This window comes from Mustela putorius, unplaced genomic scaffold, assembly GCF_011764305.1.
Source record: "Mustela putorius furo isolate JIRA1106 unplaced genomic scaffold, ASM1176430v1.1 tig00000551_pilon_pilon_pilon, whole genome shotgun sequence".
Classification (NCBI taxonomy): domain Eukaryota; kingdom Metazoa; phylum Chordata; class Mammalia; order Carnivora; family Mustelidae; genus Mustela; species Mustela putorius.
In genome coordinates this window covers 426,404-561,934 of record NW_025421412.1, presented here as the reverse complement: position 1 = coordinate 561,934, position 135,531 = coordinate 426,404, and the positions used below count along the sequence as shown (strand labels likewise).

General features: G+C 61.5%; 6 protein-coding genes across 15 annotated transcripts in view; 4 read left to right on the top strand and 2 right to left on the bottom strand.

Moving 5' to 3' along the window:
• TFDP1 (transcription factor Dp-1) overlaps window positions 1-15,390 on the top strand; it is a 43,879-nt gene extending 28,489 nt beyond the window's left edge. Inside the window, exons 4-12 of one of the 2 annotated variants that reach the window (XM_045081246.1) lie at window positions 2,574-2,680; window positions 5,508-5,629; window positions 6,650-6,815; window positions 7,078-7,221; window positions 7,672-7,740; window positions 9,364-9,515; window positions 9,994-10,160; window positions 10,860-10,938; window positions 14,111-15,390. In XM_045081246.1, the coding sequence (XP_044937181.1) occupies window positions 2,574-2,680; window positions 5,508-5,629; window positions 6,650-6,815; window positions 7,078-7,221; window positions 7,672-7,740; window positions 9,364-9,515; window positions 9,994-10,160; window positions 10,860-10,938; window positions 14,111-14,258 (1,154 nt within the window). In that variant the 3' untranslated portion in view covers window positions 14,259-15,390. Of the gene's footprint in view, window positions 1-2,573; window positions 2,681-5,507; window positions 5,630-6,649; window positions 6,816-7,074; window positions 7,222-7,671; window positions 7,741-9,363; window positions 9,516-9,993; window positions 10,161-10,859; window positions 10,939-14,110 lie in introns of both variants that reach the window. The other variant, XM_045081245.1, reaches the window with a different exon arrangement.
• A 932-nt stretch (window positions 15,391-16,322) lies between these two features.
• On the bottom strand, window positions 16,323-22,339 carry ATP4B (ATPase H+/K+ transporting subunit beta). The gene is made up of 7 exons (XM_004745984.3): window positions 22,145-22,339; window positions 21,437-21,565; window positions 19,344-19,457; window positions 18,996-19,195; window positions 18,104-18,160; window positions 17,370-17,468; window positions 16,323-16,887 (listed from the first exon to the last, which is right to left on the bottom strand). The coding sequence occupies exons 1-7, from the start codon at window positions 22,254-22,256 to the stop codon at window positions 16,726-16,728; spliced, it is 873 nt and encodes a 290-aa protein (XP_004746041.1). The 5' UTR covers window positions 22,257-22,339; the 3' UTR covers window positions 16,323-16,725.
• Window positions 22,340-27,047: 4,708 nt separating this feature from the next.
• Window positions 27,048-39,009, top strand: GRK1 (G protein-coupled receptor kinase 1). Its single transcript, XM_004745983.3, has 7 exons — window positions 27,048-29,171; window positions 30,680-30,807; window positions 33,075-33,232; window positions 33,665-33,748; window positions 36,010-36,134; window positions 37,551-37,752; window positions 38,707-39,009. The coding sequence occupies exons 1-7, from the start codon at window positions 28,473-28,475 to the stop codon at window positions 39,003-39,005; spliced, it is 1,695 nt and encodes a 564-aa protein (XP_004746040.1). The 5' UTR covers window positions 27,048-28,472; the 3' UTR covers window positions 39,006-39,009.
• A 10,208-nt stretch (window positions 39,010-49,217) lies between these two features.
• Window positions 49,218-91,046, top strand: TMEM255B (transmembrane protein 255B). 6 transcript variants are annotated; one of them, XM_045081251.1, is made up of 8 exons: window positions 49,225-49,606; window positions 57,489-57,631; window positions 58,838-58,900; window positions 75,436-75,516; window positions 76,019-76,104; window positions 77,161-77,315; window positions 79,612-79,755; window positions 83,605-91,046. In XM_045081251.1, the coding sequence occupies exons 1-8, from the start codon at window positions 49,561-49,563 to the stop codon at window positions 83,736-83,738; spliced, it is 852 nt and encodes a 283-aa protein (XP_044937186.1). In that variant the 5' UTR covers window positions 49,225-49,560; the 3' UTR covers window positions 83,739-91,046. The 6 variants fall into 6 exon arrangements, with proteins under 6 accessions (XP_044937183.1, XP_044937182.1, XP_012908470.1 ...); XM_045081250.1 differs by having other exon boundaries at window positions 49,227-49,606; window positions 77,156-77,315; XM_045081247.1 differs by lacking the exon at window positions 83,605-91,046 and having other exon boundaries at window positions 49,220-49,606; window positions 57,492-57,631; window positions 79,612-82,766.
• On the bottom strand, window positions 90,685-121,939 carry GAS6 (growth arrest specific 6). 4 transcript variants are annotated; one of them, XM_045081241.1, is made up of 15 exons: window positions 121,704-121,939; window positions 121,134-121,300; window positions 111,216-111,240; window positions 109,850-109,912; window positions 104,656-104,778; window positions 103,906-104,028; window positions 101,014-101,136; window positions 100,109-100,230; window positions 99,591-99,709; window positions 99,104-99,293; window positions 97,478-97,642; window positions 96,358-96,526; window positions 93,418-93,590; window positions 92,008-92,236; window positions 90,685-91,128 (listed from the first exon to the last, which is right to left on the bottom strand). In XM_045081241.1, exons 1-15 carry the CDS (start codon window positions 121,780-121,782, stop codon window positions 90,974-90,976), a joined length of 2,025 nt encoding a protein of 674 aa, XP_044937176.1. In that variant the 5' UTR covers window positions 121,783-121,939; the 3' UTR covers window positions 90,685-90,973. The 4 variants fall into 4 exon arrangements, with proteins under 4 accessions (XP_044937176.1, XP_044937179.1, XP_044937178.1 ...); XM_045081243.1 differs by lacking the exons at window positions 90,685-91,128; window positions 92,008-92,236 and adding an exon at window positions 92,243-93,170; XM_045081242.1 differs by lacking the exons at window positions 90,685-91,128; window positions 92,008-92,236; window positions 93,418-93,590 and adding an exon at window positions 93,597-94,832.
• A 6,344-nt stretch (window positions 121,940-128,283) lies between these two features.
• LOC101687006 lies at window positions 128,284-134,533 on the top strand. The gene is made up of 5 exons (XM_013052992.2): window positions 128,284-128,368; window positions 131,596-131,691; window positions 131,775-131,858; window positions 132,423-133,257; window positions 133,629-134,533. The coding sequence occupies exons 1-4, from the start codon at window positions 128,284-128,286 to the stop codon at window positions 133,253-133,255; spliced, it is 1,098 nt and encodes a 365-aa protein (XP_012908446.1). The 3' UTR covers window positions 133,256-133,257; window positions 133,629-134,533.
• Window positions 134,534-135,531: the final 998 nt, after the last annotated feature.

Here is a 135,531-nt window from a genome sequence, read left to right as displayed (position 1 = left end):
AGCGTCTGAGCAGGGGCCTCTGTGTTCGCTCAGCAGCCGGCTGTCGGGGGGAGCGGCTCGGCGGTAGAGGGGCCGTCAGGCCTTCCTGTGCTTGGGTCCCAGCATGGCGCGAGCACAGCTGCGGGCTGTCACGGTCTAGACTGCAAAGCCCGCGCAAGCGGTGCTTGTCCCTCTCCGGTTCAGGGGTGTGTGTGGAGAGGTACGCAACCGGTCGGAGCGCCGCCTGCAAGCCCTGGTGGTGGCCGCGGGCGGGAGGGCGTGGGTCTAGGGACGGCCAGTGAGCTCCGCTCCTCAAGGCGAGAACGGTGGTAGTCATCTGAGGTCGTCCCGGAGCAGGACGGTCTGCCCGCGGATCCCTGGACTGAAGAGTTTCTCTCGCAGTGAGCAAGGAAGAGCCCCTGCTGGCAGCGGCGTCCAGGAAAGGGGCCCCACCTCAGGCTGCCTCTGCCTCCCAGCCCTGCCGCTGCCCAAACTGCCCTCCTGCTCGTGCCCCCAGCTGGGGGCTGTAAGCACGTGTCTTACGGAGGGACGTTGCTGGGCTTCCCGGGGGTGTGTGGGGGGCGGCCTTGTGGGGGGCCTGCAGGCTGCCCCGTCCTGTCAGCCCCTGTGCTCTGGCGCCATTTACTTGATGTGCAAAATGAGCTTTGGGGCGCCGGGGTGGCTCCGTGGGTTAAGCCTCTGCCTTCGGCTCAGGTCATGATCTCAGGGTCCTGGGATCGAGTCCCGCATCGGGCTCTCTGCTCAGCAGGGGAGCCTGCTTCCTTCCCTTCCCCTCTCTCTGCCTGCCTCTCTACCTACTGTGATCTCTCTGTCAAATAAATAAATAAAATCTTTAAAAACATGAGCTTTAAGGCACGGTGTCATAAGAACCGCCTGTTGCTGGTGTTGACAGGGCGTCGGTTGCAAATTTAAAGAAATAACAATGTTTTTCGTGAATCGGTTCAGTGTTCCCAGAAACCTGATTACTAACCTGTCAGTGAATCTGAGAAGTGGTATCTTTTAAGTCTCTGTGCAAAATAGAGTAACTTTATTTTTTGTCCTCTGAAACCTCTTTTACATATCTAAAGCAGTTGTGAAAAATTTGCTTTTGCTCCAGGTATAGATCTCTGTGTGTAGAGGAAACTAAAAACCCTCAAAGCAAATATTTGCAGAAAATAAATATCTTTTGGTGTCGTTGGTAAAAATGCTAATGCTTGGTGGCCAGCCGGCTCGGTGGACTCGTGCTGTGGAGAAGTCCTGCCGCGTGTCTGTGCAGCGGTGAGACTCGGTGTGGCCTGAAGCCTGCAGCGTGTTCTTTGGAACGTGTGGACGGCAGAGGGCTCAGAAATGAACCTCTAGGCCGGGCGGACGAGGGCGGTGTTTGCGCATTTGGAGGCCATCACGAGGCAGAGCCTGTGAAGCGGAGGAAATGCCACTGGTGTCTGTGGAGCTCCACACCCCCTCCCCACCCGCGCCCCTGCAGGGTCCCGTGTGCGGTCACGGGCAGCCGGCCCGCTCCAGGAGCCGGGAGTGCGAGGCGTGGTGACTTGGGCAGGCTTTCTCCACACCGGCAGTGCGGCGGTGACCGCGAGCCTGGGAGTGGGTCAGCTTCTCCCCGGGGCGCTCAGGCCCTTCTTGGGAGGGCACCGCGGGGCGCACGCTGCTTGCCTTCCCCAGGCTCCGGCACCACGGCCCACCCACACTCCCTTTTTTCTCTCTGCCTTTTGAGGCCATCAAGGCAAGGCCTTTGTTTCTTTATTTTGAATTTTTATCATTCCTACTTCCTTTGATTTTATTATGTAAAATCAACTGTTTTACCATTTTTGTTCAGTTGTATGCTCAGCACCAGGGACAGGGCCAGCACGTAGCCCTCTTAGCTGACACCGGGAGGAATGAGTATTTCTGTTCCCCGGGTGTCCTTCCTCTTTGCTTTGTGATAAGGTCACCTGTGAGTTCAGAGAGGGGGCAGTGTCCTCCCCAGGCATTTCTCTTCCTGGAAACGGAGATGAGAAGACTGTTAGATTGCTTTAGATCTCTTTATTCTGGAGAGAGCGTGGGCGTGCACAGGGGTGGGTTTGGGGAGGGGCAGGGGGGAGAGAGAATCTCAAGGCAGACTCTGCACTGGGGCTCAGTCCCACGACGCAGAGGCCTGAGCCGAAACCAGGAGTCACATGCTCAGCAGACTGAGCCCTGGGGAGTGTTGGATTTCTGAACTCGTTTCGCAATACAGAAATGCTGGAGCATTTAGGAGACTCTAATTGCCATAGTACTGCTGCTCTCCCCAGACTCTGCGGTCCCGCCAGAACATTCTGTAGGCAGGCAGGCAGCCCCCAGGGGCTCGGGGCAGGTTCGTGAGACGCCTGGGCCCGTGCACGCCTGCCCCCTGGACATGGAAGCAGCCGGAGGGGCTGGTGGGTGGATGAGCCGGTGATTGTGGCCACGCGGACAGCTTTAGGCTTAGACGTGTTTGCAGCTGACCCACAGCCCTAAGGTGGGTGAACGACGAATGTCCAGCGAGAGGCGTCGCTGTCCTACAACTGCCCATTCAGCCTTACTGCAGAAGGGAACTAACCTGTTGCCTCCTTGCGTTGCAGGCGTGGTGTCCTTGGTAGCCGTTCATCCCTCCACAGTGAGCGCGCTGGGGAAGCAGCTGTTGCCAAAAACATTCGGACAGTCCAATGTCAACATTGCACAGCAAGTGGTAAGGGGCCCGGGCAGGCGGGCTCGCCGGTTCTGGACGGTGGCCCATAGCTCTGGTGCGGAGGTTGGGGTGCGCGGTCTGCCTTCCGCAGTGCCCTCTTGATGTTTGCACGGCTGGGAAGCGTGTGCACTCCCCTGGCTCAGGCCTGCTGCAGACACAGGCCAGGCACCGTCCCCTCCTGGTACGTGTGTCCCGCTGACCCCAAGTCTGCCCCAGAGCGTAGAGTGGTGTGGGGGTGGCAGCACCTGGCCTTGACCCTCAGCGTGGGCGTTACTGCCCGGGAAACAAGGGTGGTGGGTGTCCTTGCAGGGCGCATGGTGGGCGTAGGGCTCCGTAGGCCGTCAGTCCGCTGGGCTCCGGTCCGCTGGGACTGGAATGCCTCTGCTGTGGCCCACCCTCTAGGAGGGGGCCGAGGTGGGTCTGTGCTCCTGGACCGTGCTAGGTGCCCCACTGCCTGATCATCCATGGGGCTCGTTGGCTCTTCCTGGTGGAGCTCTGGTCAGATTGAAGCTGCCCCTCCTGCTGGGCCTCGAGCGGCGCTGTGAGGAGGATGCTGGCTGCCCAGCTGTGCGTGTCCAGACCTGAGCTCCCACTTCTGGGGGACCCCCGGGGCAGCTGTGCTTGTGCCTGCCACTTCGCCCCGGCGTGGGTGTGACTGCTTTCCCAGCAGAGCTGCCGTGAAGTTTTTCAGAGCAGAGCTGTCGGTTGCACCGTATCTGGCTCATCACGGTTTTTTAGTAAACATCTTTTTGATAAAGTTAAATATTTCGTTCTATGTTTTATTCTGCAACTCGGGTTACTTTTAGCTGCTGCGTGACATCGCAGCTCTAGCTCGGGTGCACCTCCTCAGTCGTAGGAGTCGGATGGTTGTAAGTGTAGGGCGGAGAGTCGACACGCAGGTTTGTCTTTTGGCGCCTTAAACTCTGTCAGCCTGAAAATCACGTCCCTGGGCTGAGTCCGCCTGTTTCGGGGCAGCTGGTGTTGGCAGCGCCTCCCGCGCAGGCCCCAGCGCTGTGAGCTGCGGCTCACGTGTCGCCGTGTCTCTCGACCTTGCCCACCACAGGGTTGAGGCTGGAAGGACTGGTGCGTCTTGACCTTGAGGGGCGTGTGAGCTCAGCACGCGCTCGCGAGGGGCTTCCGCCCCGGTGCGGGGAGTCGGTGCCCATGAGCACGGTGCCCAGGAGCGCAGTTAGGACGGGGGAGGAGCGGAGAGAAAATAGCTCCCTGTCACCCAGGGAGCCGTTCCGGAGCGCCTGCGGCGTGCCTGGCCCCCTGACCCTGTCTGGGCCAGTTGTGCAGACAGGTCCAGCTTAGGGAGAGGACGAGAGCGCCGCTGCTGGCTGAGGGGGCCCAGGCCGCACGTCAGGCAGCCCTCTGGTGACTCTCCTGCCTGTCTGCGTGGGTGCTGGTGTCCTAAATCCACTCTCCCGGGAACGTCACCAACCCAGTCCCTGTGAAACGTGTTCAGTAAGTGCCAGACTGACCGGTTTCCACATGTCCCGAACCCTCGGCCCTGAGCCTTGGCTAACGCACCTTTTCCACGGTGAGCCCAGGCCCCGGAATGCACGTGTCCGTTGAGCAGAAACGGAGGGTTCGGGCAGTGCGTCTCCTCCCCGGGGATCTGTTTGCTTTTCGGTCCTCTCTTTCCGGAAAGCTACTGTCTGACTTCATGGCCTTTGAGTGAAGCGGCTGACACACAGCTTGGACAACACTGTGATGAAACTTTGATCGTTGGGAATGTGAATTGAAAGAATAAAATTGAGAGTTTTCTTTCTGTGGTTGGTGGTCATTGGCCCTGACCTGTGGCCTGACCTAGGACCGAGTGCCTGGTCAGCTGTCCCCTGGCCACAGGAGGCAGCACACTCATTCTGCTGAGGAGGGGCCCTGGGCATGGCCAGTCCCTGAAGCTGTGTCCTGTCCCTGTGAAGGGCTGTTCCAGCACCCGGTGTCCGATGTGGCTCGCTGGGGCACTTGGCTGTGCAGAACCTGGGAAGTCATGTTTCTGAACCGATTCCTGGATCAGCTCTTTGGTGGGGTGGAGTCACGTACGAGACCTGAGGACGCTGAGTGTCACTTGACGGTACACCGCAGCGTCTGTGTGTCCCTCGTGGGAATATTTGCATATTAGTGGCACCAAATTCTGAGTCCTTGTTGAAAACAAACGAGGCTCCTTTCCTTGGGTGAAGAGATGATGCGGGTGCTCAGACTCGGTCCCCTGCGGTGCGGGTCATGCTGCCGTCCCCAGAGCTGCCTCGCCCTGGCGTGTGGGTCTGTGGCTCGTTGCCCCTGCGCCCCCGCGCTGCCCCGTTCGAGGTGCTGGGTCCCCGCGAAGCCTCCACTGGGACGCGTTCCCCACGTGCAGGTGGGCCGATGGGCACCACAAGTGTGGGGACTTTTTCCTGTTTGTGTTTTGGTGTTTAGCACCCCCTGGGAGAGAGGATTTCATCCTCGTCCGCATCACTGAGCAGAAGGGAAAGTAAACTTGGGCCCGGGGAACAGTGGGGACGTGCCTGGTTTTGCGGACCCTCGAACCACAGCCTCCCCGGGGGTCGCCGTCCGGCGGGCTCGCCGCGATGGGACGGTTCCCGGTGCTTTTGTTGGACCGGGAAGACCCCGGGAGTCGGTGAGGGAAACGGCTCGTGCCGCGCAGAAGTGCCGCTCGCCGGCGTCTGGCTCGCAGTGTGGGCCGTGGTGCTCGCGCGACCGTGTTCTCGCGGTCCCGCGGCTGGCGGAGCTCGGCGGTGCCCGTGGCGGATGGGAAGCGGTGAAGCGGCAGGTGCGCGCGGGGATGTCTCATTGTGTTCTGAATTGTCTCTTTTGACTGTAGGTAATTGGTACGCCTCAGAGACCTGCAGCGCCCAACACTCTGGTGGTAGGAAGCCCACACACCCCTAACACTCACTTTGTCTCACAGAACCAGCCTTCAGACCCCTCACCTTGGTCTGCCGGGTGAGCACATCGCCTAGAATCGTAACCCCGGCTCTCCGCGCCACGCGGGCCGGCCGTCGCGCCCGCGGTAGACGGCATCAGGGCACACTTCTCCTCGCGGGGGAGAAGTCTGGCTGCAGGGGAGCCGCTCCCTGTGGTCCGGGGGTGGCGGCATTGTGAGGGGGGCAGCTTGCGGTGGAGGAAGAGGAGGAAGCTGGCTTCTCAGCACTGCGGTGACGGGCGCTTTTTCCGTTGTCTGCACTGGAAAGTAGCGTCTAGGGGACAGCGTGCACGTGTGACGACCCTCGCGGCAGCTCTGGCTGCCGTTCCTTGGGCGACACCACGGGAGGGTCCCACCACACGGTCACCTGGACCCTTCTTCCCTGTAAAGCAACCTCGTGAGAAAACGATTTTACTCGGAGGTCAGCTCTGTGACTTTCCTTAAAAACAAAAACAAAGCTTTTTGGATTTACGTATGTATTGGTTCTAAAGCAAAAATCGTGATTTCCTGAGTCATCGTGAGAAACTCAGAGCCACCTTTTCCTTGACGTGGTGCTTTAAACAGTTGAGCCGTTGGGTTTCCTGTGCTCTGAGGCTCACTGTGGTCTTCAGGGTCGGGTGCCCGCTGCCACGTGGCCGTCATGGTCTCCATATAGCCTTGGCTCGCAGCCTGCTCAAATTTTCTTTAAGAAGTTCTTAAATGTGCGGTAAAATCTCCACAGTTCCTATGTCCGTGGCCATCTTTTTAAGAAGTAGCGTTGGTGTATCAGGACGCAGTAGATACGCACTGGCGGCTCCTGCCCTTCCGGGCGAGGCCCCGTGTTTTCTGGGAGCGGATGCAGATAGGAAGCCTGGCCACTTAACCGTTGGTGTCTCGGCCCCATGGCTGTGCCCAGTGCGCTCTACAGACGAGCTGGGTCCCCGGGGCTGCGCGTGGGGCCTCGGCCCGTGCCCAGCTTGCTAGCCTTGTGGGTGAACGTGTGTCCCCGGCGGCCGGTGCGGGGGTGCTGAGGGCACTGCTGTTCCTTTGTGTTTTCTAAGGAAGCGACACAGGAAAGGGGAGAAGAACGGGAAGGGCCTGCGGCACTTCTCCATGAAGGTGTGCGAGAAGGTGCAGAGGAAGGGGACCACGTCCTACAACGAGGTGGCCGACGAGCTGGTCGCAGAGTTCAGTGCCGCCGACAACCACATCCTACCAAACGAGTCCGTGAGTATGTGCCGCGCGGTGGGCACACACCCCGGTGTCGCACGGCCCGCCCTGGGTTTCTCTGAAACAACGGGAGACCCACAGTTCAGAGAACAATCTGAGAGAATTCTCCGGACCTGTCTGCGGCCCGACATCCTCCCCTCCCAGATGTGGTCATGCGCGGGGCCCTTCTCCTGGCGCAGCTCCCTGTTCCTCGGGCTCAGTGGGGATGTGCTGGGAGTGTCCCGGATGGTGTGGAAAGCTCATGCTCCGTGCCCAGCAGGCTTACGACCAGAAGAACATACGGCGGCGCGTCTACGATGCCCTGAACGTGCTGATGGCCATGAACATCATCTCGAAGGAGAAGAAAGAGATCAAGTGGATCGGCCTGCCCACCAACTCGGCTCAGGAGTGCCGGAACCTAGAGGTGGCGCGGCCCAGCTCGTTTCCCCTCGCGCCCCTGTACGCTTGCCCCACAGCTGCTGTGTGTCCCGAGGGTGCCTGCTCAGGGTCTGGTGCGTGTGTGCCTGGCCCGGACCAGGGCTCCGCCGCTTGCCCACCGTCCGTCCAGCTTGCCTGCGCTCTGCGGGCACCGATGAGGAGGCGTCTGGCCCACAGTGGGCAGCGCACCCCAGCATAGGAAGTTCTGAATCCTGGCTGGTGGGGTTCGAGTTTTAGAGCGTCACGTCCAGAAGACGAGAGAAGGTGGAGAGAGGGTGCAGCGGGAGGCGGAGGAAACCCCTGTGGGTCCCGTCCCCACACCTGGTTGTCTCTAGGTCACCTGCATCCCCTCGTTAGACTGGGGCGAAGGGTTCCGCGAGCTCGTCCCTAGGGGGTGCTGGTGGCTGTGTCATGACGCCTCCGTCTTGTTCTGAAGGTGGAGCGGCAGAGGCGGCTTGAAAGGATCAAGCAGAAGCAGTCTCAGCTCCAGGAGCTCATCCTGCAGGTACGGGCGCTGCTCCCCGCCGGTCTGGCCTCATCCTGCCGCCACGGTGTCCCCTGTGCCCCTGGATCTGCTGCCCGGACGCGTCAGAAGGTTCCGAGCAGCGTGCTGGCACACGTTCCGTGCTGCCTCGTGTGGGGACGGAGGGCGGGTTGTCCTAGCTGTTGGGTGTTACCGTCGTCCACCTCCTACGGGCCCTCGCGACGAGCAGTCCTAGAGCCCAGGTGTGGGGCTCAGCACTGTCTGCGGCGTGGGCGCGTGTCCACCGCGGACGGCCTCTGCACTGAGAGCTCGAATGCAATTTCACACGCGCCCGCTGAGCTTCTGTGCGGGTGCTGTAGACACTTACAGAGAGCGTGCGTGTGCAGTAAGCCCACGGCCCGTGTGTGCTGCTTGTCAAAGTCTAAACGGTGGGAGGGATGCCGCTTGGAAGGCCCAGAGCTTCCCTGGGGCAGGAATGCGTTCTGAGGACCGGAGCCCAGACCAGGGTGTGAGGTGGCAGCTGTGGGGCAGAGGTCAGCGTGCGTGCCCGCACCTGCAGAGGACGCCCCAAGGGTGGGCGTCTTCTCCGCGGGGATCTGGAGATGCCCATTCAGGGCTGGAAGCAAAACACAGATTGCACCAGGAGCTTGCTGCAGGGTGTGGCCAGTCCCTGGCCTGAGGCTGTGCAGTGCTGGGGCCGTCTGGCCGGGGCCTGGGGTTGGGTTCAGCTGCTGTGGAAGTGGCCGGCCAAGGAAGGGAGCACGGCTTGGCAGCGGTTTGTTGCCTGTGGCGGGGGCATGGGGGAGCCCTGGGACCCTGGGGGGACGTGTCGCAGGGTCTGAGGACAGGCCTAGTGGCCGCTGTCAGATGATAAAGGTGGGGGGGTGCTGTCATCGAGGGACTTGGGACATGTGCTGGCTCAGTACCCCCAGGCCATGGTGAAGGGTGTGTGTCTTGCCTCGCTGGGTGTGCTCAGCCACAGGGCCCCGCAGCCAGCCCCTGTGCCCTAGGGAGGCTTCCGGACTGGGAGCGCTCCAGGGGGTGGAAGCGGCCTCGGGGTTGAGGGACGCAGGAGAGGTACGGGCACACGTCGCGGGGCAGCGGTCCCTCTTCTGCTCGGTTCTCTGCGGCATCTGCAGCACACGGAGCTACTTGAAACCAAGCCTCATGGTCCCCCTCGGGGCACGGTGCCGGGGGGCCAGCTGCGGTGGGAGGGGCGCTTTCTGGCTTTACCGCAGGGGAGTTCGCATGCAGGTGCGAAGTGTGAAGGCTTTCCCCAGGGAGAGCGCCGTGCCGGCGGGCCTGCTGCTGGCAGTTACTCCGGGAGGCACCGGGTGCTCCGCCAAATGTCCGCCTTCTTGGATGAGGAAGGAGCAGGAGGACGTAGCCTCCAGCACGGATGCTCTTCTCGAGACCCTCCTGCGAGGGGTTTCTGTCCATCAGCGTGAGCACCTGCCTCCCGCCTCCATTCCCCCTAGGGTGTTTGATGTTCGGGTGCGCTCTCTCTCTCCCCCGGCGGATCGCTCTGAGCTCTCGGGGGGCCTGACCCCTGCTGCTGCCCTGTGGGCTTGGGCACGGTTGTCAGGGACGCCCGTGGATAAGGCAGCTGGTGTGAGTAGCATGCTGGTGGCTCATCTTTTTTAGCAAATTGCCTTCAAGAATCTGGTGCAGAGGAACCGGCAGGCGGAGCAGCAGGCCAGCCGGCCGCCCCCACCCAACTCCGTCATCCACCTGCCCTTCATCATCGTCAACACCAGCAAGAAGACCGTGATCGACTGTAGCATTTCCAATGACAAGTAGGTCCCGTGACAGGTGCCCACCCCCCCACTCAGGGTCCTAGCTGAGCCTCAGGTCGGTGGACAGTGTCGCTGTCACGGTCAGCGGTGCGTCCGCTCGTTTCGTCAGAGACGTATCTGACTTGTCGTTACTTGTCATTCGGCGCAACAGAGTTACAGACTTCTTTCTCACATCCCTGGTTTCGCGTTTGTCTTGTGAAAGGAAGCCCTGGGACCCGTCAGGGTTGTCACTGGCACAGCCGTCGAACCCTGTGCGGAGAGTGGTCGGCGTTCCGCGCCGGCGCGGGGGGAGGCAGGCCGTCCCTTCGAATGGTGCCTTCTCTGTGACGCTCTGGCGCTTCTGAGTGGATGGGTTTTGGAGGATGTGGGTAAAGAGGGTGTCTGAGGGAGGTTGGCTGAGGGGGGTGGCTCTGCTTGGGGCCTGTGCCGCGATGAACACGGCCAGTGATGCCTTTTCTGACGGTGACTTTGCCCCCAGGTTCGAGTACCTATTCAACTTTGACAACACATTTGAGATCCATGACGACATAGAGGTCCTGAAGCGGATGGGGATGGCCTGCGGGCTGGAGTCCGGGAGCTGCTCCGCCGAGGACCTGAAGATGGCGAGAAGTTTGGTGCCGAAAGCACTGGAACCTTACGTGACAGGTCTGTCACCTCCGGTTCTCTTGGTGGCCGTGGGGCTGGACCTCAGGTCTGGATGTGCGGCTAGCCTTTGCTGAGGCTGAATTCGCACTCGGCACCAGAAGTGGGGACAGGTAGATTCGGGGGTGGGACCCCCGTGGGGACCGTGCTGTTTTGGGGGTGGTTGGCCTTCGCAGCCGGGGAACCCAGATAAGACTCCGAGGAGTGAGGCGCACTGCCTCCTCCTGACGCGGGGGGAGGAGGAGTTTGCTCGGGAGCCGTGTGGGGGACTCCTGTGCTGAGCGGCGGGGTCGGGGCCACAGAGGGCAGGCGCTTTGTGGTGAGGAAGCTGCTGGCGCTGCCCCACTTTGTGGTGTGGGTCCCCCCACCCCCAGAGCCGCTGGGCTGGATCGGACCGCACCAGCTCCCAGCTGGCACTCCACAGAGGTCGCGGACACTGGCCGTGTTCCTGGTGCGCGCCGTCTCCAGGGCGTCAGGGGTCCTCCTGCCCTTGGCCCCACTTTCCACTTTCTGACAGTGTCTGTTCCGCGGCACAGCTGCGTGGTCATTGGCGATCATGTCCATGAAGGTCTGGGTGCCTTCTTGGGAGGACGGCCTGCGTCCCTGCAGAGAAACCACCAGCAGGTCAGCTGTCTGGCCTGGACCCGTCTTGCGGCAGCGCGAGCCTCGCTTGTGACCTTCACTTTGTTTTCTTCCCTTCAGAGATGGCTCAGGGACCCCTTGGAGGGGTGTTCGTCACGTCGTCGGTGTCGACCTCGAATGGCACGCGGCTTTCTGCCAGGTGACCGCGGCTCTGGGCCGAGCGGGTGGGCAGAGCCCCTGCTCTCCTGCAGACAGTCCGTCCTCCTCCACGGCTCCTGCCAGCTCCGGCGCGAGGGTGGGACTTCCCCACTGGCCGTGCTGTCGGTGTCGGCCGCTCCCGGCAGGGCTTCTCTCGGGCTGTGTGCCCCAGGGTCTACCGTAGCCTGTACCGTGGGTGACCAGTAGCCTCTTTCTCATGGTTTCTTCCCCCTGAAACTTCAAGTGACACGTGATTGACTTTTTAAAAAGTAGCGTGCAGTGACGCGGCCCAAACTGCCCGAGCCGCCTGTAGGCAGCCCGAGGGCCGGGGGTTTCTTTTTTTTTTTTTTTTTTTTTATTTTATTTATTTTTTTTTTAAAGGTTTTATTTATTTGACAGAGAGAGAGAGAGTGATCACAAGTAGGCAGAGAGGCAGGCAGAGAGAGGGGGGGAAGCAGGCTCCTTGCTTAGCTGAGATCCTGATGTAGGGCTCGATCCCAGGACCCTGAGATCATGACCTGAGCTGAAGGCAGAGGCCTACCCACTGAGCCACCCAGGTGCCCGATGGGCCGGGGGTTTCTTATCTGTGTTTTCTGTTCCTGCCTAACGTACTTGAGGTCACGCTATGCATAAAGCTGTGTTCTCTGCTTTTTTTTTTTTTGGTTTTGTTTTGGTTTTTTTAAAAGATTTGATTTATTTGAACGAGAGAGAGAGAGAGAGAGAGAGAGAGCATGAGCTGGGGAGGGAGCAGCAGACTCCCCGCTGAGCAGGGGCTTGACGGGACTCCACCCTGGGACGGTGACCTGAGCTGAAGGCAGATGCCTCACCGACGGGGCCACCAGGAGCTGCTTTTTCTCCTCTTTACTGTTTATTGGATGTATGTTTTCTGTGTTACTGAAGGAGTTGTTCTACTTAAATCAGTGTGTGCGAGCCTTCAATCTGGCTGTCCCACAAAGCAGAATTGTATCGTTTCTGGGTATTTATCTTAGGTTTTTTAAAGATGATAAGATAATTTCTGTATTAAGTATTAACCGAACAGTGGTTTTAATTAGCTTTCCTGTCATGTCAAGTTATATGTGTTATCTTATATCAACTCTAGATGTTAATAGATGTTTAATTTCTTAAAATACGGGATGGATGAGCAGTTGTAGGTTCAACAAAATGGATGGATATGCTAGCGGGTGGCACAGCGTGCCGTGGCCGGCTCGCGCTCCAGGGTTCTGGGATGTGGGCGAGGCTCCCGGCCTGTGCTGCCAGATGGTCTGGTCGTGGGGTCATCCCTGAAGTCCTTTGGGGGGTGTCTGGCCCGAGATCAGCTCCGTTTTTCCCGGTAGCCCTCCAGCTGTGCGTGCAGTGTCAGTCGGCCGTGCTGCGCGCTGGGTGTTCTCAGAGTCGCGATTCAGGTATTGGCTCAAGTTTTCGAGGCTCACTCTAGGTTTGTAACAAGGCGAGTAAATTCACCACCATTTCAGAAGAAAAATTAGTGCAGAGACTGGCATTCTTTTGTGAAGACGGTAATTTCTTGGGCAGTTTGGATGCAGTTTGAAGCGGTTTTATGGCTGAATTATTTGCCTTTTCCGACTTTCTTGCTAGGCTGGATTTCACAGATGCGTAGTTCCGTTGTCAACGAGTGGAACGTTGAACAGTGTTTATTGTATGATGTTCCTAAATGCTAAAGGGCATTAAGATATATACATTTGGTTGCATGTTAAAGAAAAGTGTTTCTTGGTGCCCGAGCTCTGGCCTGTGGCAGGTGTGGGTGCTGTCCACCTGGGGCTCCCCTCTGTGTTGCCCGGTGAGAGCCGTGCCCGGTAGCCCACGCCCCAGACTCCCTCTCTCGTGTAGAGGAGCTGTGTCTCCCAGGCGGTTCTGCCCTTCTGGGTCTGCCCTGTTGAGGCAGCGGCTGGGCCCTTACAGTGGAGTAGCAGAGCCTGAGGCTTCTGGGCGACCCGAGACCCTGTGTGCTTGTGAGAGGTGCCTGCCTGGAGTCTCTGTTGAACTTGAAGTTCTCGACTTGCATCCCTTTAACATCTGACGTTTCTTAGAATATGTTTTTTTGCTGCTCAAATACCGAGAAATCCCCATGACTTTTGAGGACGACTCTGTGAGCAGGTTACACACGGGGGACACGTGCACTTTGTGGGTGACGGCTGTCAGCACAGGGGCCCCAGGATGCTGTCTGATGGTCAGTGTCTGGGCCACTGTGCCAGGTGCTGGGAGGTACCTGAGCCCAGAGGTCTTTGCTCAGGATCCCAGCCGAGAATCTCTCTGCTGTAGGCCAGGACCTTGCCTGAGGTGCTGTTGACACAGGGGCCAGCTGGCTGTCACACGTACCCTGGGGCTCAGATGCCAGTGGCCCCCCAGTCGTGATAGCAGAGAGGTTAGATGTCCCCTGTTGAGACTCCCATGGGCACAGCGGCAACATTGACAGGTTCCAGACGCCCATCCGAGGACCAGGGTGTAGGGCTGAGCAGCCCTGCTTCCCAGAGGCACCGGCCCTACAGCCCTGCCCCCCAGACCCCTGGGCTCTGCCCTGCCAACCTTGCTGCCTTTCAGCGAGAGCCGTTTCCTGGGCTGGTGGACCGCTGTGGCTTCTCGCAGAGTGTCTGGATGAGACTCACCTGTCACAGCTCAGCTTCCTGGGCTCGGCGCTGGCTCCAGGGGAGCGGAGGGTGTCATTGGCATGTGTGTGCAAACCGCACCACGTGGCCACACGCACAGACCCCACACCTGCACACGTATGCGCACACAGCACGTGCATAGTCACGCACACGGCACACTTTAACAACATGCGCACACACGCACACAGGCATACGCCGTACACAGACCACACGTGCACACACACGCCTACACACCTTGCTGGGTGCTTCCCACACGCTCCTGGCTGGGAGCCTGGCTTTGGAGGATTCCTTGTCCTTTCCTGGGGCCCCTTTTTCCTAAGCTGCGCCCCCTCTGAAGATCCGGGGTGTCACAAGTACACAGCCTGGAAGAAGGAGCTGTGGTCTCCAGCTTTGGCGTGTGGGGTTTTGTGTGTGACGGAATCACCGATCCCGCGGCAGCCGGTGTTGCTTCGGTTCGGGGCCTCGGAGGCCGGGCGCGGGGGTGCCGGGTGCGCTGGTGCGGACGTGGGGCTCTCTGCTCTGCCTGACCGCCTTGTCTCGCCTCGTCCTCAGTGACCTGACCAATGGTGCGGACGGCATGCTGGCCACGAGCTCCAGCGGGTCCCAGTACAGCGGCTCCCGGGTGGAGACCCCCGTGTCCTGCGTCGGGGAGGACGAGGAGGAGGACGACGACTTCAATGAGAACGAGGAGGAGGACTGACGCCCGCCCGCGGCCCACCCTCGCGGTCTGCGTCGGGAGCGCTGGCGTCGGGAGCGGCTGCTTCTGCTGCGGCTGCTTCTGCTGCGGCTGCTTCTGCTGCGGCGTGTGTTTCTTTCTGGCCTCCCCCCCGGGACCCGGCGGCGAGCTGCTGACCGGCCACGCGGCTCCAGCGAGCAGGCGAGGGCCGTGTCCCGCGGGGTCTCGGGGGGAGCGGTGGGGTGTCTCCACGCCAGCGGCCGCTCGGGCCCCTTCCCCGCTGTCTAGGGTTGTGTCTCCGTTGTCTGTCCTCACCCAGCCTTCCCTTTGCTCCCTGTCCTTGCCGAGCGCGCCGGGGCACTGGCGTGCCGGTCGGGTCGCCGGGGTGGGCCGCGCCGGTGCGCCGTGGGGCTGCCGCGTGTCTGCTGGGGGGTGCGGCCCCTGCCGGTGCCCGCCCATCCCAGGGCATCGGGGGGGCCGGCGCACGGCGGCTCTGCTTTTCCTGGTTGGCGCCATCAGCTGTATCGTGACTATTTTCCCTTAAATTATATTGACTGTGATTCCGTCCAGTTTATACTTTTCTCTACGTTGCAGCAAATCGCGAAGTTCTGTTTCTGTTTTTGTTCGTTCGGTCAGAGTCTCCTGCCGTTGCTGGTGCGGCGGCGACCGCGGCGGGAGGCTTGGGCACGCGTGCCGCTGGGGAGGCCGCCTGATTTCTCCCAGGCAGGCGTGACTCTGGGGTCGTTGTTCACAGGCCAGCACGTCTGTCATCTGAGGACACGAACTGAAACAAACGTCGTCTTTGTTTCGTGGCACCTCCTGTAATCTGTGATGAAGTCGACATTAAATAGAGAGAATGTTCTAACAGTTTTTTAACTCAGAATTTGTCAATCATTTTTAATAGTTCTTTTTTTATAAGAAGAAAAAGGAATTTCAGGACAGGCAGTAAGTAGTCCCTTTTAAAATTTATTCACAAAAACCCATTAACCGCACAGTTGCCGTCAGCTGCCTGTTCTAAACAGTAGTCTTTTTATTGAAACACAAATAAACTTTTCTGTAATATTTTATGGAATATAAAGAGACTTTAATTGTTTGACTTGTTTAACTTGGCACTGTTAGTTTTTATTAATAAAACGCGCATGGGCATTTTAAACAAGTTCTCTGCTCCTCTGATTCCAGATTCTTGTCCACAAGTCACTCCGTCTCCCGTGTCGGTCTCGCTTCTCTCCGGGCGAGGGCAGGCGACCAGGCCGGACGGGGGGCCCGGGGCACACACCGAAGCCGCCCTCCACCGTGCACTCCGCGGGCACGACCCTGTGTCCCTCTCGGGCCCTCGCAGTTGAGACAGGGTCGGGGGTTTGGCTTTCAGGTGCGAGGTCGTACGGTGAATAAGGGCCGCAAAGGGGTGTGGACGGTGGAGGACTGTCGCCTGCCCTGGGGCATCCGCGGTGCCACGGAGCGAGGGGCGGCCGCTGCGGTCTTGCCGGTCGTGACCTCCGTCTGCTGTTGAGGGCAGCAGGCGCTGGAGGGTGGTGGCCCGGTGGCTCCGTGCTCACTGGGTGCCGTGGGCCCGCGAGCCCAAGGTGGCCTCCCCGTGGGACCCGCGGAGCTGGCCTGGGTGGGGCCGCTCGCAGAGGGAGCCTGTCCTTGGGGTCCGACAGGCTCTCACCCTCAGCTGTGAGGGACTGTGTTGCTCTGGGAGGTGACATGGCACCTGGTGCTTGCGTGGGTCAGGACACCAGGTCGTGCGGTGGCTGGGGGCAGGGGCTCTCCGGGAGAGTGTGTTGGTTTGATCAGACGCTCTCGTCCCGGGCTTTGGTGCAGGACCTGGAGTGAGCCGCCCGCGCGTCCCTGGGTGTTGGAGGGCGGGCCTGTGTCCGTGGCTTCCCGTGGGGCGCAGCCCATGTGACGCCCTCTTGCCCCCTGCTCACCTCCTGCGGGTGGGCGGGCTCCCGGGGACAGCCCCGCTGCGGCCTCGTCCGAATTTCCCGGACGGGGGTGGGGGGGTGAAACTTGAAAAGATTTCCAAAGAGAAAGGGATTTTGTTGTTACGTGTTCCCCTTATCAGAAAAGACATGATTGCTTTAGCCCGAGTAAGAGTGACTTTAATGTTTGATTTTTACAGTTTAGGAATTCCGTTCTGTAGGAGCAAACTTCAGGATGCCCATTTTTGTCGTACGTCCTGTTCTCTGGGGGCGCGAGCCGTGTCCGTGCGACACGGTGCCGGCACTGCGGTGAGGAACATTCCGTCCGTCTGAGCCGTCCTCGGGGCCCGGTGGTCGGGCAGCTGCTGCCTCGCAGTTACCACGCTGGCCCGGGTTGTTGCCGCAGCTCCGGACTCGGGGTCGACGGGAAAGGAGGGAGCGAGGCCGCGGACTCTGCCCGAGGTGCTTGGGGCACAGGGGCCTGCCGGCCGTTCCCTGGGCAGGCTGCGGAGCGCTGGAGGCCTGGTGGGGGGCAGCAGGGGCCCGCGGGGCAGGCCGGCCTCCCCCTACTGCAGAATGTTGAGCTTGAACTCCACTTTCCCTTCATAGGGGTCGTGGGGGTTGTCGAAGGTCACATGGTCGGCCAGGATCTTGCACACGACGAGGACCTCCGTGTTTCTGGGGACATTGAGCAGCTTGGCGGCGACCAGAGGGTTGCTGTAGTGGGGCTGGAGCCCGTGCGGGAAGATGGAGGAGGACCTCATGAGGAGCGGCTTGACGGGAGCCAGTCGGGGGGCAGAGACGGGGCGCCTGCCTGCTCGGCCCGCGCAGGGCCCGTGTGGAGACGCGCGGTCCCCCCTGAGGGACGAGGATCCCCATCTGGGCTCGGGGGATAACACCAGGGATGCGTCAAGTGCAAATTATATTGGATGAAAATTACCATAAAAATAAGAAAAATGGGGAGATTTGAAGGCTGTGCTTTAACGTGGACGTATGGTTGTCTGAAAGGATTCGGGAAACTCTGGGAACCTGGAACCGTTAGGTCCGGTACTGGTGTTCGCACGGGAGCTGTGTTTTCAGGTAGGGAGACGCCCAGAGGGCTGCACGGTCCCCCTGGTCCCCGGTGTAACGGGAGTGTCGCGGGCCTTCCTCGGCCCTTCAGTCTGCGACACGTGTGCGGCGGTTGTCGGAGAACCGAGACGCGGCCTACCTGCGCCTTCCTGCCGTAGTAGGGGAAGTAGTGGAGGCTGAAGGTGCCGTTGGGCGGGTAGTACTCCACCTGGAGGGGCCGGGCGTCCTCGTGCGGGTCCTGGGGGCGGAGAGGCCGGTGCCTCAGTGAAGCAGGCTCCGGGCGTCTGCGTGCGCATGCGTGTGTGTCTGCGTGTGTCTGCCTGTGTGTGCGCGTGTGTCTGCGTGTGTGCGTCTGCCTGTGTGTGTGCGTCTGCGTGTGTGAGCTGCCCGGCAGGTGGCCGGAGCTCGGCAGAACATGGACAGAGGACACCTTGTGTCTGTTCAAAGCTCAGGTCAGCACTCGTGGGCGGTCCCAGGAGACACAGCCTCACCCCACAGCGAGGCAGGCGCGGGGGGTTGGGCGCTGCGGAGCCCCCGGGGGGGAAGACCAGCCTCGGAAGAGACTCAGTGGAGACATGCTTGTTTTGGGGGGCTCGTGCTTTAAAACCGGTTTTGAGAAAAACTGGAGGGAATTACTGCTGAGTCTTAGTGGGTTTTTCCAAACTGGCACCACACACTCCGAACGATGTGAGTGTGGGCGCTGTCCCCGATGCGTCCTGGGCCGGACGGTGACGGAGATCGCTTTCCTCATGGGTGTTAGTCCCTGCGGTGCTGCTCGGGGCGGGGGCGGGGCGCGCGACTTTGGGCGGCCGCCGGGAGCCGGGGCCCGCGGGGATCCGGGGGCGACTGGCTCTGGCGAGACCACACACTCACCAGGAGGGCGCAGTCCGCCCTGGGCGCTGTGCCGTTGCTGGGCAGGAAGTTCACGATCTGGAAGGAAAAGGCGTCCGTGTGGCTCCTGCCAGCTGCGTGCACGAGCGGCCTGTCCGAATGGCCAGAAACTGCCCCACGCGGTGGTCTCGGCTGCCGGCACACGGCAGCGCTGGACGGGGGGTCCGAGCCGTGGCTGGCGCACTCTGCCGCTCCACGGTGCCTGTGACGGGTCCCCTGGGTGCCTGCCTGTGCTGCCCCGCGCAGGCTCTCGGCCTCCCGCGTCCCGGCCGTGCGTGCGCCTGCGCCCTCCCCACAGTTCTGCCCTGGTGCGCATGGCTCCCTCTGCAGCAGCATCGCGACCGGGCGGGGACCCTGGAGGGTGTCTTCCAGATGCTTCCCCAGGTGTCTCAGGAAGGAAGTTTAATTGTGCCGCATGCCTGCTGGCCGACGGGGAGCAGAGACCCCCGGCCCTCTTGCCCTGTTGGCTTCCAGTGGCCTCCATGGCTGGAGGGACCATGCCGCCCTGTGGTTCGCTGGCACCGCCGTGCAGCCTCCCTCGTGCCCAGTAGAGGGTCCCTGGCCCAGATGGGGAGCTGGTGCTCAACTTGGCTCCCAGCCATTCTCGTGGCACCGGACGTGGCCCGGCTGCTGGCGAGCTGTGTGTGCACGCGGCCGCCCTCAGCAGCCCCGACCGGCTTGGTCAGATCCCAAGCCAGCACGATGGGCCTAGCATGCCTAGCGGAGGAACAGGGTAGGAGGGGCTGCGGCGCGTGTCCCAGCCCTACCAGCCTGGTCCCTATGCTGGGGTGCATGGGGTCACACGAGGGCCGGGCACCCAGGCCCCTCCAGGCCACGGCTGGGTCTGGGGTCTGTAGCCCCGCCGTGTGCTCACCCTGTTCATCTTAATGATGAAGCACGGCTTTCCTTCCGCGAAGCCGAAGTTGGGGTCCGTCAGACCTGAGCAGTTTTGCAGCATGTCTGCTGTGAACTTGCAGGAGAACTTGGTGTGGTTTGGGGCCTGGAAGCTTTCCTGGAAGAAGTACTTCTCGGAGGTGCAGTTGATGCTGTCCTCCTGGGAAGCTGGCGAGTAGCCTGCCAGGACAGATGAGCCTGTGGGCGCCGACCTCCAGCCACAGCCACCTGGTGTGGTGCCGCTGGCGGGAGGGTGGGGAAGCCCGTACCCTCCCTGAGATGGTCTTAGAAGAGGGAGGAGCAGAGGTGGGAGCGTTTTAAACGTCACCTGCCAGGAAGTCGTGGAGCGTGTGCACGAGGTGCACCCAGGTCCTGTTGTCAGAGACGTTGTAGGAAATGTCCAGGCCTTTCTCCCCGTAGACATCTGGCCTCAAGGTCACCCCTGGAGGGAGAACACCACACATCCTACTCCGTTCCCCCCAAAGGGCTGGTCACATCCCAGCCCCGGAAATGCTGCGGAAATGTCCCGGCCCGGTGGCCAAGCGTGGGCTGCCGTGGTCCTGGCCAGTCCTGGGTCCTCAAGGGCCCCTGGTCAAGGAGGCTGCGGCCAAGTGTCCCGCAGCAGGAGCTCAGCAGGGGCCTGCCCTCCCGGGAACCGAACCGCGTCGCCAGAATTAACATTGGACACTTCACTGGTTTCGGGCATGTCTGAGAGCACTCAGACGCCGTGTTAACCCTACGAGAAAAGGAGCGCACGTGTGGCGTCGGGACCGTTGCTCGGCTGCTGGGTAGCCTCGCTTGTGTTCACATGAAGACGCGCAAACCGGAGTCACAAATTTGGTAGACGGGGTCCTCGCGCTCGGTCCTACTTGACTTCCATTTCCCAGCGCCCTCGTCAGGCTCAGCTCCTCCCGTCCACGGGGACCATCGTGTTTGGCCGTGTGCACGTTCCACAGCTCAGGAAGCCAGTCCCGTTGATGGGACTTTCTAAACAGTCAGCCAGCGCTCTCTTGTTCCGCGGATGCTGTGGGAGTAGCAGCTGCGCGTGGCTGGAAGGGATCTGACCCAGGAGAGAGCGGCCGCCGCTCACAAGCGCCTGCCCCACGCGTGCACCGCCGCGGCCCCTCCCTGTGGGCTCGCGGCTTGCTCACCGCGTCAGGGGCAGCTGTCGCCCTCTCTCTGCCTCCCAGGGCCCTCCCACCCACTGGGCTTTGGACAGGTCACGTTACAGTGTATCTGGAGGTTTGTAACGTGGTGTGTTCTGCTCTTAAACCAGGTGAAACCCTCAAGGCTATCCGTTGGTTGTCCCTAGAAATGACCTCCAACAAGGCACTGGGGTGTGTGATCACTGATCAAGGGGTTCACAGGAGAGCCCAGCAGAAGAGCTGGACTGGCCGAGGGAGACACGTCTACCCGGGCTCCGGGGCCCGCGCCTACTACCTCCGAGAGACGCGCATTCTGGCCTCTCCTGGGGAAGTGCGGGGCCGCGGCGGCGCTCCCTCAGGACGCGTCCAGGACGCGCAGGGGCGAGCGCCCGGGTAACTGCGCTGCAGAGCGTGTTTCTTCCTGGGTTCCGCGGCCTGTCCCCCACCGCAGCTCGCGCCTGCCCATTCTCGTTCGGTTTGTGCAGACAGCTGGGCTAAGCCGCCTTCTCCAGGACCTGGAGTGCCGCCTCTCTGCCCCAGGCCTTGGAGTCCTGTTGTCACCAGTGACCTCTCCTCTCGGGCCCGACTCGGGGGAGCGCCTGCTCGGCCTTCGTGCCGGGCCTCTGCCCTCGGACGGGCTGCTCTTCGAGAAATGCGTGTTCTGAAGAGCCTGTGGTCCTGGAAGTGGTCCTCCCGGAGGGGAAGCGTCCGTGTTGAGGCGTGTCCTTTCCTCCCCACAGACTCTCCGTCCCCTCCCTGCTGTCTCGTCCGCCTCCCCAGACGTGTCCTGTGTGTCATCCGCATAGCAGGTGAGTGAGGTAAAGACCGTCTCCGCACCAAATCTGTTCTAATAATTAAGACTAAACCAAGTCAGGGGCACCTGGGTGGCTCAGTGGGTTAAGCCTCCGCCTTCGGCTCGGGTCATGATCTCAGGGTCCTGGGATCGAGCCCCGCATCGGGCTCTCTGCTCAGCGGGGAGCCTGCTTCCTCCTCTCTCTCTGCCTGCCTCTCTGCCTACTGGTGCTCTCTGTCAAATAAACAAATAAATCTTAAAAAAAAAAAAAAAAACTAAACCAAGTCAGACTATAGTATGGGGTCACCATCTTCAAAAGAAGCTGAGGGGCTGTCTGTACCCGGGTGTGCCCCTCCAGAACCTTGGGGCCACCAGCAGGAGAGGCCCCTCCAGGCTGCCCCCCGGCGTTCATTCTGGAGGGACCCAGCATTGCCCTGACGCGTGGGGTCCTGGTGCCCCGGCGCCAGCCACAGGCCCTGTTACCTGGTGACTTTAGCTGGTCTTGGTAGTCGGGTGTGTATGGGTCGAGTGTGCACATCAGCGTGTAAATGCACAGGGCGAAGATTCCGGTCATCACCACGTAGAAACCCACGTAATAGAGGCTGATCCACACTGTGGGGAGAGGGAGGAGGCCTGTGACCCAGGGTGACACTGCTTCTCCATCAGAATGAAGAATCAGTGGTGTTTGTAGCGCCTTCACACACAGTGCTGTCCGCCATCACTTTCGTCAAGTTCCAGAACGTTCTCACCCAGGAGATGCTCTGTACCCCTTAACTTAAAGGTCCTTTAAAATCATAAGCTTTAGGAACATAGCTTTAAAATTGCTTTTTTCAAATCTAAGGCTGAACCTTTGGGGCTGTCCCTCAGATGTTCCCACTTTGTAGATGTCTGCTGTCCGTGGGAATTAGAGATGAAATGGCCTTTTGGGGTCATCTGGTGAGGGAGGGGCGGCCTGGCCAGAAGCCCTGGCAGGGCTTGGGTCCTGGGCGCCTGGACTGCTGGTGGGTGGTCCTGTGCATGTCCTCAGAGCACCGCCCCACCGTCCCCCGCTCTGTCTGCCGTCCCCGCTGTCACCAGCCGCACCCCCCACCCCCGCTCATCCCCACCGCCCCCGCCGTCCCCCACCGTCTCTGCTGTCCCCACTGTCCTGCGGTGTCCCCCGCCATCCCACACCCCTTGGCCGGCACGTACCCCACCGGGACAGTGTCCGGCCCAGCATCTGCCCCGTGTCTGGGTTCCAGCAGTAGCGCTGGAACTCCTCCATCCGCTGGCTGCATGACTTTTTCTCCTGCAGTGCTGCCATCCTGTAGAACCGGGGTGCTGCCCTCACCCAGCCCGGGAGGAGAGGGGCCGCCTCTGGGTTTTATAGTCTCCTCCCCCAGAGGTCAAGGTGCTGTGGAGACAGGCTCCAGGGAACGCAGCAGGCGTTGCTGGTCACACCCTGCTGTCCAAACACAGCGGCTATCAGACGTCTCGCTGCCCCTCCTCTCGGATGCCCTTGGCCATGTCCTTGTCCGTCCTGATACCGACCAAGGTCAAGGGCTTCCCTGCAGGAGAAGCAGTTCTCTGTTCCTTTCACTTCCTTCAGGGGCAGAGATGTGAGGCGTGCAGGGCAGGTCTGACCCCGGCTCTGTGCCCGAGATGGTCCTGGTCTGAGCTGATGGGGGCGGCGGCCGGGGGCTCCCACCGCCATCGCTCCTGCGGGTCGTCACTTGCTGGGGAGCACGTCTGACACGGAAGATGCCCCGTGCCAAAGGGGCCAGGAGCTCTGTTCTAGACGTGAGGGTTCCCAGGGTCCTCGTCTTTACCTGCCGTCACTCCTGATGTTTTGTGGAGGTGAGGAGGCTACTGTCCTCCGAGATCTGTTGTTGGGGTCAGGCTGGGGCCCTTCAGGACTACCTTGTGTCTTTGAGGAACTGACAGGCATACAGTCTAGAGGTACTTTCTGGAAGGGAAAGCATGCCAGCCCCTGCTCACCTGGTGAAGACCCGCTGGGCCCAGGGGCTTCTGACCAACTGTGCTGCTGGCGTGAGGACCGCGGCAGTGTCCGGGTGGGGGACACTTGGCCCGTCTTGGTCTGGCAGCACACCCACGCCTGCTGGGTCGCCTGTCCCACCGCCAGGCTTCTGAGGGCTGACTCGCCGGGGGGCCTGAGTACCCAGGCAGCGGCAAGCCCTCCAGACCAGCCTGACGCATGGCCAGAACCAGGAGGCCTCGGCAGTCTGTGCAGCGGGTCCGTGACACCTGCTCCCCTGGGCCCCCTCTCTGCGGTTAGGTGACGGTGACATGCCACAGAAGTCTTTTCCCAAACAGCGAAGTCACAGCCTGATGAAAATAGTGGGTTTTGTACACAGAGACCTAGAATCTCACGGGTTGCTTCATCTGGGTTTTCCCTCTGAAGGAGGGAAAGTGTAGCCAAATTTGAGGTTTCTTTGGGAAGAAGAAGAAGAAAATGCTCCTGCAGTTGTTCCGCCTTATTTTCTTTAGGATGATTCAGAGTTTTTTAACAAAACAAGTAACCGAAGATGCAGAGGGAATAGAGCCATTTTAGCTCAGACTCATGACTTTTTAATGAACCAATTCTGTGTATTTTCCGGGACACTGTTCTCATTCACAACTTTGGCATTTTAGGGCAGTGAGACTCAGGGGTGTTAGGCTACAGTCTGGGCCTTGGACCCCGATTGCCAGGGCCCGAAGGCACCGTGCCGTCCGTGCTGTCCCCAGAATAAACGCTGCTTTGAAGTGAGGCAAGAATTCTTTCTAGAAGTCACTGAGTATAACCTTCCACATCCGTGGAATGCTCAGCTGCACACAGGTCAGCACGACGACCTCAGGGTGCATGCCGGCGGGGAGGAGAGGGCGAGGACAGCCGTCTGCACTGCGCGCGCCGAGAGCGTGGCCTGGATAGGCCGTGGGGTGAGAGCGGGCTGCAGGCAGTGTGGGGTGCCCAGACCTCCCCCACGTGGCAGTAACAAGGGGGCCCCCCTTCTGCTGCCGGATAGGGTCCTTGAAGGCCCGCTAAAATGAAGGATTATGGAGTAGCAGAGTGTCCAGGGTCTCGCTGGTGGTCATGCAGCAGACCAAGGTCCAGCAAGGTTGCAGCGTGAGCTACGGCGGTCAGCAGGTGCCGCTACCACGGGGCCGGGGTGTTGGGATTGGAGATTTTTTTTTTTTGAAAGATTTATTTATTTGACAGAGAGAAATCACAAGTAGACAGAGAGGCAGGCAGAGAGAGAGAGAGGAGGAAGCAGGCTCCCTGCTGAGCAGAGAGCCCGATGCGGGACTCGATCCCAGGACCCTGGGATCATGACCTGAGCCGAAGGCAGCGGCTTAATCCACTGAGCCACCCAGGCGCCCCGGGATCGGAGATTTTAAGGCAGTTGTGATAAAAGTGCTAGAGTGAGCAATGATAAATAAACATGCTTGAAAAAAACTGTAAACATGCTTGAAAAAAAGTTTAAGGAAAGATAGAAGATACAGAGAAGAACCGATGGAAACTGTAGATTTAAAAAAAGAGTGAAAGCAAGAAATCAGCAAATGGATTTAGCTGTGTAAGGCAGGGGACAGAGAAAAGAACCTGTGACCTGGAATGACATAATAGACATGATCTGAACAGTTGGAAGTAGATTCAGAAAAAAATGTGCAGTGGCTCGGGGCCCTGGAGGCCTGCGGTGACAGCACGACGTCCCCGCTGTCAGAGTTCTGCGAGGAGAGGAGAGAGGCTGCAGGGCTGGCAACCCCCGAAGTTGGCAAAAGACATGTCTGCAAGTTGAAGAAACTGATTAAAACCCAAACGGGGTGAATCTCCCACAGCCCAAGACGTAGCATCGTTGAACTGAAAATTGAAAACACACACCTGAGATCCAGAAAACAGTCGGAGAAAAGCCGTTTGAGTTACAGGTGGTTCCTAAAGGACAGAAGGGAGCTGCTGTGTTTAAATGTCGAGTCCTGAATCCAGCACGAATACTCTTTAGGAATGAAGGGGTCCCAGCGGTCCCAAACGGAGGAGAAGGGAAGGACGCTGATGTGTCACCAGCAGACTTACCCTAAAAGGCGGCTAAAGGAAGTGCGCAAAACAGAATGACAGTGTTGAAAGGGGGAGTGTTGGAGGGTCAGGAAGGGAGGAATAATGCGGTACGCAGAATATGGATAAATACTGTAAGCTTCCTTTTCTTTTTGAATTTCTAGATTACGTCTCGCGGTGGAAGTAAAAACTGTAACATTGCCTGATATTCTGAATGTGTAAAGAGGAAACAATGTAATCACAAACAGGGAAGATAAAAGGTGATATTTCCTTCACTTGAATGGATAGAATGGTAGTAGGGAGCTTCTGGGGGCTCAGTCGGCGGAGGGTCTCCTCCTGCTTTCAGCTCAGGTCGTGATCTCATGGGTCATCAGTTCGAGCCCTCCGGGGGCTCCATGCTCTGTGAGGCGTCTGTCTGATGATTCTCTGCCTCTGTCCCCTGCCCCCACCTGCGTGCACGCACTCTCAAATAAATAGATCTTTAAAAAAGTGGTAACAATGGAATGTGATTGGTCATGTGTATATGATACCAACAGCAGCCAATAAAAGTCTGTGTAGAGAGATACACTCTAAAATATCATAGATGAATCAAAATTGGATTCTAAGAAATGTTCAAGTAACCCAAAGGAAAGAGGGAAAGAGAAAACAAGTGAAAAACAAAAGTGGCAGACCTGAGCAACAGTAACATTAAATATAAATGCTCTAAGTACACCAAAACCTGACAGGAGATTTGAAAACAGGAGCTCACTGGACACCACAAGAGACTCCGATGGAGAGAGAGAGTCTGAGCAGGGAAGAATGGCGAAGACGTGTCACGCCGGCAGTCATCAGAGGAGGCCTGTGTGGTTATGGTAACGTGGAGACTTCTCAGCAGAGAAAATCACGGGAGACGAACATCGTGTAATGATGAAGGGTCAGTATGCCAAGAAGACACGGCAGCCCTAAATGCATGTCCAGCGAAAGACAGGACGGCAAGACGGGGCGGCAGATGGACAGATCTGTGCGTAGAAGTGGGTCCGCGACTTTCGTCACGGGGTTCAGCGTCTCTCCCAGCAGCTGCGGAGCAGCTCCACCGAGGGCCAGCGTGGCCAGAGAAGAACTCAACAGTATTGTCAACCAACAGGACGCCGTTGACGTTTCTCGAACACTTGCCCCGTAGCAGAATCCAGTTTCTTTGTAAGTGACCTTGGACCATACACCAGGGTAGACTGTGTCCTGGGCTGGAGAATAAAGCCCAACAAATCTGAGCGTTGAGATTAAGCCATGTGTTCTCCAACCACCATAGAGTCAAACTCGAAATCAATAACAAAAACAAAAGGAAGATCTCCAAACGTGTGAGAAATGAACACTACCCTCAAAATAATTCGTGATTCAAAAGGAAGTCTTGAGGGAAATTAAAAAGAAATGCGTAGGACTGGTGACAAACGGGTGACGTCAGAATTCATGGGCTGTGGCCACAGCACAGCAACAGGACAGTGTCTGCTCTGAGTGCTCTAAGACAGTCTCGAGTTCGTGATCTAAGTTCCCACTTGGAAAACTTAGGAAAAGAGTGGGGTAGCAAGTAGAAGGAAGAAACAAGAAATTACAACAGAAATCAATGAAATAAGAACAAAAGAGAAGGGAAAGTCTGTGAATGAGCTGGTTCTTCGAAGAGTCCATAAAACTGACGAATCTATGGCGAGAGGTGATCCCATCAGAAGCGAAGCATCACTACAGACCCCCACAAGGAAGTGCCACACACGGTTCTATATACATAAGCTCAACAACTTCCATGAACTCGGCCTCCTCGAAAAACATACCTTGTCCAATTTGAAATACATACTCTGACCAGCCCTATAACTGCAGGAAATTGAATTTGTAATTTAAAATCTTCCACCGGGGGTGCCTGAGTGGCTCAGTGGGTTAAGCCTCTGCCTTTGGCTCAGGTCATGATCTCAGGATCCTGGGATCGAGCCCCGCGTGGGGCTTTCTGCTCAGCGGGGAGCCTGCTCCCCCCCTTCTCTCTGCCTGCCTCTCTGCCTGCTTGTGATCTCTCTGTCAAATAAATAAGTAAAATCTTTAAAAAAAAAATTAAATCTTCCAACAAAAACCCTCCAGGCTCTGATGGTTTCACTGGAGCATTGACTGCAGCTAACCCCAACCACTACCCCGTGAACCCTGACGGGAGGGCCGGAAGGGCTCAAGGATGGGACTGGGGCTGCTCAGCAAGGTCTCCCTTGGCCTCCCCTGCCTCTGCCCACACCCACTTGCAGAACCTCCCTGCCTCCCAGACACCCTCTTCTGCCAGGAGGAACATGGGGTGGGCTGGCCTTCCCCACCTCTGCTGCCTCCCGCATTCCTGATTCTGTAAGCTCTCCTCCGCTCCTGGAACCATAACCACCTCCGTCCCTTCCTTTTCTTGCCCGCACAGTTACTGAGCAGCTGCTGTGTACTAGACAAGACCATGTCCGTGTGAAGGTGATGTTTCTGTTGGTCCTGGCATGCCCAGATATCCCCCAGGTGTGTCCCCCCATGTGTGTGGCCCAGGAGTGTCCCCCCAGGTGTGTCCCCCAGGGAAGACCCCTAGATTTGTCCCACCAAATGTGTCCCCCCCCAGATGTGTCCCCCCAGGCCTGTTCCCACAGATATTCCCCAGGTGTGTCCCCCAGGGGCCCTGTCGCATATATGTGTCTCCCATGTGTGTGCCCCAGGTGTGTCCCCCCAGCTGTGTCCCCCCAGCTGTGTCCCAGGCCTCTTCACTCTGTTCTCCCTCCTGTTCCTCTCAGTTCAAGGCCTCAGCCCTGCATGTAGCTGAGGGTCTCCTGCTTCAGCCCTAACTTCACCGGAAGCTTCTCCAGGCGTCTCTGCTTTGCGAGCTCAGCCCGGGGGGTGGAGGTGGGGGGGGTGCGGGGCTGATCCCTCAGCAGGTGCCAGGTTACCTTAGGTTCCCGGTGCAGACAGGTGACCTGGAGCAGGCCACCGTCAGTGTCAGTCTGGGTCTCCACGTACGAATCAGTGCCCTGGCCATGGTTTCACCCTTGGACACCCCGGGAAGCTATTCCCTGCAAATTGTTTCTCTGACTTCCTGTTCCCAGCTCTTTTCCCTCCCACTTGCTATTTTTTAAGACAAAAATGAAACAGTGGGAAAGCCCCAGCCATCTGGGGTTTCTCAGGACCCCTTTGCCTTCTGTCTGACCTCCCGCTCCTGGGCTGGGGGCCACGGGGCAGCTTCAGCAGATGCTTCGGGGTCTGCCCTTTGTCCTTCCTGGCCGGGTGGGGGCGGGGAGGGGCCGCCTAATCCTCCTGGAAGCAGCTTAGGGGATTGTCTTTTTCTGGCACCTGCTCTGTGACCCTGGGCCAGGATTTGGCTAGAGCTGTGTCAGCTGGGTTCCCGGGCTCCCTGCACGGCCGCTAGTCACCCTTGCACCTGCTGGGGCGCCTGCTGTCTAGGGAGGGCAGAGGGCACGGGCCTGGGGTGGGGGGTCCGGCCCCTCGCAGCAGGCGGCCAGCACCGGGATGGATTTCGGTTCCCTGGAGACGGTGGTGGCCAACTCGGCCTTCATCGCCGCCCGCGGCAGCTTCGACGGGACCGGCGGCCCGTCCTCTCGGGACAGGAAGTACCTGGCCAAGCTCAAGCTGCCCCCACTGTCCAAGTGCGAGGGCCTCCGGGAGAGCCTGGACCTGGCTTTCCCGAGCTTGTGCTCAGAGCAGCCCGTCGGCAAGCGGCTCTTCCAGCAGTTCCTGGGGGCCGACGAGAGGCACGTTCCGGCTCTGGAGCTCTGGAAGGACATCGAGGACTACGACACGGCCGACGACGACCTCCGGCCTCAGAAGGCCCGGGCCATCCTGGCCGAGTACCTGGACCCCCAGGCCAAGCTCTTCTGCAGCTTCCTGGACGAGGGCGTGGTGGCGAAGGCCCGGGAGGGGCCCGTGGCGGGCGGGGACGCGCCCTTCCAGACGCTGCTGCGGGCCACCCTGGCGTACCTGAGCCAGACGCCCTTCCAGGAGTACCTGGACAGCCTCCACTTCCAGAGGTTCCTGCAGTGGAAGTGGCTAGAGGCCCAGCCCGTGGGCGAGGACTGGTTCCTGGACTTCAGGGTCCTGGGGAAAGGGGGCTTCGGGGAGGTGTCCGCCTGCCAGATGAAGGCCACGGGCAAGCTGTACGCCTGTAAGAAGCTCAACAAGAAGAGACTCAAGAAAAGGAAGGGCTACCAGGTAGGCCGCTGGCCGCTCACAGGGGTGGGAGGGCCCTCAGGGGCCGCGTCCCGCCCTGCACGGCACCCTTCGTGGACTGCCTCCTCTGCCCTGGGGACGCCGGGTCCCTCCTGCTGGGCAGCCTCCGCGTCCTGAGCCGATGATCTGGCCCATGGGGCACAGAGGGGCCCGTCCGCAGCTCTGCTGCCCCGGCCCGGCTCTGCCCCCACGCGGGGTTTGCCGTGACCCCTCTTGGAGGCAGCCTCTGCGTTCGATGGGGTGTGCGGGTCTGCCCGTCCTGTGAGCTGTCTCCTTTGTTTTGAGCTTAATTTTATTTACTTATTTATTTTGAAAGACTTTATTCATTTGAGAGACGGACAGAGGGAGAGCGCATGAGTCGGGGCGCGGGGCAGAGGGAGAAGCAGGCTCCTCGCCTGAGCGCCTGAGCACCTGGAATCATGCCCTGAGCCAAAACCAAGCCTCGGACGCTCAGCCGGCGGAGCCCTCAAGCCTCTCCCACCAGCCTGCCCGTGTCTCCGCCACTACCATGACATAGGGGAGCGGGTGTTGGGGGAGCTGCTGGTTCTCCACCCCAGCTTTCGGGGCTCTCGGTGCTGGCTTGTGCTTGGTGGGGGCTCCCTGGGAGTCTAGCCAGCCTGACAGCCTCCGCACGTCTTCTCCGGGCCGGGGTGACCCAAGGCACGACAGGCGGCTGCGTGGGGTCTGCTCTCCCCGAGAAGGGCGAGACACCCTTTAGGGAGGGTGGCGAAGCCGCGATGTCACAGGAGCGCCTCTCCCGTCCTGTGTGGTTCCTGTCCTTTCCCTCCACAAGCACACATGCAGCTTTTGGGGTAAACAGCAGCCACCCAGGGTACCCACCCCAGGGTTTCTCAATAGTGCTGTTCCTTGGGGCTGCGGGGGCAAGCAGGCAGGGTGACGTGTCATCCTAACCCACTGTCCACGGTGTCCTCTGTCCTGAGGCCAGTGTCCTCACTGAACTTAGTACTCAGGCAGTGTGGATGTGGGGGCCTTCCGGAACAAAAGAGTTTCTCCTTCACAAAGGAGCTCTACCTTCCTTACCCAAACACAACTTTAAAAATGTGATAGATGGATGGAAAATGAACAGATGCCGGTGGGTCCCGGCTGTCCGCTGTCCAGGGCCCGGGAGAGGAGAACGGGTCTGGGGTTGCCATGCGTGAGTCGGTCCGGGGTAAGGAAGGACCACAGGGAGGGCCGCTCAGAACAGGGGCGCTGGCTCCTCTCCCGGTGCTGTTAGGGCTGCTGCTCTGCCTCCTGTCTCCTTGCCGGGGGCTCCGGGGAGCCCGGAGTCCTCAGCACGCACAGACATTTGCACGACTGATTTGGTCTCTGGGGAGGGCACGTCTGTACGTTGTTTGCGGCTGCGTTATGCGAGCTGCTTCGAACATATTCGTGACCCTGTTTCTGCTTCCTGGGACGTGGGACTTACTCTTCAGTGGCAGCACTTCCCCACTTAAACCTGGGCACTGATTTGACGTCTTGCTTTTCAGGGTGCTATGGTCGAGAAGACGATTCTAGCAAAGGTTCACAGCAGGTTTATAGTCTCTCTGGCCTATGCGTTTGAAACCAAAACTGACCTCTGTCTGGTGATGACGCTCATGAACGGAGGTGACATAAGGTAAACCGGGCACCCGGGGCTGGGGCTCAAGCAGCCGAGCACGAAGAGGGGTCTGGGGCCCCCATGCTCGCGGAGCACGGTGAGGAGAAGCCCTGGGCCCCCACCAACCCGCTCCTCTGTCCCTGGGCTGGTGACACTCGAGGAGGTGTGTCCTTAGTCTTACAGGAAATGTGAGCCAGTGGGGAGGTGGTGAGTGGCTCTCCAGCCGCCGGGGGACCTCGGGTTCCTGGGGCCGGGGTTGTGTGAGTGCGCAGGGGTGGAGGTAGCAGGAGCGTGAGGGGCCCGGGCGTGTGCTCGTGGGGTGGACAGTGGAGGAAGTGTGTGTGGGGACAGGCTGGAGGCATCACGCTACGATTGCTCTTGGGGGCAATGGTTGAGCTGGAAACACGACGTGGCCGGCTTCGGGAACATGGCTTGCTGTCGGTGGATCCGGTGCCTGGGTCGGCCGGAGGTCTGAGGGCCCGGCCTGGGGCTCCTGGGGGAAGTCAGACCACTGGTTCTCGGTGGGGAACCCTGGGCAGTCGGAGCGCTCTTGCCTCCGTGTGCTGGTGTGAGACGGGGGTAATGAGTGATGTGGTGCTCTCGGGGCACCGGGCCTTAACCCATGCACGACCCCCGAAAGAGCCTCCCAGCCACACGGATGGGGCCACTGCTGTCGGTTCGCCACCACTTCTCTGGTTCCGCTCTGCACCCGGACTCCGCGCCTCCGCAGGGCCCGTGGTGTTTGCGGGACCCTCGTGAGGCCCTGAGGAAGAGGAGAGAGACTAGTAAATGTACACAACATGACATACGGAACACGTGATCGTGACCCTGTGCTGGACAGCGTGCTAGTACACGGCCTTACACTGTAGCGCACTGCCACACACGACGCTGCCCTGTGCTGCACGGTGCTAACCACGCACTGCTCCGCTACGCTCTGCTACACTGTACGGGACCACACTACACCACACTACGCTGTACTCCACTACGCTCCACACCTTACACCGTGCTACGCTCTGCTGCTCCGTGCTACCTATACTACACCATCCTATGCTGTACAGACCATACCACACCATACCACACCATACCACACCATACCACACCGAGCTACACTATACTGCCCCATACTACCCTATTCTACACTATACGAGGCCATACCACATACACCACACTCCACTACTCCGTTACTTACGCCGTGCTACAGCCTGCTACACCGTGCTACCTATGCTAGCCCATCCTACACTATGCTACACGCTACCACACTGTACTATGCCACAGCACATCACGCCCCACTGCACTACACCACGCCGCCCCGTGCTGTCCACGCGCGTTCCGCCGTCTCACACCGTCCTACAGCTGCCACCATGTTCTGCGCTGCACCGTCCGGTGCGTCCCCTGCTGCCCCGCACAATACCACGCGACGCAGCACACTGTGTAACACCACACTGTCCCCCACTGTCCCGTGTGACGCTCTCCACCGTCTCCCCTCCCGCCCGCTGTGTCACACGGTGTTGTGCTGTGCCAGAGCAGAGCTCCCTGTGTCCCCCGTGCTCCCTCCTGCTCCCGCACACCAGGCTAGGCCAGCACACGGCACGGCACGCACCGCAGCGTCGCCCTGTCGCGGCACCGTCGGCCTTGTCGACTGACTCGAGGCCTTTTGTCTTGCTCCTTGGCCTGCCTCTTGCCGGCCGCTCTCCGCTGCTAACACTTTGCTCCCTTATTCGTTAGGTCTGCTTTTCTGTGGAATGTGAGAGTGGAGAAGCGGCACGCAGTCTGGGGCGGAGCGACGCTGGCGGGAAAACCCCAGCAGGCCCACCCCGGAGCCCTGCCCAGAGCCGCCCCAGACGCGTGTGCTCGGGCCCGGGGAGCTGGCCGGCATGCTTCCACGGACACTGCAATGACTGCTAATGGTTGCGGTGACTCGGGGCACTTGCCTGGGCCGGCTCCACCACGCTCCCCGTCCTCGGGCCGGCGGTGGCGAAACGGCTTCAGGGTCCACTTGCCAGCTGGTGCGGGCGAGTGTGGGGGCGGTGGGGAGACTGGTGCGCTCTTGCCTCGGCTCCTGTCCTGCTGGTTGTGGTGGGGGACCTGTGAGGGCACGACAGGCCACCAGGGCCTCTCAGACTGCCACGGGTCCTTTAGGCTGGTGCTGAGACCCCACAACGACCAGACACCCAGCAGGGGCTCTGAGGCTCTCACTGTTCCCTGAGATTTTTTTCCCCGTGGCCACTGTGGATGCCCCGTCCACTGTGCGAGGGAAGCATGGGCCCTGTGTGGTCTGACCCCAGGTACCACATCTACAACGTGAACGAGGAGAACCCTGGCTTCCAGGAGCCACGCGCGGTCTTCTACACGGCCCAGATCATCAGCGGCCTGGAGCATCTACACCAGAGAGGCATCGTGTACCGAGACCTCAAGCCGGAGAACGTGCTTCTGGACGATGACGGTGAGGGGCCCCTGGGTTCCCTCCCCCGCCTCCCCCGTCCCCTCTCCCTCCTCCCTGCCCAGGCCTGCCCGTGCCAGGGTCTCCTGCTTCGGTGCGAGGACACACCGGCTACGCTCTGCCCTCGAAGGCTTCTTGTCGGCAGGAAACGCGCAGATCTGGGTCCCTTTACGTCCCTTACGCCCCCTGCTTTGTGTCACAAGTCGTGCAGACGTGGGGTGTTCTGGAGGTGGTTTCGGGCGCTACTGGGGCCCCTCCGTCCCTCTGCAGTCTGCTGGGGCAGCAGAGGCCTCGGGCCCTGGGGAGGGCGTGTGCTGCGCGTGGGCGCTCACGGGCGTGTGTGTGTGTGCGGCGGCTGCCCTTGGCTGGTGCAGGGACACCAGGTGCCTTTGTTCCGTGGGCCCGCGGGCGACCTTGGCCTGTGTTTGCTTTCAGGCAATATCCGCATTTCTGACCTTGGGCTGGCTGTGCAGCTGAAGGACGGGCAGACCAAGACCAAGGGCTACGCAGGCACCCCAGGTGAGCCCCTGAGAGGGTGGGGGGGCAGCCTCTTCTGCGGGGGGCAGGGAGCGAGGCCGTGCACCCTCACAGCAGACCGTGGAATCACTGGGTGGGGCCGGTGGGTGTGCCCGGACCCCGCTGCAGGGGTCCCCCACCTGTTGGTTCCGGAGGGCCACGCGCTCCGTGAGGGGGCTTCTGCCTCCAGTGGCCTCCTGGACATCGGCAGAGTGGATGTGTCCAACCTGCCCGGCCCCCTGGGTTGGAGCCCGGGGCATCTGCCGCGGATCACCCGCCGTGCCCCGGACATCGGCAGAGTGCATATGTCCAACCTGCTTGGTCCCATGGGTTGGATCACCCGCTGTGCCCCCCAATGCGCGCAGACCGGGAGAGCCCTGATGGGTGGCCAGCACCCACTGCCGTGTGGCCGGGGTTGGCTCTGCAGGGGAGGGGGCTGCCCACGTCCAGGATGTGTGCGTGTGTGTGTGCACAGGTGTGTCTGTCTGTGTGTGTACTGTGTGCTCCTACACAACACATTCTGCCCTGGGGGGAGGGAAGCAGGGCCCGCAGACAACAGAGGGGCCCCCCAGTGTTGGGGCGGGCGGAGCGGGCAGCCCAGACTGCTGGGGAGCTGGGCGCCGCCTCCCGCCGGCGGGCACCTGGGGGTCTGTCCCCTGTGCCACCGTGTTCCGGGAGGCGGGGCTCCCAGCCAGCCCGTCCCTGGGTTGACCTGGCTTTGAGGAGGGACTGTTGGCACTAGGATTTGGGGCTACTTGGACCTTGTTTTGTGTCCCCAGATTCTCCTGTCCTGGGCTCTGAGCCCTTATGGTTTGTCCCTGCTGCCGGGGCAGCTCTGTCCCCCCCCGTGGCCTCAGTTAGGGAGGGCCCCTCCGAAGTCGACTTTTCCAGAATCTGTAGCGCTTCAGCGCTGAGTGGACCATGGCAGTGGGCTCCTGCCGTGTTTTAGGGGATTCAGATCACGAGAAAGCGTAGAGGGCGCGGCTCCACAGGCCGGACTCTGGCTGTCCACGGCGGGTGTGAGGGCCCTGCTGGCCGCCAGAGGGCGTCCCAGGCTTCGCTGCTGCCCGGCCTTCCTCTGAGCAGGGGACGCAGGGGACGCAGGGGACCGGCTCACACATGCTCCGTCACTCCCCTGCCCGTTCGGCGACTGGCATTTCCTGGTGCTCACTTTGTCCCAGGTGCCATGTGTCACTTTGCTGGGGTTGGGGGCAGAGCAGGGACCCCCCCCGGATGTTTGCTGCAGAAACTGACCCCCTCGCTGAGGCCTGCTGGGCTGTCACCCAGACCCCGTTTCTGTCTCAAAGTGGCGGCCTGTTAGACGCGTCCTCCCCACATCTGAGCAACAGTGCAGTTCCCGGAAAGTGGGACCTATGAAGGGTGAAGCTTGCCGGGGCCAGGCGGGTCTGTGGAATTGTGCGCCGGCAGCCTCTGCGGGCAGGAGCGAGTCTGTGTCCCCATGGGCCTGGCTGCTGCACTGAGCACATCCGCTCTTGGAGCCTGGCTCTGAGACCATCCGCTGAGGGCCGGGAGGCCCCAGAAATCAACAGGCTTGTTAGCTTTGCTTCCCTGGGAACATCTGAAGCCAGCAGGCCCAGGAGCTGCCTGTGCCCTGCCCACAGCACCTGCCAGCTCTGGTCCCAGGGGAGTGGACCGTGGGCCCCAGAGACCGGCCTGTGCGCCCTTGCCCCGTGCTGGCTGGCTCCCCGACATGAGGGTTCGAGAAAGCCCAGGACGTGCTTTGGGGATGTGGGCTCCTCGCGTGGCCCCAGCTCCCTCGTGTGGTGCCGGCCAGCAACGGTGCGTGTCCGGTTGCTCTCTGGGTTGTGTTGGCTTAAATCGGCCCTTCTGTGCCCTTTCGGGAAGGAGCTGGTAGCGCCTGACCACGACGCCACGGGTCACAGTTGCGCCTACATGGCCAGCTAGGGCCACGGCTCCGGCTGCAGGACGTGCCACGGGGAGGCAGGGCTTCAAGCTCACGAGAAGCAGCGGCTGGACGGGGGGGCAGTGTTGTCCGGAGGCAACACTCCGCAGCGTCTGTAGGCATTTCCGGCTGCCACGACTGGGGGCGTTCCAAGTATCGCTGTGGGCAGGGAAGGGCTCCCCAGTGTGCAGCGCCCAGGGCAGCCCCGCTGCAGAGGGGTCGGGGCGAGGACCCCACCCGCGGGCGCGCAGGGAGCCCTGTCTGGGACGTGCCTGCCCGGGCCGAGTGCGTGCTCCGTGCTGGGGCCCGTGCCGGAGTCTGCGCCCGCTTCTGCCCGCAGGGTTCATGGCCCCTGAGCTCTTGCGGGGCGAGGAGTACGACTTCTCCGTGGACTACTTCGCCCTGGGCGTCACGCTGTATGAGATGATCGCAGCCAGAGGGCCCTTCCGCGCCCGTGGAGAGAAGGTAGGAGGTCACGCGACAGGTCCCGCAGCCGCCCTGTGACCCCCTCCTTGGGGGAGCCGCTGTTCAGACCAAGAACACAAGGGGCCTCTCATGGTACATCCTTCCCGGGCAGGAGAGGGGACGTGGTGACCTCATCTTGTGGAGCCCCACGCTGACAAGCGTTTTAGGACCCGCCGGGCCCGGACTTCCCCACCCCCCAACCCCATAAGCAGCCCTCAGCTCCCCCAGCCCAAGCCAGTCCCGGGGCGGGGAGACAGGGCCACAGGTGCCCCACTCGTGCTTCCACGGCGGACCAGCGAGCTCTCCGTCTGGCCCGGCAGCCTTTCTGAAGAGCGGCCCCACCTCACTGTGCCCGACCCAGGGCCCCCACGCCCTCCCCCTGCCCCGTCTGCCCTGGAGTCCGGGGGTGCTCCAGCTGTGGCCCCAGAACCACAGGTGCCGGCTCACCTCAGACCTCTCGGGGCCAGCTCAGGGCCCGTAACAGAGCCGAGGCTGCGGTAAAGCGAGTCAGGTGAGCCTCCTGGTTCCTGGCGCGGACCTCGGTCAGGTCACCGCAGGCCGGAGTTCTGAGCGAGCCGCGGCGCTCGGTCCCAGGAGCCATCCGCGGGCCTCTGGGGCCGGCGCTCACAGCTGACCGCCCTACGGGCTTCACGACTCGTGAGCGCTTCTCCCAGCTCACCAGGACAAGTAGAACAACAATGACAGTGACATAGTCTGAGAATCACCAGAATGTGACCGAGAGACATGAGCTGAGCCCAGGCTGTCGGACCGATGGCCCACGGACTCACTCGAGGCAGGGTGGCCGCCGCCTTCCGCAGGGAGAAGCGCAGAGTGGGGTGCCTGGGCCCCGACCGGAAGCCCGGTCTCCTGTGTGTGGTGAGCGCGATGGGCTCGGGTGAACGGGGCTCGGGGCCGCCGTGGCCCCTGGTCTCCGGCCCAGCCTGCGGGGGTGTGTGTCCCACCTGAGAGGCACTCGCGAGAGCCCGCAGCTTTGCGATCTTAGGAAAGGCGAATCTGTGTGTGGTGAAAACCCATGGCCGGGGTCTGCCCGAGCGGGGGTGGACCCGGGGTTCAGAGGGCACAGGGCACCTGGGGGCTCCTTGTGGGGCTCCCTGCTGACTGTGCAGACCCGACACTGGCAACGGGGTTCTCCGGAAAAGCGCTCAGAATCAGACACCAGGTGGAGGTGTCGGTGTCGGTGTCGGTGTCGGTGGGGATGATGGTGGAGGTGACGGCGGAGGTGACTGGTTACCTCTGCCGTCACCTCCACCGTCACCTCTACCGTCACCTCCGCCGTCACCTCCTCAGTCACCTCCGCCCAGCGTCTTCCCGGGAGGTGCACTGGCTGAGCTGGACGCATCCCCCCGTGGGCTCTGTGGGCTCCTGTGATGTGGCGTGTCGTGTCCTACCGTGCAGGTGGAGAACAAGGAGCTCAAGCAGAGGATCCTGTCTGAGGCCGTCAAGTACCCGGACACGTTCAGCCAGGTCAGCAAGGACTTCTGTGAGGCACTGCTGGAGAAGGACCCCGAGAAGCGCCTGGGTTTCAGAGACGGGACGTGTGACGGGCTCCGCACCAGGCCCCTCTTCAAGGACATTAATTGGAGACAGCTCGAGGCTGGTGTGTCTGTGCGCCTTTGGACCCGGGGGGCCGTGTGGGGCGGGTCCGCCATCAGGTTCTTGCTGGCCGGGCCCCACCAAGGGGCCTTGCTTGGCGCCTCCTGGGCTCCCCCCAGCCACCCTCCTGCCCCTGAGTAACCCCCGTCTCCATGTCCTGTCACCTGTCACCAAGCTGGGTGGTAGCACACAGGTTTTTGGGCTGGGGGAGGCTGGTTGGTGTGCGTGCGGAACATGCTGCTGACCTTTGAACTGAGGGCCCAAACCTGCGGCAGTGGCTTTCTATGCCCCGTACTTTTAAGGAGCCCCTGACCCAAGGCAGTGCAGGAGTCTTCCAGCTGCGTGTCCGGAAGACACTTGCCCATTCGGCCCGTGTGGTGTTGGCCATGGCAGGTGCGTGTGCGGGCAAGGCCCCGCCCCAAAGCCCACAGAGGCCACGTGAACACGGGCCTCCCCACCACGGCCTGAGGAGAGAAGTTCCTTCTTCTGGGGTTGGGGGAGCTGGGAGCCAGGAGAGGCGGAGGGTCCCCAGGGCCACTGCATGGGTCTGGCAGAGTACTTCGCCCGGGGGCCACACGGAAAGGAAGGGCAGGAGGGCCACCAGGGTCACGTGGCTGATGTTCTGCGTCTGGTGACTAGGGCACCGCGGCGCCTGTGCGGGTTGGGGGAGAAGCCAGCTTTGGAAAGGAGACGGGAGCGCAGTCCTGGGTTGCCGGCTGCGGGGCGTCCCGCCTGCACATGGCACCGGCCCTGGGGAGGCTGGCGTGGGGCACGGGCCAGAGCCCTCCGTCCCCTGCCTGGACGCGAAGTTCCTTGCGTCTTGCTCAGTGGGCTGCGAGGCTCCCGACAGCTTTCCTGAGCCCCTGGGGCACCTGGGGCAGGGTGACCCTGCTCACTGAGCACACGGCTGCTCCCTCCCACTTACGTGTCCTACGTCGTGTGCTTTTTCTCCTCACAGGGATGCTGACACCCCCCTTTGTCCCGGACTCCAGGACAGTCTATGCCAAGAACATCCAGGACGTGGGCGCCTTCTCCACGGTCAAGGGTGTGGCCTTCGACAAAGCCGATGCTGAGTTCTTCCAGGAATTTGCGACTGGCAGCTGTCCCGTCCCTTGGCAGGAGGAGATGATCGAAACGGGCGTGTTTGCGGAGCTGAACGTGTGGCGCTCGGACGGGCAGATGCCTGACGATATGAAGGGGGTGACTGCGGAGGGGGCGGCCTCGGCGTCCAAGTCAGGGATGTGTCTGGTCTCCTAAACGCGCAGGGAGAGGGAGCTCTGTAGCCCGCAGGGGCGGGAACGGCCGCGTGAGCCGCCCGGCACCCGCGGCACCGTCGGGAGAGAGGCTCGGTTTGGACACACGTCCGGCCTGTAAAGAGTCCGCTCCCTGCCCATGTCACTCAGTAAGACTCCGCGGTGGTCCCCAGACGGACTAGACCACGAGGCCTGTCCCAAGGACTCCCATGGACACGCCAGCCGCCGCGGGCCCACCGCTGGGCAGAGAGCAGCTGGTGCGGAGGACGCGCGGCCCCTGTTTCCTGACGCCTCACCGGCATCTTCCCAGAGCCCAGTCCTCAGTGGGAGGCCTTCTCCGGCTTCGCTCAGGGGCTGGCAAACTGTGCCCATGGGCTCCCGAGTGCCTGCGAGAGGCCCGGGTGGGGGCCTGCTCCTGTCCCCCAGAGCCGGTTACCCTCTGCGTGACGATGACGCTGGCTTCAGCCAGGTGCTGGACGGTACAGGCTCCGAGGGGTGGCCTTGCCCAGGCTGGGGCCCCCGTGTCCCAGAGGAGAGGAGGGGCTGGGGCTGGGGGACTGAGAGCGACCGCGGCAGCTGCCTCCGGTTCTTTTCGCCCTGAGAACACCTCCAGCTGATGGCACCCGGGCCCAAAGCCACCCACCCCGGGCAGACAGGTGTGCGGGCATCTTCTCTCCTCCCCGCGCACCTGCTTGCCACCCGGCTCTGCCTCCCAGCGGAGTCGGGGCAGACTGGCGGCTGGCCGGGGACCGGCTGTCTCCATCCTCACGCCTGCAGCTGGGCCCCAACGCTCCGAAGCACAGACGTGCCCTCCCTTTGTCTGTGGCCCCGGGCACTGTTCCTGTCGGCTCCCATGTCTCCTGCTTCACCTCCACCTCAGCGTCCCTGGAGCCTTTATGCATCTGAACGGGAAGCACGTGGTTTTGGTGGCAGCGGCCTCCGAGAGACCACGTTTGCTCCTGGTCAGGCTTTGCTGGCATCGGGCTGGGACTCCCTCGGTGGGGCCCACCCCTGGGGAGGAGCTGTGGTTTGGGGCACTGGGGCACCTTCCAGAAGGGTCTCTTCCTCTCCTAGGGAAGAATATCAGAGTCCCTGCACCACACCGGCCGTGTCACGTGCTAGTCCAGGCAGATGCCCCCCATGGGCGTCAGAAGATACCCTGGCGTTTAGCTTTCGGGGGGCTGGTGTGAGGACCCGTGAGGGAGCCCAAAAGACAGCGTCTTTCCTCGTGTTAGCACCAGTGCTGGGCCGACTGCCTCCTCCCAGCAGCTGTCCCCCCGAGTGCTGGCTGTCCCCGTCCTCACGCTGTCAACCCCGAGGGCTGGGCCGTCTGTTGCCCGCAGATGTTGACATGTGGTCACTCACCCCACCCTCAGGGAACAGGGGTTCTGCAGCCCACAACTCTGCTGGGTCTGGTGCAGGGCTCCTGTCTGGTGCAGGACTCTGCAGGTGCCGTGTCCCCTGCACTCACACAGTAGTCCGGGGTGCAGAGGCCCGTAGGTGGTGGAGAAAATCACGTGAGTTCTTGAGAAGACGTTATGCACACAGAGCCTCTGAGCATGCCCTTGGACCAGAGCCTTGTCCCCTGGCTGTGCGCGTGGCCCACCAGAGGCAAAGAATGCTCCGGGTGGGCCTGGAGGGGCATCCAGGGCTTTCTAGCAGGTGAGTAGAAGTGCCCGGCATGTCCCTGCAGGCAGCTCAGCCCCAGGACACACTACTGTGCCCTCCCCAAAGCGGGACAGAGCACACTGGGCGATGACCGACGGGTCACTTCTCTGCATTTGTGGGAGGAGGCCTGGAGCCAGGCCCCCTGTAGCACCGGCGGCCGGTGGGGCCCCCTCTGCCTGGGCTGAATTTCAGGGGAACAACAAGTACTGTCCTCGGTGTGTCCTGGGTGCCGCGGGGGCTGTCCTGACACTCCAGTCACCCGGTGTGGTTTGCCGGGCCACCCGCACGGGTCAGTCAGCGGCTAGGCCCTGCACTGGACTGGCGGGTCTGGTGGGCTAGTCAGTGCACTGAGCTAGCGGGTCTGGTGAGCGTGGCCATGACTTCAGCTGTCTCTCCATCTGCCGGGAATGGGGCTTTGCTGCAGCACCCCGACCCCTGGCTCCCCCATCTGGAGGCGACTGTGTGCACACTCTAATGGCAGGCTCCAGGCACTGCTGTGCGACGTCCAGGGCATGTGGACACGGCCGCTCCTGTGGGACGCCCCTCCTCTGAGCGCTCCTGGCAGTCCCGTGGGGGTGCTGGTGCTCGGGACTTCCGTCACTGGCTCAGGAGGTCCCTGCTGTGGGTGTCTTTCAGTCCCAGGGCTCTGGCTGGCCCACACGTATGAGGGTCCTTTCCTCAGCTGTGGGCTGGGTCTAGGGGACACACTGCCTGCCTGGACGCTCAGCCTTGGTGGCTGTCAGGGCCTTTGGGCACCTGCGGGCTTGTCTCTGGCTCGGGGGCTGCCCACACCAGGCCTAAGGGGGGGATCCCCTGACCATCACTGCCCCTACGGTCCTGCATACCACAGCCTCCGACGATCTTCCAAACCGGCCTCCATTCCCCCTCGGGGGGCCTCGGCCTCTCGCACAGCTACGGCACGGGCCACAGCCCGGCAACAATCACCCCCACGTGTCTGGGGTTCCCCGACATGCACCACGGTGGGGAAAGCACCCATGGGATTTCTCCCTGGGGGGAGCAGGCAGCAGATGGACCCTGGAAACACTGGGATCACAAAAAATTCCGTGAAATTTTGTGAAATTTTTGTGAAAAACAAACTGCAGTTTCTGTTCAAGCAGAAAAAGGCAAAAATAAAACAGATTCTGGATGATGAATGGTGCTTGTGTTCTTTCCTTCAAAGTCACACACACACACCTGTGCACACACATGCACGTACATGTGCACAGGCAGACATGCTTCTATGCTGGCCACACCCGCAGACACGTGCAGACACGTGCACACACTCACGTGTCCACACCTGCAGACACGCACACACATGTGGACACACACGCAGGCACACACACACGCAGATGCACGCGCACAACCGCTTTCGTCTCTCGCGATTGTCGGACGTAAGCAAAGTGCTTGCGGGGCCGCTCCTCCCCGGACTTCGAATCCCAAGGCACCTGGATCTGCACACCTCCACCTGGCTCCCTCCACTGTGCCTCGAGGGGGTTTATTCTGCTCCTCGTGGAGGTTAGAGGTGTTTGCAGGTGTGGTTCCCTTCCTTTCCACACAGCTGGTGGAGACACTGCTTAATGGAGTGGCCCTGTGGCCGCCATGGACAGAGGTGGACCAGAGGGCACGTGGGCCGGTGCTGACGGACCCGCTGGCTGACGGGCAGGATGAGCCGCTGCATGGCCGGGAAGGGCAGGTGTGAGCGTCGTAGCAGACGCTGCGGCGAAGCACGGGGGCCACGCTGTCTTCTCTCCGTGCTCTGCTGTCACCTGGTGCACGCCCCTCCCATGCCCCACCACGCCCATGTGTAAGGCAGGTGCTGAGGCGCCCGTCCACGTGGGTGCGCAGAGGCTTCCTCCAGGGCCGTGGGTGGCCCAGCCCCTGTTGTAAGCTCAGTTCGACCCTTCCTCTGCTTGACCCCAGGCAGGACCCTGGGAGCCCGGGATGAACAGGGAATCAGTCAGTGCAGAGGACAGGGGTTGCTGGGGTTTCACGGGGGCTCACAGCAGCAGGTCCGGCTGTCCTGACTCCTGTGGGTCCCACAGGCAACGGCTTTCTTGACAGTCACTCTGCCCAAGCCCTTGCAGGGCAGCTCGGAGTGGGACTGCTGTCACCCAGAGGGCTGGGAGCACAAGCCACTTCCCCCGTAGCTCCCCAGAGCTAAGTGTGACGTCAGCTCTGGTTCTGGGCATGATGGGCTCTTGTCTTCCGCCCAGCCCGGGAGGGCAGCTGGGGCTGCACCAGCGCAGGACACCCCTAGGAAGGCCGAGTGTGGGGAGAAGGAAGCGGCTGGCCGGGCCTGACTGAGGAGGACACTCGTGCCTCCCGGGACCTACGCCAGGCACAGGCGAGGCCGCCATAGGCACAAAGGAAAGCAGCCCCGGGGGGAGCGGCTCCCCAGCCAGAGGGCCCTGAGGGAGCCTGCCCAGTGAGGCCGGGCCCACAAGGGACATGCACGGCCCTGTCCCCGCGCACCAGCACGGCTGAGTGGACCCTGGACCTCCACCCTCCCTTGTCCGTGACAAGGCTCTGAGTCCCGCACCCCGCGGAAATGAGACCCTCCCCACCCCTCCTCCCTGTGTCCCCCTGGTGTGGACAGTGAGAGGAGCAGAGAGCCGGTGGCCGCCCCCGTGGGCACTGTGTTGGAGCACAGCAGCACAGATACCTTCCTGCAGGGAGACCCAGTGTTCCTAACATGGCACCGGAGGCCCAGAGTGCAGCGGACAGTCCCTTGCACACCATGACGCGGACGGACGTCTGGAACGGCCATCGCGTGGCATGGATGCCAGGACCACCCAGCACGGCCGAGAGTGTCTGCGGGCAGCTGGTGGCCCCGCATGTCCGGCCAACACCCGTGCCGGGCTTCCCAGGCCCCCCTCACGGCCAGCGGGCGGCCGCTTGTTTGCGGTCTCCCTAGATTAGCTCCCTCGATCCCGGGCGCCCCACTGACGCCCCAGCCTCCAGGGCTCCCTCCTCGCCGCCAGGGAGCTCGCTCGGGCCGCCTGGCCCGGGAGAGCGGGGCCGCGCCCAGGCCAGGCCAGCGGACAGCAGGCGGCTCATAAGGCAGACCTCAACCTGAAAGTGCGGAATTAAACGCAAGCCTGAGGTGGGCTCAGGCGCTCCCCAGACCCCGTAAGACGCAGACAAGGGGCTTGCTTTGGGTTTGTGAAAACCGAACCTCACCCCCAGTTACATGGAGAAAAGGTGTTTCTACGGTCAGGGTTCTTCCTCCAGGGTCAGCGGGGACCTCGGAGGCCGTCGGGGGCCAGGCTGTGACCCCGGTGTGATGAGAGGAGCCGCGTGGAGTGCTGCTGTCCGCCTTCCAACGCCCAGGCCAGGTCCCTGCTCGCCGTGCGGTTCCCTGGGTGCGGCCTCCAGGTTGGGGAAGCCGGGGGTGCGCTGTCCTTCCCCCGAGCGCCACAGCTGTGCCGGGAGACTGCCGCGGGCACGTGCACTTTGCAGGTCGTCTCCCCGAAACAGGGGACACTGGGCGAGCCTGTGTTTGCCGAATCTGCGGCGGGAAGGCCGTTCCTGCCCCCCGGACTCGTGGGTGGGCCTCAGGCTTCTGGGGTGGGCGGCGTGTGAGCGCAGGGACCATGAGACGGGAGCTCCTGGGGACGCAGGGAGCCTTCCTGCCCAGGCTCGTTAGAGAGATCGCGCTCACAGGTCCTCCTGGCAAAGCCCGGAGAGTGTTTTTAATTTAAAAAATTCATGTCTCTGAGAAGGTCTCCTGTCCTGTCCCACCTCCCCCGTGAGGACAGACAGGGACTGACACCCGCGCTCGGCTTGCCGGTCTACATTATTCATTCCCCGAGCTTCGTTTCAGGGTCATTCGGTTACAGGAGGAGTCGGGTTTTGCTGTGTGCACTCCACTCCCGGGAGATGAGAGCCAGGCTGTGTCCACACGCGGGCCCCCTGCCCAGGCCCGTGGTTCTAGAGCCAACGGGAGGAAACAGACCGTCTGGATGAGAAAGGCGGCTCCGGGCTAATTTCTGTCTCTTCTCTGTTTAAGCCGGGGATGCCCCACCCCGTCCTCAGGTCCTCCCTGCCCGCCGGCCTGTCTGCTCCTGCCAATCAGACTCATGCGAGGTCTCCAGCGAGTCCTACTGCAGAAGACGGCCTGGCGGGGGGCCCAGCGAGGGGGGGATTATGTGACCAGCACGCACCCCGACCCGGCAGGAAGCAGCGCTAACTGCTGTGTGGAAGCCACGTTTCTGCTGGCTTCCCTCCGCAGGTGCCCTCGGAGTGCCTGCCTCGAGATGGATGCTGCTCTGAGCACACGGCTGTCCCGTGTGAACGGATTTCCCAGGAAAGCCACCATGTGCTGCGGTCACCCGGCGCCCCAGGGCTGCCCACCCTGCTTTTGTCCAAAAGAGGCAAAGCTTTTGGTTCTTGGTGCCTTTGGAAGGCTGGTTGCCTGGGTTCTGTGCCCCGGCCGCCCAGCTGGGCTCCACTGCCATGCGGGGCCCCCAGGCTTCTCCTCCTCGGGTGGCCTGCTCATGTATTTTTAACTCACTGAGACTGTAATTCAAGATACGAAATTCGGTTTTCTTCTTCTACTTCCTTCTTTGGTCAGGATCAGCGGCCTCAGGGAGGGGCCTGTGGCAGGAGAGACGGGCGGAGACCCCCAGGCCTTTTCCATCTTTGCTCCGGCAGGGGCTCCCGCAGGAAACGGACAGGCAGTAAGAGAGGCGTGGGGGGGGTCAGCCGGCCCCAGCAGGACCCACACAGCCCACCAGTGCCCTCCCCCCACCCGGCAGGGAGGAGGTGGGTCTTGGGGACAGTCACGAGGGGGGTGACCAGATGCCCCCCTGCCACACGCTGTCCCCCATCCGTACGCGTCGGTGTGTACACACGTGTGCCCATGTGTGCGAGTGTATGTACGTGTGCGTGTGTCCATGCGCGTGTGTGCACGCGGGGCCCCGAGGACGAGGCCCCTGCTGGGAAGTCAGGGGATGGAGGGGAGGTGTCCTGTGGTCCGGAATCGTGGCGGCAACGGCCTCCTGCCCTCCAGCACGGCCTCACCCCTGAGCCTCTGGAGCTCTCCCCTTCCTGGCTGGGTCCTCAGGCCTGACACAGCCGACCTCCTCCTGGCACCACGTGGACCCCTGGAACCACCAGCCTCCTCTCTGTCCGGGATGCAGGCCTGCCCGGGAAGCTCGGTGTCCCGGGTCTGGGTTCCCGCGGGGGCCGGGGTAGGTCTGCCGCTGGGGCGCCGGGGTGTCCCTCGCTGGACCCGTCCACGGACCCCTGTTAGCATGGCGACCTGGCCAGCGCTCGGACCATCGAGCGTACGGCCTGCTCTAGTCCTGCTTTCTCCGCGAGGCCACCGTGCTCGGAACGTGCCGGTCTGCACGGCCCTTCTGTGCGGCTCTCCTCCTGTCTTGTGCACGGATGGACCCCAAGAGACCTTTGCTGGTCGTGGGAATGAAAGATTAAATTAAATGTCTGTAGTCAGGTCAATACGCCCTTTCCCTCGTGGAGGCTGAGATCCGGCTGACCTGGCTCAGATCTGGTTTCTGCCATTGAACAGATTCTTGACTTTGGAAAAATTATTTAAGTTCTCGGGGCCTGTTTCTTCATTTGTGAAATGATATTATGGAGATTAATTGGGGAGAAGCTGTGGCCACGGGGGCGGGGGGCGTGGCAGGGGTGCGCGTGGCCCGGGCTCAGCCAGGGAGAGCTGCCGCCCAGCATGCTCGCGGTCGGAAGGGACACGGGCTCAGAGGGCCGCGGTGGCTCCGGGAGAGCCGCTCGGGTGGGGGGACTCGGGTGTTTCCGGGGGTGCACTGGGACACGTGCTCGCGCAGGGGGAGGTCGCGGCGGGCGCGCCGAGGGTGCGTCAGCTGCAGCCGCTGTCACAGGCACCTTCGCACGCCGTGTGTTTTCCCTCACGACAGGGACTGATGAAATCAGAGGCTCAGAAAGCCTCGCCGGTGCCATCGTCACTAACGGAACACGGGGGCTCGTTCGCCAGCGAAGGGAGATACCTAACCTTCCAGAGCGCCAAGGGGACCCTTCCTCGGGGCCGGGACACCCCCACGGCGCTTCCCTGACCGCGGACAGGTCCATCAGACGCCCCCAAACCCGAGCCCACGCTGGGGCTGCCGCCAGCAGGGCACCTCTCCCCGGCCCCCGCGTCTGAGGGGCTCATCTTTCACGATCGAACCCCAGGCTCGTCCCTCCTGCTGCCGGACCTTCTGCACGGGGTCCTCCTCGCCGAGGGTCGAACGTCCTCACGTGACCGAGGGATGACACGGTCCCCCCGGGGTGTGCACCCTGGCCCTTGACGAGGGAGCGCGGCGGGGCACGACCGTCTGCGCCACGTCGACCTCGCTCCCACCCAGTGCCAGCAGCCATGTGAGTGGCTTCAAGCGTCGAAACTCTCACTGGGGGCATGGAGGTTCCCCATCTTTTCTGTTTTTGTTTTTAAATATTTCATTTACTTATTTGACAGAGACAGAGAGAGAGACTGAGCGCAAGCAGGGGAGAGGCAGAGGGAGAAGAGGCTCCCTGCCCAGCAGGGAGCCTGACGTGGGGCTCGATCCCAGGACCCCGAGATCACAACCCGAGTGAAGGCAGACGCTCAACGACCGAGCTGCCGGCGCCCTGAGCGGTGCCACTCTTAACGTTACTCACACGCCAGCTCCGTGTCCGCTTCGGTCCTACACGAAGACACAGAAGTGGCAGGCAAGGAAGCTGTGACACCGGTCCCGGGGCGTGGGCAGCAGAGAAGACAGCGGGAGATGCGACGTCCTGCATGGCCTTCGGCGTCCCCACATGCCCTGCACGACCACCCCCGGGACCCTGTGTGTCTCCCATGACCAACCCCCAGATCCAGTGCCCCCCTGCACCCACTCCCTGGGACCCCAACACTGCCATGAGCCCCCCACAGCGACCCCAACTCCCTTCTTTCGTGCTTTGCTCCGCTGTGGCGCGCCCGTCAGCGAAGGTGATCTGTCTTCCACTTGCAGTGAAATCCGCACATCTGGGACCGCGGAGGCCAACCCTGGGCACCTTCCCTGTTGTGTGGTTTGTCCTCCAGTGACTTTCCAGACCGTGCATCTGTCTCCAGGACCCGTTCCCCGCAAGTCTCCCAGAAGCCGCATTGCTGGCGGCAAATACGTCTTTGCTGATGCAGGGCCCGGCCCCTCATGCCTGTCGCCTTCCTGTCCTTGTGGTCGTCACCCAGCTGCCCTGGACGTCCCAGCAGGTCTGCCGTGGAGGGTGCGCCTGTGTGGCAGGACTCAGAGCCCCGCTGGCTGAGTCTGTGTCTACGTGATCTTCTTAACGTCAATATGGATTTGTCCAGTCCTCTGATTATCTTCAGACTGGAAGAGGGCTGATTTCCTCTTAATTGTCTTAGCAAGAGCTAAATTAAATGACATTTAAAAAAACCCTGATCCCAGGCCATTGCTATCTGCTGAGGTCAGCTTGCTGCGGGCCGCAGTGTCCCCTCGAGGTGGGCCAACCCGTGGTCAGTGGGCACCATGGCACAGGAGCTAAGTCACACCGGGCGGGGAGGAGGTCCAAGGAGTGGCTTGTAGGGTCCCTCCCCACAGTGACAGGTGAAGGGTTTGGAAGAATTCTAGATCTGCCCTTGGTCATGCACTTAGCCTCCTGGGGCCTCGGTTTCCCCATCTGTGCAAGGGATCAGCGTTGGGATTGCCTGAGGCCACCACAGTGTGGATGGGATGGGCTGTGTGGGCTACTGCTCCCCGCCAGGCGCCCGGGGGGCCCTCTGACCCCCTCGCTGGCTCCCCGGGCTGGGTCTGCCTCCCTGGCACAGCGTCCGAATGGTGGCCTGCTCGCAGGCGTCACCTTCACAGGGAGACCCATGTGGTGACCCCTCCTGCCGCCACTATGTCCCTATTTTGTCGGAGCCCCCGTACCGATGGGAGCGCCCGGCTGTGCCTGTTGTGCTGTGGCCGCAGGTGGGGCCGAGCTGTGTGTCCGTGTTCGCGGCAGGCACAGCGTTGGCCCCCGGAGAGTGGTGGCCTTCGTCACAAATGCTGCATCCACAGAGTTGGGGTTGGGGGTCAAGGTCAAGCTCAGGGTCCCAGTTCTGTAAGACACAGGTTTTCGACGACAGCAGTGGGTAGCCTGGGCTCGTGGGCGCGTCCTTGGGAAGGAAGGGCCGGGACCTAGTCCAAGTCCAAGTCCCTGCCTCGCCACTGACCGGCCACCCCATGGGGGCACAGTGCTGCTTCCCACGACACTCCCCTGATTCCCAGGGAGGCCAGGAGCTCTGCCTCAGGGGCCGGCTCTGACACCAACGGTCATGGCACCTATGGTCTTTGCAAGACCCTCTCCTTGCCGCCAAGCGAGGCAATGGGTCCTGGGACCCCGTTCTCTGGCCCCTCCCATCCTGACCGGGGGTTTTACTCAGTGCCAGCCTGACGGGGGTGAAGGCGAGTGGGTGGGGGGTGTGGCGGGGTGGTGAAGGCGAGCAGGGGAGGGGTGTGACGGGGTGAAGGCGAGCAGGGGAGGGGTGTGACAGGGCCTGCATTCCTTTGTCCAAGGGGAGTGGCCCTAACCCTAACCCCTCTGGACAGGGGCAGGGCAGCTGCGGCCGCCCGTGAGGGCAGGTGGGCCGGCCCCGCCGCGTCCATCCCTAACAAGGCACACCCCGCAGCCCCGCAGCCCCGCAGCCCCGGCCAGAGACCCCGCAGGAGTCCCCAGCTGGTCTCCCTCTAGGCCTTCCACTTCCTGCCCCTCCCCCAGTATCCGGACCTGCGGCGGCAGGGGGAGGGAGGGAGTGCAGGTGGGAAGGAGGCGGTCCGTACAGAGAAGGGGCGGGGCTCAGGGCCTCAGATCCTCCGATCCTGGGGGACCCCTGCCAGCCCAGACAGCCTCCGTGCCCTGGGCACCCGGCCGGCAGGCCCTCCCCCGGGATGCAGCCGCTGGCGCCTGGGCCCCTGGCCCTGCTGGACACGACAGGTGAGAGAGCCGCTGGCATCCTGGCTGTGCTGGGACAGGCCGCGGGCTGCAGTCCTGGGCGGGGGTCGAGGGCAGGGTCGAGGGACCTCCCTGTCACCCAGTCTGTTACCAGGGATCCTGCCCTCCGCCTCCCCTGCCCTAGCCCGGGCGTTGCTAGACCTTGGTTCAAGGGATGGTGGCGGCTGCCCTAGTTTGGCCGCAGCTCTGTTCCGACCCCCCACAGCCTTCTGCCCCACAAGTTCCTGGAACCCTGTTCTTTGGCCAGACCTGCCGCAGCCTGGAGGAGGCTCAGGGGCCAGGAGAGAGGGTGTGTTTTCCTCAGGGGGGTCCGGGCAGACTCTGAAAGGGGCAGCGAGACTTGCTTCCCAGTGGAGACCTGCAGGACAGGCCCTGTGCGCCTCCTAGGCTCCCTGCGGGGGGTGGGGGGGTGTCCCACTGGACGGGCCCGGCTGCCTGTGGCACCTTTGGGGCGTCTCTTATTAAAAGCCAGAGGGGTCGATGTTGTTTGATTGTTAAATAATGAATGACAAAAGAATCTGGCTTCTTGGTTGAAAGAAACAGACGCACCCCACCCTCCACGCTCGGTGCTCCGTGAGCCTGTTTTCTCCTCCAGACCCCGCTTACTCCCTGGGCGCTTCCTTACCAGCGTTGGTGACAATGAGGGCTGTCACTGCTTGTTACTATGTCATCACCCTGCAGTGACGGCTGGTTCGAAGAGCACTTCGTTTTCCCTCTGATGAGGAGTTCTACGAGGATTGGGCTCTTACCTAAAGCACAGACACTGGGGCAGCTGGCTGGCCTTCTGAGTCCTGTCCCTCGATGTTTCTGCGGTCAGCACGCTGCCCCTGTCCCCCATATCAGGAAACAGGAAGCAGGTGGCTGAGTCGCAGGGTTCTGCACGGGTCTCTTTCCCCAGGGGACATCACTTTGCCTCTGGGACCAGGTGTCCCCACGTGGCTTCTCTCCGGGAGGCCGAGGCCCTGTTTCAGGAAGACTGTGACCCGGGACGCTTCCCAGCTGCAGCCCCCGGTCTCCGGGACAGGATCTGCTCCGCCTGGATGCGGCCAGGCTTCCCCAGGAGCCGTGGCAGGGAGAGGGCTCGGGCAGGGGTAACGGGGAGATGCCGCTGGTGGCCTTCAGCGTCACCCCTCAAACGCCTCTCCCAGAGGGAGGAAAGCCGGCTAACAGCACCCGCTACCTGTCGCAATGTGCTCTCCACCCGCGATGAGCCTTTCCCGACCTCCCTGTGCCCCCAGCTCTCCCGTGCTCTCTCTGCCACTTGCAGCATTGAGGGCCGGGTAAAGCTGCTGGCTGTCACTGCCTCTCCTGTCCAGGGCAGGAAACTGAGGTCAGGGCCTCCAGGCCACACTCAGAAAGCTGCCTGTCGGTCTGAGCCGGGTGTGGGCTCCAGCAGCAAACAGGGCAGACAGATCCTGCTTCACGGGCCTCCCCTCTGGGCGGCTGGAGGCCACCCGGCCGGTCTGGGCAGCTGTCCGTGGGGTAGAAAGCAGACAGGAGGGATCTTGGTTGAGGTGGGATCCATCGCTCGTAGCAGCGCACATGCTGACAGTCTGGAGACGGGCAGGAGGACTCAGGGGCCGGACTGGGGGCTCTGCGGTCTTCCTCCAGTGCAGGACCATTTTGTCTCCAAAACCAGATCGTTTTTGCATGTCTTAGGGTAATTATAAAGATGTCCTACCTTCCTTCCTTGAGTTTCTTTCTCGTTCCCTTATTTTTATGTCATGTCCTGTGTTGAGAAACAGTGTGTACGGGCAGGAGTCTTCTTGCTACCTGTGTTGTGCGTGGGGTCAGGACACCGCCGCTGGCCGGCGCCGAGCTTCCCGCGCCCCGCGTGGGCCCCGCCGCTGTCCTTCCGGCCCCCGGCTCACCTGGGGACTGTCTGGGAGTGATGCCGGAGCGGCACCTCCTGGAGCCGCAGCCTCGGAGGGAAGGTCAGACCCGGGACAAAGCGGAGGACGTGGGAAGGCCCGGGGAGCCGTGCTTGGCTTCTGGCTCCGTGAGCGGCCACGGGAGCGTCCCTGCGGGCTCGGACCGGGACGTGCTGCCGGGCGGGTGTGCGAGGCGCTGCGAGGCCGCGGCAGGTGCGCCGCAGGGAGCGGACGCCGGACCGTCTGACGCCTTGGGCCTAACGTGTGCGATACACAAACTGAGGAAAAAGCACCCGGAAGTGTTTGAGGAGTAGGACGTGCGTGTGAGCTCACGGGCGACTCGCTTCTGCGCGTGTAAGGGTCCCCGTCGTGGGGGCCGCACCTGGGCTTGCCATTGAGCTTCGCGGAGCCACCAGAGGTGTACACAGTCACACCCAAAGCGTCGGGGGCGTCACGTGAGTGTGTGCAGCGGCCGGCCCGGAGTTGGGCTCAGATCCGCGGCCGCTCCCCCCCAAACACACACGATGTTGACGGAAGAACTGGGAATGAAACACCCGATTTTGTCTTTTCCTTTTTTATTAACATACAATGTAGCATTAGCCCCAGGGGCTCAGGTCTGTGAATCTCCAGGTTAACACACTTCACAGCACTCAGCATAGCACATGCCCTCCCCGATGTCCATAACCCCCCCCTCCCCGCCCCCCTCCTCCCTGCAACCCTCTGTTTGTTCTGTGAGATGCAGAGTCTCTTACAGTTTGTCTCCCTCCCGATCCCGTCTTGTTTCATTTTTCCCTCCCTTCCCCCCAACCCCCCACCTGCCTCTCCACTTCCTCATATCAGGGAGATCATATGATCATTGTCTTTCTCTGATAGACTCATTTCGCTAAGCATGATACCCTCTAGTTCCATCCACGTCATCGCAAACGGCGAGATTTCATTTCTTTTGATGGCTGCATAGTATTCCATTGTGTATATGAACCACGTCTTCTTGATCCATTCATCTGTGGATGGACATCTAGGTTCTCTCCATAGTTTGGCTATTGTGGACATTGCTGCTGTGAACATTCAGGTGCATGTGCCCCGTCGGATCACTGCGTTTGTTATCTTTAGGGTAAATACCCAGTAGTGCGATTGCTGGGTCATAGGGTAGCTCTATTATCAACTTTTTGAGGAACCTCCAGAGTGGCTGCACCAGCTTGCATTCCCACCAACAGTGCAGGAGGTTCCCCTTTCTCCGCATCCTCGCCAGCATCTGTCATTTCCTGACTGGTTAATTTTAGCCATTCTGACTGGTGTGAGGTGGCATCTCATTGTGGTTTGGATTTGTATTTCCCTGATGCCGAGTGATGTGGAGCACTTTTTCATGGGTTTGCTGGCCATCTGGATGTCTTCTATGCAGAAATGTCTGTTCATGTCCTCTGCCCATTTCTTGATTGGATTATTTGTTCTTTGGGTGTTGAGTTTGATAAGTTCTTTGTAGATTTTGGATACTAGCCCTTTATCCGATATGTCGTTTACAAATATCTTAGTTGTCTTTTGGTTTTATTGACTCTTTCTTTTGCTTGGATGATCTGTCCATTTCAGTGAGGGAGGTGTTAAAGTCCCCTACTATTACTGTATTATTGTCAATATGTTTCTTTGATTTTGTTATTAATTGGTTTATATAATTGGCTGCTCCCACGTTAGAGGCACAGATATTTGAAATTGTTAAATCTTCTTGTTGGACAGACCCTTTATGTATGATATAGTGTCCTTTATCATCTCTTTTTATAGCCTTTGGCTTAAAATCTAAATTATCTGAAATAAGGATTGCCACCCCAGCTTTCTTTTAATGTCCATTAGCCTGGCAAATTGTTTCCTACCCCCTCACTTTAAATCTGGAGGTGTCTTTGGGTTTAAAGTGAGTTTCTTGCAGTTGGCATATTGATTTTTTTTTTAATCCATTCTGACACCTTGTGTCCTTTGATTGGGGCATTTAGCCCATTCAAATTCAGGGTAACTATTGAGAGATGAATTTAGTGCCATTGTATTGCCTGTCAGGCGACTGTTACTGCATATTCTCTGTTCCTTTCTGGTCTACTAATTTTAGGCTCTCTCTTTGTTTAGAGGAGCCCTTTCAATATTTCCTATAGAGCTGGCTTGGTGTTTGCAAGTTCTCTCAATTTTTGTTTGTCCTAGAAGGTTTTTATCTCTCCTTCTCTATTTGGTGACAGTCCAGCTGGATATAGTATTCTTGGCTGCATGTTTTTCTCATTTAGTGCTCTGAGTACATCATGCCAGCTCTTTCTGGCCTGCCAGCTCCCTGTGGATAGGTATGCTGACAATCTAATATTCTTACCATTGTATGTTACAGACTCTTGTCCCGAGCTGCTTTCAGGATTTTTTCTTTGTCACTGAGACTTGTAAGTTTTACTATTAGATGATGGAGTGTGGACCTATTTTTATTGAGTTGAGCGGGATTCTCTGTGCATCCTAGATTTTGGTGCTTGTTCCCGTCACCAAATTAGGGAAATCCTCTGCTATAATTTGCTCCAATATACCTTCTGCCCCCCACCTCTTTCTTCTTCTTCTGGAATCCCAATTATTCTAATATTGTTTTGTCTTATGGTATCACTTATCTCTTGAATTCTCCCCTTGTGGTCTAATAGTTGTTTGTCTGTCTTTTGCTCAGCTTCTTAATTTTCTGTCATTTGGTCTTCTGTATCACCAATTCTCTCTTCTGCCTCATTCATCCTAGCAGTGAGAGCCTCCATTTTTATTGCATCTCATTAATAGCTTTTTAAATTACAACTTGGTTAGATTTTAGTTCTTTTATTTCTCCAGAAAGGGCTTCTCTAGTATCTTCTAAGCTTTTCTCGAGCCCAGCAAGCTCATTGAGAACCGTCATTCTGAACTCTGGTTCTGACATATTACTCATGTCCGTATTGATTAGGTCCCTAGACTTCGGTACTGCTACTTGTTCTTTTATTTATTATTTTTTGTGTGGTTTTTCTGCCTTATCATTTTATCCACATAAGAATAGATGGATGAGAGAACAAAATACTAAAAGCGAAGCAATGACCCCAGAAAAATATACACTAACCAGATCAGAAGAGACCAAAAACTGGGGGGTGAAAAAAACTGGGAAAAAAGAAAAATATATACATATATTAGACTGGTGAGTAGAACATAGCCAAACACTTGGTTTTGGGTATTTTGGTCTGTTAGAAGAAACTACCTCCCAAAATTTTAAAGAAAGAAAAACTTACATGTATGCAGAAGAAGAAGGGTAAACACGACAAAGGGATGGAATCTGACTGTAAAGATAAAAATTTAAAAAGATTCTAAAAAAGGAATTTATATATATGAAGTTGGTTGAAAAAGGAGTAAGAAGAGGGGTGTCTGGGTGGGTCAACTGTTAAGCCTCTGCCTTTGGCTCAGATCATAATCCCAGGGTCTTGGGATCGAGCCCTGCTTTGGGCTCCCAGCTCCACCAGAGGCCTGTTTCTCCCACTCACGCTCCCCTTGCTTGTGCTCCCTCTCTCGCTGTCTCTCTCTGTCCAATAAATAAGTAAAAATCTTCTTTAAAAATGAACAAAGAAAACAGAAAAAGAGGAAAGTATGTGATCAGGCTGGAGACTAGAACAGAGCCTTGTGCTACATTTAAAGTATATTTTGATCTATTAGAAGAAATTGTATCCCAAATTTTTAAAGAAAAAGAACCTATATGTATTCTAAAATAAGGTTAAATACAATGAAGGGATAGAATACGCCTATAACAATGGAAAGTTAAAAATATTTCTAAAGATAAAATAATTTGAAAGGTTAAAATAGGAAAGAGGAAAAGTTAAAAAATAGAGTAAGCAGGAATCAAATTTAAAAAATTAACTGTGCAATATAATGGATCATGGGAAAACCATGAATTCTCTGCATTGCTTTCCCCAGCTCTGGAGTTTGCAGTTCTCCTTGATTGGTGAGCTTGGCCGTGGCTGGATGTTCTTGCTGATCTTGGGGAGGGGCCCGTTGCTCTGATTCTCAAGTGTCTTTGCCTGAGGCGGAATTGCACCGCCCTTGCCAGGGGTCGGGCTAAGCCATCTGCTCGGGTTCGCTCTCGGAGTTTTTGTTCCCCGAACAATTTCTGTAGAATTTCATTCCGGGAATGGAAATGGTGGACTCCCTATCTCCAGCCAGGAGGAGGTGAGAGCCCGGGGCCCCCTCCTCTGTGCCCCTGCCGAGAGAAGCTGTCGGTCCCTCCCGTCTCCCTGGTCTCTGGCGGCGCTCTGTACTCCCCTGGTTTGTGACCGAGCGTCTCTGTCTCTGGCGCGCAGTCCCGTTTGGAGTCTCCAAACCCAGCACATTCCTGCCGCAGGCTCCTGAGCCACTCCCCCTGGGAGATCTGCCACCTGTGGGGTCCCTGCTTGAAGGGCAGTGGCCCGACTGTGCCTCGGGTCACAGTTTAAGGTGACCCTGACCTGAGAACTGACTCTTTGGCTCCCTCTCTGCAGCCGGCTTTCCTACTCTGATACCTGCGAGCTCTGCCTCACTCAGGCACCCCCGATCCTCTGGTGACCCTGTGGGACCTGAGACCATGCTGTCCCTGCGAGGGCTCCACCTCCCTCTTAGCCTCTGGAGTGACGTCCCTCCATGGAGCCGACTTCTAGAAGTTCAGATTTTGTGCTCCGCTGCTCCGCCGCTTGCCGGGAGCCGGCCCCTCCCCCACAGTCTATCTTCCCATCACGTTGGATTCACGTCTCCGCACGTCCTACCTTACAGAAGGTGGTCGATTTTCTGTTCCTAGAATCGCAGCTCTTCTTCTCTTCAATCTCCTGTTGAGTGTGTCGGTGTTCAGAATGGTCTGATAACTGTCCAGCTGATCGGCTGCGAGCTGATGTCGTCTCGGTCTCCTGCCCCCTGCCACCCTGTTTTTCTTTCAGCCTGATTTCATTTTGGAATCACAGGGAGATAGTTAAGCTTTGAAAAAGCGAAACCCCAACAGCGTGTCTGCACTTGGCGTGGATTCTCTCCTGGCCGGCTGCCTCGGCTGGGCAGCCCCCGCTGCTGCGCTGGCCGTGGGTGCCTGTGTGTGAACGGTGCCTGGAAGGGAGGCCTCCCCGCCTTCCCCGAGACACACCCCAGGGAAGAACGTTAGATGAATGAGAAACCCAGACGTCAAGACTCGAGGCAGAAGGTCTCCTTTATGGCTGCTTTCCAGAGTTCCATGACATCTAGAATGATGTTTGCCTACAGATCCTGGGACTCCCAAAGTGGCGGCTGTGGTCCGAGACCTTATTCTGCTTACGTGAGTTTGGAGGTAGACAGCCCAGGCCTGTCTTCCAGCTCCGCCATCCTGCAAGTGTGGCCTCCATTTGCAAGGTGCCCTCCGGGCCCAGAATGACCTCTGGGGCTTTATGGTCTTATTCGAGCAGCAGAAAGGCTGACAGGGAGAAAGGCCGAGGGACGGGCTCCTCCGAGAGATTTTCTGCAGGTCCTAATGAACACTCTTTGTTTCGCGGGATGATAAATGGTCAGGCATGACCTCTGCTGAGGGCTGCCAGGATGAAGGCTCTGGGGGACATACAGACCAGGGTGGGCATTGGTTTGGGGGTGAGCCCTGGGGGCACTATCTCTGAGGCAAGAGGGCAGAGCAGGGAGAGAATGTCCCCGCTCACCCTCATGGGGTCAGCACTGGGGGGTCCGATGTCGGGTGTTGAATCCTGAAGCAATCCCCCGCTGTGGGAACACGGAACTGCGAGTGAGGCTGCGTGGTGCCGACGCGTGTCCTTAGGAAAGACATCCAGGAGCCGGGTGGGGACCTCTCATGTGAGGTGCGTGGGGAGGGACGCCCTGATTTCCTGCCCTGGAAAGAGGCATCCGTGTCTGTGGGTGGGCTGGGGCCTTCCAGAGGCCACTTTGGTCACCTGAGGAGGGAGTGGCCTGGGCAGAAAGTGGGTCTGGGGGGACCCCGCTCTGAACCCAACCTGTTGCTGATGGTTCCTCATTTGTACTCCTTCTAGAAGGGTTTGCAAGGAGAAAAAAGGACGCCCTTTGGTCTGTGGGGTCTCTGCTCGTGGTCTCTGCCGCCATTCTGACCGTCGGCCTCGCCGCCACCACCAGGACGGAGAACGTGACCATGGGGGGCTACTACCCAGGGATCATCGTGAGTGCTGCTGCCCTTGGGGCCTGTTGGGAGGGCCACGGGGGGTTACAGTCTCTACTCCCGCTCATGGGGTTGGAGCGTAAGGCGGGGAAGCCACTGTGGGTGGTCGTGGTCAGCAGAATCTGCCCCCGGAGGCACCTGTATCCTCCCTGGGCCCTGTGGCTGTGCGGGCTGCTGGCGGCCAGCCCCAAGAGACACCGTCATCCTGCCTCATGTGGCCGGGGTGGCGTGAGCACGGGGGGCCCATGCGAGTGCAGGAGGGCAGGTGCACGGTCGGAGCTGGAGAGGGGGGAGGTGCTGGTGGTGGAGGATGCCCAAGCTGGTCATGGCCTGGGCGCTAGAGCAGGACAGACCCTGGCCTGGACTTAGCCCAGGACCTCCGGATTGAACCCACCCCAAAACAGCTGACTGCACCCCGTCTGGGAGAACAGACACGCGTCTTAGGGGAGGCCGGCCGAGGAGCCCCAGCTGTGGTTGTGCCGGTCAGTCCCTCTCCTGGGGCAGCAGGAGGGCCGCCATCCACGCCGCACTTAGGCTGCGGGCAGGAACACCCCGGCAGACAGGACAGCGACTGAGATCCCGCAGGAAGTGCTCCCCAGCTCAGGATGGTCGAGGGTTGAGCATTCATGCGCACTGCCGCCGCAGCAGACTCCACTCCAGGCACTGCTGCCGCAGCAGACTCCGCTCCAGGGTCCCCACCGCACCTCCTTTATTTTATTTACGATCTGCGGGATCTGCCCGTGCGGTGTTTGAGGCCACATACACGGAGTGTTTGTGCAGAGAAAGTCTCACCAGTGAAGGCTTCAGAGCTGCCTGTATTCCGGGGGCCCCACCTTTCTGCCGGGGGTGGGGGGTGAGGGGACCCCGGACACGGGGCTGTCCCCCCATGCTGGCTGAGGGAGCCCATGCGACGCTCCTTTCTGCGATCAGGACTTGAAGCAGTTGAACATGGAAGTTGAGACGCGTCAGGTTTCAGCAACCTCGATTCCAGTCACCGGCATAGCCTGAGCCCGAGAAGCCCACCGCAGTGGGCAGGGGCCTGTCTGCTTCTCGGTGGTCAGGGTGTCAGGGGGCGGGACCAGTGGCCTTGTCCCTTGGCCAAAAGCCTTCTAAGGGTGGCAATGTCCTGGGCGTTGCTTGCGTGAGGGCTGGCCGGCGGCTTGGGCGCTAACCAGAGGCTTTCCCCCCGTTCTTCTTTCTGGGCAGCTCGGCTTCGGAGCTTTCTTAGGAATTACTGGCCTCAACCTGGTGGAGAATAGAAAGCAAATGGTAAGAATGTTCACGGTTTCTTCTGAATGCGGGGTCATAAGGGTGTGCTCTGACCAGAGTGTGTTACGGCTATGGATGGGCGTCCTAGGAAAGCCGCCCACCCCAGTCCAGCAACCTAGGATCTGGGCTCACGTTCCCCAGGCTGTGCACTGCGCAAGTCTGGACTCAGGGATGAGTGGGTGCCCTTCACAGTTAGTCTGAGTGAGCGGGCTTCCAGGATCCTGGGTGTCTCCGACCACCTAGCCGCTGATGTTGAGGCCCAGGAAGAAAAGTTCAGGGTGTGGGGTGTGTTGGGAATGGGCTCTCCCCAGCTGAGGAGAGACGGGGAGTCGCTGGACAAGCAGAGGGGCCCAGGGCTGGGACGGGCTTTACAGAGGAGGAGAGATACGGGGCGTATGAATGCCAACCTCGATCAGTTTTCCGAACACTGTACCTCGATTCATGATTTCAGTGTCGTGTCTGTTTGCTGATGTGCTGTTCAGGGCCGGAGCTCCAAGAATAGTCGGTCACTTTCCTAGTCCACGGTGGCAGCGAGTGTTGCATTTTGAGAGGTTTTCAGAGGGGTTTGGGGCCACGTGGCTGTGTCTGCTCTCCAGCCACAGCCTCTCGGGCTCTCACGGCGTGCGACAGCTGCGGCAGAGGACCCTACATGTCCCTGCTCCTGGCTGACGGCGAAGGTCTGTGGCTGAGCCGTGGTGGCCACTGTTGTCACCCACACCGAGGGAACGGCCCCTGGGGCAGAAGGGGTGGGGGCAGGTCCTGGGATGGGGCTGGGGAGCGAGCAGGTCAGAGAGGTCTGGGTTCTGGCAAAAACAAGAGTTTTATCCTTAGTATTGGGGTGGGCGGCACCTGCTCTGGGCCGCTGGCTGCACAGCGGTGGACAGGGGGCCCCGGGGCTTCTGTCACACGTCTGGGGGGCATGAGACCCCACCCTGCTTGCCTTGAGCAGGCCCCCCTCTGCCCGGAGTCTCTCGCAGGTGGGGGGAGAGGCAGGACCCAAGAAACAGAAGCACCCTGGCTCCTGGGTCTGCCCAAGGACACCCTGGAGGGGTCCCCTAGAGATTCCCATGAGACCCTTTCCGTGTCCTCCCCGAAGCGACGTTTAAGAACCTTTAGCAGGAGAAACAGATTTCCTTCCGTGCTGAACCCCACTAACACGTGACCGTCCCTGGGGAGGTCAGAGGCTCACAGCTGCACGAAGGGCGTAAGGCACAGGGCTTGGAAAGAGGCTCCCGGCCACGGCCACGCGGGGAGAAGCTGCAGCCCTGGCGTCCGCTGTCTGGGGTTGCCGTCCCCTGGGGGGCCGTCCTCCGCCCTGCCCAGCTCTACCTTCCTGCCGAGGTGGCTGGCGTCGGCAGCCCCTGACCGCTTCTCCGCACCATTTCCCCGATGGGCGGCGCTGGCTGTGACGCGGCCTCGTGGGCCGAGCGGACCCAACCTGCTCACGGGCGCCTGTTTCCTCCCCCCTTTAGGAGAGCCTTACGGAGCCATAATTCACACATTTAATGTGCTAAACTCCGTGACTGTTAGCCATTAGTGGGTACGCCACTGTCACCAGAGCCAACGGGAGGACGTTCCGCCCTGTCAGCCAGAAACCTGCGCGGCCAGCCTTGGGTCCCCGTCCCCCATCTGCAGCCTCAGGCGCCCGCGACCAGCTTTAGGTCTGGACCGCACTGTGCCCGGTTCCTGTCACGCAGGCTCAGCTGCTCTGTGGCCGTGTCAGGACAACGTGGCTTCGTGGCTGAGTCGCGTTCCAGCAAACGGGTGGCCACCGTGTGCACCGTCATCAGTGATGGGCTCGGTGGCCATTGCCGCCTAGGGCGCTGGTGAACAGGCCGCTGTGGACGTTCAAAGACCCATGTTTTCGTGGCTAGGAGTGAGACGGCCGAGTCCATGGTAGTCATTGACAGAACCACCAGCCCGTTTCCCAGAGCGGCTGTGCCACCCCGTGTCCCCAGCTGCCGCGCACGAGGGCTCCGGGCTCCTCAAGCCGGCCGACACGCGGGCTCAGCTGTCTGGTGGGCATGACATGGGGTCTCGTAGGTTCCACTGGTGACCTGTGGCTTCCTTCCTGGGCTCCCTGGGCTTTTCTCTGTGCAGGCAAATGGCCGTGCACATCCTCGGCTGATTTTGAAGTTGTGACTTGTCTTTGCATCACAGACTTGTCAGAGTCCTTCACATGTTCCCTGGGAACACCCTTCTCGTGCGCCGGGTAGGTAAGGGTGCTTTCTTCTTTCCTGATTTCTTTTCACTTTCCTCCGATAGACATTTTAAGCGTCTGCAAAAGTAGGCAGAGGAAGTAAGTGAACCTCGTGGTCATCTTGGCCCCCACCCCGTTCTTCCCATTTTGTTTGGAGCAAATACCAGACATAGTACTGTTTCTTCTATAAATAGTTTACCCTGTCGGAAGGTTCGGGGTAGAACCTGTGAGCGTGGCCTTGCCATCACCTCCGCCCGCCTCTAGTGAGTCTCCTGCGATGTCTTAAAAATGCCCAGAATGAGCCAACTTTTCACATTTTTCTATTAATGGTGAGTTACTGCCTTCTCCTGCCCTGGACGGATACACGAGTCATCGATTTCACTGCCCGCTCTGCCGTCCACACGGCACCAGAGCCAGGAGGACACTCCAGGGACCAAGAGCGCGTGTGAACCACCTCATCTGCCCCTGTACGTGTGAGACCCGCGCAGACACACAGACACACGTAGACACACACACAGACATGGCAGCCCTCCTGGGACCTGGTGTAAAGTCCATGGAACCCATCAGGCTGCTGGGAGTCGACACGCAGAGAAATGTCTCCTGCCGCGAGTTAGGACCCCAGGCGGCCTCAGTCCGGTCCAGGGGAGCCGGTCTTGCTGTGTCGTGTGATGGGGCCCCGGCTCCGCCCCTCACCTCTTCTGCTTCGGGTCTGGACAACGCGAGACCCTCGCCAGCCTTACTGGGGGCCGTCTAGCCCCTTAGCTCTGCACACAGAAGCCAAGGCAGCGGGTCCCCAGGACCCGCCTGGGACGCCCTTTGCGGCACCGAGGAGCCCGAACATGGACACAGGAAGGTGCCCCGGGGGCGGTGCAGGGTGGACCCTCCCGGCAGCGTCGGACCGGCCCCTCCCGGCATGGGAACGCACGGCTCTTTCACCCTTCTCCTCTCCGACTCCTTGGGCCGTGTGGGGGAGTGGTTGAAGGACACGGGTGACCACTTCTTCCGGCAGAGACGCCACCACCTACACCCTCCAGAAGTCTGGTTCGTGTTGGGAGAAGGGCAGGCAAGTGGGGGGAAGCTTCTGGAGCTGCCCCGACCCCCACCATGGGCCCCACGGGGGCTTGTGATGGGAAAGTAGGTCCAGCTCCGGTTTTGAAGCCCAGGAGCTGAGGCCTGGGACCGTCAGGACCTGCTTCACAGCAGCCGTGATCACGTGAGGACTGTTCTGGGCGGAGCTGCCCGTTTGGGGCTCCGCCGGGGCCACCTGCCAGCTCCACCCCGTCACCCCCCTCAGTGCCGCCTGCACGGCCTCCTTCTTCCTGCGCAGCACCGGCGGCAGGGGCAGGGTGCGGAGAGCCACGCAGGTGCCGCGTGCGTCGTGGGCTGGACGGCACTTGCCGCTCTGGAGGGAGCGTCCCGCGACCCTTAGCTCTCCTGCGTCCTCCGTGACTCCCCCTCGCTGGTCCTGCGAGCCAACATCCGGGGTCGCTCATCCCGCCGACCCGACCGGGTGCTCCTGGGTGTCCGCTTCCACGGGTTCGTGCTCACAAAGGGGCTGGGATTTGTTTCCGCTGCCACGTGTCCCCACGACGCCTGCTTGGGAGATCTGAGTAGTTTCTGGACGGGTGCAGATATGTCCCCGTCTAGAAAGGGCCTGGGAACCTTCTGCTGGAGAGCCACAGCTGGTGTGTTGTGGCCGCCCGGCCACAGAGAGCAAGGGAACAGGCATGACTGATTTCACCTCAAAGCAGTCACACCGGCAGGAACGGCCACTGCTGCTTAGAGGGCACGGGTCTCCCTCGTGCGTCCTCTGTCCTGTGCGGGGACTTCTGTTTCTTGCCCTGCGCACAGCGGGCTGGGCACCGGGACGGGCTCCGGTCCCCATGGCAGATAGGGCGCCCGCTGGGGGCCGTGCTAGGAGTCGCGGTGGAGGCCGAGGAGGCTCAGAAGGGCTGGTCCCGAGGCTGGGACTGGGGGTTGGAAGTACCAAGTGGGCTGGAGCCGGAAGGTGAGCTCGCCGTGTGGACTAGGCCCCTGGGGCGGCGTGTGCCCGGGCTCTGCCCCCGGCACGGGTCCCGTCGGTCTTATCTCGGCCCCGTCTGCAGACCTGCTGGCGTCTTCCCTGTGGTTCCCGTGGCTGACTCTGTCTCACTTGGTGTGAGATCTGCGGTTTCCTCTTGCCCCGTGCGGGTGATTTCTGCTTCCAGGAATCGGATCGTCTCCGTGGCCACAGTTGTTGGCACAGTAGTTCTCCGGCTCTTCTTATAATCCCTGTAATTTCCGTAAAGTTGATAACGATGTTCCCAAGTTCACTTCTGATTTTAGTCATCTGGCTTTTGGTTCCTGTCCTCTGAGTTCAGCTACGGACGTGGCAGCTTTGTTGATGTGTTCAAAGAGCCGACTTCCGGGAACGCTGGTTGTCGTGGCTTTCCCTCCCCGGGCTTCCTCTCCGCGCTGACCTCTGCCTTCCCGCGGCCGCCTGGGAGCTGGCGTTCGGGGCCTGACCAGAGCCGCCTGCTCCGTCCGTGTGTTTGCAGCCGAGAGACCCGCCGACCTGCGGCTGCTTCCCGAGCTCTCGATTTCAACCCGTTCACCTCAACCTGGGTCCGGCCTCGCTGCCGACGTCTTCTTTGACCCACGGTTGTGTAGGTTGTGATGTTTGGTTTCCACGCATGTGCGGATTTTCCGTTTTCCCACCTGTGGTTGATTTCCAGCCCCGTCCTTGTGGTTGGAAACAGGAAGACGTGGACGGCGGGGCGTGGATGGCCTGCAGCCTGGGGGGCACGGGGGGGGCGGGAGTCCGTGTGGCGACGCGCACCAGGGCGAGGCTCAGGGCCCCAGGGTTGCGGCAGCGGGGGTAGATAGTACAGAGGCGACGAGGGACGCACGGGGACAAGGGACACCTGGGGAGGGACGGCCCAGGAATCCTGGCCCCTGCTTTGGGGTGTTAGGATGGCCCGCGGGCTCCCTGGTGAGGGCCTGGTGATGTCCTCCGTGGCAGACCACGTCCCCGCCAGCCTCGTCCACCTAGTGCCCCTGGGCGGCAGAGGGAGACCCTGCACCTGCGCTGGGGGCCATCTGCTCCTTCTGATTAACCCCCTTCTGTCGGCACAGATGTCTCCCTGAGCCCCGTGGCCTGACCACTCTGCCAGGCCTGTGTCCCCTACAGGTGTCACCCGCAGACCAGCCCTTGCTCCGCACCAGTTCCCAGCCTGGTCTTCACGTGCTGGGGTCATCGTCCCCGGGAGTCCCCCGTCCCCTCCCCACCTGCCCCCTTCCACCCCTGCAAACAGGGGGCTCATAGCCCCCAAGGCCGGCCTTCACAAACCCTTCTGAGCGCGCCGCTGGCCCAGCAAGACCTGACCCCACGGCAGCCCTGAGTAGTCCCTGGGTGTGTCTCGTACCCCGTCGAGAGGTCTGTCCACGACAGGTTGACAAGCTCTCACCCACTTTTTTCTCTTTCTCCCGCATTGTCAACACGACTTTATCCACTGGTGTCCGATTTTCCATCTGGCTTCCCTATTGCCGTGTAACTCTGCAAGCCCAGAGGTGCCCTTCCTCTTCTCCAGGTGGGGGGACCAGGGCACGGAGGCCCGTCTCCCCTGTCCTCATGGGCTCATGGCCCTGTGCTGAGGGTTTACCTCTGTCCTTGTGGGCTCAGGGCCCCCGTGCCGAGTGCTTGTGCCGTGGCCCCATGTGGTGTGGAGCGCGATGCTGGCCGGGGCAGTGACTTTGTGAGGGCGGTGGGCAGAGAGGCTGGGCCGGTCGACGCTGATGAGAGCCTTCAAGGGACGGGGCAGTTTGTGGGAGAGCTGACCAGACGTGTCTGCTGGTGGATGGCCAGGGGCAGCCAGGCAGCAGCCAAGGGCGTCCTGCATGTTCTCAGTGGAACTGGGCAGAGATGTCATGGGAGGTCACTGGGCCACCGTGGGGTCAGAGCCGGTCCCATGGCAGGACATGGAGTGTGGCCTCCTCCGGGGGCTGCCGAGTCCGTGCAAGAGGAACTCGCTGGGCAGTTGGCGATGCCTGCGGTGAGACATAGCAGCTGCCAGTGGTCAGGCGCGGAGCTGCTTCTGGAAGCTTCTCAGACAAGTGGCCAGTGCTTGGTGAATGTACTGGCCGGCACCTGAGCCCAGTGTGGGAGCACGAGGTGGGGGCACCCACTTCCGATGAGAACCCAGCAGCCAGGTTGTCCCCAGGCCCCACCGGACTCTAGGAGTGTTGTCACTGGGTACAGTCCAGCTCCTTGAGGACCCCAGAGTGGCCTGGGGGGATGGTTGGGGCTGAGGGATGCAGACGCAGAAGCGGGGAGGGTGCCACGGAAAGAGAGTTAATGCCGTGGCTGTGTGGCCTGTGTAGTCCAGGGTGCCCTGCAGTCTAGAGCATCATGGGCCGTGTGGTCAGGGGTGCTTGGCGGCGTTCTCACTGGGGAGTGGGCTTTGGGTTTGTGTCAGGGCATCTACCCCCCTTCCTGAGACCACAGGGCTTGGGAGACCCGGTGGAGGCACAGGGCTGCGTCCCAAGGTCCTGAAATTGCAGGCAGGTTGGCCTACCCTGCAGATGACCATAAGGTCATAGCCGTCAGGACGTGATGGACACACGTGCTCATGGCCTGTGAGCTTGAAGGTGACACTGTTCATGCTCAGGCCCCTGGTCGGGGACCAGCCCCAAGGGACATGGTGGGCCCTTTCTGACAGGGTCTGTCCCTGGGAGCCGCAAGGCTGCCCCTGGAGCAGGAGCCAGGGATGGGGCCCGATGCTGAACGGGGCTGGGCCGCCTCGGGTTTCGGGCCAGTAGGAGCGGATCAGCCTGTCCTCCCTGAAGGCCCGAGCTGGGCAAGGCCAGGCCACGTTGCTCGGGGACCAGCCGGGCAGGCAAAGCAGGAAGCTCGAGGGCCCGGCTGTCAAAGTAGGTGTTTCTCGTTCATTCATTTATGTATTTTGGGAAACGAGGTGCCTGGCCTCCCTTCTAGGAAACTTGGAAACTGCCGGCTGTATCTTTTTAGATGTTTTAATGCACTTTTCACAGCAGCAGTATGAATGCAGGGAAATCTGGTGCCAGGTAACTTCTGCAGACGACGTGCCGGGACTTTCCCATCCTGGCCACTGTGCGCAGGAGTTTCCCGAGGATGAAGCCCTGGGGCTTCCCGGTCCCACTGGGACGAAGGAGGCACTCTTGCCTCTGACCACCTTGCAGGGTCAGCGGGGCGACTGCGCAGCCCTGCCCGGTGCCACGGTCCTCATGGGCCCCCCGCTGGGCTGGGCGGCCCTTGTGCGCGCAGACGGCCTGGTTGTCGTGATGAAGCTGTTTGCAGGAGAGCTGGTTTAGGCGCCGCCCCGGGGCCACGGAGTCACAGTTCTTTGTTGTTTGGAGGAACAGTGGGCCGCGCTTTCTGCGCGCCCCCTCCCCGCGCCCCCCCGCCCCCCCGCCACGGCCCGGCCTTCAATGAGTTCGTCACGGACCGTCAGCAACGTCGGACTGTGGGGACGAGCCGGCAACCTCGGGCTTCGTCACGTCTTTGACAGAGTCCAAGGACACGCTCCAGAAGGATCTGTTCAGGCAAGAGTGAGTCGGGGCCAGCACCTCTGTCTCCAAATGGGGAAACTGAGGACCAGACAGTCACCAGCTCACCGGCCCTCGTGAAGTCAGGGAACCACTTCCCCTGGGTGCTGGCGGGGCTGGGATCCAGGGTGAGCCACAGAGCTGGCCCTCGCCCCGGCACCTGAGTGGCCTTCCCGCCCCCGCTCTGTGCCCTGGAGTGTCAGGCAGGTGGCATTTCATACCGGCTGCCTGGGCTTTGTTGGACAAATAAATAATTCAGGCTGATGAGGGTGAAGAGGCCACGGGCCCCATGCAGCAGCGGCCGGTAGCCTGACTCCCGCCCGAAGCCATTCGCGCCACAGGGGGCAAATGCACGGACAACCTGGGGAAGAAACCCCAAGCCCACGTCCGGGCTGAGAGCCGGAGAGCCGCTCGCCAACGCTGCAGCCTGGTCCCCCCAACGCTGCGGCCTGGTCCCGCCAACGCCAATCCCAGCTCTGCTGTTCCCGCTCCCTTGAGGCGGAGCCCCGGAGCCAGTCCACGCACACACCCGCTGGCTGGTGCGGGAGCCGTGCTCGGGGAGAGGTGACCGGCCAGGGCTGGGCTGCGGTGCCGGTGACGTGAGTCCTGGGGAGCTGCAGGCGCGACCGGGGGCTCTTCACACCGTTTGTGTTCCTCGTTTTAGTCCGTTTAAAATTATTCCACAAAACATTCTAAAAGTTTAAAGAAATGTCCAACAAATGCAAGAAAAGGTTCTTAGCTGCATGGAAATGCAAGTGGAAATACTGGCGACCTGTTTGCCCTCAGATGGCAGCATCTGAACGGGTACTAAGAGGAAGCATCTTTCGGGTTTGGGGACACCCGTGCTAGACGGTGGGAGTAAACACTGGCAAAGCCTCTTTCATGGACAAGCGCCCCTTCTCTGACGCCGAGGTGCAGAGACCGGTGCGTCCTCCCTGAACGGGTGGGGTCTCGTGGGCTCAGGGTCCGTCCTGTGGAGAGTCCCTCACGGAAAACCAGCTTTGGACGCAGAACGTACTCAGGGTCTTTGTCACAGAGTTTGTAACTGGACGAAATTGCAGACCATTTAATAATCTGCGTATTCATGGGGCGTGTGCAGAGGACCCGGGGCTAGAAGGTCCCTGTCTACAATGTGGAAGAACTGGAAAGAATGCAGCCCCCTGGGTCGGCCGAGTCGGGGCAGGGGTATGTGGGGGAGGGAGGCCCCGAGCCCCCTGGGTCGGCAGAGTTGGGGCAGGGGTGTGTGGGGGAGAGAGGCCCCGAGCCCCCGGGGCGGCCGAGTCGGGGCGGTGCAGGCGGGGAGAGGCTGGAGGTGGTGGCAGGGGCGTTGGACCGTGTGCGGGCAGCGTGGCTGTCGGGGCCGCGTGACGCCCACTCGCTTCTCTGCCCTCTGCCCCAGCTGGTCGCGGCCATCGTGTTCGTCAGCTTCGGCGTGGTGGCGGCCTTCTGCTGCGCCCTCGTGGACGGCGTGTTCGTGGCCCGGCACATAGTGAGTCTCCCTCCTTTTGCTCTCCGTGGCTGTCGGGGCTCAGACACACCCGCAGAATCGCAGCCCCGGCCGCGGGCCTTGTGGCGCCTCCCTCCACGGCCTGCCGATGCCGGGTCTCCTGCAAATGTGTTTCCTCGTTCCCTGCAAAGCGGACCCAGCACGCGTGTGCACGTGCCCGTGAGGGAGCACATGCGTGCGCACACACATGCACACGACTCACAGGCACACACAGTGCATCACGCCCTTGTGTGTTTCCCACACACACGGGCTCGTACGCACACTCACACGCATGCACACGTGCGCACACAGACACAGGCACACACTCATCTGTGTGCCGTGCACGCTCACACCGCGCACGCATACGTATACACCGGCACACTCACGTGCTACTGTGCAAGTGTACATTCAGGCACACACTCACGCACACATGCTCACGTGCGTGTGTCCACACTGACACACGCATGCGTACAGACACCCTGGCGCACACGCGTGCACACACGCGCACTGACAGGCCTCGGCATCTCGGCTGGGGTCCCTGTCTGCAGCTCACAGCTCTGACGCCTCTGCCGAGCACGTAGGTCTCATTCGTGTCTCCAGCGATCGTGGAGCATTTTGTCGCTGGTGCAGTGGCTGTGAGACCCGTTCCCTCCGCTTCCTGTCACAGTGGGAGGCCCAAGCTGAAGTGTCCGTCAGTGTCCCTTAAGGCACAGAAGCCCGGGTGCTTGCCGTGGAGCTGTGGCTCTCACGTGGCCGTGGCTCAGAGCCCGGCTCACTCTGTTGGTGACGATCAGGTTCCAAGGGAAAGAGAAGTCAGAGCCACGAGGACGATGAGTGTGACAGTGTTAGAGCCACTAGAGTCGGCCGGGCGACCTGGCGAAGGCCCACGGGACAGCTGTTGTCAGGGTAGGTAGGATCCTTCCGAGACCTGCCTGCCGGTTTACGAGAGCTTTGTTGCAATGTCCGGAAACGGCTCTTGCTTCAAACTGACCTGTCCTCGGCCCACATTTCTTCTGAAACAAGAGGCCGGTCATGTGCGGCTGCTTTGACCTTGGCTGCTGGACACGGGAGCCGGTGGGGCTGGTGTGGCTTGGCCCCTACAGTCCACCAGGCGAGCCGTGTTGATCTCCGTGTCGTGTCCTGCTAAAGAATGACAAACTGCCGGCCGCTCCCTGAGACCCTGTGGCAGACGCCTACAGCCTGAGGAGCACTGGGCGGGGAGCAGACAGACATCGCGGGCCTGCTCCCCCGGCTCCGAGCTCACCAGTGAGGACCCCACTCGGCTGCGGTGCTGGGACTGTGCCCCCATGGAGGGCTCTGTCCCCACAAATCCTCATGTGGAAACCTGGCCCCCAGGCGACAGTGGGGCACAGCCTTTGGGAGGTCACGGGGTGGAGCCTCTGTGAAGGGACTTCCTCCTCCTCGCGGGTGAGCCCTGCTGTCCCTGAACCCAGATCGGGCGGCCCCTGACTTTGGACTTCCAGCCGCCAGAGTGTGAGGACCCCATGTGTGGCGCCCACTAACCCCCAGCTTAGGCGATCTCATGGCAGCGGGCCACATGGGTGGAGAGTGGGGTGCTGCCTGGGGTCCTCTGGCCGAGCAAGGCCCCTGGGGGGTGGGGGAGGCGCCCGTCCTCCGCTTCGGCGCCCTGGGGCTTGTGCCTCTGCCAACGGGTGCGGGCGGGGGAGGGGCTCCCAGGAGAGCCCAGGCCTGCGGACGTGGCTGGGTGCCCGCAGGTCTCACCCGCGGCCCCGGGCCAGGGGGGCGCTGGCGTCGTCTGGCAGGGGTGAGGCCAGAACCCGGCCGCAGCCCCAGAGTTGTCCCTCCGTGTTCCCGCTTGCTGGGTGCTGACAGCTTTAGGTGTTTCTGTCTACTCTGCCCCAGACTTCTGCTTCTCAGTGTCTGTTCCTGGGGGGATCACTTGAGCTGTGAGGCCGGGCCGGGGTTGCTGCCATGGTTGTGGGGCACTTTCCTCGCGTAATCTGGATCTGATTCCCACCCCAAGTCTGTGGCTGCCGTCAGCGGCCAGCAGCACTTGGCGGGGCTCACTGAGCCGGGTCTCCCCGAGCCGGGCACCGAGGTGGGGGAAGGGCCTGCGTGTCGGGGCTCCGAACATGCCGCTGGGGTGCTTATTCCGAGTCCTTCTCCGGAGGAGCCCCCCAAGCCGTGCGCCCCCAGGATGCCGCTGTGAGGACGGGTGTGCGTGGGGGGCAGTGTCAGCAGACTGACCCGAAGGTCAGTGGACGGGACGCATGTGTGACCCCTCGAGGCCCCGCCTAAAGCCGGGTGCGGGGCTGGAGGGGCTGGCCGGTGGGAGCAGCACCGGGCAACTCCGGGCCGCGCGGAGAGTTTAGGAATGTCGAGGAGCCTGCACACCTCACGCGGGGCGTTTGCCAGGGGCAGAGTGGGGAGTGGCGACCGGCCTGGCCGCACACTGGGGCCAGCGGGTCCCTCTCTTCCAGGGAAGCGTCTCCCAGACTAACGAGCCTTCTTCAGAACATCATCCTGTTGCAAAGAAGGTGAGCAGTGGTTTTCCCTTGTGCGCCAGGGGCGCGGAGAGGGGCGTCCGTTCCACTCAGGCCCCGAGGGCAGAGAACAGTGTCCCTTGTGGGGAGAGGGCAGGCCGGCTCTTCTGAGGGGGCTTTGAGCAGAGCCTGGGGGGGCAGAGGCCACCCTTCCCACCAGAGCCCAGCAATCTGGTCCGCAGGCCTTCGTGGCTCCGCGGGGCCTCTCTGCCCACTGAGCCGAACACCGCCATGCTCGAGGCCTCAGAGCCTATATGCGGAAGGTTCTAAGTGCCCTTTCCTCTAAAGATGCACACCTGGCATATTTTGAGAAGAAAACAGGATGATTCCCCCTGTGGTTTGGGGGCTCCCGCCGTGCCGGGAAGGTCTGCATACGGGGGGCTCCCGCCGTGCCGGGAAGGCCAGGCAATCCCTGGAGGACGTCACCTCACCCCGTGACCCAAGCTGCCGGCAGAAGGAGACCCGCAGTCAGCCCCGGTGGGGACACGCCCAGAGTCCCATGGGCGAAAGGGTGTGAAGCCTGACGGCAGTGAGATGTCCGAGCAGTGACTTGAGTCACCGGCCCGAGTGATGACGCGGAAGTGTTGTCGGGGTCACCGCCCTACACGGAGACTCCGAGCGCGTCTGTACACGGCACGGAGGCGCCGAGGCAGGGCTTACCAATAAAGGCGAAGAAAGCAGAAGTTTAGGAGTGAGTCGTCTGAGCCGTGCTCCCCCGGGGGGACCTGCTGGTTCTCCTGAACCCACCCACCTCGCAGGACTCGCCCCTTCCCGAGGAAGACGCTCTTCAGGCGCTGACGCGGGGGACGGGTGGCACGTCCCCACCGGAGGTCGAGTGCTGGGGACATTCTTCGTCTCCAGCGCGTCCTTAGTTGACAGGACACCCGAGGGCGTCCGATCCCTGGGACCGTTTTCCTGCGCCGAGGACCCGCGGCGCTTCAGCCTTCCCGCCTCGGCACAGCGCCGTCGGAAGAGGCGGCCTGGACTCAGGAAGGGGAAGGTCTTGGGTCGGAGCCGCGCACCTCTGGGCGGCCAGTAGGCAAACCGCAGACTGTCGCCTGGAGCCTGTGCGAGGGCCCGCGGCCGGGGAGTCTGGGAGTCCGGGGAAGTTCGAGGGGAGCGGTGCGGGCTTTTCGGTCAGAGGAACCCAGGCGCAGAGTGCGCGCTTGGGCTGGTTTCCTGCTTGCAGTGGGCGACGCTCCTTCCCTGGGGTGGGGTGGCCTGGACTCACGCAGGCCTTTTAGGTCTGTCAAGTCAGGGAAACCCACCCTGCCCTGGGCAGATCCTGTTCTTGACGTTGAAATGGGATGTGGACTTTTGGCGACCTGTAGGGAGTCTGGTCAGAGGGCTTCCCGGGCCCGACAGAGCCAGCAACAGCAGGGTCTCCCGAGACGTGGTGACATGGTGTTTGAAGACAGGGTCTCTTCACTGGGCCCCAGATCCTGCCTGGCTGGTGACAGGGGAGAGGTAGGGGCTGGGGGAGCGTGGACGGGGTCGGGCATGGGGCTGACACACCTCTCTTGTTCGTCCTGAAGGGCGTTCCAAGAGAGGCACAGTGGCTCTGGGTTCCCAGCCGGAGGCCCAGCCGCCAGGGGTGGAACCAGTGGGGGAGCAGGAGCCTGGCGCCCCATTTCTGCCCTGAGAAGGCAAAGCCATCAGCACGTCCCTAAGGCTCCAACACGTCCTGCATAAACTTGAATGCTTCTTAGGTCTTTAAAAAGGGCCGACACCTGGTGTTAATCTGAGGCTGTCGAGTTTGCCTGTTCTTTCCACTTTTCCGTAAGTTTGCAATTATTTCTGAATAAAAGGTTTAAAATGCTAGGACCAAGCGCATGGCTTCACTCTCCCTGATCAGGGGTTCACAGTGAGTGCTGGCGGCGCTATGGGCCCAGCCCCTGGGTTCTGCTGCCTCCGGAGCTCAGGTCCCCCCAGACGCCGAGGGGTCCTGCGGCACCGGCCCGCGTGCACGTCCTTGAACTCTTCTTCCAGCCTTGGCTTGGTTTTGGCTGTCCTCTGGCTGCAGGTGGCCAGTGTCCTCTGGGCAGGCCCATCTGCCCCATGCGGGGCATGTGCATGGCGGGGGCAGGGGTCGCAGACGTGAGTCCGAAGCCGCGGGGTTTGCATGTGTTCACTCGGGGGCCAGGGTGACTGTCCAACAGACGATAGAATCAACTGACCAAAGGATCAACTGACCAAAGGATCAACTGACCACAAACTTGTCACCGGCTGTTAGCACTTCCCAAAGTCATGATTTTAAGATGTCAACAACCGGGGGACAAAATGTGGGACCCCAGGCTGCGGGAGCACAGGCCCCAGGATGCAGGGTGTGGAGCCAGACACGAAGCCGAGGCCCAGCTGCATCCCGGTTGGCGGGGCTCAGGCAGGTCTCATCCTGGCCTCTGGACCACCGGGCCTGAAGGCTGGACGCCCTTTCCTGCGCCCTGGCCCCTCTGGGCCCCAAAAATCCCTCGGGACGGGGGCAGCGTGGTGGGACCTCGAGGGCCGTGCCAGGGCCCACCAGGCACTGGCTCCCTTCCCCGGCCAGCCCGGCCTCGAGCCTTCAGTCCTGTGTCTGCGGCTCCTGGCCTCGGCTCCGGCTCCCTTCTCCCGGCCGCCGGCTGCGCTCGCTCTGGCTTCTGAGCAGACGCCGAAGGGCTTGGGTCGGGCGGGCAGCCTCGGAACCCCTGGCTTCGCGGTTTGCCCTGTCAGTGGGTGTTGCTCAGCACATCGGAGAGAAATTTCCTTCAAAGCCACTTGTTCTGAAGGGGGGGAGTTCCCTCCATCCCGCGCTGCAGGAGCCTCAAGGGGAGGCGTGGCCTGCCTCCGTGCCTGTTTCCTTGCTCAGACGAGGGGATCTGTGGCCGGGGTTTGTCTTTGCAGGGGAGGCGCGACGGTCCTCCGTGGTCACTGCAGGCTCCCTGCTTCCCGGCTGGCTGGGCGGCTGACGACACAGAGCACCAGCCCCTGGGACTCAGAAGGTCGTTCCCGGCAGGAGATGGTCAGAAAGCCTGATTTCTACCCCGCGGGGCCTTCAGGCGGATCCTCTGGGCTGTGGGACTCGTGGTTCTGGTTTATCACGAGAGACACGGGAGCAATGGGGTCGGGGTAGACTTGTGGCTAATAGAGCTGCTTTGCGGTTGGGACTGACCACGCTGCACAGACGGTGGGTGGCACGGTCCCTCTCCCTCCTGGGGGCCACAGCTCCCCATTCACAGCTGCCCCTGAGAGACGCCATCTCCAGGGTCATCGGAAACCCAGGTTGTGGGTGCGACTGATGCCTGTTCTATGTAATTCAGACTATTAAGAAGTAGTTCATCCTGACTGGACACTGAGGGTCAGACAGAAAATGAAACCAAGTCACCAGCGCTTCTGTGTCAGGAGAGGATTTACTGAAAAGTTCAAGTCTGACACCAATTCTTCGTCTGTCATGGCAGACGGCGCCCAGCGGGCAGAATGTCTGTGTCCCCAGAACGCGTGTGTGGTGGCCACTGTGCCCTGCCGTGGCACCAAGAGGCGGGCCGGCCCCTGGGACGTGGTCAGGGTCAGACGTGTCACGAGGACGGAGGCCGCTGTGGTCGGATTATGTCCGGACAGAGGGAGCCAGAGCCCGCGGTCTGCCGTGGACAGGAGGGCAGGACGAGGTCGGCACCCCGTCTCAGGCCGCTGCTTGGGCTGTGGCGACGGGTGTCCGTGGTTCAGGCTCCCCCGTGGCACGTGTTACGGCGGCCATCAGGCCAATGTAGACGCAGTGGCGAGACGTCCCAGACGGGGCGGTGGGCGCTCCCGCGGGGCTAGCCTCCGCCCAGGACAGGGGGGCAACGACGCCCAGTCAGAAGGGGTGTCTCCACGTGGTTATGGGTGTGAGGAAGGGCACCAGCGCAGCGGGACGAGAACCTTGATGTCAGCAGCGTGGGTTCTGCCCGTGACCAGGTGGACACTGACTGGATCCCCGGAGGGAGAGGCGGAGCGGAATCGGCAGTCGGGCGGCGAGGGCTCAGGGCGGTCACCACGGGGCCTCAGGGAACCTGCACACGGCGGCAGCCCCAGCCTCCCGGTGCCCGGCCCCGCACAGCCCTGTTGGCCGTCCTCCGTCCGTCCTCACGGGCTGCGGGCCGTGTCCCACAGGAAGGTGGCTCTGCTCTGCCCGGAGCCGGTCTGGCGGGTGTGGTCACAGGCGGCTTCCTGCGCTCTGCTTACGGCCCGGCCAGGACCGCATCGCGCTGGGAAATGGGAGCCATGGACAATCAAAGTGACGGCCCGACCCTTGGCCCTGCTGTGTCCCCGGGGGCGGGCACCGTGTCTAACCCGGGCACCTTCCTTGCTGGCACTGCGATGCTCTGATTCTCCGTGGAGGCTGGGCACAGGCTAGTGGAGGGAGCACGGAACAGGCCGGAGGTGGTGGACGTCTGTTGGGTGGTTGGTGGGCGGCCGGGCGGGGATGGTGGGGGAGGGTTGGCCGGCCCATGAGTAAATGAGCCCTTGTCCTTCCCCGTGGACACCTGTTTTGTTATGGGGGGGGCACGGCAGCCTGCAGGCAGGTGCTCCCTGGCGTCCTGCTGCTTCCCACCCCTGCACGCTGGCCCGGCTGCTCTGGGAGGAGCCCCAGTGTGTCCTGCCCCATGTCCCCCTCCCGGCCGACTGCAGCAGGCTTCGGTGTCCCTCCTTGAGGCTCCGAAACCCGGGGCAGATGGGTCTGACATCACCCCGGCCCCTCCTGACGGGGGGACGCGACTGTATTCCACGCACGTGTCTTGGTCCCTAGGAGCCCAGGCCCCTCACCGCGGGAAGATGCCAGTTCTTTGCCAGCGAGGTGGGGTACGTGCCCGACGCCCACCAGACGGAGGTACGTAGGGCGTGCCGGCGTGGTGGACCCCACAGGCTCTCTGTGCCCCCATCAGAATCAGATCAGAAGGGTTTGCCTCTCACGTGCTTCCTGACCTGTGGGACACATTGTGCCTGTGGCCCTGTGGCTGCCGGCTGCCCCGGTGACACGGCGGTGACACGGCGGTCCCACTGTCCACCAGCGGGTTGGGTGCGGCTCTGCTCTCTGTGCTCACGACCCCGTCTGACCCCGATCACTGTCCACCAAACGATGGCTGCCTGGACCGCCCAGCTTGGCCGAGCAGGCTCCTCGAACTCTCCCAGCATGAGGGGTCTGCCGCCCCCCCAAACCACCACGCCTGGAATGGGTGCGGGGAGGGGGAGGTCCGGAGACAAGGCTCAGGAAGTGCGGCTGCCTGGCTGACCTGGGCGCCCATGGCGGGGTCCTGGCTCCCAGGGCGGCAGCCCTACCCACTCTAGGGTGGGGGAAGGTGGGGCCTGACTAGGTCTCTCTCCACCTGTAGGTCACCTGTCACTCCTCGAGCGGCGCGTGCCCCCTGAAGGTGAAGAGCAGCTCGTGCTACTGCTGTGAGCTCTATAGGTGCCAGAGGTGAGGGGCGGGGTCCCTGCCCCCAGCCCCCAGCCCCCTGCCCCCGCCTCGGCCCCGGCCCTGCAGTCCGCCACCTCCTCTGAGAGGAAGGGTAGTTGATTCCATCTCCCAGACGAGAAGCGGAGGCTCGCAAGGTTGTGTAGGGGTGCAGGAGGGCCGTGGCCTCCTGTCCCAGGGTCGTGGCTCTGTGGGAGCCAGGGCCCGGGAGTTTCTCGGGGATCCCTCCCGAGTTGGCTGGGGTCTGGCCTGGTGGCTGCGGCCAAGGCTCCCTTCCCTTGGGCTGGGCTGGCTGGCGAGAACACGGCCCTTTGGCCGGCTCTAGATGCTTCCCCGCCCGTCCTCTGTGCGCAGCGGAGGGCATGCTGCTCTGACAGGGGCTGGGAGAGCCTGCCGGGCTGCCGGCGGCCTCCCCGCACTGTGGGGGCCTCCCCGGGACGGGCCCTGGGCACCAATTAGGGTTCACAGCTGGCAGACCTACATTCCAACCAGTGGCGACCTCAGGGATTGCTTCTTGGGGACCCCTCCCCAGAATGGTTGAAAACCCCATGGCTTTAAGCAGGAAGCCTCTTCCCCCAAATGAGAGTCTCATCCCTTTTCCAAGCTCCATCGGGAGAAGGTGCACCGGCATGGGGCACGGTCGCCGGCCTCCCCACATGACCCCATGCACGGAGCCCCGTAGGCCGGTGCTAGGAGGGCCCGGACGAACGGCCCTCCTGTTCTCATGGCTCAGCCACGAGACCTGGTGCCCTGAGGAGACCCGGTCATCACCCTTCTGCCTGGGTCTGCCTTTGGGGAGTGGGCTTGGCTGCTCCTTCCTGCTCAGAGGCCTGGGACCTTTCCCCGGAGGGATTTCTGGACGCCCTGGGGGACAGCCTTGCCCCCACAGCCCCAGGGAGCATCTGGGTTGGTTCCTGGGATGTGGTTCCCCCACCACAGCCCGGCCTGCGGGGTCTTCATGGCCGAGAGCTCAGCTTGCCGGATTCGGAGCTCACGCCATGGCACACTGTGCCCTCCATGCCGGGGTGGGTGACACTTCCTTCTCTTTGGGCAGCACAGAGCACCCTCCCATCTACTACGAGTTCGTGGGCGTGCGCTCCTGCCGGGATGCGCTGCACCTGTACCGGCTGCTCTGGGCCTCCGCGGTGCTGAACGTGCTGGGTGCGCTCCTGGGTGTCCTCACGGCAGCTGTCCTGGGAGCCTTCAAGGACATGGTGAGTCGGGCCCCAGCGCTGGCGCTCCAGACAGCTCGGGGCTGGAGGCCGTGTCCGCTGAGCTGGGCTGAGTGCGTCTCCTTGTCTCCACCTCCACGTGGGAAAACAGAAGCTGGTGTTAGCCCCAGGGCAAGCCTTCCAGCCATTCAGAGAAGTGGGTCATCTGAGGTGTGGGCTACCCCAAACCACGCGAGAGGGAGGGGCCATCGAACCTGCCCTGGTCAGTTCATCCCCCACCCCTGCACAGGGAGCCCCGAGCCTCCTGCCTCGTACCCAGGGCTTGGGTCCGTACTTGCCCTGGTGGATGGGGCTTTAGGGCTGGGCACCCCGGCCGGCCCCGACCGAGCCACCCCGCCGAGCCTCCCCTCGGGCAGCACCCTGCCCTGCTTTTCTCTGCGCGGGACAGCAGCTGGCCCTCGCCCTGCCTTACCCCCGAGAGCAGCCGCGCCACCCCTTCCTGAAGCCGGTCGCGGACTCCAGAGAGCTCCCGGCCCCCACTTAAGTTGGAGAGGCAAGTGTGAGCACACACTCCAGCCCCCACAGGCCCCCCACGCGAGCATCCACAGCCGGCGCCTCCTGAGTGCTCTGGGGATTCGGTCATGGCCATTTTCAGGGGCCGAGACCTCGGTGAAATTGCCGGACTGTTCTCCCGGGGGGAACATCGGTGAAGGCCACAGGGCCGGTCGCAGCCTCACGCCGGACGGTTTTCTCTCTCAGACCCAAAGTCTCGGGTCTTTTAAGAGAGAAGGAAAGTGATTCCTAACCGTTCACACCTACCGAGTACCTTGTACACCTAATGGATTTTTTAATTTAAAGATCATCTTTAGGAATAAAGCCACTTCCTTAGACCGCCAGACGCTCGGCCCGGGCACAGGGAGGCAGGGGTGAGACTCGGGGCTGCGGGAGGGTCCCCGGGGCAGGGAAGCCTCATCTAACCCACTCCACGTGACGAAGATAGGTGGAGAAATGCGGCCCGCGAGTCCGCACGCTGGCGGCTGGGCCCCGGTGACCCGACGCCGATGGGCAGGTGCAGGGAGAGAGGCCTGAGCCAGATGGGGCTCCTGGGGTCCCCAGCAGAGCAGAGCTGCCCAAGGCAACATGTTTCACTCCTTCGTGGGAGACCCCAAGCCTGCTCGTCCCTCCAAACCCCAAAATGGCGCAAGCACAGAGTCGGGCCCTGCGGTAAGGCCCCCAGGCCGCGGGATGTAGCAGTTCCCTCCGGCCGGGTGGCTCCCCCCCACACCAGGTCTCACGTCTTGAGGTGCCTCCGTGAACCTGGCTCCAGTCCCCCAGGATGGCGGGGAGCTCAGCCCCGCACCCGCAGGAGATGCTCAGCAGGGTACGGCCGTGACCGTGGCCGGGGAGCTGTGGGCCGTGACCGTGGCCTCCCCCGCAGCTCCCCGTCCTCTCTCCCAGCACCCTTGGTGGCCCCTTGGAGTGCCCAGAGGCCGCCCGGGGCAGGGGGCCAGGAGGCGACAGGTGGGTCCTTCTTCCGGGGACGTGCGCGTGCAGGCAGACGTGGGTGTGCTCGTGGCTCCCGCGTGCCCCCCTCTGCGGCTGCCCCACTCCCCACTGCTCAGGACCCGTCTCCCCTTCCCTTCAGGGGGCAGCCACGCGTCTTCAGACCCTCCCTCTCTGCTGCCGAGGCCCCTCCCCGACACGGCAGGGCCTGCCCTGTGGCGTCCTTGGGGAATCCAGGTCTGTCCTCGTAGAGAGGGAGGCCCCTCTAGTCTGGAGCCCCCCTCTGGGGAGGGCTCCATGCCGCGGCCCCTCGCGGGGTGACAGATGGGTGGCCCAAGTCCCGTTTCCTTTGGAGAGTGGAGTCACCGGCGAGCACAGGAGCAGGTCCTGGAAGGGCTTTGGTGTTCTTTGCCCTTTTCCAGAAATCCCTGCAACCGGGGGCTGTGGCCTCTGCCGCAGGGGTTGTAAGATTTATTATTTTTGTGGGGGCGAGAGTGTGCGCATGGGGAGCGGCAGAGGGAGAGAATCCCCAGCAGACTCCTCGCTGAGTGCGGAGGCTGACGCGGGGCTCATCCCGCCACCCCGAGATCATGACCTGAGCTGACCTCCAGAGTGGGACACTAACTGACACATGGCCCAGCCTAGCGTGTCGGCAGGTCCCTGAGACAAACAGAAAATAAAAAGCAACAATAAGCCCTGCTCTGAGCGGTTTAGTTCTGGCTCGAGAGTGACTTCTCCCTTGCAGGCGTCAGAGGAGCGTAGCGGAGCACAGGGCTCTGCAGGCCGTTGGCTCGGAGCCCAGGGTGGCCGGGCTGACACATGTCCGTTCTGGCAGGTCCCCCTGTCCCAGCTGGCTTACGGCCTCTCTGCTCCACCTCAGACCCTCTACGACCCTGCCCAGCAGATCCTGGCCTACGCGGGCTTCTGCCCGGCACCTGTGGCCCTCCCCACCTGCTCGACCTACCCTCTGCCTCTCCAGGTAGGCCCAGCGTCACCCAGGGGAAGCCGGGGCGCTCCCATCATGGGCGGCGGTCGCCCCCAACAGCCCTGGTCAGATGGGACACGAATGGGAGCTCGGTGGGGAGAAGAGGGGCCCCACGGCCTCCCCTCCCCCAGTCTGGTTACAGGGTAGCAGAGCGAGGGGCTTGGGGACGATGGAGGCACGCGTGGCAAACATCTCCAGACCTCTCCACATTCCAGGCCTTTGCTGCGTGTGGCCCTGGTGTGTGCCGTTGTCCAGACCGGGAGCCTTTTCTGACCCGGGTCTGGGTCCCTCGGAAGTTCGCCTCGGAGGCCTGGCCGGGAGCCTGGGGCCTGTGAGCTGCTCTTCCGGGGAAACCGCAGAGCTTGCCCTCAGCCATGCCCTGCCCACGGCAGCGGCCACCTCATAGGGCCAGCGCAGTAGGACACATGGGCCTGGGGACCCTTTGGGTTGTCTGGTGGGGCTGAGACCTTGCTCCCGGAGTGGCGCCGGCCCCCAGTCCTGGCTTCAGCTTCTCCGTGTCAGCACAGCTCCCTCTACGGCCTGGGGGAGCCACACACCACCCTGGCTGGTGCCCGGGCCTGTCCGTGAGGTGCAGAGGGGCCTCCCCAGTACCGCAGCACAAGGGGCTGGGAGCAGGTGCGGGAGGCACTGGGGAGCCCAGGACACAGGGCGCGGCATGCCGGGGAAGGCTGTCGCCTGCAGTCGGCCAGGGGAGGGCAGCTGGGTGTGCGCGGAGTGTGCTCAGGCGTCCTGGCCCGGTGCCGCCTCCTCTCGCCTGGAAAGTGAGGCTAGCGGTGGAGCTCCCTGGGGTGGGCGGGGCCTCCAGTTCCTGGAGGGGACCCTCCATAGACGTCTACCCAACGTCTCCGTGGGGCTGTGCCAAGGGAGGCCTCCCCCTTCCCGGGAAGCGTGGACTAGGCCCCTGCGTGGGCACTGGCTCCTGGTCCCGTGGGGTCCATGGGTGTGAGGCTCCTTCGAGCAGCCAGTCCCCAAGCGGGGGAGGCCTGGCTCGAGAGTGTCTTGTCCACCTCCGTGACAGGGGAGGAGCGATCCCCCGCACCGCTCAGCCCCAAGGGCGGGCACATCCCACGTCCCTGGGCACAGCCTTCTCACCAGCCCGGCAGCCTCGCCTTCCCTAGAGCGGCACCACGTCTGCCTCCAGGCATCCCTCTCAGTCCCCACCACGGGGAGGACGACATCCCTTGCCCATGGCCTGCGTCCTAAGGGCCGTGCTGTGCTTCTCATCCCTTCAGTTTACAGAGCCCAGACCGAGACCCACCACTACAGGGAGCCTGCCTCCGTAGCTCGTGGGCCGCCTTCGGGGACAGACCCTGGTGCAGGCACGTGGAGCTGAGTGCCGGCCGGATGGGCCCGGTGGTCACTCACTCATCCGCTCTGGGTCAGGGGAGGCATGCCCCCCCAGGGCTGGGCCCCGCATCCCGTCAGGGCGCCTGCTCCCATCTGACGCCTCGCACAAGCTTGGCCATGCGGACGGGTGCACCCCAAGGGCCGTCCCTGACTCGTCCTGGGCACCCGCCGGTCCTCGGAGGTGGGCGTTGCTGGGGGCTCTTCGGAGTCTGGGTCCTGAGCCCGGGGCCCTGGGCGGATGTCCGGGGTCACAGTGCGTCTCCTCGGGAGATGCGATCCCCGTAGGGCCCGGCACGGTGGTGACCCGCGTGTCCGCCCCATTCCGTCCTCGGCCACCGCTGCGGCCTCTGGCTTGTCCCAACACAGATGCCCCCTCTTAGGCCCCCAGGGCGGGCCTGGGCTTTCCTCCCTGGGCCTCCTTGGCCGCTCTGACCAGCGTGTGCAGGAGCAGCGTCAGCGACGCACGGACCGTCGGATCGCGATGACTGGGGGTGCCCTGCGTCTCCTGCGAGAGACTTGGAACTGGGGCCGTGCTTCCCTGACCAACAGAGTGGGAAGGGGGCGGTTCGAAGTGCTGCCACTGGCAGCAAATTACCCCCGGAGAGCGGAGAGCGGAGAGCGGATGGCAGGCAGGGGCTGTTTGAGCCGTTCGAAGAAAGACAGATCTTAAAGGGGACCCAGCTTCCCTGCTCCCAGTGGCCGCCGGTCAGGACACGCAGGAGGGGCTCGGCGTCCTGACAGGCGCCAAGGGATGGAGGCAGAAGTCCGGCTGCGGCCCAAGAGCGAGCCGTGTCTCGTGTCCTTTCCCTGCGGGGCCACCTGTGGGAGCAGCGCTGTGCCGGGGACAGCCTGGTCACCAGAGGTTTCCCTCCTGATTCACGGCAGTTTTCCTCATGGCCTGTGGTGGTTTAACCTGCAGCTCATGGGGGTCCACTCCGTGGCCTCTCGGCCTCTGACTTTGGGGGGAGAGCCGGCGGACACGCGCCGCGACGGGAGCTCCCCACGGACCGGAGACAATGTTCTCTGGAAGTCTGGTTTGTCCCCCAAGGTCAGAAGGGAGAAACGGGTGGGCAGGGCCCCGGCCATCGGACTCCGAAGCCCGTGCTGGTGGCTCCCCGTGGCCGGGCCCTCGGGTTCAGCCGCAGCTTGTGAGTAAGTTCCCCTTTGAGAGCGCTGAGGCCCCCCCCGGCCTGCTCGGTGGGGAGGGTCCCTGGCGCCCAGGAGGGTCGTGCCAGCCTCTCAGGGCCCCGGACGCCTGGCGGGGGCAGAGCGAAGGGACCGTGGCACCGGCAGGAGCCCGGAGCCCCCAAACACAGCGCACCTCCCGGTGGGACCGTCACGCGCTTAGATACCGCGTTAAAGGAGGCGTTTTTAACCGTTCGAACGTGTGGGGAAGGAGTTTAAGAGGTTGTTGGCAGAAAGACTGGAAATTGGTTGATTTAAAATCCGCGCCAAAACCAGCATTTTCCTTCTCAGAATCACTTTTACTCGAGTCTGCGTGTGTCAGTGTCTCCCAGGGAAACAGATCCCACGGGACGTGTGCACGCGTGCCACGATGCAGAGACCGAGACACAGACACGGAGACACAGAGAGAGACAGAGACAGAGAGACACAGAGAGAGACAGAGAGAGACAGAGACAGAGACAGAAACAGAGACAGAGAGGGAGAGACAGAGATAGAGAGACAGAGACAGAGAGACAGAGGAGAGATATGGAGAGAGAGACAGAGAGATGGAGAGAGACAGAGACAGAGGCAGAGACAAAACGACAGAGAGACAGAGGCAGAGAGACGGAGAGAGACAGGAAGACGGATGGATCCCGGAGCCCCCAGGCAGCACAGGTGAGGCTGCGGACCCGGGAAGAACGGCTCCTGAGAGCCCAGTCGGTCTCGAAGCTGAGCCCCCTGCCCTGGGCACTGGGTCTTTTCCTCGCAAGCCCTTCGGGGACGGGGTTGGTGTGTGTGTCAGTCGCATCTAGAAAACACCTTCATATCCACATGCAGGCTGGTGTTAGAGCCTCTGGGCACCAAGGCCTGTCCGAGTGGACACATGAGACTAACCACTGAGCTGTATTGAAAATGCTGATGTCTTAATTTTCCCTGAAACTATGAAATGCTGGGGGAACCCAGAGGACCCCCCAGCCCCGATGCTCTGGGTGGCCTCTTCCTTGGACATGTCTGTACGTTGGGGCCGGACTCGCGCACAGCAGGCACACGGCGAGAAGCTGGGTTTCCGAAGGTGGGAGTCTCGGCAGGCGCCACACATGCCACAGGTGTGCAGGGGAAGCCCTCGAAGACCAAGCGGGCCCCGCTCCGGCCACGCTGGTGTGGTCTGATCGAGGAGTCTGGGTCGGTGGGTGGCCCCGGTGCAGGGGAGCCCGGGCCCCAGGAGGGCTCTCTCTGGTGTGCTGTCGTGCTCGCGTGGACTGTGCAGGGCTAGACCCTCCGCTGACCCAGAACACACTCTGTCCCTTGCAGCTCTGCGGCCACTTCCCTGCCTCGACTCCCAGGGACGCCCCTGTGTCCGAGGACGCGCAGCCTCCCAATGCCCCGCCTCTCCGAGTGCCAGCCTGCTTCCTCCCGGGGGTGAAGCCTCCGCCTGCGCTCCCTGACACATGGGGGTAGATGGAAAATTAACTTAGTTTCGGTTTCTTAAAAAACAAAGCAGCCTCTGCAAACCCTGCTTCTGTGGCCAAGAGACGTTAGGGGAATGTTCTGAGGTCTGCACCTCTTTCCCTCCTGGGCACATATGTGGGCAGAGAGGCGAAGACCAGCGGTGGGAAAGAGCCCCAGGCGCCCAAGGCCCCAGGCAGCACCTCTGCTCGGCTGCCTCGCCCAGAGCAGACGCCAGACCCTGAACAGATCCAGCGCTCCTGGCCGGAGCCCCTCGGTCTGCCGTCACTTCCTGAACAAAAGTCACTCTCTCGCCATCTCCCGCGCGAGCCTGTTCTTACTATTCTGCAAGGGGAATATGGCCCCGTGTGCCCCCTGCAAGGGTCATGTTTTAAGGAGAGGTGCTGTATGTGTACATACGTACACCCGTGACCCCAGGACGCGCAGCCCTGCTCAGTGCCCTCTCTCGGCGGCTACTTGCTGGGGACGAAGCGACGCTTTGGCTCAGACACCAGACGCTGCTAGTGAGGTGCGTGCGTTCCCCGAGGTCTGCCTCCTTCCTAACCTGCCGTCACACCTGCAAAAACACTTGCTACCTGAGGCTGCGGGCTTCCTATCCAGGGCTGCCGGCGGCCGTCTCTCACGGGTGGTTCTAGAGGCGGCCCGGTCTGTTCCGCAGGGAGCTCCATAGGCCCCCCCCGCCGCAGGGCAGATCGCTAGACCCCGTCTCTCTGCTGCAAGTGGGTGGCTTCTGAGGATTCAGCTAGAGCCTGGGGGGCAGCTCGGCCTCCCGCAGACCCACCGCAACTGACCCAGGCACACCTGGAGCCCCGGGTGGGCACCCACCTGGGCAGTGATCAGTCCTGGTTGAGTGACAGGCCAGAGTCCTAAACTAGTCCCGGATCATGTTTGGGGGTAGAGATAAGATGGGGTGGGGGTGGGGGGCGGGGAGGCGAAGAGAAGAAGGCAGGCAAGCAGACTCAGCCTCCTGCTCCCTCTGCTGGCGCGGACGCAGGTCCAACAGGCCCCGCTCTCGGGCGCTGGAAGGCCTCAGTTTTCTGGGCACCACGAACGCTCTCTCTGCAGAGGGTGAGCGCGTTCCCCTGTGGGGGCCGTCGCTGGAATACAGGACACAGGAGGCCGCGGGTCCAGCTAACCGACCCCAGGAAGGCCCTTTGTCACAGACGAGAAAGCCACTGGTCTAGCAGATGCCTTCCGTCCCGGCAGGGGCGTCGAGCTGAATTCACACTCTGAGCCCAGACGGTCTGGCCTCCCGGCCCAGGCCCGCGCGTGGCTTCCTCTCCACAGACTCCAGGTTTGCAGCCGGGAAGCAACGGCACGTTTGTCCGGAGGAAATCCCTCCTATCGTACAGGGCTGCCAACAGGGGACATGGAGGCCTCTGAGGAGGCTGCGCTGGGGTGAGGGGCCTGGGGCACCTCCGTGTGCGGCTCCCGCTTCGGGGACCCCACAACCCCCTCAGGGGCCTGGAGCTAAGGAACCAGCACAGTGTGGCTGAGGCCGGTGGTCCTGCCAAGCTGAGGGGCTGCTGAGCTCGCTGTCCTGTGGGGTCTGGACGGGGAAGAGGGGCCAGCTCTGGGGCCTCCAGGCTATGCCCCAGACCCCCGCCGGCCCGCAGGGAGCAACCTGCTTCCTCCTAGGCTTGGGGCTGCCCCTCACAGGGCCCAGCCTGATGGAGAGCTGCTGACAGCAGTGCAGCCGGTGCTGGGAACCGCACCACCCATCGCCGAAGGCAGCCAGATGCCAAGACACAGGGACAGCTTTGACCTCGGCACCCACCCCAGGGTCAGAGGCACATAGCAGTGTCCGTGTTTCCCAAGACTGTTGACACCAACGTCACCCAAAGGCACTTCTATCTGCCCTGGGAGCCCAGAACTGATAAAGATATTAGACTCCCAGGCCAACAATTCTGCTCTTGGCCACAAGAATGTCCTTATCCCCTGTCCCAGCCACAAAGAATGCCAACAATTCAACTCCCTCCTGGTGACGGCTCCGGCCCCTTGCAGTCCCCAGGACAGCTCCCCCACCCCTGGCATGTGGTGCCTGTTCACGCCAGGCCCGCAGTGTGTTGTGGGTACTATTCCCTGAGGGAAAAAAGTCTCTGCCAAAGCCTTTGCCGTCACAGTGATAGTCACTGGCCAGTCTGTGCCTGAGTGTCGGTGCGTCGAGGGTCCTGGCCTGGCAGCTCTGATGGGCACCATGATGAGTGGGTCTCGGTGGGGCCTCTCCCTGAGCCCCGTCCTTGGCTGAGCTACCCCCCTCTTTCCCGACCACTGACTGGGGTTGGCACTCAGGGGACCCGGACCGGGGGCTGCTCACGGGTGCGGGGCTCCCTGTTGGGGGGCGGGAAATGTTCCAGCACGGGACCGTAGTTGTGGCTGCACAGCGTCATTATGTGTAACACCCACTGAACTGTACGTTGTTAAAGGGTGAATGTTATGGTTTGTGACTTGTACCTCAGTGAAAAGAGGGCAGGAGGCCGTATCAGCGTGTGTGAAGCCGGACCCGTAGAGCACGTGTCCAGTGGACAAGAAGACAGTCATCATTGCCACGAAGCCGGACCCCGCACTGAGCAGAGAAGCCCTCGGAACCTTCGGGGAAACGTCGTCTGACCTACAGGAAGAAGAAAATGTCGAGGAGGCAAGGCCCTTACGCAGCTCGTGGCTTCGTGGGTGGCAACAGCCCTTACGCAGCTCGTGGCTTCGTGGGTGGCAACAGTTAGAAATGCGCGTCTTTCCATTCTTCGTGTCTGAAGGTGATTTAACGATGAAGACGAATACATACACACGCAGAAAGAACGCGTAGAGCGAGGCACAAGGTGGTGCGACTGGCAGAGAGGCAAAGACAAGCGCGGCCGGGACGAGGCGCCCTCCCTGCCCTGCCCAGCGCAGGGTTTGTGCGGACGTGTTCTCACCTCCTTCCGGTCAGTACCGGAGAGCGTGGTTGCTGGGTCGGACGGCAGGCGTGGGTTTGGCAGACAGCCTTCCAGGCGGCCACGCTGTCCTGCACTGCCTGTGGTGTGAGGGCCTGGCTGCCAGAGGGCCAGCACTCGGGCTGGGCGTGACCCAGACCATGGCCGCCCTGGTAGGAGGGCAGCCGTGTCTCATTGTCACTTTCGTTTGTCATTCTGTGGGGACGGTGCTGAGGAACCCCGCTCAGGTGCTTACTAGCCAGCTGGGCCCCTGCTTTGGGAACGTTGTCTGTTCAGGTCCTTTGCCCATTTTTATTTGGGTTGCTTGTTTTCTTGTTGAGTTTCAAGAGCTCTTCGTATATTTTGGGTACCAGTCCCTTGTCAGATGTGTTTTTGCAAATACTTTCTCCCCATCTGAGGCTTGTCTTCTCCTTTCAACGTTGTCTTCTGGGCAGCAGAGGTTTAGGCTTGTTGAAGTCCAGCTTGTCCGTCCTGTCCCTCACGAATGATGCCTCTGGTACCATGTCTGCCACGTCACCACCACCCACAGTCTCAGAATTTGGTAGTTTTCCCCTTTCCCTGTAGATACGTGACCTGTTTGCGGTTATTTGTGAAGGGGTGAGGTGTGTGGCTGGAGTCATTTCTCAGCATGTGGATGTCCACTTGCTTCAGCACCATTTGCTGAAGAGATGGTCTCCGCTCCGTTGTGCTGCCTCTGCTCCTTTGTCCAACCCCGGTGACCGCATTTGTAATGGATCTGGTTCGGGGCTGTTTGTGCCACGGATCTGCTCATCCAACAACACCAGCCTGGACTGACCATGGCAACTTTGCAGTAGGCCTTGGAGTCAGAGAGTGTCAGTCTTTTAGCTCTGTTCTTGACTTTAACGTCGCTCAGTATTTAAATCTTTCCTTTACTGTTAGAGCATTTTGGGTTCTTTTAAGAAATAGTTTTCTACCTTAGGTCATGCTGATACTTTCTTCTGTCACAGGGGATAGAGAGTCTGTACATAAAGGGTCAGAAGGTAAGTATTGTTGGCTTACAGCGTCAGTTAATGTGTGTTAATGTGTGTGACGACTCAGCTCTGACACGTGGACCGGTCCAGCTGTCGACGATCGCACGTCAATGGGTGTGGCTGTGTGCCAGTGAGCTTTGCTAACAAGGGCGGTGGAGCCACAGGCCCTTGGGGCATAGTCTCACATGCTTGTCTGGGGCTTTATAGATTATTTTTAGATTTAATGATATATTCTACCTTGTGTCATGGGTGGTGAGGTCAGATTTCCTTTCTCTTTAATGCAGTGGCATTCAACAGGGCTGGTTTTGCACCTGGGGGACATTTGGCAATGTCTGGAGACGTTTTTGACTGCCATGAGTGCTGTGGGGGCTGGGGCATGGGCACAGTGGGAGTTGTGGGCACAGTAGTTCCTGGACGGCAGGGTGCTTCCCAATGACCCGGAAGAACCCTCTTCATAAAACACACACTCACGACCAACAGCATCCTAAAAACAAAACCCCAAAACAGCAAACAAACAAAATTATTGCAGCTCTTCTCTTGAAAAGCCAAAAGAAAATTAGACCATAACTCGGTCCACGGCGTGTTCTGTTCCCCGTGCCGTCCCCATAGCACAGTCTCCTGTCTGTCACCACTGTCCTCCTCCACCAGACTGAATCAGTCTCGTCCAGGGCCTCCAGCGGAGCGCACAGTCGGATGATGGGGCTTTGTCTGTCTCTGACTCCTCTGCTGCCAGCACCCCCGGCTGGACAGTGGTGAGGGTGCCGCCCTGCCTGGCACCAGTGGGGACTGTCCGGCTGTATTCAGCCCTTACAGAGTTTGAGCTTTTTCTTGGCCGTAGTTGGTGGCACCCCGGTGCCCGGTGGAAATCTAAGGAAACCACAGCAGGAAACAGATTTGTGCCCAGCTCCCTGCACAGAGGATGGCGCGGGATCGTCAGAAGGCCCCTAAGCCATGGCTGTGTGTGCCTGTGGGGTCCCGTAGCTGTGTGTGTGCTCTCTGCTCCGGCTGTCCCGGCCTTCTCGAGAGACTGGGGCTGGCCAGGGGAACATTCCACAGGAACATTCCAGAGCTGCCTCCACAGAGAGGGAAAGCAGATAACACCACGGGGAATGGAGCGGCGACACGTTGAGAAACGGATCAGGCCCTAAAGCTGCTTTGGGTTTCTGATGTTCCCGAGGCCAGCTGGGGGGTGGTCTGCCATTCTCCCAGGGGCTACAGGCTGGCCTCACCTCCCACATTTCTCAGAGCTGTGCTCAGGGGTGCTGGAGGTGGTCTGGGTTGGGGTGAGGCTTCCTGCTTATTGGGCAGACAGAGTCCAGGCCGTGGTCCTCCTGGTCAACATGAAAGGCCCCAGGAACTGAGGTTTCACTGCCCCGATGGACAATGAGGCTGTGTCCTGCAGCCCCGAGTCCCAGCTGCCTGGGAGCCAGCAGAGGGTGCTGGGTTTGGGGGTCCCCTTATGCTACAAGCAGATACTTGCATCCACCTGGCTGCAGACTGAGAGCGGGGACGCCCACGGTGCTGTAGGAGAAGGCCCTTCCCCTGGGACCTTGGCTGGAGATGGACGGCTCATGAAGATGTAGTCGGTCAGAGCTGCCCAGGGACAGCCCAGCACGTGCTCTCGGGGCACATGGTTTCCCTGCGTGCCCTGCTTCTCATGCACCAGCCTGGAAAACCACCTGAAGAACCTCTTAGACTAGTTTTCTCAAGGCCCAAGTCAATAGAACCTCCACACATCTCGGAAGATGGTGGACAGGACACAGCCGGGCAGGCGGTGGTAGCATCTGTGGGCAGGCCAGGGAGTGCTGAGGGCCTGGTGAATATGCCAGGGACCTCTGGTCGGCCTCAACGGCCAGGCCCACGAGAGCCTGTGGGCCTTCCTGTGTCCATGCCCCGGCATCTGCCCCCTGCAGCTGTCATCCCCATGGTGAGCAGGCCGGGGAGGGGTCCCTCCTGGTGGGGGGCCTGTGATGGGCGGCCCCTCCAGAATCCTAGAGACCCCTTCAAGGACGGGCCAGCTGTGGCTGAGGAGGGATACCCAACTGCTCCCACCGGGGCACACCGGGGGCCCACATCCTTGAAGCCACAGGCTGCTGTCTAGAAACCTGAAAGGGACCTCCCCTCCTCTGTGCTGCCCGGCTCACTCTGCCTCTCGCCCCGTAGCTGTGGGTGGGCTCCTTGGGCTTTGACCTTCCTTCTGCTCACCTGCGGGTCAGTTCGAGGCTTCTGGGCTCACAGTCCGCTGCCAGGCACCAAGACCCACGCTGCCCCGTGCCTGGCTGGTGCTGCCTTCACAGCTCACTCTGCACTGAGAAAGGACAGGGCTGTGGGATGCTTTGCCACAACCCAGACCTGCCCCATGGCCTCAGGACATTCGAGGTTTGGGATCTAAGAACAGCTCAGTCTTGGAGGAGCTTTCCGGCCATCAAGCGCGGTCTCCAGCGGGTACCAGAAACTTGCACATGACCGTGACGGTGACCGCCGGCCATCCTGTGACCGTCGCCGCCCCGACACTGACAGCCGGCTGTTCCGTGACCGTCACATCAGGCAGACAGACCTGCCCTGCCGGAGCTCCGACCTCAACACTGTCCTCTCTGCCAACCCGCCCCCGGGACTCTGCAGCCTGTGTGTGCTGCTGGCCCTGGGGCCCCAGAGCGTTTTCCTTTTATGTCCTCTTGGGGTCAGAGTGGCGTCTGCACCCCCCACCTCGCAGAGCGGCACGTGTACCCGCGTAACCAGAGTCCTGCCGCTCCAGCCGGAAGAGCTGCTCCGAGGAGAGAAGACGGGAGACTGAGAGGGGATGGGTTTGTGTAGGGAGACAGGTGCGAACCTGCCCTGTGTCAGGAGGGGCGGCAGGGCCCTCGCCTCCATCAGAGCTGTGTCCACGGCACAGAGAGCAGGGCAGCAGCGCCCAGAGCCGGAGCTGGGAAGGGGTGCAGGGGAGGGGCTGGAGGGGCCACCCCGCCGCTGGGCACGAGCAAGGAGCAGAGCCCACAGCACAGTTAAGAAGGGTTCTCTAAATATTTTATTTTTCCATACTTTTAGGCCAGAAAGCAGCTTTGGTAATAAAATAAGAGAATTATTTTCCTGGGTCCGCTCCGGCGTGTGCAGCCCCGGTCTCCACTGGGGCCGGGGCCGTGGCTTCGTGCGGCCGACATCAGCTCCTCAGCTATGTACACGTATGTTACAGGCACAGAACAGTCTCGGAGGAACCTCGGCCCGCGGGGGGCACAATGTCCACAGCTGCTCTCGCTGGGGGTGGGGGGACCGGCCGTCCCTCCTCCTGCCGGCCTAGGGGGTGGCCTGCTCGACGGGGGGGCAGGAGTGGGACGTGATGTCGCTGTGCTTGTAGGCGGCCTCGTCCAGGTCCAGCACCTTCCGGTTGACCTCCAGCGTCATGCAGCCGCGGTAAAAGGCCGTGACTGGTGCTGCGGTCACGGGCACATCTGGGCCAGTGGGGAGAGAACACCACGGTTCACAGGCCGCTCGCGTCCCCCAGCACTGCGCTCCCGGGCACCCGAGGGCCCCCCCGGTGCCCGGCCTTTCTCCTCAGGGGCACGGGTCCCTGTGTGCCCAGACCAGCAGCAGTTCCGCTGCAGAGACACCTGCCTGCCCCCAGGAAGTGCACTTGGATCGTTAGATCAGTTAAATCGCCCTGATCTCCTGCTTGGCCCAAAGGAGTCACTCACGCTGCAGGGCTCCCCACACCCCAGACCCCCCTCCTCAAAGGTTTGTCTGTGAAAACTAAATGGAGTGTGTGTCTGCTGGCCAAGGCAGGCGTCCCGGACCTGCACTGAGCCCTGGGGGCCGTGGGGTCGGGAGGGCTCACAACGGCAGCTGCCCCGGACCCCTTTCAGCCACTCTGCCCTGATCACTCATGGCCACTGGTCAGCTCCCCTCCCGCAGTCAGACACGAGTCCCCAGTCTGTAGGAGGCAGCTGTTCGCTGCCCCTTCCTGGGCAGCACGGAGGCTGGAGGGACTCTGGCCTCACAGGCTGAACATCGGGACCAGGGCACCCAGACCCTGGCACGGCCCCTGGTGGCCAGCCCTGCCCCACCGGCTCAGCGGAGCCTCTGCCTGAGGCACGCTCGGGGGAGCTCTTGGAGGACGCAGGGACAGCAGCTTCGGGCCGAGGCCTGTCCCCGGCAGGCGTGGTCTCAGCCTCAAGCCTGGAACTGCTAGGCGGGCACGGCGGGCACTAAGGCGGCACCAGGCCAGCCGGAAGTCCAGCCTACAGGGACCGCCAGGCTCTGTGGGGGGCGAGCACCCGCACGGTCAGAGCTGCGGACGTCCCACCCCGAGGGCACAGCCGCGGGAGCCCTACCTGGCAGTCCGCCCACGAAGGTGAGCACCGAGCCCTGCAGGTGCGTCGCGAGCGTGGCCAGGAGCTCCTGCAGGCGCGCCGCACTCACTTCGCTCCGGCCCTTGGTGCCATCGACCTCCAGGGTGGCCTCATCCTTGTGCACGGAGACGGCCACACGGTGCTCCTGGCCGTCACAGACCTTGATCTCCATCAGGGCCAGGGTGACGCTCTCCACGGCCAGTATGACCAGCTGCGGGGAGACGCGCACCTGAGCACGAGGGCCTCCTGCCCCGTCCCCCTGCCCCCTGAGCCCTCCGTGGGGGCAGGGCCTCCTAGGGCCGGGTCTCTGCTTCCTGTGTGCACGGGGGTGAGGCTCAGTTTCCACGTGTGCAAGGTAGACAGAGAACAGTGGGGACAGCAGTGTCATCCCAGGCGCCGGGGCACTGTACTCTGCAGCCATCTCAGGGTCTATGCTGCCCACTCATCTGTGATCCGGAACACAGGACGCGGCCACTTCACGTCAAAATGCTACCAAGCCAGAACAGAGGGGCTGGCAGTGCGGAGCCAGAAAGGCCAACACCCCAGGAGACAGACGGCCACACGCACTGGGTGTTCCTGCCGGACAGAACTCACCTCTGATAACGGGGGCCAGAAACACAGGACGGACACACAGCCCGACAGCAGGGGACGGACACACAGCAGGGGACAGACACACAGCAGGGGACGGACACACAGCAGGGGATAGACACACAGCCAGACAGCAGGAGACGGACACAGCAGGGCAGCTGGCCCAGCGCCGTTCACTCTCCGTGCCCTGGGAGGGTCGGCAGCGCCCTTCGGGAGCGCCGTTTGCCCACAGGTGCACATGGTGTGTGGACCGGTGCTCCGTGGAGGGGCGTCTGCTGCGGTCTTGGGGACCAGACCAGTCTGGGGAGCTTCGCGCAGCACTAGCAGGGGGCAGGCCAGCCGCTGTCCACACACACTCCTGGCCAGCAGGCCTGCCCACTTCGGACAGAGGCTGGTGCATACAAGCTCCTTCCTCTGCCCCTTGGCTGTCCCTGAGCAAACTGTGGGTTCCACACAGCGGGTGTTGGCTTGGCTGGCTGTGCGGGGCTGGGGGTCTGCGGGCCCCTGCCTCAGGGCTCAGCCTGAATCTCCCAGGGGCGTGGGCCAGGCGGGCACATCTGGGCGCAGGAGAAACCGGAGTGTTTGCTGGGGAGACAGTCTGACACACATGGTTCTAAACTGTCCAGCGGGGCCCCCCCTTGGAACGGCTCCCAGGCCACCATCCACACAGCTCTGCCCCAGGCTGTCAGGTGACCTCGGGCCAATGGTGTCCTCAGCCACGTGGCTGTGGGACCCGTGAGGGCCGCGCCACGAGGGGACAGAGAGCTTCCCAAGGTAGGAGCGGGACCCGCCCGGGACGGCTACCTGCTTTTTGAGCTTCTTGGTGGAGTGGTAGTCAACCAGGGCCACGGACAGGGCCACCACATGGTCACCGCCCACCAGCGCGAGCAGCACACCTGTGTCCGTGGCAGGGCGGATCCGAGCCTTGACCTCTATCTGCCAGGTTGTGTCCGTGCCGGCGTCCGCGGGGGTCCGAGCTGCAGTGAGGGCAGCACGTCAGGAGGCGGGGCTGGCCGTGGTGAGTGGGGAGACAGCCCCTGGGAGGACCACGTCGGAGTGCCAGGGGCCTGTCCCCAGGGAGCCGATCGTGGGGGAACATGCGGGCCCCGGGGACGGCAGCCCTACCACGAGCTCCTGGCACGGCCGCCGGGCCACACGGGCCTGCCGGGACGAAGGCAGGCGTGTCCCGGGGGCCGCGGGCACCCTTCCCAGGCATCCCTCTTCCTCTCCCGCAGGACACGCTGGAGCGCCTGGCCCCCTGCCCTGCCACGTCTCCCCGGCGCCCTTCGGGCAGCTCGACCAAGTCACACGTGGTTGGAAGCCCTCAGAACACGCCCTTCTCTGACCGCTCGGCTCCATGCCCCACTGAGCGGCTTCGTGCTTAGGCGCCTCGTCTACGCATGTGACGTGGACGTCCGAGGGACAGACACGCAGGCTTCCCCTGCAGCTCCTGCACGACAGGTCCAGAAAGCACACTGTGCGGGAACGGCTGGATGGCGGTTCTCTGGGGGTCGCGACAACACCCATTTCTTCTGGACACGTGAATCGTCTGCTGACGGTGATGCCCGAGGACTCCCTCTGCCCCACAGCCCAGGGGCTTCTGTCTCAGAGACCGTTGAGTCCTGGTGAAGAAGCCCACCGGGCCGGTGATGCCAGAGCGGGAGCCGCATCCGCGGGAGCTCAGAGGTCCTCGCGGAAGGGGGGTCAGCGCCGAGGTGAGCCACAGCCTGGGTTCCTGATGGTTTCCAGTGGACCGTCAGCACCGGAATCATCTGTGGGGGCCCCTGGACCTAAGAGGGTCTGCTACAGTCCATTTCCAATAGCTGTCCAGGGACTCGAATGCACGTTGAAACTGGAAAAAGCAGCCCAAAAGCCAAAAATAAAAGCAAAAAAACCGTGGCCAGTGCGGCCTCCGTGTCTCCTGAGTTTTCCTGTGACAGGACCTTCGGCCCCGGCTGTGCTGGGTGACCCGTCAGTGGGGACGGGTCTCCCAGCTCCAGATGCTGCTGGGGGCTGACTTGGGGATGTCCCGAAGATGCTCCTCTTAGGGAACGGTGTCGTCGGAGCTCTGTGAGAAATGCAGCGACTTCTAAACACCCAGTGGGCTTCATGACCGAGGCAGCCCACAGACACGTTCGCGGACCGTGGAGGGTGCAGGAGGAGACAGGGCCACCGTGGCTTCTGCCCAGGCCTGTGTCCCCACACAGGAAGTGTGGATGCTGTTGGAAGGAAAGGTCAGGAAGTATTTTTTACGATGAGACTTTATAGGAAACATCATGATGACGTTTGGACTTTCCTGTGTAACCGTGAAGACTGCAGGAGTAACACATGTGTCACACCGGTGGTGCTCCTCCGAGAAATCCCTCTTGTGGCACAGGAACGTTTGACAGTTAAAGCAAAGACAGAAGGGGCGGTGATCCCAGGGCTTGAGAGGACAGCCGCCGCACAAGGAAGGAGGAGCGGGCCCCGTGTCCCCCGCGTGGGGGGCCCATGTGGGCTGGAGGGGATACGTGGCTGTGGGGCCCGTGGCGGGGGGTGTGGCCCCAGCCCTCAAGGCCGACGAGCCCAAGGAGAGGGAGTGTGGGTGCTTAACCAGCCCGCCATCTGGAAGAGAGGGGCTGTGAGCGTCCCCTGGAGACAGACCGAGCCAGAGACGGTCCTGGGGGGCCGCGGCAGCCCCCCCGGGCCCACCTGCAGCGGGGTGCCGGCCAGAGGAGGGGGCAGGGACGCCCCCGGAAGCCAGCACACAGGCAGGCGCCTGGGCCTGCACAGCCCTCCGAGACCCTGCAAGGCCGTGTGCCTGGGCGCTCGGCTGGGCCAGGTACCGGCCCGCCCCGGACTGCAGGCAGAGTGGCCAGTATGGGCTCCGGGGCAAGGGAGCATGAGGGAAACCGGTGGAGCCCAGAGTCGAACAACAGAACCACTGAGCCATCACCATGACCCGCGCCGCTCACGTCGGCATCCCAGAGCGGCGCTCCCACAACCCGGCAGTTTCGGACGTGAATGCGTGTCACGTGAAGGGTGTCTCAGTGACCGCTGCTTGACCAGCGTATCAGGGCTCTTTGTTTTCACTGTGAAGTGAATTTGATAATAAGAAAGAGACGTGTGCTCTGTGTGAAGGGACGGCGGGCCCTGTGCTCCAGGGTCGGGAGGCCGCCCCCTGCACCCTGTGACTCCCCTCGCTACACGGAGGGTCGGACATCTGCCGCGCGTGGACGTCACGGGAGCTTCGGGAAGGGCTGGTCCCGCAGGCCTGGCTTCTTCCTCCTGCGCGGCCGTCAGCCCTGCTGTGGCCGGACCCAGCTCTGTGGAGAGCCCCGCGCCCCGGCCATGCGGCCGGCCACACCCCGTCCTGCTCCTCTGGGTCTTCTCTTCCTGCCAACCGTGAGCTCTGGAGTCCCGGAGCCGGCCACCCGCCCTCTCTGGACGCCGCCCCGCTCCACACCTCGCCAGGCTCCGGGAAAGCAGCATCACGCTGGTTCTCCGCAGCTGCTCCGCCGACCGCTCGTCCTGTCCGAGGACGTCCCGCAGGTGTCCCTGCAAACCCTCCCCGTAGCTCCCGCTCCCCTCCCCCACCGTCCCGGCGCAGGCACGGTGGACGTTTCCTTGCTGGCTCACCCCGCGCGGCGGGCCCAGGGCTGTGGGGTCCTCAGCTTATCCCGGACACCGCCTTCCGAGGAAGCGGCTTCCTGCTCTGTCCACAAGTGCGGCCACGGCCGTGCCCACGCCGGGGCCGAGACTCACCGAAGTCCAGGCTGTAGAAGGCAAACCCGGTCCCAGGGTAGAAGGACCCTCGCGTGGCGGCAGAGAAGCACTGCATCTTGGGGCTGGCCTTCACCGTCTCCTGGATGGTGGTGTCTTCACCGTTGAGCCAGTTCCAGCTCCTCACGCAGCCGTCCAGACGGGGGTTTATCTGGGAAGACAGAGAAACCCCAGTGGCTTCTGGGGACCACACGGCCACATCATGGGCTCCCACACAGCACGGCGGGAGGCTCCGTGGCTGCTGCCACGCTGGTCAGAGGAAGGGACGTGTGGCTCAGGTGGTGGAAATCTCCTGGGAAAGGGACAAGTCGTGGAGGCTGTTTCCCGAAAGGGCTCCTCAGGGACAGAACGCATGCTCACAGGGTCCCCAGTGGCCACACTGGGTCTGCCCACTCATGCCCAGAGCGGGAAGTGGACCGTACACCGGAAGGACATAGACAAAGGCGCACATGGTGCCTGGGACCCCCCGAAATGTGAGTCTGGGGGCGGGCGGCAGACCCCAGCACCATGCCCTGCTCTGCAGCAAACCAGGTCTCCCCTGCCTGGATTTATAAAATGGGGAGGTGTGAACAGCCCCTGTGGGACCCATGGGGTCTGATGCCTCAGGTCATCTGCACGACACCATCCTCCACCCCTGCAGGAGGACTGGGCCAGCACCTCCCGCCATGGGGACCTCCACATGCCCAGGACCCTCTTCTCCCACTCGTGTGGGGGTCCCGCAGGTGCAGGGCTCGGCCTGGCCGTCCCACGCGGGATGACGGAGGGCAGGGCCGAGGCCACGCGGGGCTTCGAGGGACGGCGAGTACTGACCTCCCCGTTAGTCTTTCTTCCCTGTGGCCTTCCCGGCAGGGTTAACAACCCAAATGTTCTTGGGAATGGTCCAAAAAACTCGACTGTTCCTTTTGTTAAAGAATAATTTCATTGTGTTTTATCTCCACTGCAAAACAGGCACTTCTGTTATCGCTTCCGATGAAAACCCAAGCGAGTCTCCCAGGGAGATGGTGTGTTGGGGAAATGGCCACCGACCCGCGGCGAGTGCTCAGCACGGCGGCTGGCGGCCAGGCCTGTCCCCTGCAGGAGCCCGGGCTCCGAAGGTACTCACAGGCTGTACCAGGTCTCTCTCCTTGAAGGGAATGCCTCCCACGGTCAGGTTCAAGTGGTACAGCCCCCTGTCCAGCTGAAACAGATCCCCGGCCACCGCGATCTTCATGACCGCATCTTTGTTCACCTTGACGACCAGATTCCGATCCAGCTCCTCCACAGAGATCTGGAGGCGACCAGTGCCGTGAGGGGGAGGCCTTTCCGAAAGGACCCCGTCGCCCCCGCGGGCCAAGCCACCCCCGACCGCGGGGGACGTTCGTGCCCTACACACCTCGCGGCCCCCCTCTGTGACAACCTCCCTCCAGGCTCTGACGGTCCCCCCCGCACGGGCTTCTCCCTTCATTCTGCCTCCTCCAAATGGGGCCACTTGGGGCCACGACTCTGGCCCCATCCTGGAGCTTCTCTGAGCCGCCAGGAGCTGCGTCCAGGGGCCGGGAATCCCACGGACGTCACCACCTCCCACTGCGTGCTCCACTTCCCCAGGCATAGCCGCGCCCCTGCCAAGGCAGGAGGGCGCGAGGTCACCAGGTGCCTGGCACAGACGGGACGCTGCATGCACGGACTCCGGAGGTCTGCGCTCTTCCCTCCTCTCCACGCAGGAGAATTAAAAAACCCATCTCTTTGCCCTCTGTGCGTCCTGCTAGCCCTCCGGAAGGCCATCGGTTTCCCTTCCGGTTCACGTGGGAAACATGGAGGTGCTCGGGTCAGAGTGTGGACAGGAGCAAGAGAAGGAGGGGTCAGGAGGGGGAGGACAGAGGGGCTGCTTCTGGGCTGACCCTGCCTTGGGCCACCAGTTCATGCCTTGGGTGGGCAGCTGTGCGGACGCAGGTCCTGGGTCCCCGGGTTCCTCACCTGGACACTGCCCCCCGCCCCGCCCGGGACCCCTCCTGCTTCGGGTGCAGAGCGCCTGCCCCGGACCGTGAGCACAGCCACTCTGGGAATATTCGTGCTTTAGGGGCTGAGGAAAGCAGCGGGCCTGAGTTCACAGGAGGGAGATTAGCAAACGTCCATGCTGTTTTCATTCCGAGTTTCCCATCTCTGAACTTCCAGAAGGAGAAAGAATGCTTTTCTCTCTCAAGTGCTTACTTCTGAAAGCCCACTTCCTACCAGGGGCCCCTGAGCTTCTGGAAGGTTCCTGTGTGCCCCAAGCTGCCGTATTCTGGGCACTGGGGTACAGGTCTCATCAGGACCGACAGGTCAGGCTCTGGGTGACTAGGGCGTTCTCCCAAAGGAGACGCCCACATGGGAACACGTCTGTGGGAATGGCGCCAGCCCCAGGAGCCGGGTCCCGGGATGGTGCGGACACACGGAGACGGGAGCCTGGCCCAGACCTCAGCCCAGGGGCCCCAGCCCCATCATGGACATTCTGAACTGGACAGTTTCTGCGGCAGGCCATCCTATGTGCTCCAGGGTGACCAGCAGCCCCCACAGCTCCAGGCAGCTGTGACCAACAACCGTTTCGGGACAGACCGCAGCCCTCGCCCCATCAACTGTGAATGTCCCAGAGCAGGGCCTCGTGTGGTGGCCACTCACAGCTGCGTGTGCAAACGCACGGGGAAATGCCAGGCCCCCCTGCCCAGGAGTCCCCAACCCTGACGGCCTGGGGGTCAGTGCGGGCCACGCTCACCGTCTGCCACATGCCGTGGTTGATGACAGGCCCACTGCTGGTGACGCGGCCGACACCATGGTAGCGGAGCTGCAGCTCCAGCCGGCCGGCCCGCAGGCCCAGCACGATCCAGGCGCTGTCCTGACGGCCTCCAGCGAAGAAAAGGACGCCTTCAGGGTCAAAGGTCCTGAAGTCGAATTCGGCGACCAGCCTAAGTGCCAGCACGAGAAACAAACAGGTGATACACAGGCAGGTGGCTCTCGGCCTCCCGCCCCAGGGTACCCAGGACAGCAGGTGCACGGACAGCCTGGGACTCTGTCCTGGATGCCAGAGGCAGCACCCTGCGGAGGCCCAGAGCCAGAGCCTGGCTGCCGTCGCTGGGCAGGGACGGGGCCGGCCGCCGGGCCGGTGGGGGGCTACCCGGTGCAGGGCCGGGAATCTGTAATCCCGGGGAGCTTCAGGCTGGCCCTTGGGCCCCTGTGCACCTGCCTTCGCTCCCGGCCCTTACCTGGTGGGCTGTAGCCTTTTGAAGCGCAGCCTGATCACGGGCGTCCCACTGAACATGCGGCCCAGGTACAAAGACTTCACGCTTTTGGCCACATTGAAAGGCACGCAGGGCAAAATATCCTGTGGAAAGGGAGCGAGGGCTGTCAGGCAGGGCATACCTGGGTGTAGCCCCCTCGGCACACAGGGTCAGGATGCAGAGGAGCCTCCCTCCCCGCTCGCCTGCCAGGCTCTGACCGAAACCCTAGGCTGTTACAGCTCGGAGACCACAGTAGTGTGCCAAGCCGGGGTCGGGCCGGCCAGTCGGGAGGCTTGGACCCCACACGTGTCCCGGAGCCTGAGCCAGCCGACAGGGAGGGCAGCACGTTCTGCGGGCGCAGGCCACCCGCTCCGCCATGGGTGCGGAGCTGCCCTTGAGATGTCGCGCAGGGGACACACGCCTCCTGTCCTGCATTCCCACCAGCCCCGGGGACACTGGGCCCTCTCACAGCCCCGAGAGGGACCGCTGCTCTGTGGTCACACCTCACAGGTGTTCATGTCCGGGGACAGCTTGAGGCCTCCGCGTCCGTCACAGTGGCAGGTGTAGCCGCCCGGGGAGTTGACGCAGGCCTGCTCACAGCGGCCCTCGGCACACTCGTCCACATCTGTTGCCACGGGGGAGACGGCAAAGTTCAGCATCTCTCCAAGCACAGTCGCTCACCGTGAGAATGAGCTCCAGAGCATGTGACCAGGAGGCACCCAGCCCAGGCCGCACCCCATGCTCCGTGCTCCCTGCAGGGCCGGTCAGCGGTCTCTCCCTCAACTCCTTCTTGGGTTAGAGGAGGTGGTGGGAGTAGCCACTAGGTCAGGGCACAAAGCCCGTCTATGAGGGTCTGAAGGGTCTGCAGCCATTGGCAGGTGTCCCTGGGGCTGCTTCGGGGACCCAAGAGACACCCCCTGGGGGTACGGAGGAGGGCATGGAGGGTGTGCAGGCGGGGGCCACCCGGCTTCCCGGAGAAGTGCGGGGCAGGAAGGCTGAGAAGAAAACCCGCCCTCTGTGCCCCCCTGACACAGGGCGTGCTCGTCACCTGCCCCCACGCACAGCAGGTTGACCTGAAGATGGGCTAGAGGTCCCTGTGCCTGTGGCATGGAGGGCCCCCCAAACCTCTACTGTGTCCTCGGCAGTTGGGGGAAGTGGCCCTGCTGCGTGAAGAGACACTTGGCATGCGCGAGCGCGGTACGCACACACACGAACGGACACGCGCTCCTGAATGTGCCCACAGCTGTGTGCACGTGCGTCACCCACGTGTGTGGCGCATGCACGGACGTTCACACGAACACGTGTGTTCACAAGGGTGTGTGCTTGTTACCCACGCGTGCCGTGTGCGCAGCTGTGGGTGCCGCTCATGGTGCGCGTGCTGGGGACAGTGGGCAGCGGGGGCGGGTACCTCGGCAGGCCTTGTCGGAGGAGCTGAACACGTAACCCTCGTCGCACACGCAGGAGTAGGAGCCCGGCAGGTTCTTGCAGTGGGCCTCCCCGCAGGCGCCCCCCTCCGCACACTCATCCACGTCTGTGAGGAAGAGCAAAGCCCTTGACTAGGGCCGCGTCGCCGGTCGCCAGCCCGTGGTCGGTCACGGAGCAGCAGCAGCCCGAGCCACTGCTCTGGGCGGCGCTGAGCGTGGCTCCCGGGCTGCTGCCCCCCCCACCCGCCTTGCTCCTCAGCCCCAGGTTCAGGCGTGGGGGCAGGCGCGTTTCCGACTGGGGTCCCAGGTGACAGGGGTGATCTCTGAGCCCTGGACAGAGCCATGTATGTCCAAGGGTGAGCACGGGTGCACAGGAAGGTGGAGGAGGACCCCTGGGAGCCTTCCAGATGGAGGTGCCCCGTGCCGATGGCTGCCCGGGCTCCGCTTGCACCGCACTCACACCCCGGTCTCCCTGAGGACAATCAGACGCCACAAGGGTCCACTGTCGAGGCTCTTCCTGAGGTGCCAAGCACCCTCTACCCTCGGCGAGCGGGCAGCCCAACCTCTGCGGTTACGACCTCGTCTCCTCCAGGGACAGAAGGGGCGTCTGGCACGTGCACTGATGATGTCCAACACCAGGGGCTCCTCACGGGGCCTCACAACTGCCCCCAACTTGTGATGACGGCAGCACACAGGCCCGCGAACACGGAAACCATAAGGCGCCCCTCATGACCGTGGGAAAAAGCCAGGGTACCACATGCGTCCTCCAGAGGCAGTGTGAATGCCATGGGGTTCACGGGTCCGTCGGCCTCTGCGTGAGTGCTTCTGACCCCACAGTCCAGCCCGTGAGCCTGCCCCAAGTCCAGGAGCTCAGGAACTTTACTCCCCTTGGCAGTGGGGTGCTGGAGGGCCCAGGACAGCACTGGCCACACCGTGGGGACACCGCCCTTCTGGGCAGGTGGACACAGGCCGCCCCACACAAAGGATGCCTCATTGGGGCAAAGCTTTTTTTTTTTGGTGCAAAGCTGTCTCAGCACAGCCTCCGGGGCACAGCCATGACAGCAGGCTGCCCGCAGCTCATCGAAGCCCCGTGGCACTCGCGACGGCCGAGGGACAGCATGGCCAGGGCCCGAGAACCCGCGTCTCCCCAGATCTGGGGCCCCGCGAGAGGGCCCGTGGCATCACCGGGGAGGGCCGCCTGTCCTTGCCTGTTTCTGGCACATCAGGGCGTCTCAGGCCAGGCCCCCACAGGGAACGCGGCCCCAGGCCACCTTGCCTTCTCTCACACCAGCCACGGCCGCAGAGCCACGGGGGTGGGGCTGGGGGTCCGTATAGCCAAGCGCCGTCCGAGGGTCTGTGACCCCAGCCAGCACCTCGCCAACTGGAAAAGCAGCTGTCCGGCTGCTCGTCACAGAGCACGGAGACGGGATGGCCCACGCTGCAGCGGGCTGTGGTGCCGGCCATGGGGCCCAGGGAGTCCACACCCAATCCTACTGGGTACACTGTGGCCACGAGGCCCTGTCCCCCACCCACCCTGGGGCCCTCATCGGCTCTCCTCCTAGGAGAGGGCCCACCCGGCCCACCTTTCTGCCACGTGGTGTGGAGCTCCCCCTGCAGCCACGCAGAGATGACGGAGGCCCGGATGCTGGGGTGCAGGGGTGCAGCATGACCCACTCCCTCCTTCCCAGCATCTCAACGGACAGAAAGGCCGGTCGGTCTCTTCCGTACCATAGTGACAGACCTCGTGCCCCACAGCCTCCCTCGGCTGGGTCAGGGGTCCCCAGAGAAAGAGCGGACAGTTAAGAGAGAGGGTGTGTGTGCGCGGGTACAGGCAGGTACAGCCCGACTCCCGGCAGCGCAGGAGGGGCACCGCCCATCGCGCTCACGGGGTGTCAGCCATGCTACGGGAGTAGCGGCCCGTGGCCCCCCGAAGCCGTGGGTGATAGCCCTGCCCCGTCGTCCGTCACACGGTGCTGGGGGCAAGGGCAGCGGGACACAGGGAGCCCTCTGGCTGTCTCACGCCCCACGACTCGGTGAGTGGGCGGGAGGTGGGCTCCCGTCACTCGGCTCGCAGGGAGCCTAAGCAGACCTTCCTGCGCGGCCCCGAGGCCTTTCCCGGCAGCCACAGGCACCCACACCAAGGGCTGAGAGAACAGTGGGGGGCGGTCCTGGTGCGGCTACGCGCTCTGCTCAGCGCTCGCACCCGACGTGGGGTGCCCTCGGCTGCTCTCAACACGTCCTTTCCTCGGGCCGCGGCTGTGCAGGGTCTGGGAAAGGGACCCCTTGTTCTGTCCAACTCAGAGGTTCACCTGGGGCTCCGGCCACTGCGCGCCCTTGCTCCCGAGGCTGCTTCTCCCTCAGCACCTCTGTCCCATCCCCCGGCAGGTGGGCAGCTCGTCCTCTGGGACCGGGCTGGCCACAGCCTGCAGACTTTCTGGGGAGGTCAGGGCGTGGGGCCCCGGGGAAGTGCTCGGGGTGGGCGTCAGAGGCCTCGTCTGCTCCTGGCCCAGCCCCACTGTCCAAGCCCCGTCCTGGGCTGTGGTCACACAGACGCGTGGAGCTGCCCGCCCCTCCGGGGCAGCGGGGGAGGTCCCCTCAGCGGAGCTGGCCGGTCCACAGATCCCGGTGAATCATCCTGGGCCGGGGGCTGGGGCAGCTCCCCGCGGCCGCTGACATGCCCGGACATGTGCTCGGCTCGGTGTCCCTCCGCCCTCTTCCCGCCCCCCCCCCTCCCAGAGCCTCTGCAGAGGAACAGCCACTGCCGACCTCAGCAATCTGGCCATCGGGCTGGGCCGACTCTGGCAGCTGCACAAACACCGGGGGGAGGAGCCGAGGGGAGAGTGCGGAGCAGGGAAGGGCCGCGGCACAGGCCTTACCGTGGCAGGTCCTGCCGTCGGGGGCGAGCGCGTAGCCGCTGTAGCAGGCGCAGTAGAAGCTGCCCGGCTTGTTGGAGCAGATCTGGCCGCAGCCCCCGTTCTGCTGGCTGCACTCGTTGACATCTGGGCACAGGACACAGAGACCCTGGGGAGTGCCCGGAGCCGACATAGGACCCCCCGCAAGTGCATGGGGGCGAAGGGCAGACCTCAAGGCACTGCGGGCGGTGACGGTCCGTGGTGCCAGCTCCGTGGCTGCCAGCGCACCCGGGAGGAGGCTGAGGGCCGACGGGGGCAGACCTGGGCAGGCGCAGCCAGGCCAAGCCCCACACGTGCAGCCCCCCTGCCCTGGAGTGGCTTGGCACCACGGAGAAGGGGCTGCCCGAGGTAACTGGGGCCTGGGGCATTTTTCCTGACCCCCCCACCCTCCCACTGCAGACACGGAGGCTGGCCCTGAAACTCTGCCGTCCCCACAGGCCGAGCCCCAGGGGTGGCCCTACACTGGCTCCTTCCTTCCAGTCCTGCAAGAGCCAGGCCACTGGCACCCGAGGGCTCCCCCAAACGGCCAGCACCCCGTGCTCAGGCGCAGGGCCTGGAGGGGCCCAGGGGCCTGCCTGCCCCCCCACCTGAGCGGTCAGGTCGCCGGACAGTCCCTGTATTCCCCGGGGTTGGGTGGGCTGGAAGAGGGATGGGCCACAGCCACTGCCCCAGGAGCACCCCCTGCCCGCGCCCCGCAGCAGCAGGGCCCCTCACCTCTGTCACAGAGCCGCCCGCCCCAGCCAGCCCGGCACTGGCAGTAGAAGTTGCCCATGAGGTCCTGGCAGGCCTGGGTCCCCTCCTTGTCACAGGGGTTCGGAGAGCACTGGTCAGGCAGGTCTGTGCCGAAAGAAGGGAAGAGGGTCAGCCGGGAGGGAGCAGTTCGGGGTGCGCACGAGGGGGCCGGCCCAGGCCGGCAGCGCAGACGGCAGCTCCAGGTGGGAGGGCCGTCATGAACAGTCTGGCCAGACCATCCTCTGGGGCCGGGAAACCCAGGCCGGCTCGGACGGAGTGGCCTCCTGCCCACCGGGCCTGAGGCAGCTGAGGAGGGAGGGGCCTGGCCGCTCAGGGAGTGGGCCCAGACCCCTGGCTGGCCCGAGGGGTTGCACGAGGTACACGCCCCCACCCTCCGGGCCGGGCGCCCTGTCCCCTCAAACCCGACCACCGACCTTCGCCAATACCTCCCCGCTGCAGGGACACCGCCACACCATCACTGCGTGGGGGGCTGCCCTGGCCCTTCCAGGGAGGGGCACCTGCCCGCTGGCTGGGACCTCCTTGCTCGGCGGGGGCGGGGAGACAGTCTACCCGGCCCAGAGTGTTGATCACCAGGCAATTTCCAGCTGCTTTAGGGACGATGGTGGACACCGTCCCAGGGAGCCTTCCCGGGGGACGGGAAGAGCTGCTCGTGGGCCGCCGAGGCTCCTGATCCTAGGGACGGTCCCTGACTGCAGAGCCTGACCACGGGCAGCAGCGAGCTCCAGGGTGCCGGCAGGAGAGCAGAGCTCCGAGAGCCCTCTCAGGCTACAGCTGTAGCAGGAAGGGACGCCTCTGTCCTGGAGCCGCTCCGGCAGAGAACCCAGGCGGGCTGGCAGGGTGGGCACTGGAGCCACAGGTCGTCGGGAGAGGGCAGGCCCTGGCTCTCCGGGGCTCACCCCCCAGGGCTCCGGGGAACCTCAGAGAGGAGTGGATGCCTGACGCCAGCAGACGGTCCTCTGCCTCGTCCACCGTGCCCGTCACGTGGCAGAACCGCGGCTCCGATCAGCCGGCCAGCTGTCCCTCCAGCCCTTGTGTGGATGTGCTCGTGCCTCTGTTGCTTGACAAGCCATGGCGGCCTCTCTGCAAGGCCCGTGCGGACCGTGAACAGCTCCTGGGGGCTCCGCGGGCGCCGGTTCCGTCCTGGGCTCCAGCAGACACATGCCTCTCCAGACCCTGGGCGGCATGGGGCCGTGGCTGGGGTCCGAGCCGAGGGCCAGCACGAAGGGTAAGGCGGCACCGAGGGCCCAGGGCCGCCTCACAATCCCCGAGGCAGGTGCTCTTCAGTGGCAGTGACAATCGTGGCCGATCCGGCTGCTCTGGGTCATCGTCACCCGAGTGCGACGAGGACGTTTCCCAGCAGCGTGGTGGATTGGGGGCTCCCAGGCTGCCTGGCTGAGGTCCGTCCCCAGACTCGGCGAGGACCCACCTGCGGAGGGCAGGTGATGCCTGGCCTGCCACCCAGGGCCTGGCCTGGACCAGCCACAGGAGAGTCTCACCCTGTGTCCCCTTCTCCAGGGCCGCGTGTCCTTGGGCCCCTCGTCTGGCACAATTGCTCCCGTTGTATTTACGAAGTGACGGGCCCGTCGGGTTCCCAGGTGACCCAGGATGTGACAGCAGCCGGCTTTTCTCTCAGCCCGAACCTACAGGGCCACCGAGAGCCCAGCGCTCAGGCCTGTGTCCATCCCGCTGGCCAGGCAGGCACACGCCACCGACTCATCTCTTCTCTCTTAAAATGACCGACGTTGCCAGGCAAGCGCCAGTTTGGGCTCCACACTGCGGCCCCAGGGCTTGCTCCCGGCCCGTGGCCGCAAATCCCCAGCTGAGCCGGGTCTCCGCCTCACTGGCCCTGCCGCCCCCCGGGGCTCCTGCGGTCTCCACTCCGCCGGGCTATGACCCTTGGCCCCAAGGGGCTCTGGGACACCAAGGGTCCCGATGTCAGGGACCTGCATGACGGCCTGCGTTTGAAGAACCAGACCATGTCCGTCCACGGCTTCTCCTGCGGCTGGGGCTGAGCAAACACAGTGTCCCCGAGGGCTGTGTGACACCCACATGGTTGCTCTTGGCAGGGCGAGGGAAATGCCTTCTGCCCGTAAGCGTGGAGGAATTGGGTGCAGGAATGAGGAAACCGGCTCTGGGAACCACGCGTCCCCCAGCTGCCGGGGGCCAGCGGGTCAGCCCTGTGGTCTCCCATGCCGCCGGACTGGCTGTCCGCAGTGCACTCGGGTGCAGAAGGGCCGGGGAGGGTCAGGTCGACACCACAGATGAGGGGCCCTGAGGGCAGGAGGGGTCGTGGGGGGGCGGGGGCAGCCGCCGACTCACAGCAGGAGCCCAGGGGGCCCCCAGGGAAGGGCCTGCGTCTCCACTGGCCGTATTTGGTTCAAAAGCTGGTTGTTTCAGAAGCGCAAAACCGTGCATTCGGCATAAGGGCTGGTTAACTCTAGAATCTGCCTCGAACGCCCAACCCTCTCAGTAACCTCAGATCCCCGCGTTCAGGGGCCGTGACCAGCTCCCGCGGGCGACACTCCCATGGGCTCCCGCAGAACACCCAGCCCAGAATAATCCACTGTGGCTGGACCCCGTGTCCTGCCCGGGCTTCACTTCTGGCACCAGAGGAGGGGGGACGAGCTGCATTGGGGTATCTGGCCCTCGGCAGGGGCCCCGCAAACTCCGACAGAAAGAGCTGACACCCTCGGCGGGTACGGATGAGAACAGACCTCTGTAGCCGAGGGCACCCGCTCCCTGCCCGGAGGACATGGGGCTCCCCTCATCCTGAGGTGGCCGTGCTGCCCGTCGCGGGCCCGTGGACCCCACAGGGAGCCTCTCTCAGCGGCTGCTGATCCCCAGCCTCGAAGTCCGAGGGTGACAACCCGTTCTAACCTGGATGACAGGCTCCAGGTGGCGCCCAGGGGGCCACGGGGATGGGGCCAGCGCCCTGAGGTCTGCCAGCGAAGGTGAGACGGTAACAGGAAGAGAGCCCCGAGCCTGGAGCCCAGCAGGGTGAGCACCGAGAGGCTGTGGCGTCGATCTGACGGTAACCGACAGTAAGCACTCAGCTGCGCCGCGCTGTCTTGTGGCCCCCAAATCAGAGGGTTTTCAGGACAGAAGTGATGAAAATAGCGTGACGTTGCCAGCGCTGTCCTGCGTGCACTGAGGCCGGGGGTCTGGCTCCGGGGGTAGGGGGTGGGCAGGGTGTGCATCCTTCCTGAGCCACGGGCCTCGGGCCCTGGGCCCCCGTGAAGGTGGCGCTGCATGGGGGGGGGGGGGCTCAGGCTCCGGAGAACTGACCGGCACAGACAGCAGTGCGAGAGCATGTGCCTGCCCCCCGAGCAGACAGCTCGAACTCATTCAGAGCCAGTCCTCGCTGGTCACACAATCAGAACCCCTCTAAGGCCACACGATCTGTCTTGTGGCACAATGTGGGCCAGACCGCTACAGCCTCCCTCGGAGCCAGACCTCGATGGTTCTGCGGGAGCGCCGTTACAACAGGGGCTGCCGTCCGGAGCGGGCGCTGTCCGGAGGCGTGAAGCACCACGGAGCTTTGTATGACCTTTGGAAAGCACAACCCAAACCCAGCAGCTAGAACAGTCTAATCGACGAGGTCACATGATGTAAAAGAAGAAACTGGTTTAGCAAACTGACATCCTTAAAAAAATTGCTAAAAACAAAAAACCGAAATGATACGAACCTAAACTGCTACGACCCCACCCCCTAATGTCTGCCTCAGGCCCCAGTGAGGTCACCAGGCCCCTGGAGAGAACAAGGTCACAAGCCGACCCCAGGGAGGCCGAGGGAGGGGCCTGCTCCGGTTTGCCCACGAAGCACGGGCACAGGTTCTGGCACCCTGAGTCAAGAGGTGCTTCTAACCCAAATCAGAGAGGCCGGTCTGCTCTGTACCTGTGTGGGGCTGCCCTGGGTCAGAGCGGAGCAGGGGCCTGAATGGCGGCACCACTTTCCCCTCCTCTTCCTGCGTTAAATCGATCATTTCCTCTGCTCGTCCGAGCCGGGACTCGGGCCTGTGACCGGCGGGTGGATGGGTGGGTGTCCGGACTCAGGGGGGCGCGTCCAGCCAGGCCAGCTGGGCCCCATGAGCAGGACCGGGTGCTCCTGACTTCTGGGCAACCCCAGAGGGGGCAGGTCCCACGTGAAATGCAGGAAGGGCCACCCCGCGGCGGGACCGTGTACTCGGAGCCTGCCTGTGACAGGGGCAGAGCACGCGGACACCTGGCTCGGGGCCGCGGGCAGCTCGCAGCTCAGACCCCAGCCAGACGCGACAGACAGCGGCAGAGTCCGCTCTCCTGCGGGACACGTGACGTGACGTTACCAGCAGCACGAAAGATGCGTGAGGAGCTGAGGGAGAACTGTGCTACTTTTAGGACAGACGGCGAATCCAGAACTCCTGCAAACCGAGAGAAACTGGCGGAGCCAGACACGGGTCCCTTGCGGGGAAAGAACACAAGGTTCTAAGCATGTGACTGTCCGCCTCACTCACTAGTGAGAAGAACAAGCAGAAAGGCCAGCTGCACGCCTCACCTTTGACACTGAAGGAGACCAAAACGCAGAAACACGCGCAGGCCCGGCACCATGGGGGCGAGGTGGTCACCCGGCCGGTGACCGGTCTGCATGGACGTGAGGGGCGGTGCAGGCCAGGGCCCGTCCCGCAGACACCCTCCACCGTGTGAGATTTGTTTGTGAAAATAAGAAACCAGGAGGAGCCTGGGAGGCGCACGCCGGCTCCTGCGGATGCGCCGGGAACCGGCAGGCGCTCTGAACGCAGGGACGTCCTGCTCGGGGGGCGGCAGAGTGGGTCGGAGCTCGTCTGCGGTTAGCCAGTGTTTGTGCAAAACCAAGAGACTGTGCGTGTGAGGTGACAGGTCTAGGACTATTCTGGGAGCCCTGCTGCTTGACTAGGAGGCAGACCCAGAGGTGTGCTCGGCCCCACAGCCCTGAAAGCGTTAGCCGTCACAGGGCTTGCGTTTCTGCCTATTTTTAAAAAACCAAACCTCACTTGCTTAAGGGAGAAAGTCCAGTGGAAAGGGAGCAGTGCTCAGGCCAGTGTTCCACCCCCTTGGGGGGACAGCCACACCCAAGACCCCACAGCAAAGCCTGAGGTTACCCTGACCCACAGGGCTTTGGGGGACAGGAAGGACACACTTACTTTGAACGCACGAAACGAAGTCGGGGCTCTTTGTGTACGGAGATCCGTATTTACTAATGCAGTCTGCAAGAGAGAGGGGGAAGCCCGTTGTTCTTGTCGTCAGAGACAGGAAGACCTTAGAACTCGCACGTTGGGTCGGAGACCCTCTGGAAAAGGGTAATATTCACACTTCCTGGGGCTGAAGCAACAACACAGTCCAGGTCCCTTGTACACTGGCAAGCCAAAAAATGCCCTCACCGAAAGGGCGGTACTCTGTGTGCCAAGGTGTGTCTCTCCGCAGACGCCTTCGGCTACAGCCCCGAAGGATCACTGCTCACATTCAGGGAGATTCCTGACCACAGCCAGAGGGTTAAACTTCAGTTTCAAGTGGACCCCCATTTGGAAACACTGCCCTTGATCCGAAAGTCATTCTGCTTCGGGAGCGTCGCCCCGAAGCCCCACCCACCTGACGAGCTGCGTACACATGGGAGCAGGGGAAGGGGCCTGGAAACTCGAACCTGAGCACAACAGTGTTGAGCCACGTCCCGCCTTCAGCAGGGTCCCCGGGACTACACCACGCCCAGGCGGACAAGGGCCTGGGCCGCCTGGAGGGGGCCCTGGGGTAGCTGGTCACCCTTCGCCTCTAGAAGCAAACCCCAGTACCCGGGAGCCAGGCCTCTGAGGCCGACAGGGAACCCGGGAGCCAGCAGGTTCCTGTCTTTTTAGGGCCAATTACAGGTCTACCTGGCTTCTTGCCAGATACCAACCCCGAGAAGGAACCCTAAGAGGATATAAGGCCAATGGAAAATTTACCAAAATGCACTTCACAAAATTAAAAAGGGAGACCCTGGATTAGATGCATCTTGTGACAAGCGATATGCATCCCCAAATCTCTTAAAATGAAGGTCAGGGCCTCTTTCCGATGGCCGTTCGTCCCTTCACCTTCTCCACCCAGTGCGCAGGGGCCACCCGCACGGGGACGTCCCTACTCGGTGGCTGGGGGTGTCCGTTCTACACTCCTCTTGTTCCAATGAAACAAAAACGTTGTTTACTGTTCTCAGTTCTGACTGGTGACATGGCCGGTACCAACACGTGCAGCCCCCACGGACAGAAGTTCTCTGGGATCTTCAGTCATTTTGGGAGTGCCAAGACCCGGAGACCAAAATGTCACAAACCCACTAAGTCAATCCCAGTCCCAAACAGGAAGTGAAGCCTGGAGTCCGAGCAGAGAAGCCGTTTGCCAACAATGGCGCTGGACGGAGGCTAACACGGACCCTGGGGCGTGAGAGGCACACACAGGTCCGGTAGGTGAGCTCCGGGAGCCGACGCAGACGCGAGTCCCCCTCTATTCCCTTACGACGACCGTAGAGGCAGGGACTCAACTTACCTAAGTATCTTGGATAGAAATAGTCCTGCAGAAAAAGAAGAAGGGGCAACAGTTTACTGGCACGGTACGAGACTCCCCAAACAACCGCCATGCAGCTGGCCAGGGACCTCGCCTTCCTCCCCAGCGGGCGGGAACAGACGCCTGCAGAGGCAGGTATCTGAGGAAGGTGGTAAATCCCCACAGCTGGCCCCGTAACAGCCGGTGAGAACCACCCAGAAAGCCACTCTCTGCCAGAAGACCATGGCGTGAGGAGGCCAAGTGGCAGGGCCCAGGCTGCTCTGCATATGACCGCAGACGTGATCGGACCTTCTGGAAGCAGCACAGTGATGTCATTTACGGGACCTCGGTGGAGCCGTGTAACATGTCTCACAGGACAGGACGCGTCCCAGGTACCGTCATCCAGACCCTCCCTGACCCAGGCCCCTCCCAGAGCTGAGCAGACCTCGATGGGACAGTCGCTGCACGGCTCTGCTTTGCATCCGCTCTATTTGTAAAAGAAATGGGCGCTGGATGAGGCACGGAGGGTGTAAACGGGGTCCTTCTGTCTGCGGGCGCAAGCTGGCTGTCCGGCGCTGGGACCACCTGGCCCTCGCTGGCCAGTCCGGGCCACGGTCCATGGCCCCAGCCACAGATGCCAGGCCACGGGCCACTCAAGGCAGCCCCCACCCGTCCACTGTGGTCTCCCATGCAGGGCCTGTCGTGGAGCGGCTTGGCCCTAGACGACCCCCACCCCCCATGGAACCGAGTGATGCAGGAGCAGCCCCCACCAGCTGCTGGGTCGGCTGCACATGAGTGTCCGCCGATCTGTCCAACCCATGCCACCACGGTGAGGTCGGTTAAATGAGCCCTGCTAGTGGAGAGAAGGAGACGGGCATTCACGACATGCTGTGGCCTGTGCCTGAGGTCAGGAAGCCAGGACGAGCTCTGGACAGCACACGGTCACCCGAAACTATGCTGACGAGAGCTGGCTTGTGTTTGCAGTGACAGGCAGAGGGGATCCCGGGGCTGCCCACGCGCTGGCCCAGCTCAACCCCATGTGTCCCCTCCCCCACCAGTTACCGCAGCCTGGGCCACGGTGCCAGGCACACTGTTTTCAAAAAGTCAAGTTTTAGTAAAGATGTGGTTTAAACAGACACATAACTGCTTTAAGAGAGAAGTAATGGTCAGAGCAAGTTTGTTTTTCAGCCTGTGTGACAGTGAAGGGGCCGTTCAGGCAGTTGTGACGGAGGCCAGGACTGGCCAGGCAGGGACGTCCCCAAACACCAGTGTTTGGAGGCCCTGACCTCCTGGCCTCACTTCTTTGTGCTGCTTTTAGTTACGGACTGGCAGCCCCCAGACAGGAAGGCTAGGCGAGGAGGGGTACTCTGACAAAGATCCAAGAGCTGAGGTCACGCAAGCCGTGACATCTTCTGGGTCTTGAGGGATAACTCAGGCCACAGACTCTGTCACAAAGGGAAAGGCTCTGGTTCTGAAGGAAAGATTTAGGGTGGAAGCGTGACACACCCACTCAGGAGACCAAGAATCAGACTGGAAACAACACAGAACCATGAACAGAGTACCCCAAGTCTTCGTAAATGGTGGCATTATCACAGTTTTCCAGAAAGCTCTATCATAGTTTCCAAACCATGACTGCTACTAGTTACGTGTTGTATGTTTTGATAACGAGGTCTACGGTGAGAAGCATCACTGACCGGAACACCGTGCCCATCCCCTGCAGGCAACCACATCCGCGGGAACGCGGGTTCTGAGACCACGGGCCTGGTGAGTTTATCCTACTTTGTGTGCTTGATTTACTTGGGGTGGGGAGAATGCTGATCCGACTGCCCGTCTGGGGACAGGACAGACGACCTAAAACCCCTGTGCACTCCCCCTGGAGAAAGAGACATTTCCAGCTGTCCTTTGACGTTCTCACCAGAGAGGAGGAAATCTCCACATGCGAAGGGCACCAAACACAGAACGCGCAGCGGGTCCCACCTGCACCACAAACCGGCCCCAGAAGCCACAGCCTGAGGTTCAGGAGCCGGGCCGGCTCTCAGCAGCGTCTCCCACAGGGAGCCACAAGGCCTGGCCGCAGTTCAGAGAGCTAGATCCGAAACCAGGGATCAGCGGCCTACGAACTTACCCTCTTTCTTTCTGGGGAGCAAGGCCTGGTGTGGGGCTGTGTGCGGGCTGGGCTGGGGCCAGGAGCAGGGAGTAGCCAGGACCACCGGGCTTGGGAATGGGGCCTTTGTCATCTGGCAATCATTTTGCTCACGGGTTTGCTTCTGCTTTAAGCAACTAAAGATAGAAGAAGGGAGTGAGCAAAACTGTAGGCCGCTGAACTCTAAGCTGAAGCTCCAGAGGGGAAGGACATGTGTGCCCAGTGCCTGGCCTGGTGCTGAGTGGTCCCCTGAAGGCCCTCAGGAGCCACTGCCCAACAGGTGAATGAATGATACATGAATGGAAGGGTGAGTGAATGGACGGACGGACAGACGGACGGATGGACGGACAGACGGACGGACGGACGGATGGACGGACAGACGGATGGATGGGTGGACGGATGGACGGACAGACGGGTGGACGGATGGACGGACAGACGGATGGATGGATGGACAGATGGACGGGTGGACGGATGGATGGATGGACGGACAGACGGATGGACCGATGGATGGATGGACGGATGGACGGGTGGACGGATGGACGGACAGACGGACGGATGGATGGATGGACAGACAGACGGATGGACGGATGGACAGATGGATGGGTGGGTAAGTGGGTCAATGGATGGATGGATCGGTGGACGGACGGACAGATGGATGGTGGACGGACGGACGGACGGGTGCCGGGGAGGATGAATGAACAGGCAACCAGAGTCCTACACTTTTCCCTGACTTGAACAAAGCACCGAATTCTTAATTTTATTGATAACATCAATAAGCACACTGGGGGAAAACATCTTAATCAATGCTCTTAGCTTTTCTCTGTCCACACTTGGAAGTAGCTGTACTATCATTCCTCCGGCTTCTGAACTGCCAGTACGTTTTTTACACTCAGAGCCTTAGATTAACAGCCATTTGCCTAGCTTTCTTCTGCCGGTCCCTCCAAGGGCACACCCTCCCAGGGGGAGACGAGCCAACGTGCATGTGAGACTCAACAGCTGAGCTGTCTCCACTCCTGGCCGGACGGCCCCTGGGCGGAACAGCCATGTGGGGAGCTCACACCCCATCCGGGGACAGGGCTGGTTCCAGGAGGCTCAGCGTGTTGGTTTTGGCCGAAAGCCACCTGCCAGAGCTCATCCCAGTGTGCACAGAGCCAAGCGCTTCAAGGAACCCAGCCTTCCCGGCAGACGCCCCTCTCCCCTGCTCCTGGTCCCCAGGGGCTCACCAACACAGGAGCTTGTGCCCATGGACAGCCTCTGCCCACCTCCGTCTGCTGTGAGCTGAAACCACAGTGTTTCTGTGACGGGACCTCCCCGTCTCTGCTCCCTAATTATGCTGTCACCAGATTGCCCCTTCACTAAGAAAGGACCACAGGAGAGGGCCAGCAGGTGGCTGGTGAAATCCTTGAGAATTCCCGTTTGTGGATAGAAAATCCCGTCAGCCTCTGCCCTGCACGACCGCTGCGTCCCCAGTCTGCCCGGCGGGATCTGCGCCCCCAGCGCCCCCCATGGGGCCAAAGTCAAGAGCAGCAGGGAGCTGCCCACCCTCCCCACGGGGCAGTCGCCTGTGTGCGGCCAACCTGCCACCCGCCTCCGTCTCCACCTCAGGACGGTCCCTTCCGCAATTCCAGCCGAAGCGGCACCGGTGACCTAGGCCAGCTCGCTCGCCCAGCCCATCGCTCCGGGATCCCCTCCAGGGGTCACCCTGCACACTTCTTCCCCTGGGCCTCCTCCAAGGCTGGGTAGGGTCTGTGGTCGTCTCCCCCCAGCTGGACTGTGCAAGCAGATCTGCCTTCCGAAAATGGTCGGGAACCACAGCAGCCTCGTCGGCCCACATGCGCATTATCAAGACAGAAGCATGACCTGGCCTCAGCGTGTGGACAGAGCACGGCCACCCCGGTGCAGGTTAGAAATGGGACCAGGAAGGGACAGCTCGTCAGGACCTTCCTGTCCAAACCTCCTTTAACCCTCTGAGCTCCTCAGAGGCCAGGGAGGTCCTTGCAGGGACGCGGTGAACCAGGGGAACCCAGGCAGCGTCTAGCATTGAGGGTGTGTCTCCCCGTGGACGCCGCTCTCCGAGAGTTCTCCCCTGACACGTCTGGGGACTCACGGGACACTCACGGCCAGCCTGGCTGAGACGCATCCCCTCAGCCGTGCATCACACACACCGAGGGCTTCTGCGTGTGTCACTGCAATTACACGCTGCGGCCCGACACGGGCCACTGTTTCTCCGTAAATTAAGACTGTGTCACGTCCTTTAATAAGTAACAGCCTGAAATTTTGCTTCCCCAAATTTTAAACTATTTAACAAAGCTGGCTGGGACTTGTGTGTCACAATAACTCTGCTTATTTACATGACACAAATAGAAGGCATTTTCCATGAGAAAGAGTCAAAAAAACCTGAACAACCTTTGGCCTCGGTGCTGCCTGTTGGTAAACATGATGTCCTTCCTGTCAAACCCACTGACAACTTGAGCTGCTCGTCCAGAGGCTTTTGCTTCCAGCTCCTGCCCTGACTGGAGGAACTCACGGCCAAGGTCTCGCTGTTCCTACAATGGCTCTCTGGGAGAGTCCCTATCTGGGCAGGCGAGCTCTGGCCCCTCAGCCTGCACGGAGGCTCCGTCCCCAAGGCCAGCATCTGGGGAACGCGACTGTGTGGGCACGCGGCGCAGACCCAAGACAGTCCTGGGGTCTGCCACATGATGGCGCGGGGGGGCGGGGCACAAACTCACACCCTGGCCCCTGACAGCCGCCAACAGCAACGTCCTAACGGGTTCCTCCCTCTTGGCCGGAAGCATCGCGCCCCAGAGACGCACATCCAAATCAGACGGCTGCCCAGGGGCCACACCTGCAGCCGCCAGCCATGCCCGCCGTGCCGGAGGGACGTGCCAGCCCAGCCTCAGCGGCCTCCATGTGGACATGCCCAGCTGCAGTGGTGACCCCCGTGGGCCCGTCCCCAGGGGCTGCCTGAGTTCAGCTGCATGATTTCCCCATGGAGCTCAGTGTCCCGAGAAGGGGCCCTCACCAGCCGGGTCTAGATGGTAGGTTTGGGGGGACACAGGTGGACAAAACGTGTGTTATTACCATGGGCACAGATACCGGGAGCAAACAATTCTCAAGTTCGCCAAACAAAGTCTGAGAAAGCAAACACTAGCACCACACATCACTGTCTCATCTGGACAACACGCTTGTACTTGGCGGATCACTTGAAGCCTGATGTGGCTCCCAGATTCCTCCACTTCCAACTGCTCCTGAAAAGTCATAAAACTTGTAACAAGCTGCACCCTGTAGGGGTCAAAACTTAGATGCACACGCCCCAGGTTTGCAGGGGGCTCCTGGATGCACGCTGTGGAAGCCCCAAGCACTGCGGATGTCCTACAGCACACCTGAGCCCGGTACCTGCTGCGCACAGAAACAGCCCCCCACCTCCAGCCCCAGGGACGAGCAGAGAGTGGGGCGCCTGCCAGCGGTGCCACAGCAAAGGGACGGCCGGGGAGCGTTCGGAATGGCCTGGCCCCAGCTACCCACGATCTCAAGAAACGGGCCGTAAGCCTCCGATTCTTCAAAGGCTCTTTTGTTCCTAAATAACAAGGGCAGACGTTCCATGTTTTCCAAGACCGTCTGTTATTGCATTCCTGCAGATGCCGGGCCTGCTGGCAAGGGTGACGTGCCATCCACAGGGGCTGCAGGGTGGAGAGCCCAGGGTCCCTACAGACTCCTGGGAGGGAACAAGTGGGGCAGGAGGCCTGCTGGGGCCGGCCCCGCTCTCACCAGCCCGGCGACAGGCCTCGGAGCCAAGCGGGAGCCCACTCAGGCAAAGCAAAACCGGCCCCTGGGATGGGCATGGTCTTCCGGGAGCGAAAGCCCACGAAGCAGAGGGTCCAGGAGGGGGGCCTCCGTCCACAGGGATCAGCGGGGCAGGAGCTGCTTCCCTGAGAACCCAAGGAAGGAGAGGGGCTGCGCCTGTGCAGGGTGGGGTATGCCCGTACCCCAAGGTCGCACAGGGAAGAGTGTGTGTGTGGCTGCACTCAGAGCAGTTGGGGGGGTCGTGGAGGGCAAGGAGGCAGCTAGAGGCTCTCCTGTAAGTCACAGCGAGGGTGCCACCTCCCCAGCCAAGGCAACTGCATCCCAGAGGCAAGTCACTGGGGGTAACCAGGTCTCCGTCTTTCCTCTCCACCCTCTTGCTGGGGCCCTCCTGAGACCCCTTGGGGCCACCCTAACAAGACACGACCTGCAGGAGAGGCTTTCATCTCCACAGGGATGCCTGTCCCCAACCTGTCCCAGGGAAGAGGGGGTTTCAGGAAGACAGGTGTGCTTGGAGGCTGGTGTGCAGCACTCCGAAGCTGACTGGACCCCGAAAGGGCCCCCTGCCACCACTGGGTCGCCCCATACCTGAGGACAGAGATGGAGGGAGACTGGGCAGGGTGGGCCCCTGTGAGCACAAGCACAGCCCAGGCGTCGCACACCTACACCGTGAGGCCCTCCAAGTGTGCCTCTGTCCTGTGCCCTGAGAGCTGTGAGTGCTGTCTGCAGCCCCAGTGAGTCAGGTGCTTTGTGAAGAACCGCGCCTGGAACTTCCCTGCACCGCAGGCTGCAGCTGGCCGTGAGGGCCAGACACCCCGGCGCTGGGAAGCGGAGACGCGGCTCTGTGCAGCAGGCCGGGCCAGGCCGGGCGGGCTACGTCTTTTGTCCAGAACCCTTTCCGGAAGCAAAGCCTGATTACCGAGATGGCATCCGGCGTCTGGAACCCGCCTGCCTTAAAGGATTTAAGTGGAAGGTGACTCCGCTGGGCTGGCCTCCGGGAGCTTAGGAGAATCGCAGCACAGACAGCCGGGGACCGTGTGGGACGCCGCACCGAAGACAAGCCAAGGAGAGGGAAATGCCAGGCAGGGGGAGTAACCGCGTGAGAGGAAGCAGATAAGGAGAGAATCAAACTGCCCGAGCCCTGCAGAGGAGGCTTTGTGGTGGCAACAATGGGGAGCCTGGCCCAGGGGAGTGTCGGGGGAAGGCCGTCTGCCCCCAAGAGGGAAGCAGGTGGGTGGCCAGGATGCCGGGGAGTCAGGAAGGCCCCCCAGGTTCCCTTCCTTTCCAGCATAGGTGTGTGATGACCCCTGGAACCAGGAAGGAGCCGCTGTGCCGGTAGCTACCTGCTGTGAAGGTCACGTCCCGACCCCAAGAGAAGAGAGCACGTTCTGGAAAAAGCCAGACCAAGCAGGAACGCTCGGCCGGCAATCCCAGCTCCCGCAGAAGCCTCTGAACACCAGAAAGGACTCGGCGGGGGGGAGCTGGCTCCCGGTGCTCCTGCCCACCCAGCCTGGGGGACGGGCCCAGCTCTCCCGCGGGGGCCCTTCCCCGTGGCTCGCTCAGCAGGGAGCCCCCAGAACCCAGGAATGGGCCAGGAGGGCAGCACTGCCTTCTGCGTCAGCAAGAAATCAGCAGGAAAGAGCAGCGTTGGAAACTCCACCAAAGCCAGAGCTGGAGCCGGGCTGGAGGTCGCGTGGGGCTCCCGCCGAGCCACGGGAGACAGGCCGCTCCCAGAGTCCCCCCCATGGTGGGGAGGGTGACCGCCGTCCCTAGCCTGGCTGCTCCTGCCTTCCACACACCAAAGGCCAAGTCCAGACCACAGAGCAAACATCCACACGAGAACAGGTTAAAATGAGGGGTCCGCAACCCAGCTGACCTCGACAGAAGACACCGAGAGGTCGACCCTGGGAAGCGGGTAACTGAAGGGAAGGGCAGGCTCCTGCCGCTGGGGCTGGGAAGGAGGAGCCTTGGGAAGGGAGGGACGGCTCTGCTAGGAGCGAGGGACAAATCCCCACTAGGGACACCGGCAGGGGTGGCCAGGACCTCCCAGGCAGGAAGGCACCCAGAGGGCACTGCTTTGCATTAAAATCAGGGGATCTTAAGCAGGCTTTCCTTTTCTTGCCTGTGTAGCAGACATCTGTAAATAAAGTCATAATTAAAACATAAAAGCCGTTAAAACCAGGGAGATGAAAGGTCTGGGGAGGAGGCCACTATGGTTAAAGCACAGTGTGTCCAGGCAACAAGGAAAAGCCAGGCCAGGGCCTTGGCGAGTGCAACCTGACTGGGCAGGGACTGGTTGGGGGTGGGGTAGCCCCCTGTCTCCCCGAACTCCTGTCACCTGGACGCCCTATCCCATGGTCTGGGGACCCCAGCACCTGTCACACAATTCTGCAGCCGTCTGGTGGCCAGCCTCACGGCCCTGCCTCCGGGCCCTCAGCAAGCCTCTGCCGGGAATGACTCATGGGGCCACCAGGATTCATCAGTCCAGAAACCGGAAGACAGGCCAGAGAAGATCAGCAACCCTGTTCCTTACAGCCACAGTGAAACTGCGCTGCTGTGCGCGGGCAGTGGCCCTGAGGAAAGCAGCCTTCCCAGAGTGGCCCCACAGAAAGGACTGGCCCAAGGAGACCCGTCGGTGGCTGGCCATCCTGGGAAGGCTGTCTTCAGAAGGGGCTGCAAAGGGGTTGTCATGCCAGTGGATGAGAAATACAAGTGAAACTAGAAACCTGTACAGGCCACACATGCCGTCCATGTATCGCAAGGTTTCCTTCAATCCCAGAATTCCTTAGAAGAACCATTCCGGGAGAACCAAATCTTGCCATCACCCTGACCTCACAGTACAAGGTGCATCAGTTTCCACACTCCCAGCTTCCAAAGGCATTTGCCCCGGAACAGATACGCATGCAGGGTCCCGTGGGTCCCCTCCGGCAAGACGGCAGACTCCTAAGCCGATGCCCAGTCCACACTTGGGCGGTTCCCAGTAGCCGGCTGCTTGCCGCCCCACAGTCCCCAAGGACATTATTAATAGAAATGTGTCCTGAGCCAGCACAGTCCAGCTCCTGGAGTAACCGGCTGCTTCGAGAGAGCACCTCGCTGAGAGGTGTACCACGCGGGTCGCCCTGCCCGGGCCCCCTGACCCCAGCCCTCCTGCCCAGCCCTCCCACATATGTTCTGGTCCTATTCCTGTCGGGGTATTTTGGGACCTGCTGTAGCAAGCAGTTCCAGACTCCATATCTCTCAGTTCCCCTTTCAAGCACACACTCCGTCCCCCGCCCCAGGCGACTGGGGACTGTGGGCAGCCCACACCTCACTTCCAGTCCAGCTGGGGCGCAGGAGTAGGAATAGGGTTAGGGTTTGGGTTTTTAAACATCGCAGCTGTTTCACGTCTTAAAACCCAGAGGGGCTGTGTGCCTCTCTTTCCCTCAAAGGGCTGCCTTCAGGGGTGCTGGGGCAGAGCAGCTGTGATCCGCCTCTTGTTTGTTAGGGTGGTGACTTCAGGGTCCTGAGATCAAGCCCCAGCAGGGCCCCGGGCACAGCCAGAGTCTGCTTGACATTCTTTTTCTCTCTTTCTCGCTCAAATAAGAAAATCTTTGAATAAATAAAGTGGCTGCCTCCAGAGGCCTGCTGGAGGAGGTAACTGAGGACCCACTTACACACCCGCCAACAGCTGTGGGAGCGCCCCGAGTCACCAGGAGGCCTGGGGCTCAGAAGCCGCGGAGGAGGCTGGAGGGTGGGGCTGGGGGACCCCTCTGCCTCTGACCCTGCGCGCCCACCATTCCTGAAGGCTCCTGGGAGGGAGCCTCTCCTGCGGCGCGGTCCCCCCACCCGGACCTAAACGGCTCCCTGCGCAGTCGGGGAAGGGAAGCCTGCGTGGGGAGCGGCCCCGAGGCTCCCCGGCTGCGCGCACGGTCCCTGCGTTCCCGGGGTGGCGCGGCGGGGCCCAAACCCAACCGACCCCCAGGCGCCCGCGCACTCACCGTCTCGGGGTCGTTCTCGAACACCTCGCGGGCCTCCTCCTGGCTGCACAGCTCCTCGACGCACTCCCTCTCCAGGTGGCCCTGCTTGGCCTCCTCGAAGACCTGGTAGGCGCGTCGCTGCCGGGGCCGCAGGAACTGCGCCGCCTCGCGCGCCCGCAGCATCACGGCTGCCGGGACGCGGGCGGGAGGACGGCGCCGGGAGAGAGCGCGGGACGGAACGGGGGACACGCGGTCAAGCCCGCCCGCACGCGCCGGCCTCCCTCCCGGCCGCCTGCCCCGGGGATGCTGCTGCAGCGCGCGGGCCCGGGGTGCGGGGGGCGCGGGGGGCCGGGACGCGGGGTGCGGGGGGAGCGGGGCCGGGACGCGGGATGCGGGGGGCGCGGGGCCGGGACGCGGAGCCCGGGGTGCGGGGTGCGGGGGGCGCGGGGGGCGCGGGGCCGGGACGCGGGGGGCCGGAGGGCGCGGGGAGCGGGCACCCGCGCTGCCCGGGCACGGGGGGCGGCGGGTCCTTGGCGGGCAGGGAAGCGGACTCCCGGGCCGGCCGGCACCGCGGCCCCGCTGGGAACTCACTGTGCGCGGACTCGGAGGCCAGCAGGAGCAGCAGCAGCGCGGTGCCCAGGGCGGCGGCGGGCCCGGGCGGCGGCGGCATGGCTGGGCCGGGCCCGGCCGGGGCGAGCGCGGGGCGAGGGCCGCGGGGGACGAGGGCCGGGCCGGGAGCGCGCGCTCAGAGCACCCGGGAGGCCGTGGCGAGCCGCGGGCGCCGCGGGGCGGAGGCTCCGGTCATCCCGTGCGGGCGGCTCTGAAGGTCACATCGCGGCGGCGGCGGCGGCGGCACCTCTGCGCTCGCGGCCGGGGCTGGGGCGGGGCGCGCGGGCAGGACCGGCCTCGGGGCCGCGCGGGGGCGGGGCGCGCCGGTTTCCACCCGCGCCAGGCGCGGGAGCGGGTTTTCGCGGCGGAGACCCCCGGGGCCCCCGGGCGGGGCTGCTTCGAGCGGGGCGTCCCGGGGACAGAGCTGCCCCCAGATCGCGGCGCAGGTCATTGGCTCGGGGCGGGGACCCGCGGGGCGAAGTAAGAGCGAAGTGCGGGGGGGACCGGCCGCCCTCGCCCCCAGCCCTCGCCGGCGCAGCGCGAATGCCCCGCATCGTTTCTGGGGTCTCGAGACTGAAAACCTCCGAAGAAGAGAGAAGCTGAGGTCACGCCGAATCCCCGCGAGGTCGGGCGTGAGACGGAAGGAGCCCCTTTGGGATCTGTTTCCCATAGCGACGGCACCGAAAAACCTCGAGGCTTCCCAGTACGCGGCTCAGCCGAGAGCAGCGCGGTGCCGGGACTCCGCCGCGTCAAGGGCGACACACACGCGCGCACACGGGGTCGGGGGCGTTGCGGGGCCCAGCGGGCGGGGACCCAGCGCGCGGGAGCAGAGGCCTGGACACCGCCCTCCCGGGGCCCCGCAGCGCACCTGCCCCCACCCCCCCATGCGGGTCATTGTACTTGAAGGCTCAACACTGAGAGTCCAGACCTCAGTTTCTCCTCACCTTCTGTAATGGGGGAACGAAAGGTCATCGCTCTGGAGGCTTTGAGGTCAAGGTCTGGAGGTGGGGTTAATGAGCATTAGTATGTTAAATTCCGGGAGGCGAACTTTGATGAGAGGCTCTCCAAAGCGCATTAACAATTTAATAGGTAGGTCGTGGGCGCCTGTGATCCCAGCTACAAAGCTCTCCCTCCTCGCCCGCGGGTGATGAAAGGGTTAGCTGAGCCTCGGCAGAGAAAGAACAGTGAGTTTAGTTTTCCTGCCTCTTGTTCTTAAGGAGAAGTGCTGGTTTCGGGAATCAGGGTGAGGCCGTACATTCTCCAGTGCGTATTTACGCAGATCTCTGGTTAGTTAATCGCACGTCTGTTATTTCCCAGAGTTCCAGGCCTCCGGCCCATGAATAGATTACTTCTTACTGGTGTGTGTTTGGTGAAGAGAGTTTGTAGAGTTCTTGCAATTCTGAGTCGGATCCCAATGAGAGGGAGTGTCATGGCCTCTCTGTGTCCCTCTGGGAGGGACACTGGGTGTGGACTCACCGCTTCAGGTGACCACGCATCAGCGTGGTACCTATGGGAAGGGCCTTTACCTGTTGGCCTGGACCTCAAGCCCCTCCTGCCCCTTCCTGTTCACCCCTTGTACCGAGTTGGTATCTCCAACGCCGACACCTCCCGTTAGGCAGAGACTGGGTTTAATAAAATGCCTTCACAGTCACCCATTTTGGTCACAGCAGAAAGCAAATGCAGGGGAAGAGTGTCTGACCCAAGCTAACCCTGTTACTGATGTAGAAAATCCGCTCTAAGGCAGAAATAGAAAATAGGTAAGAAACAACTTGGATAATGATTTCCAAAACTGGAAAGAGCTGTCAGGCACTCTGTCACATAGCCTGAAATAACAAAGATGCCGTGGCCAGCTGGGCTCCCCAAGGAGCAGGTGACACACCTGGCAACAGACCTTCCATATGGACCATCGGCCAGTCTGTGGTCAGAGATGAACAGCCAGTGATCCTCTAGCCAGGGATCGAGTGGGGTCAAAGTGGGGGTTTAGGAAACGCCGTATTTTTGGGAAATAGAAGTTCCTCCCTCCCCTTTCCACCATCACATCTGTGGGTGGCGATGACTTCAGGGCACTAAGACCATTCACTTACATATCCATCAATGAATCGAGTTGAGTCCTTGCCATTTTGTCTTAAAAGTCTTAAAAGGCAGCGAGCTGGCCGATGACCAAACCAATCAGACTGGGTTTTCGTGGCTTCTCAATCAGCCTTACTGAGGCGTACAGAAGTATACTAAGCTGCACAGTAAGTTTTGACATGTGTGGTGAACACGCACACCTGTAAAACACCCCCACGATCGAGGTGAGAACAGAGCCGTCACCTCAGAACCTTTCCCAGTTCCTCTGAGCCGAGCGTCGCGGCCCTACCTCACCCTGTTCTGGGCACAATCACCGACCCACTTCCTGGCGCTACAGAGCACCTCGCCGTCTCCGGACTCTCGCTCAACAGGAATTGGACAGAACGTGCTTTTTTGTCTTGCACGAGGCGTACTCACTCGCAGACTCCCCTGCAGCGGGCCGCATCAGGTGCACACTCTCTTTCCTTCCTTGGTCGGTAGTGTTCCGTGTGTCGGGTGGGTAAGCGCCCGCGCGCGCTGCTGGCCTTCGGCTCTTTTCCAGTTGTTACCGACAGAGCGGCTGCGAGCGTGCGTGTGTAAGCTGTCGTGGGCACATAAGCTCTAATTTCTCTGGCGGAAATACCGAGCACGGAACATCGGACTGTACCGTAGGTATTTGACTTTTTAAGAAACTGACAAACTTTTTCAAAGCGAATTATCATTTTGTGTTTCCACCAGAGTGTCAGGGGGTTTCAGGACATCTCAGCCGCACTTGCCACGGTTGGTCTTTTTTATTTTAGCCGTCCTAGCCGGTCTGCTGTGGGATTCCCTTGTGACGTGAATTTGCATTTTTCTAATAACTAATTATGACCAAATTTTAACGTACTTACTGCCATCCAAATATTTTTGGTGAAATGTCCTTTTTTTTTTTAATTTTATTTATTTATTTGACAGACAGAGATCACAGGCAGGGAGAAAGGCAGGCACAGAGAGTGGAAGGGAAGCAGGTTCCTTGCTGAGCAAAGAGCCGGATGCGGGGCTCAATCCCAGGACCCTGGGATCATGACCTGAGCCGAAGGCAGAGAGGCTTTAACCCACTGAGCCACCCAGGTGCCCCGAAATGTCCATTTTTATTTCATGATCTTTTGTCTTTTACTTGGGCTCTTTGCTTTTCCAATTATTGACTTATTTTCTGAGTTTTAAGAGTTCTTTAAATCTTCTGGACACAAGTCCTGGGTCAGGTTGTGATTTGCAAGTATTTATTCCAGACTGTGACTTGGTTTTTCATTCTATTAAACAATCAAGCTCTGCGCGTTCTCTTCTTAATTTTGAAGTAAAGTTTATTATAATTTTTATTATTTTTAATGAGTCTGCTCTTCAAATTATATTTGCCTAACCCCAGATCACAAATATTTTCTTCCAGAAGTTTTATAGATTTATATTTTACATTTAGAACTGTGATCCACTTTGAATTCACTCCCACATATTTCATATTTTACATCCTATTATAAATGGACTTTTACAGTTTCCATTTCTGAGAGTTTAAATATTTGCTTTTTTAATATTTATCTTTTGTCCCACAACTTTGCTTAATTAAACTACTAGTTTCAGTGTTTTTTGGTAGATTCACTAGAATTTTTCGCATAGACGATCACGTTGTCTGTAAACATAGCAAGTCGACTTCCAATCTGGGCCCTGTTTCCGTCTTTTCTTGTCTTACTGACTGTCTAGCGACCACCGCGGTATTGACTAGAAATGGCGGCAGAGGACCCTGATGCAAACAATTCAGTCTTTGACCGTTGAGTGTGATGTTCGCTATAGCTTTTTATAGATGCTTTTCGTCGAGATGAGGGTCTATCTGTAATTTTCTGAGTTTTTTTCATTAGAAATAGATATTGGGTTTTGGCAAATGGTTTTTCTGCATCTGTTGAAACGATCATATTTTTTTCTTTTTCCACTCATTAATATGTGAGTCACCTTGATTGATTTTCGAATGTTAAGTGTCATGGTGTATTGTTTTGCTAATAGAGGAGCGTCTATGAGCGTATTTTCTTTTCCTGGGCTGTCTTTATCTGGTTTGACACCCGAGAAGTTCTGGCCCAACAGGACAAGTTAAGTGCTTCCTCCTCCTCCGTTTAAGGGGAAGAGAGTTTTGTGGAATTGTGTTATTTATTCCTTAAATGACGGACGAAATTCATCCGGAATGCCATGCAGACCTGGAACTTTCTTTGTGGGAAGGTACGAATTCAGCTTCTCTCGCAGACTAACGGGTGTTTGGGTTACCTGTTTCTTCACGATGGGGTTTGTGCGGACACTTGCAGCTCGCCCAGGTTGTTGACTGCACCGGCATCAAGTTACTGGTGATAGTCAGTGTATTCGTAGAGCTGCCGTGATGACATCTCTCTCGTTCTCAGTAATGATAATCCGTGTCTTCTCTCTTTTTGTCTGCATCATTCTGGCTAGAGATTCGACAGGTGTATTGATCTCAAATAACCAGCTTTTGGTTTCATGTTATTTCTCTATTATTTTTCTGTTTTCTATTTTATCATTATCCAATCTCATTTTTATATTTTTTCTTCTGTTTACACCGCATTTCATTTTCTTTTCTTTATCGAGTTTCTTAAGATAGAAGCTGAGGTCATCGATTTGAAACCCTATCTCTTTTCTAAAACAAATCTTCTTCAATTTACAATGGGGTTTTGCCCCGATAAACCCAGCATACACTGGAGATACCATAAGTTAAAAATGCTCGTAATACACCTAAGCTACTGGCCCTCGTAGCTGTAGCTGAGTCTGGCCCTCCGTCATCTCTTTGTGAGGACCCCCGGAGGACCTGGGGGCTGGGTCTGCACAGGCCGCTGCTTGGCCGGCTCCTTCTCCGGGGGGGGGGGGCCCACAAGGTGGTCTCGCCGCACCCAGCCGTCTCACCTGTCTGTCCCGAGTGACCTTGGCGATCCCAGGGCGACCTCACTTCCCTCCTGTCCCTCCTCTGTTGTCTGATTCCCAGTTGTCGCAGGCAGGGCGCACTCGAGTCTCTCTGACGCTATCTTGTCCAGGACAGAAGTCCCCAGGCATATTTTAATGAAGGGTTTTAAAAAAAATCATGTTTTGCGACCCACTGGTTTAGTGGTCTTTTGTTTTCACAGATGCTATTTATTTATTTGCTTATTTATGGAGCCTGCGAGGGTTGGGGGGGAGGCGGAGAGAGAGGGAGAGAGGCCCCCAGCAGACCGTCCACGGAGCGTGGAGCCCAGCGCAGGACTCGATCCCACGACCCTGAGACCACAACCCAAGCGGAAATAGAGTTGGATGCCCCGGCGGACTCAGCCACCCCTAGTGGCACCCCTGGTGGGTTTTTAACTTAACAGAACTTAGTGTCTTGTTAACCAGTGGTTTTTAATGAGCCAGAAGAGCACAGAGGCTCTCCGAGTTTCACTGGATGTGAGCTCTTGATCTCTGCCACAGCTGGTTTTGTGAGTGTGGACCGCATCACCATGTAAAGTGTACTTATTACTGTGGACTGTGGTCAGAACGTCTGGAGAACACTCCTTCCCGAGGTGGATGAAGGTGAGCAGCCCTCATTAAGGTGAAAGTCCTTTCATGGATAAGTCGTCTGGGCTCTTCCTTGAGGGGGACCAACTGGTTCTAGTTTTTCAGGGATGTTCCCAGTTTTAAAATCAAAAGTCCTAGGTCCCAGACCCCGTCAGCCCGGGGCATCCCCAGATGGTTACTGCCTCCTTGGGGTCCCTTTGCAGCCTGTGACTTACAAGGGGTTTTGTGCCAAGTGTTCCCACAGAAGTTGTTTTGTGGAATGCCACAGAAACAGCGTGTGTCCAGGTAAGGTTGCCTGTTCCAGCCCGGTCAGCTCCTTCGTCGGAAACATACAGCATCGGGCTCGCCTGAGACCCAGGCCTGGTGCTGGTGCGTGTGCAGCAGGCCGGGCCGGGAGGAGGTGCGTGCGGAAGGGAGAGGGACCTTGGGCCCAACAGATACACTGACCTCCTCCATGAAGAGAGATCTTGGACAAGCCACTTCTCCCCAGAACTGCCACATTAGCAGCTGGGACAGGGGAGCCTCCTGGAGGCTGAGGACCACGGTGAGGGTGCGGGTGCTGCCGGGCAGACAGGGCTGCTGTGCCCAAGACAGTCGGGTGGGGTCACCTCCGGGACCTGCAGACCCTGGGAGGAAGCATCGCAGAGCCTGCCTGTCTTGCCTCGGTCACCCCGACGCACTGCCCTCTCTTGTCACGGCCCAGAGCTGCGCAGAGACTGTGCCTCGCAGGGACGTGTGCCGCCTTACACAGACCCGGCACAGGTGTGCTGCGGGTGGGGACGTGCTGTTTGGGTCACTGGCCAGCCTGGCCTGCCCTGACCTCAGGGTTCTGGCTACACCAGCCCCAGCCTCTCGTCATCCTGCGGGTCACGTTGCCCGTGTGAGCGGCAGGGACGGTGCAGCCGCCAAGGCTGGCAACATCCTCGTGCCCAGCGGCTCCTCGGGCAGGCCTCGGGCTGCGATGGCGGCGGAGCCCCCACTCCCAGCCTGGCCCCCTGAGCACGCACCTCCGGCTGGGACCGTCCTTCAGGGCCGGACGGAGCTCGGTAAGGGAAAGTGCGAGGCAGGCAGCGTGCAGTGGCGCCCCTCATCTAGAAGACGAGCGTTTGGTGTTGGAGGTGCGCGTCAGTGCATTGTAATAGGAAAGCTGGTGTTTTTAGAGCTTCTAGAACGAAAATTTTTTCAGAAGAATTTCTCCCCGCTGCTGATATAAATATTTTTGGAGAAGTGCAGAAGTTGGTGTAATGACCGGAAACGTGGCATGATTTTGTGGGGTTTCTGCTGCTCTTTCCGGCAGAGACCGTCCGACAGCATGACCGTTTATACAGCTTCCTCGCCCGGCTTCTGCCCTGCCCCACACACTACGCGTGTGCTTCCCGTGTTTTTATCGTGACAAAGATACACATTTGCAAAGCCCCGTCGAAAATGTTCATCTTTTTATACCCAGTTAGCGTCTGCAACAATTACGTTAGCAAGTAACTTTTTTTTTTTTTAAGATTTTATTTATTTATTTGAGAGAGACAGTGGGAGCGAGCACGAGACGTGAGAAGGTCAGAGGGAGAAGCAGACCCCCCACGGAGCTGGGAGCCCGATGCGGGACTCGTTCCCGGGACTCCGGGACCGTGACCTGAGCTGAAGGCAGTTGCCCAACCAACTGAGCCACCCAGGCGCCCTGTTAGCAAGTAACTTAGCAGATGCTGGGCTACAGCGTGGTGGCCCCTCAGCCCCGGGAGTGGTTGGGTCCCCAGCAGAGAAGTGACGGCTTCCTTCGCGCACATCTCCACATTCCCCAAGCCGGACGGATCCTGCTGTTGGCCGTGGCTCCGTGGACGGATGAGAGACGGGGCCCGGGGCCACACACACGCACTTCCCTGTGTCATTAGCAACCCGGAGCTCCGGGGCACACTGACTTCTTGACCTCCGGCGACCCTGCTCTTTGTGCGGTGACCGGGACAGCTTTCTGCCGTGTGTGTTGTTTTACCTCATGGTCCCGTGATGCACGGCCAGACTCCTTCTGCCTCGTCAAAGGCCTGTGTGCCGGTGGGCAGGTGGGACCAGGTCCTGTGTCTGCGGGACCCGCCTCTCCCCAGCTCAGTGTCTCGTGCTGTGAAAGGGGCCAACGGTGCTGTGCTGGGAATGGCAACAGTGAGTGCAGACGGAGCCCGTGGCAGAGGGCCTGGGTTCCGCACTCACCACGCCACCCGTTCCGGTGACCGTGAGAGCTGTCCCTGTGACCCCTGACCCTGTCACAGCTGAAGGGGACACGGCCAGTGAGTCAGAGTCGGGCAGAGCTGCCCAGCCCTGAGTGGCCAGAGGACAGAGCTGGGGGGCACTGGGGGCCGCACCGCAGAGTCAGCTAACGACGTCCAGGGACTTCGGGCCCCAGTGCCAGGCCCATCTGTGACCTTTGAGCTGCTCAGTACGTGTGAGGACAGCAGAGGCCGGAGCCCGGGAGCGAACGCCAGCCTCCCCTCCTCCGGGCGCGGCCGCTGCCCTCCTGCAGGTTGATCAAGGCTGTGGAGATGCGGTCGGGGGTCCTGAGAGAGACGCGCGGCTGCGACTTCCCACGCCCGCTCACGCACCTTCTCGTGTTCCGCGCCTCCGTGTGCTTGTTTTCATGTCTTGTTTTCAATTTCTTTCCAGAGGCTCATTTTGAAAATATTATGGATTTCCACTCCATTAAATCTGATAAAGTTAAATGATAAAAAATTTTCTTTTTGGTATAAGTAAAACATTTAAACTTAACCTCCTTTTAAGTCATTCAGTATCTTCTCAAATACTTCAGTGTCCCAGAAAAATGACTGAAAACGTGCATCACGGTGTCCATACGGGTGCACGCTTTTCCTTTGGTCTCAGGTCCCAGTATGGCCTGGCCGGCACTGGTCAGGGCTGGGTGTCGGGGCCCCAGGGTGGGGAGTGTCCGGTGGACCCCCCTGCAGTGAAAAGTCACCACCATCGTAGCGATGGTGGTGATAATGTTGTCTGCTAAGGATGGCGGATGTTTTCTCAGTGCTCCGTAAGGAGTCGTGATGGACAGTCCTAAGGACGCTTTGCTCCTGTATTTATCTGACCAGGACAGAGCGGGCCGCGTGCTCCAGGCTGACCGCGCACGGCTGTGGCCTCCCCTGCAGACCTTCACCCTCCCTCCCAGGTGCTCAGGACTCTGTCGTCAGAGCAGGTCTGGGGTGGGGACGTGGGGGCTCTTGACTCACCCTGGGTCCCGGGCCCTGAGCAGCCGCAGGGAGGAATGGCAGAGGGCTGGTCCCCGGGGTTCTGACCTCTCTAGACTTGGCCCTAAGCCCACCCAGCGGTGGGGGAGGTGGGGCATCTTTGACGGCAAGGCACAGGGTCCTTCCTCTGGGCCGTGGGGACCCCCGGGCAGCCCCTAGGCCTCTCCCTTAGGCTTGTGGCCTCTGCCCAGGTGCACAGTGCAGAGGCCTTGCCAGGGAAGCTGCTGTGGGGTCACTTGAGGTCAGGTCTGCCCACCGGGCTGCGAACTCTGGGCCACATCCTGGGTGAGACTGTGTCTGAGGCTTCCCTAACCTGGTCCTGAGATCGGTCCAAATGCAGCAGAAGGCGGTGAATGGGGTCCCACTGCCTGGCTGACACTCGCAGGGCGCCCGGGACAAAGGCCACACCCCTGTTCTAAGGCCTGCAGGTGCTGCCCTGAGTCTCCTGTCTGCTGATAGTCCTGGAGTCCCCAGGTCGCCCAGGCCAAGCCTCACAGGGGATTGCTGGCCAAGGAAACGCTTCTGTCCAGCCTCGCTTATCTGATCTCAGCAGCGGGTCCCACGATAACAAGTCGCTTCCCCTGTCAAATAGGCAGGTGTGTTTGCAAACACGGTGGGGGCTCCTTCCCCGGGGGTCTGCAGAAGAGGACCCTCTCTGCTGGTGGGGGGGGCGGACTCCGCCAGCTGGCAGGCGCCGGGTCCTGTGTCGTTCTGGAACCTGCGATTCTCTCCAGCCTTTCCCTCAAGGTCGTTTGAAGTGCATGGTGTCCTCCTGCGTTCCCTCCGGGGCTGGCCCCCAGGACCGCAGCCTGAAGAGTGACCGGCCTCTAGCACATCAGGGAGGAGAGTCACACAGAGCAATGGACACCGTCGAACGCTTGCGTCCCCCGAAGGCCTGTGGTCTAGACCGTGGCAGTCCCTTCTGTGACCTCCCTGCCCTTCCTGGGGATGGAGCCTGAGCCCTGGACGCCCAGCTCAGCCGTGGTCCCCGAGAGACCTCCGCAGGGAACTCAAGGAGCGCCCGGGGTCCCCGCGTCTGTGAGGTTCTCACGGAGCCTTCAAGTCCGCAGGGAGCAGCGAGGTAGAGCGAGTCCTGTCGTCCCGGGGCCCCGGCGGCGATGCCAGCCCGCACCGGCCAGGTTTGTGTACACCCCACCCATGTCCTCACTGCGTATTTTAAGGCAGTCCCAGACATGATATTGTTTTACCCCGAACACTTCAGAAAGTCTTCATAAAAGAAAAGCAGCACAACTCCGTATTTGTGCCTGGAGGAACGGTCAGTGCCCCCTGGAGGTCACGCTCCGCTGTAAGTCACAGGGATTCCGCGGCCTCCCAGTCTGGTTGATCTCGGGCTCCCTTCCCCGCCCATTCTTTGTGATTTCTTTGTCTGCGGTGGGTGGGGTCGGGTGGGAGCAGGCCCTCCCCCTGCTCGGCACCCCCACCCCCTCCCCGCTGGGCCCAGGCTGCAGGCCTCTCCTCGCCCTCCCCCTGCGCGGCACTCCCCCACCTCCACCCTCCCAGACCTGGGGTTCCGGCCTCGGCAGCTGCCGGCCTGGGGCCCCCCTATCTCGCTGGAGGGGCTGCACGGGACGTCCCGAATCGCCTTCCTCCGGGTCTCATCATTACCGACCACTTCTCTGAGCACAGAGGCCCTTCCTCCATGTGTGGCCCTGGAGGGCAGCCCATCAGCCCGTCAGCCCGTCGGGAAGCGTGGGGTCAGGCTCCCTCCTTCCCCGTGCTCTCATGCTGTACCAACTTTCAGAGGGGCTGCTGACTGTCTTAGCATCTGCCAAGGGGACTTGGGTGGTTATTTTGAGCTTCACTGGGATCCCAGTTTTACCGCGGGGATGTGCTTCTGCTTGTCACACAGGCCAGAGCAGACCGCGGTGGGGCTCCTGTGCGAGCGTCCACCGCTGCGAGCGTCCACCGCGCCCCCTGTGTCTCTCCGCCCGGGGTCCTCAGCAGGAGCTGTCGGAGGGTCAGAGGTCGAGATGTTCTCCGCTCAGCATCTGTGGCACCGGTGGGAGCTCGTGGCAGGTGGGGGCGCCTGCCGACTTCATCTTCCTCTGCCGTCACAGACCTTCGCCAACCGCCTGGGGAAGAGGCCCTCCGAGCTGTGCTCCCCAAGGCAGAGGACGGCCCCTCCCTGGGCCCCTCCCTGGGCCCTCCTGTCCTGCCCACAGAGGCCTGGGCACAGCGAGGCAGTGGTGGGAGAGGGCTCCCCGGCGCGGCGGGATGGGTATCCGTGAACACGGGCAGAAGGACAGGAGGGGCCACCAGAGCCGGCCGGCCGGCCCTCCGGATGAGGCGGCATCGGACAAAGAAAGGAGGAACAGGAGGAAGGGAAAGTCTTCCCCCCACCCCGGGGATCTGTGCGCAGAGGAGCAAGGCAGCCCCGTGCACCGTGCAGAGTCTGGAGACGCCCGTGGGGCCGCCGGGTGTCGCTACCTGGAAGGTTTCTTCCAAGGTCTGTGTGTTCCTGCCTCTGGCCCTCGACGCTTGCTGCCTCCATCCAGCCCCCCACGGAACCCCAAGACCACACAGCTTGGAATCGAGTCCGGGACAGGCTGTCCTGCACCCACTGAAAGGCGTCTGCCTGTGACCAGGTGCAGGGACCTCCCCGGTGTGCAGGGACCTCCCCGGTGTGGCTCACGTCTCTGGCACTGGCTCGGCGCACCGCGGACATCCAGCCAGCGCTTCTGAAGGTGCGAACAGCACAAACGCGTCATCTCGTGGCTCTGGAGGCCAGAGGGCTGAGAGAGGGTGTCGGGCTGAGTGCGGGGAGACCCGTTCCCTGCCTTTTCCAGCCTGGGGGCCCCTGTGTCCCTCAGCCCGCAGCCCCTTCCCTCACTCCAACCAGCCTCTCTGACCCTCCTGCCTCCCTCCCTTCCTCTTAAGGACCCGCTCAGACACCCAGGAGTGTCGCCCATCGTAGCATCGGTCTTGCGGGAGGGCGGAGGGCGTTGCCGTGGGGAAGGGCGTGGAGGTCTCGGGGGTGTGGCTCTGCCGACCACATAAGCCACGCAGAGGCCATCACCTGTGCACTCTCTCTCCGCCTCTCCGTGCCCCTTTCCAGACAGAGCCCGCGTGGACCTTCGACGCAGGCACAGAAAGTGCATGACGGTAACCCCGCGGGTCTGTGCGAGAACACAGCCGTCGGGGCTGTTTCCGGTGTCCGTGGTCTGTCTGCTCAGGGCAGCGCCAGCCGGGAGCTGCCTTGCCTCCGTTCCCAGGTTCTCAGGGCCTGTCTGCTGGGGCACCAGGCTGGGGTGGGAGGCGGAATCCGGGGTCCGGGGGTCCCAAGGAGGCTATATCGCCTCTCCCTGAGGGTGGGCAGCACGGTCCCCGGAGAACTGGGGGCTGCCTGGCCTTGTTCCGCACTCAGCCCTCGAGCCGGGACCACCGGCTCGCCGGACCCCTGAGACTGGGGGCTGCACGACCCCCCCCCCCCGTGCCCTGGGAACAGGCAGACCCTGCCCTCAGCCTGAAATCCCTGCGGGTTCTCTGTGTCGTCCGTCTGCTCAGTGAGGATCCTGCGGGAGCCGAGGACCCGGGTCAGGGTCCCTCTGGGCTCACCCAGCTCGTGTTCCGCAGCTGTGGGGCCCTCTCGCACCAGATCCAGGACCCGGAGCCACTGTCAGTAGTTTTCGGATTTTCCATCTGCCCAATCACGTCATCTGCAAACAGAGATAGTGTCACTTCTTCCTTCCCAATTTGTATAATTTTTACTTACTTTCCTTGTCTTAATTGCAACCCCTAGGACCTCCGGTGCCACGTTAACTAGGAGTGGAGATGGGGACCTCCTTGCCTTGTTCCTGACCTTAGGACTGAAGCTCTGGTTTCCCAGCATGAAGCGTGATGTTAGCTAACGGTTTCTGTAGGCAGCCTTCATCAAGTTGAAAAGTTCTCCTCTGGGGACACCTGGGTGGCTCAGTCCTTAAGCGTCTGCCTCTGGCTCAGGTGGTGATCCCAGGGCCCCGGGATCATGCCCCGCATCGGGCTCCCTGCTCGTCGGGAAGCCTGCTTCCCCCTCGCCCACTCCCCCTGCTTGTGTTCCCTCTCTCGCTGTGTCTCTGTCAAATAAATAAATAAAATCTTTTTAAAAAAAATTTCTCTTCTATTCCTGGTTTGCTGAGGCTTTTTCTCATAAACGAGAGTTGGATTTTTGTGAAATGCCTTATGTCACTGTGGTTACAATCGTACGATTTTTTTCCTGCTCAGCACACGCAGGTAAATCCCACTTGGTCCTGGTGCGCGGTCCGTGTGCGCATTGTTGAATTCAATTCGCTACTATTTTCTTGCGGATTTTTGCACCTACGTTCCTGGGAGATGGTGGTGTGTACTTTTCCTTTTCTTAGTTTATATCAGGGTAAAGTTTGCCTGATATTTGAATGAGTTTGAATGTACTCTGCTCCTAGTTTCTGGGATTGCAAAGTATCGGTATCATTTCTTCCTTAAACATTCGGCACAATTTGCCAGTGGACCCACTGGGTCTGGTGTTATTCTGGAAGATTATTAATTATTGACTCAGTTTCTCTGGTGTATATGCACATATACCAGCTGAACCATCTGATTCTCTGCGTGCGTGCCACTGGGCTGTGTCTTCCACAGAATTGGCCCATTTCAGGCGGGCAGGCTCAGACTCGTTCCTCGTGTCCCTTCACGTGTCCGTGTTCTGGAGACAGCACTCATGGCCCCGGTTTCTCTTCTGATGTTAGCAATTTGTGTCCCCAACCCCCACCTTGGTCTGGCTGGAGACTTATCAATCTTCCTAATCTTTCTGAAGAACTCGCTTTGGGCGTTGTTGATTTTCTCTGCTGTTTTTCTGGTTTCAATCCTTTGATTTATTATTTCTTTTTTTCTTCTTCCTTTGGGTGTGATTTGCTCATCTCTCCAGTTTCACAATGGAGAACCCAGATCATGCACTCGAGACCTTTCTTCTGGAACCGATCTCAAGCCCCCAGGCATCAGCACGGCGC

Excerpts from the sequence above, each read along its gene's own strand:
- ATP4B (XM_004745984.3), bottom strand. The coding sequence starts at position 22,256 with ATGGCAGCACTGCAGGAGAAAAAGTCATGCAGCCAGCGGATGGAGGAG. Across the intron at positions 21,566-22,144 it reads CCGGACACTGTCCCGGTGGG|TGTGGATCAGCCTCTATTAC; the intron begins GTACGTGCCGGC and ends CTCTCCCCACAG. Across the intron at positions 17,469-18,103 it reads GGGCGGACTGCGCCCTCCTG|GACCCGCACGAGGACGCCCG; the intron begins GTGAGTGTGTGG and ends CTCCGCCCCCAG.
- GRK1 (XM_004745983.3), top strand. The coding sequence starts at position 28,473 with ATGGATTTCGGTTCCCTGGAGACGGTGGTGGCCAACTCGGCCTTCATC. Across the intron at positions 33,233-33,664 it reads CGTGCTTCTGGACGATGACG|GCAATATCCGCATTTCTGAC; the intron begins GTGAGGGGCCCC and ends GTTTGCTTTCAG. Across the intron at positions 37,753-38,706 it reads TTGGAGACAGCTCGAGGCTG|GGATGCTGACACCCCCCTTT; the intron begins GTGTGTCTGTGC and ends TTCTCCTCACAG.
- TMEM255B (XM_013053016.2), top strand. The coding sequence starts at position 49,561 with ATGCAGCCGCTGGCGCCTGGGCCCCTGGCCCTGCTGGACACGACAG. Across the intron at positions 49,607-57,488 it reads GGCCCTGCTGGACACGACAG|AAGGGTTTGCAAGGAGAAAA; the intron begins GTGAGAGAGCCG and ends TACTCCTTCTAG. Across the intron at positions 77,316-79,611 it reads TGGGAGCCTTCAAGGACATG|GTCCCCCTGTCCCAGCTGGC; the intron begins GTGAGTCGGGCC and ends CCGTTCTGGCAG.
- GAS6 (XM_045081241.1), bottom strand. The coding sequence starts at position 121,782 with ATGCCGCCGCCGCCCGGGCCCGCCGCCGCCCTGGGCACCGCGCTGCTG. Across the intron at positions 99,710-100,108 it reads CGGACATGAACACCTGTGAG|GATATTTTGCCCTGCGTGCC; the intron begins GTGTGACCACAG and ends CCCTTTCCACAG. Across the intron at positions 96,527-97,477 it reads AGAGAGACCTGGTACAGCCT|ATAAACCCCCGTCTGGACGG; the intron begins GTGAGTACCTTC and ends CTGTCTTCCCAG.
- LOC101687006 (XM_013052992.2), top strand. The coding sequence starts at position 128,284 with ATGGCGGCGGAGCCCCCACTCCCAGCCTGGCCCCCTGAGCACGCACCT. Across the intron at positions 131,692-131,774 it reads TGCCAGCCCGCACCGGCCAG|AAAGTCTTCATAAAAGAAAA; the intron begins GTTTGTGTACAC and ends CGAACACTTCAG. Across the intron at positions 131,859-132,422 it reads CCTGGAGGTCACGCTCCGCT|GCCAGAGCAGACCGCGGTGG; the intron begins GTAAGTCACAGG and ends CTTGTCACACAG.